Source organism: Papio anubis, chromosome 7, assembly GCF_008728515.1.
Source record: "Papio anubis isolate 15944 chromosome 7, Panubis1.0, whole genome shotgun sequence".
Taxonomy (NCBI): domain Eukaryota; kingdom Metazoa; phylum Chordata; class Mammalia; order Primates; family Cercopithecidae; genus Papio; species Papio anubis.
The window spans coordinates 85,109,654-85,219,334 of record NC_044982.1 but is presented as its reverse complement, the minus strand read 5'-3'; the positions used below and the strand labels follow the sequence as shown (position 1 = coordinate 85,219,334).

The 109,681-nt window shown below is 43.9% G+C and overlaps 2 protein-coding genes across 2 annotated transcripts; one reads left to right on the top strand and one right to left on the bottom strand.

Annotated features, from left to right (window-relative positions):
• Nucleotides 1–44,503: 44,503 nt before the first annotated feature.
• Nucleotides 44,504–84,455, top strand: RPGRIP1 (RPGR interacting protein 1). The gene is given in 16 exon segments (XM_031668262.1): nt 44,504–44,831; nt 47,027–47,187; nt 48,272–48,415; nt 48,867–49,017; nt 51,641–52,093; nt 52,256–52,407; nt 52,852–53,194; nt 54,965–55,149; nt 55,757–55,960; nt 57,090–57,228; nt 62,034–62,131; nt 72,269–72,461; nt 74,932–75,016; nt 79,224–79,282; nt 79,285–79,353; nt 84,258–84,455. Coding segments are annotated over 16 exon segments (2,772 nt in total). The 5' UTR covers nt 44,504–44,608; the 3' UTR covers nt 84,371–84,455.
• Nucleotides 84,456–84,626: 171 nt separating this feature from the next.
• On the bottom strand, nt 84,627–108,051 carry LOC116275745 (FACT complex subunit SPT16-like). The gene is made up of 25 exons (XM_031668261.1): nt 107,922–108,051; nt 106,410–106,580; nt 104,569–104,721; nt 103,920–104,066; nt 103,357–103,508; nt 102,507–102,679; nt 100,366–100,456; nt 97,945–98,018; nt 97,702–97,814; nt 96,324–96,389; nt 96,119–96,214; nt 95,920–96,035; nt 95,681–95,834; nt 95,093–95,220; nt 93,918–94,053; nt 93,686–93,812; nt 93,257–93,375; nt 92,632–92,757; nt 91,777–91,889; nt 91,387–91,462; nt 90,678–90,847; nt 87,588–87,717; nt 86,867–86,996; nt 86,656–86,733; nt 84,627–85,978 (listed from the first exon to the last, which is right to left on the bottom strand). The coding sequence occupies exons 2-25, from the start codon at nt 106,542–106,544 to the stop codon at nt 85,833–85,835; spliced, it is 2,949 nt and encodes a 982-aa protein (XP_031524121.1). The 5' UTR covers nt 106,545–106,580; nt 107,922–108,051; the 3' UTR covers nt 84,627–85,832.
• Nucleotides 108,052–109,681: the final 1,630 nt, after the last annotated feature.

Here is a 109,681-nt window from a genome sequence, read left to right as displayed (position 1 = left end):
CTGGGATTACAGACACGAGCCACCACGCCTGGCCCCAGGGGGCCTTTTTATTTTAACTTTTATTTATTTATTTATTTATTTATTTTGAGCTGGAGTCTCTCTTCATTGCCCAGGCTGGAGTGCAGTGGCAAGATCTCGATGCACTACAACCTCTGCCTCCAGGGTTCAAGCGATTCTTCTGCTTCAGCCTCCCGGGTGGCTGGGACTACCGGCACAAGCCACCACACCCAGCTAATTTTTGTATTTTTAGTAGAACTGGGGTTTTGCCATGTTGTCCAGGCTGGTCTGGAACTCCTAATCTCAAGTGATCCTCCGGCCTTGGCCTCCTAAGGTGCTGGGATTATAGGCATGAGCCACCACACCTGGCCCCAGGGGTCTTTTGTTGTTGTTGTTGTTGTTGTTGTTGAGACAGGGTCTCACTCTGTCGCCAGGCTGGAGTGCAGTGGTGCAATCTCGGCTCACTGCAACCTCCCCCTCCTGGGTTCTAGTGATTCTCTACCTCAGCCTCCAGAGTAGCTGGGTCTACAGGCGTGCACCACCATGCCCAGCTAATTTTTTTTTTTTTTTTTTTTTTTTAGAGATAGGGTTTCACCATGTTGGCCAGCATGGTCTCCATCCCTTGATCCTCATGATCCACCCTCCTTGACCTCCCAACCCAGGGGCCTTTTTAAACACAACTTTGGAGACTTCTCTTAATGTCCAAGGAACTTTTCCAATAGAATCACTCCTACCTTCTATTACTACCTAGCCCACAACTTCACCCCCATAATACTGCTTTCTTGTCATCTCAATTTATGTTCAGGTATCTAAAGCCTCAGAGCATACTCCTCTGCTCACTTCCTCATTGTCTGAAGAACCTTGACTACCATTCTCTTCTGGGGAGTGGTAAAAATAGCATAGTAGGGGTCAAAGAATGGTAAATTTTGGGAATGTGAATAAATGCTGAATTAAGCACAATCATATCACAAAGAAAGGTAAATCACATAGTAGCACTCATTTGAACAAGTCCCATCTCTTCTACCTGAGTCCTTAAAAAGAGAAGAAAGCTTTATTAAGTTCATGTGAGGAAAGCTTTATAATAATGAAATAGAATGTTAGTTTGCAAATTTTTTAAAATATTTATTTATTTATTTATTTTTGGGACAGTCTCGCTCTGTTACCCAGGCTGGAGTGCAGTGGCGTGATCTCGGCTCACTGCAACCTCCACCACCTGCATTCAAGCAATTCTCCTGCCTGCAGAGTAGATAGGATCACAGGCATGCACCACCACACCCGGCTAATTTTTTGTTTTCTTTTGTTTTGTTTTTGAGATGGAGTCTCGCTCTGTAACCCAGGCTGAAGTGCTATTGCACAATCTCAGCTCACTGCAAGCTCTCCCTCCCGGATTCACGTCATTCTCCTGCCTCAGCCTCCCGAGTAGCTGGGACTACAGGTGCCTGCCACCACACCTAGATAATTTTTTGTATTTTTTAGTAGAGATGGGGTTTCACTGTGTTAGCCAGGCTGGTCTTGAACTCCTGACCTCAGGTGATCCGCCAGCCTCCGCCTCCCAAAGTGCTGTGAGCCACTGTGCCTGGCCACTAGCTACATGGTAAGGGCTCGATAAACACATGTGGCTAGCACATAAACACAAAATGGCTACCATTTTGACATCAAGTACTCATACATAAAACTATCTTCCTTCCTCTTACCTTTTATGCTGTTAAATACTTTTTTTTTTTTGAGAGGGAGTCTCGCTCTGTCGCCCAGGCTGGGGTGCAGTGGCCGGATCTCAGCTCACTGCAAGCTCTGCCTCCCGGGTTTACGCCATTCTCCTACCTCAGCCTCCCGAGTAGCTGGGACTACAGGCTCCCGCCACCTCGCCCGGCTAGTTTTTTTTTTTTGTATTTTTTAGTAGAGATGGGGTTTCACCGTGTTAGCCAGGATGGTCTCGATCTCCTGACCTCATGATCCGCCCGTCTCGGCCTCCCAAAGTGCTGGGATTACAGGCTTGAGCCACCGCGCCCGGCCTTATGCTGTTAAATACTTTCTTAAATCTGTTTCAAAATATTTACACTTAAACAGACATATACTACAACCAAAATAGAAAACACTCAAAAATTTAATATTCTTTTTTTTTTTGAGATGAAGTTTTGCTCTTGTTGTCTAGGCTGGAGTGCAATGGCGCCATCTTGGCTCACCACAACCTCCGCCTCCATGGATTCAAGCGATTCTACTGCCTCAGCCTCCAGAGTAGCTGGGATTACAGGCATGTGCCACCACACCTGGATAATTTTTTTGTATTTTTTTTTAGTAGAGACGGGGTTTCTCCATTTTGGTCAGGCTGGTCTCAAACTCCTGACCTCAGGTGATCCGCCCACCTTGGCTTCCCAAAGTGCTGGGATTACAGGTGTGAGCCACCGCGCCCAGCAAAAATTTAATATTCTTAACACATCAAGGACTCAAAAGACATATACAATGATAAATATTTTTAAAGTTCAAGGTAAATAGCAATCAAAGAAATGCAAATTTAAAGGACATGAATTCTTTTTTTTTGAGATGGAGTCTTGCTCTGTCACCAGGCTGGAGTGCAGTAGCACCATCTTGGCTCACTGCAACCTCCACCTCCCTGGTTCAAGTGATTCTCGTACCTCAGCCTCCCAAGCAGCTGGAACTACAGGCGTGCACCACCACGCCCAGCTAATTTTTGTATTTTTAGTAGAGACGGGGTTTCACCATGTTGTCCAGGATGGTCTCAATCTCTTGACCTTGTGATCTACCCGCCTCAGCCTCCCAAAGTGCAGGGATTGCAGAAGTAAGCCACTGCACCTGACCATGAATTCATATTTTTGTCTATGAAATAGATGTTTGAAAAAAAGATGTTCTTAATGTTAAGATGCAAATAAATGGATGCAGCTGATAGGAGTATAAGCTGGTAGATCCTTTCAGAAAGTTAGTCAGACAGTTGGCAAATAAGTACCAAAGACCGTAAAAATGCAAGTTCTCTTTGACTCAGCAATTCCACTTCTAGTAATGCTTCTTAGAAAAATAATTACGGATGTAAGTAAACATTTTAATATGATGTGGTTATAATGGCAAAAAATAATCTAAATGCTCATCAGTAGGGCATTGGTTAAATTATATGTTTATAGAATAGAATATTAAACAGCCATTAAAATTATGCAATAAAAAACAATGATATTTTTAAAATGTCAATTGTTTATGGTATATTGGTTATTGAAAACTAAAGACATTTTAAAAATAAACGATCTGGAGTAATGGAACCCTTGTAAACAAAAAGTCGAATGGTGGTTACCAGGGTCTGGAGGGAGGGAGAAATAGACTTATTATTTAATTTGTGTAAAGTTTCAGTTTTGCAAGATGAAAAAGTTCTGGAGATTGGTTGCACAACAGTGAAAATATATGTAAGACTACTGAAATGTACACTTAAAAATAAGTAAGATAGCATATTTTATATTATGTGTACTTTACCACAGTTATGACATTTTTTTTCTCTTTTCTTATTTTTTTGAGACAAGGTCTCTGTCACCCAGGCTGGAATGCAGTGATTTTATCTTGACTCACTGCAGCCTCAACCTCCTCAGCTCAAGCAATTCTCCCACTTCAGCATCCCAAGCAGCTGGGATTACAGGCAGGTACCACCATGCCTGGCTAATTTTTGTATTTTAAGTAGAAACAGAGTTTTTCTATGTTGTCCAGGCTGATCTCAAAACCCTGGGCTCAAGCAATCCACCCACCTCAGCCTCCCAAAGTGTTAGGATTATAGGCATGACCCACCACACCTGGCCTAATTATGATAAATTTAAAATAAATTTTTAAAAATAAAATAAATAATCTCATTTTTATTGCAAATATTATATATGCTTATATGCATATATATACCAAAATGGTAGTTATATATGTATAGTAGGATTACAAATACATTTCATTTTTTTCTTTTTACTTTTCTGTTTGTTTGTATCTACTGTGAACATGTATTACTTTTATAGTCAAAATGTTATAAAATAATATACCCAAGTCTCTTTTGATGACTGAAATTTCTTTTTTTTTTTTTGAGACAGAGTTTTGCTCTTTCCTCCAGGCTGGAGTGCAGTGGTACAATCTCAGCTCACTGCAACTTCTGCCTCTGCGGTTCAAGTGATTCTCCTGCCTCAGCCTCCCGAGTACCTGGGATTACAGGCACCCGTCACCACGCGCAGCTAATTTTTTTTTTTTTTTTTTTGAGACGGAATCTCACTCTGTCGCCCAGGCTGGAGTGCAGTGGCGCGATCTCGGCTCACTGCAAGCTCTGCCCCCTGGGTTCACGCCATTCTCCTGCCTCAGCCTCCCGTGTAGCTGGGACTGCAGGCGCCGGCCACCACGCCCGGCTAATTTTTTTTGTATTTTTAGTAGAGACGGGGTTTCACCGTGTTAGCCAGGATGGTCTTGATCTCCTGACCTCATGATCCGCCCGTCTCGGGCTCCCAAAGTGTTGGGATTACAGGCGTGAGCCACCGTGCCCGGCCAGCTAATTGTTTTTATATTTTTAGTAGAGACGGGGTTTCACCATGTTGGCCAGGCTGGTTTCGAACTCCTGACCTTAGGTGATCCACTCGCCTCGGCCTCCCAAAGTGTTGGGATTATAGTCATGAGCCACCACGCCTGGCCGATGACTGAAATTTCTTTTTTCTTTTTTTTTTTTCGTGGTGGAGTTTTGTTCTTGTTGCCTAGGCTGGAGTGCAATGGCACAGTCTCGGCTCACTGCAACCTTCACCTCCCGGGTTCAAGTGATTCTCACTGCCTCAGCCTCATTAGTAGCTGGAATTACAAGCGCCTGCCACCACGCCCAGCTAATTTTTGTCTTTTTAGTAGAGACGGGGTTTCACCATGTTGGTCAGGCTGGCCTCGAACTCCTGACCTCAGGCAATCCTCCCACCTCGGCCTCCCGAAGTGCTGGGATTACAGGTATGAGCCACTGTGCCCGGCCTGAAATTTCTTTAACATAGAACAAGGCCTTACCATCTACATTGAGAAGTACATTAAGTCTAGTGGAAAAAATACATAAATTCACTCCAAGATGTAATCAGAATGTTAAGGGAAACTGGTTGCCTGAAAGAGGTAGGAGGAGATGTTTTAAAAATTAACAAAAGTCAGCCAGGCACGGTGGCTCACGCCTGTAATTCCAGGACTTTGGGATACTGAGGCGGATGGATCACATGAGGTCAGGAGGCTGAGATCAGCCTGGCCAACAAAGTGAAACCTCCTCTACACTAAAAATACAAAAAATTAGCTGGGCGTGGTGGCGGGCGCCTGTAATCCCAGCTACTAGTGAGACTGAGGCAGGAGAATCACTTGAACCCGGGAGGCAGAGGTTGCAATGAGCTGAGATTGTGCCATTGCACTCCAGACTGGGCAACAAGAGCGAAACTCTGTCTCAAAAAAAAAAAGAAATTAACAGAAGTCAGAGGTTCGGAAAAGAGAACACAATTATCAAACACGAACTTGGCTTACTTCAAAGTTAATTTTGGCCTGCACTGTCTCTGGCTAGAGCATCTTAAAAAAGGACAGAAAATCCCAGATTTATGAAGAAATAGCTTGGGAAAGAAGCAACCTTAAGTGCATAAAAGCCCAGCTTTTAAATTTTATAAATCTGTCACTTAAACCCGGGAAAATATTATATTGGATTTTCCTGTCTTCACTGGGAAATGTATGTGTCCTGGATACTTTTTCTACTTCCTAATTGTCTCCCCAGCTTTATTGTATTTTATGATTTCATGGGATTTAGAGGAAGTCACATGGGGCCCATTAACCATGTGTTCATCCTCCTGGAAATCCCTGAACTTCATGCCAATAACCAGCTTTCTCAGTGCACACATTCAGTGCATTAAAGAGAAGATTTAGGCCAGTCATGGTGGCTCACGCCTGTAATCCCATCTCTTTGGGAGGCCAAGGCGGGTGGATCACCTGAGGTTGGGAGTTCGAGACCAGCCTGACCAACATGGAGAAAACTTGTCTCTAGTAAAAATACAAAATTAGCTGGGCATGGTGGCGCACGCCTGTATTCCCAGCTACTCGGGAAACTGAGGCAGGAGAATCGCTTGAACCTGGGAGGCAGAGGTTGCAGTAAGCCAAGATCACACCATTGCTCTCCTGCCTGGGCAACGAGAGCAAAAGTCCATCTCAAAATAAATAAATAAATAAATAAAGAGGGGATTTTATGTAACAATTGAGACCATGTTCCACTTAATATATAATATGAACGCAGTGACCAGCCATGCAGAATTTTTAAGAACATTTTATTTTCTTATATGAAATCCTATTGCTTCATAATTACATCCCAAAGTTTGGTTTGGAAACTGTGGTCATGGTGAAATGGAAGATATACATTCTCTTACTTGAAAGCGCTGGCACATGTGGACTGAATAGGCATGTTAATCCCACCAACTATGCAGTGTTTGTTCTCTTCAAAGGGATCTCAGGGCTCCAGAACAACTCCTACTGTTGTTGCCCTTCAGATAAAGTCCAGGTGCGGTGGCTCATTCCTGTAATCCCAGCACTTTGGGAAGCCGAGGCAGGCGGATCACCTGAGGTCAGGAGTTCAAGACCAGCCTCAACATGGAGAAACTCCGTCTCCACTAAAAACACAAAGTTAGCCAGGCGTGGTGGTGCATTCCTGTAATCCCAGCCACTTGGGAGGCTGAGGCAGGAGAATTGCTTGAACCTGGGAGGCAGAGGTTGCCATGAGCCGAGATCGTGCCATTGCACTCCAGCCTGGGTGACAAGAGCAACACTCTGTCTCAAAAAATTAATTAATTAATTAATTAATTAATTAAAGATTTAAACATCATCCTCTGAATACTAACAAATTTCTTTTAATCTCAAATCCTGCAAATGTGTTTTCAGCTTTAGTTTTAGTTGAGAAGTGGATCTGTTAAGGAACCTTTAAGCTGATCTTTCTCCAAGTCAAACATGCATAGAGAAAAAGCACAGCTTTCACACTCTGATCTACAAAGAGTTAACATCTTAAAAGCTAAACAGAACTGGATTAGCTCCTCTTTCAACAAGCCAGAAGGACAAGCTGATTGGAACCTAGAATACTAAAGGACACCAGAACATTGGGAGAAAAGAATTAGCGACAGCTATCTGGAGCAAGCAAGAACTGTAAGTTTCTATCTGATGCATATTTACAGTTTCCTATGTCTTCCCTAGGGGTGTTTTTGAGAGAATGAAATAAGTTTATTCATTTTCTTTTCTTTTCTTCTTTTGAGACAGAGTCTCACTCTGTCACCCAGGCTGGAGTGCACTGGTACTATCTCTGCTCACTGCAACCTCCGCCTCCCCAGTTCAAGCGATTCTCCTGCCTCAGCCTCCCAAGTAGCTGGCAGTATAGGCACACGCCACCATGCCCAGCCAATTTTTGTATTTTTTAGTGGAGACGGGGTTTCACCATGTTGGTCAGGCTGGTCTCAAACTCCTGACCTCAGGTGATCCGCCCGCCTCAGCCTCCCAAAGTGCTGGGATTATTGGCATGAGCCACCGCACCTGGCCTGGTTTATTCATTTTCTATTGTACCCCAGTCTCCCAGGCATCCGGCACAACATTACCAAGTCATCTTTAATCCTGTCACCCTCTTAACTCTATCCCACATCCAAACAGTTGTCACATCTTTTGATTCTCCTTCCTCAGTGTCTTCGTGATCCGTCTTATTCTTCCATCTCCCTACCCTCATCCTTCCCTAGTTCAAGACCTCTTGCCTAAACTATAGCAATATCCTCTTAACACTGTCCTCTCCCCAGTTTCTAAATCACTAATAGTAGATGAATCTTCCTGAAGCTCTTCCATAGCTCTAATTCTATTGCTTTTATGCTCAGAAATGTATCTGCTATCTGCAGAATGAATAAAACTCCTTTTCAAATTAATTTTTAATTGACAATTTGAAATTGTATATATTTATTGTGTAAAATTTGTTGCTTTGAAATATATATATATTTCAAATATAAAATATATATAGTGGAAAACGACTACCTTGGGCTAATTTTTTTTTTTTTTTTTTGAGAGAGTCTTGCTCTGTCACGAGGCTGGAGTGCAGTGGCTCAGTCTCAGCTCACTGCAACCTCCGCCTCCCGGGTTCAAGCAATTCTCCTGCCTCAGCCTCCCCAGTAGCTGGGACTATAGGCACGTGCCACCACGCCCTGCTAATTTTTGTATTTTTAGTAGGGATAGGGTTTCACCATGTTGGCCACGGCCAGGATGGTCTCGATCTCTTGACTTTGTGATCTTCCTGCCTCGGCCTCCCGAAGTGCTGGGATTACAGGCGTGAGCCCCTGCGCCTGCCCAATCTTGGGCTAATTAAAATATGTATTACCTCATATGCTCATCAATTTTTTGTGTTTGATGAGAACACTTAAAATCTACTCTTGGACCAGGCGTGTTGGCTCACACCTGTAATCTCAGCATTTTGGGAGGCTGAGGCAGGTGGATCACCTGAGATCAGGAGTTCGAGACCAGTCTGGCCAACATGGCAAAACCCTGTCTCTACTAAGAGTACAAAAATTAGCTGGGCACGGTGGCTTGCGCCTGTAACTGCAGCTGCCTGGGGGGCTGAGACACGAGAATCGCTTGAACCCTGGAGGCAGAGGTTGCAGTGAGATCAGAGCGTACCATTGCACTCCAGCCTGGGTGACAGAGTGAGACCCTGTCTCAAAATAATAATAATAATAATAATAAAGGGTAAGGGGAACTGACTACAAAATTTTAAATGCTTGCCCAGTGATACAGAGTGTAAAAAATAAAAAAAAGAAGTCTGGGCGGGGTGACTCATGCCTGTAATCCCAGCACGTTGGGAGACTGAGGCTGGCGGATCACAAGGTCAGGAGTTCGAGACCAGCCTGGTCAACATGGTGAAATACCGTCTCTACTAAAAAATACAAAAAATTAGCCGGGCATGGTGGCAGGCACCTGTAATCCCAGCTACTCTGGAGGCTGAGGCAGGAGAATTGTTTGAACCCGGGAAGTGGAGGTTGCAGTGAACCGAGATTGCGCCATTGCACTCCAGCCCAGGCAACAATGCCATACTTTGTCTCAAAAAAAGAGAAAAAGAAAATTTTAATTGCTGATGTCATCAAGCTGGCTTTATACATCTATCCATCTATCACTAGTAAAGGGTTCTTAATCCTCACTAACCTACCCTTGTCCAAGTGCACTGCGATTCTGAATATCACTGAAAGGAATTTTTTTTTTTTTTTTTTGAGATGGAGTCTCGCTCTGTCACCAGGCTGGAGTGCAGTGGCATGATCTCGGCTCACTGTAACACTGCAATCTCCACCTCCCGGGTTCAAGCGATTCCCCCGCCTCAGCCTCCTGAGTACCTGGGACTACAGGCACGCACCACCATGCGCGACTAGTTTTTTTGTATTTTAGTAGAGACGGGGTTTCACTGTGTTGGCCGGGATGGTCTCGATCTCCTGATATCATGATCAGCCCACCTCGGCCTCCCATAGTGCTGGGATAACAGGCGTGAGCCACCATACTGGCTGGAAATTTCTTTAGTCTTTCATCCTGTTGAGTTCAAAACAATTGATAAACCCTTTTAGAATCTACATTCCACTTTTTTTTCCTGAGAAATTAAATCTGGCCACTTTATTGGATTTTGGATGTTTCTTCAACACGCCTTCACTGACAGTCTCAACTAGCTTTTCTTCTCTGGCATTCCAATAAACTCCATTTCATTCTTAGAGCTTCTCTGACTTCAGTTTTAATGGTACTTTTCAATTGTTCCACAGTGCTGCATAGCTTTGGTGGTGTGTCAGTGTACTCTGGGCCCAGTTATTAAAGAACAACAGCATCCCTTCTACTACAGCTCCATTTTGCAAATGGCTTCAGGTCCAGGGGACCAAGCTTATGATGCAGTCACCTTTCCTTTTCCTTCACATTACATTTCTACAGTAATGTAATGTGTACAGGAAACTAGGAAGTTGGGTGACTAAGTAAACCTGTATATGCTACTTCATTTATTTTATTTAGTATTATTATTATTTTTTGAGACATTTTGTGAGACATATTATTTTGTGAGACACTGTCTCACACTGTCACCCAGGCTGGAGTGCAATGGTGTAATCTTGGCTCACTGCAATCTCCACCTTCTGTGCTCCAGCGATTCTCCTGCCTCAGCCTCCCGAGCAGCTGGGACTACAGGCATGCGCCACCACACTCATTTAATTTTTGTATTTTTAGTAGCGATGAGGTTTCACCATGTTAGCCAGGCTGGTCTCAAACTCCTGACCTTGTGATCTGCCCATTTCACCTTCCCAAAGTGCTGGGATTACGGGCATGAGCCACTGTGTCCAGTCCCTATGTATGGTACTTCAAATGGAGATTTACTTGTAAACTAAATGGAGATTTACTTTTTTTTTTTAGATACAGTCTCGCTCTGCTTTGCCCAGGCTGGAGTGCAGTGGCATGATCTTGGCTCACTGAATCTCCGCCTGCTGGGTTCAAGTGATTCTCCTGTCTCAGCCTCCAGAGTAGCCGGATTACAGGGGCCTGTTACCATGTCCAGCTAACTTTTGTCATGTGGCCAGGCTGGTCTCGAACTCCTGGCCACAGGTGATCCACCCACCTCAGCCTCCCAAAGTGTTGGGATTACAAACATGAGCCACCGTGCCTGGCCTGAGATTTACTTGTAATCCTAGGTCTAACATGTGAAAGTACACAAACTTTGGGGTGATTATTCAGATTTCTTAAAATAGGCATGCTATGAAATCTGTATAGATCTATTTAAGACTATGACATTAGAAAGATGCTCTCCATTTATTGTGATTTTTAAAAATGAAATGTTACAGAACAGAGTATGAATTATCCAATTCAAGTTAAATTGTCTGGAAAGCAGATCAATACAATGTTTATGTTTTCTCTAGGTGATAGAATTTCTCCATTATACTTTTTGCTTTTTTCTTTATATTTCTCTGTTTGTTCAAAATAAGCTTCTGAACACGCTTCTCCAGCTGACAAGTCAAGCTGGCTTCAACAAAAACCGAGAATTTGTTGTATAGGACACAAGACTCTACTATAGAACCTAAAGTTAGGAACAGAGCCAGATAGTGACATTTATGGAAATAGGGAAAGACTGGGAAACAATCAGACTGGTAAGAGAAATTACAATTCCTCTTTGGGAAAGGTGAGTTTCAGTTGTCTAGTGTGTTTACTAGGGGAAACGTTTGAAAGGGGAAATATTTAAAAATCATTTGTACAAATCTGAAAGTCAAGGCTGGAGACCTAAATTGTTTTGTTTTGTTTTGTTTTTCAAGATGGGATCTCTCTTGTCACCCAGGCTGGAGTGCGGTGGCATGATCTCGGCTGACTGCAACCTCCGCCTCCCAGGTTCAAGCAATTCTCCTGCTTTACACTCCTGAGTAACCGGGATTACAGGCACACGCCACCATTCCCAGCAAATTTTTGTATTTTTATTAGAGACGGGGTTTCATCATGTTGGCCAAGCTGGTCTCGAACTCCTGACCTCAGATGATTCGCCCGCCTCAGCCTCCCAAAGTGTTGGAACACAGGCATGAGCCACTGCGCCCGGCTGAGACGTAAATTTTGGAGACAAACTCGGAAAAGACTGGAATCAAGAACAGAATGCTTTAAGAACTTTTTGACCCATTTCAGCCCCTCAGTGTCATTCTCTCTCTTGTTCGTTCATTCTTCTTTTCATACACTCAGTGTTTATTTATTGAGTACCTGCTGTGTGCCAATAACTGTTCAGTACTGCATCTATAGAGGTAAACAACATAAACCATTTTTCTGCCTTCAAAGTCATTATGTTTTAGTGAGGGGACAGACAATAAACTAGTATAAATAAATGAAGGTAGTTTCTGTGTATAGTAAATGTCACAAGGGAAATAAACAGGGTGAGGTGACAGAGTATAAGACTGGTAAGAGAAGGAGAAGTGCTCAGTTCAGCTACCAAAGTCAGAGAAAGGCCTCCTGGCAAATGAAAAGATGCTTGAGAGACCAAAGGATCAGATGGAGTCAGCCAAGTAAAGAGCAAGAAGGAGGCCAGGTGCAGTGGCTGTAATCCCAGCACTTTGGGAGGCCAAGGCGGGCAGATCACAAGATCAGGAGATCAAGACCATCCTGGCTAACATGGTGAGACCCCATCTCTACTAAAAACACAAAAAATTAGCCAGGCATGGTGACACGTGCCTGTAGTCCCAGCTACTCGGGAGGCTGAGGCAGGAGAATCACTTGAACCCGGGAGGTGGAGGTTGCAGTGAGCCGAGATTGCACCACTGCACCCAGCCTGGGTGACAGAGTGAGACTCCATCTCAAAAAAAAAAAAAAAAAAAAAAAAAGAACAAGAAGGAGCTTGATGGTTGGGAGAGCAAAGAGAAGGCAAGTGGTGAGGAGTGTTGTGAGCTAGAGGAAGGAAGGTACAAAGTATGATTGGAGGAGTAAGAAGGGGATCAGATGAGGTTGGGCTTTACAGGCCCTGGAAAAAATAGTGTAAATTTTACTTTAAGTGTAATGAAAAGCCATTTGGAGTTTTGGCAAGGAAATGTTATGAACTGGGTTGTTTTATACAGGTCACTCTGGGTGTTTCAGGGAGACATAAGGAAGGATGGGAGAGAAAAATGGGGAGAGCATTAAAAATGTGGGTAGTTGAGAAAAGAGACACAGATCACTTGAATTTTAGTGGTGGAGACAGGCGGATATATGTTGTTCTTGTTGGTGTTTGTTTTTCAAACAGTTTCTCTCTTGTTGCCCCGGCTGGAGTGCAATGGCACGATCTCAGCTCACTGCAACCTCCGCCTTCCAGGTTCAAGCAATTCTTCTGCCTCAGCCTCCTGAGTAGCTGGGATTACAGGCACCCGCCACCATGCCCGGCTAATTTTTTGTACTTTTAGTGGAGACAGGGTTTCACCATGTTGGCTAGGCTGGTCTTGAACTCCTGACCTCAGGTGATCTGCCTGCCTTGACCTCCCAAAGTGCTGGGGTTACAGACATGAACCACTGTGCCTGGCTGATACATGTTTTAAAGGAAGAACCTGGAGAACATGCTAATGGATGAGGGAAAGGGAGGAATCAAGACTACAGGATTGGTAGGATGGTAGTGGCATTTATGGAGCTAGGGAAAGACTGGGAAAAGATGAGACTGGTAAGATAGATCAAAATTCCTGTTTGGGAAAAGTGAATTTGAGATATCTAGTAGCCATGCCAAGAGAAATGTTTAAAAAAATAGGAAATTGGGCTGGTCGCGTTCTGACTCCTGTAATCCCAGCATTTTGGGAGGCTGAGGCAGGCAGATCACCTGAGGCCAGGAGTTCAAGACCAGCCTGGGCAACACAGTGAAACCCCATCTCTACTAAAATTACAAATATTAGTCAGGCATGGTGGCACATGCCTGTAATCTCAGCTACTTGGGAGGCTGAGACAGGAGAATTGCTTGAACCCAGCAGGTGGAGGTTGTGGTGAGCTGAGATTGCACCACTGCACTGCAGCCTGGGTGACAGAGCAAAAAAAAAAGAAAACAAAATTGTACAAATCTGAAGCTGGAGACAAAAATTTTGGAGGCAAAAGCATATACATACATAGTATTTAAAGTCAGGAGACTAGGCCTGGCATGGTGGCTCATGCCTTTAATCTTAGCACTTTGGGAGGCAGAGGCTGGAAGGTCACTTAAGCCCAGGTGGAGGCTGTAGTGAAACGTGGTTGTGCCATTGTACTGCAGCCTGGGGAACAGAATAAGACCCTGCTGAAAGAAAAAATGGAAAAGAGAGAGAGAGAGGAAGGAAGGGAGGGAGGGAGGGAAGGAAGGAAGGAAGGAAGGAAGGAAGGAAGGAAGGAAGGAAGGCAGGAAGGCAGGCAGGCAACGAAGGAAGGAAAGAAAAGAAAGAGAAAAGAAAAAGAAGAAAAGAAAGAGAAAGAAGAAAAAAGGAAGAGAAAGAGGCCAGGCACTGTGGCTCACGTCTGTAATCCCAACACTTTGGGAGGCGAAGGCGGGCAGATCACCTAAAGTCAGGAGTTCAAGAGCAGTTTTGTCAACACAGCAAAACTCTATCTCTACCAAAAATACAAAAATTTGCCGGGCACAGTAGTGGGTGCCTATAATCCCGGCCAGACTGGATTCTATCATCCAGGAAAAAGAGTGTTGGCCAGAGTATGAGGCAACTCTACAGATAGGATTTCCTGATTATTCAGGCCACAGAGCTGAATATGGTCATTTCAGAGCTCCCAAGTTTACATAACAGTTCTAGCCATCCCCAGAGGCTAATTTAAACTTCTCAGTTTTATTTTCAACCTCCTAGGAGATATAATCTGATTGGTTCAGCGTGGGTCATTTGTCTTGGGTCATTTGATTAACCCTGGTCCAATCAGCAATGGCTTCGGGGACTGGATTATGGACTATAAACTGATTCCTGGGAAGTTAGTCCCTGTAAATTGAGTGGCAAGAGGGATAGAGGCCCATTTCGCAGAGAAAAGGGATGGTCATTGGCTTCCAGGCTGAGCAGACACTTAAAAAATGATCTGAAATGATATCCATCAATTCCATAATCATAAAAACTGATTTTCATTTTGAATAAAGTCATTACTACTGAATACTTGTTGTTACTCTTTAGTATAGAGTTGTCCACACTACCATAAGAATGACTCTGACATGGCATACTCCATCATGACAGTGCTGAGAAATTCCTGCTGCAACTTATGTACATGTTCCAGAAGACATCCTAAAGTTGCATGTAATTGACTGGACGTTTCCTTTATTTCAGTGTCTTCTGGGATCTCTTACAACTTGGGAACAGAGATCATGTCACATCTGGGGGACCCTACATCAGAAGACTTGCCAGTTAGAGACACAGATGCAATACCTCTGGTGCTACCAGCCTCAAAAGGTAACTTCTACGCCTGAGGATGGACACCTTTTAGAATTAAAAGAACTCTCATTGTAGAACATTTTGCTGGCCTTCACAGAAACTGATTTACTTTCAGCGCTTTTCTTCAGTCTTCTCACTTTTTTTTTTTTTTTGAGATGGAGTCTCACTTTGTAACCCAGGCTGGAGCACAGTGGCGCAATCTCAGCTCACTGCAGCCTCCAACTCCTGGGTTCAAGCGATTCTCCTGTCTTAGCCTCCCAAGTAGCTGGGATTACAGGTGTGCACCACCACGCCTGGCTAGTTTTTGGATTTTTAGTAAACACAAGATTTCACCATGATGGCCAGGCTGGTCTCGAACTCCTGACCTTAAGTGATCTGCCCTCCTCAGCCTCCCAAAGGGCTGGGATTACAGGTGTGAGCCACTGTGCCTGGCCCTCTTCTCACATTTTATTCTTAAATTCTTTTTTTTTTTTTTTTTTTGAAATGGAGTTTCACTCCAGAGCAAGATTCTGTCTCAAAAAAAAAAAAAAAAAAAAGATATTTTTGTAACTTTGGCCAGGTGTGGTGGCTCACACCTGTACCAGCTACTCGAGGGTGAGGTGGGAGGATCACCTGAGGCCGAGAGTTCAAGATGAGTCTGGGCAACATAGCAGTACCCTGTCTCTAAAACAACAAAAAAAAGGTATTTTTGTAATTTTGCTCCATTTTCCCATCCCTCAATCCCAATCATGGCTACTGTTGATTCTATTTTTACTTGACTTCACTTCTATAAAATTAGTTTTTGAGGATAGGGCACTTTATGCACTGCCCATAAGTATATAAATGATGCAACCACTTTGGAAAATATTTGCCATTATCTACTAAAGTTTAACATGTAACTCTACTTTTGAGTATAAAATTTGCAGAAATTGGCTGGGCATGGTGGTTTACGCCTGTAATCCCAGCACTTTGGGAGGCTGAGGCAGGCAGATCACCTGAGGCTGGGAGTTAAAAATTTGCAGAAATTAACTCTTGCACATATGTACCAGGAGACATATACCAGAATGTTCATAGCAGTATTTGTTTTTTAATTTTTTTGAGACAGATTCTTGCTTTGTCACCTAGGCTGGAGTGCAGTGGCGTGATCTCAGCTCACTGCAACCTCTGTCTCCCGGGTTCAAGTGATTCTCCTGCCTCAATCACCCAAGTAGCTGGGATTACAGGTGCCTGCCACCATGCCTGGCTAATTTTCATATTTTTAGTAGAGACAGGGTTTCACCATGTTGGCCAGGCTGGTCTCCAACTCCTGGCCTCAAGTGATCTGCCCGCCTCGGCCTCTCACAGTGCTGGGATTACAGGCAGAAGCCACCGCACCTGGCCCCGGTTTTTATTTCTCCTGAGCACAAATCTAGACATAGAATTGCTGGGTCATATGGTAACACTAGTTTAACATTTTGAGGAACTGCCAGGCTATTTTCCAAAGCAGTGGCACCTACCAGCATGTATGATGCTTCCAATTTCTTCACTTTCTCACCAACCCTTGTTATTGTTTGTAACTGAGGTGTTATCTCATTGTATTTTTTTTTTCTTTTCTTTTTTTTTTGAGACGGAGTGTCGCTCTGTCGCCCAGGCCGGAGTGCAGTGGCCAGATCTCAGCTCACTGCAAGCTCCGCCTCCCGGGTTTACGCCATTCTCCTGCCTCAGCCTCCCGAGTAGCCGGGACTACAGGCGCCCGCCACCTCGCCCGGCTAGTTTTTTGTATTTTTTAGTAGAGACGGGGTTTCACCGTGTTAGCCAGGATGGTCTCGATTTCCTGACCTCGTGATCCGCCCGTCTCGGCCTCCCAAAGTGCAGGGATTACAGGCTTGAGCCACCGCGCCCGGCCTCATTGTATTTTTTAAAAATGTATTCTTTCTCAGCTGGGCAAAGTGACTCACGCATGTAATCCCACCACTTTGGGAGGCCAATGCGGGTGGATCACCTGAGGTCAGGAGTTCGAGACTAGCCTGGTCAGAACGGTGAAAACCCATCTATTCTAAAAATAGAAAAAGTTAAGGCCAGGCGCGGTGGCTCGCGCCTGTAATCCCAGCACTTTGGGAGGCTGAGGCGGATGGATCACGAGGTCAGGAGATTGAGACCATCCTAGCTAACACGGTGAAACCCCGTCTCTACTAAAAATATAAAAAAAAAATTAGCCGGGCGAGGTGGCGGGCGCCTGTAGTCCCAGCTACTCCGGAGGCTGAGGCGGGAGAATGGCTTGAACCCAGGAGGCGGACCTTGCAGTGAGCAGAGATAGCGCCACTGCACTCCAGCCTGGGCGACAGAGCTAGATTCCGTCTCAAAAAAAAAAAAAAAAAAAAAAAATTCTTTGTATATTTTGGACACAGTTGAGAATTTTGTGCCTCTCAAAGCTTTAACTGTTCCCCAAAATCCATGAAACATGAACTGACTGAGATAATTTTTCAAGTTAGAAGAGTCATAGTGGCAGGAAACCCTTGTTCAGGAACTACCTACCTGGAGTTCCAGTCAGTTTGGAAGCCACCCACATATCCAAAAAGCTAAAAGAATTCAATATTTTTCTTCGGTACCATAAAAGAAAAATAAAAGATGAGAAAGGGGGATATTTACAAGTTTATTTTGTGAAAACAATAAGCTTTTTTAGGTTTCATTACACACATGTCCAATTTTACTTCTGTCATTTATGAAGTAACTAAAAGTAAATGAAGTATTCCTTTTTTTTTTTTTTTCTTTTGGAGACAGGGTCTTGTTCTGTCACCCAAGCTGGAGTGCAGTGGTGCGATCTTGGCTTACTGCAACCTCTGCCTCCCCAGACTCAAGCGATCCTCCAGCCTCAGCCTTCTAAGTAGCTAGGACTACAGGCGCACGCCACCACGCCCAGCTAATTTTTGTTTTCTGTTTTTTTTGTTTTTTGTTGAGATGGAGTCTCACTTTTGTTTCCCAGGTTGGAGTGCAATGGTGTGATCTTGGCCCACTGCAACCTCCGCCTCCTGGGTTCAAGCGATTCTCCTGCCTCAGCCTCCCAAGTAGCTGGGATTACAGGTGCGTGTCACCATGCCCAGCTAGTGTTTGTATTTTTAGTAGAGACGGGGTTTCACCATGTTGGTCAGGCTGGTCTCAAACTCCTGAACTTGTGATCCAGCCACCTCAGCCTCTCAAAGTGCTGGAATTACAGGCATGAGCCATTGTGCCCAGTCAATTTTTGTATTTTTTTGTAGAGAGGGATTTCACTGTTTTGCCCAGGCTGGTCTCAAACTCCTGAACTCAAGCTGTCTGCCCACCATAGCCTCCCAAAGTCTTTAATCACAGGCATGAGCCACTGCATCCGGCCTAAATGTTTGTCATAAATAAAGATTTTTATAAAGGCATATAGTCATGTTACAATTTTCTTCCTAGTGACCTTACTTTCCTAGTTTACCTAGCAACATTATTTTGCAGGTTCTTTGGTTTGGAAGTTGTATTTTTTTTTTCTTTTTTTCATTCTAAGCACCTTGAATTTACCTCAGAAACATTGTTTTCGGAGAAAAAAAATTTGATATTACAAATAGATAAAACCACATTAAAGGGAATATTTTTATAGCATATATTCAAAAATTAATCTGGCCAGTGGCTTATGCCTGTAATCTCAGCACATTGGGAGGCCAAGGCAGGAGGATCACTTGAGCCCAGCCGGGGCCACATGGTGAGACCTTGTCACTATAAAAAATTTAAAAATTGGCCGAGCGCAGTGGCTCACATCTGTAATCCCAGCACTTTGGGGGGCTGAGGCGGGCGGATCACCTGAGGTCAGAAGTTCGAGACCAGCCTGGCCAACATGGTAAAACCTCATCTCTACTAAAAATACAAAAATTAGCTGGCCATGGTGGCCCGTGCCTGTAATCCCAGCTACTCAAGAGGCTGAGACACAAGAATTGCTTGAACCTGGGAGATGGAGGTTGCAGTGAGCCAAGATAGTGCCACTACACTCCAGCCTGGGCAACAGTGAGAGACTCTGTGTCAAAAAAAATAATTAGCCGGGCGCAGTGGTTCACACCTGTAATCCCAGCACTTTGGGAGGCCAAGACGGGTGGATCACGAGGTCAAGAGATCGAGACCATCCTGGACAACATGGTGAAACCCCGTCTCTACTAAAAATACAAAAAATTAGCAGATGCCTGTAATCCCAGCTACTTTGGAGGTTGAGGTAGGAGAATTGCTTGAACCTGGGAGGCAGAGGTTGCAGTGAGCCGAGATTGCACCATTGCACTCCAGCCTGGGCAAAAAGAGCGAAACTCTGTCTCAAAAAAAAAATAAAAATAAAAAATAAACAATATGGTTCCCATTTACCATAAGATCAGAGCAGACACGGGCCAGTGAACACTCACACTGAAAAGTGTGCTCTCGTTTCCTCTGCTTAGAGCAAGCAGAGGCTCTTGTCCTAGGAGGCAGCTTTGGGGACAGTTTCTCCTGACCAAAAAAACAAATGAGATGGTTCTTGGTAATCAAGAAAAGTTTTTATCCTTTTCCTTACTGGGTTTTTAAAGACAGTCATGGGAACAATCCTTGTATAGGTCCAAATAATCTAATAAGGAGAAAAAACTAGAATAGGCTGGGCACGGTGGCTTATGCCTGTAATCCCAGCACTCTGGGAGGCCGAGGCAGGTGGATCACCTGAGGTCAGGAGTTGGAGACCAGCCTGGCCAACATGGTGAAACCCTGTCTCTACTGAAAATACAAAAATTAGCTGGGTGTGGTGGCGGGCACCTGTAATCCCAGATACTCTGGAGGCTGAGGCAGGAGAATCACTTGAACCTGGGAGGCAGAGGTTGCAGTGAGCCAAGATCACGCCACTGTACTCTAGACTGGGTGAGAGAGTGAGACCCTGTCTCAAAAAAAAAAAAAAAAAAAAGGAACTAAAAAGAAAAATTAAGTAGAATAAATGCCTAATTGGATATATTTTTATCTAGAAAATGTACTTTCTAGATGGAAGGTAGAGTCATACCTCATGCTGTAATAATATAGAAAATAGTCTCTAGGGACCCAGTAGGAGCCATTTCTGTTTTTTTTTTTTTTTTTTCCAAGACGGCGTCTTGCTCTGTCACCCAGGGTGGAGTATAGTGGCACGATCTCGGCTCATGGCAACCTCCGCCTCCCAGGCTCAAGCAATTCTCCTGCCTCAACCTCCTGAGTAGCTGGGATTACAGGCACGTGCCACCACGCCCGGCTAATTTTGTATTTTTAGTACAGACGGGGTTTCACCACGTTGGTCAGGCTGGACTTGAACTCCTGACCTCATGATCTGCCCGCCTCAGCTTCCCAAAGTGCTGGGATTACAGGTGTGAGCCACCGCACCTGGCCTGGAGTCATTTCTCATACTTCCTGAATTTCCTTATAAATACTTGACTAAAGATAGATTTATGCTCTCCAGACAAGATGTGATGAGAGATCTAAAAGGTTAAAAAAATACATGTAAAAATACTGTCCATTTACTGTCTTCTGGGACTTTAGGTAAGAATATGAAAACTCAACCACACTTGAGCAGGATGAACCGGGAGGAATTGGAGGACAGTTTCTTTCGACTTCGTGAAGATCACATGTTGGTGAAGGAGCTTTCTTGGAAGCAACAGGATGAGATCAAAAGGTACTCCTTAATTTTTTTTTTTTTGAGACGCAGTCTTGCTCTGTTGCCCAGGCTGGAATGCAGTGGTGTCATCTCGGCTCACTGCAACCTCTACCTCCCAGATTCAAGCAATTCTCCTGCCTCAGCCTCCCACGTAGCTATGATTATAGGCATGCGTCACCATGCCCAGCTAATTTTGTATTTTTAGTAGAGATGGGGATTCGCCGTGTTGGCCAGGTTGGTCTTGAACTTTGAACTCCTGACCTCAGATGATGCACCCACCTCGGCCTCCCAAAGTGCTGGGTTTACAGATGTGAACCACTGTGCCAGACCCAAAAATAATTTTTGATGCAATATTTCTTTAGTCAATTTTTTTGCCAAACATGTCGACAGATTGTGACCACAGGCCACAGAGCATCATTAATAGCTTGGGTGATACTATTTCAGCCCACAGAATAAGAGACTGGACAGTTCCTCTGCTGGTCACAAAAGAGGGGATGGAGACCAAAGGCATGGTCAAAATCTCAGAGGAAAGAAGGCTGCAGGGGCAAGCAAAAGAAGGGGTTTTTATTTGCAAAACAAAACAAAAGATCATATTCAGCCATGCAGGCGTGTTGTAAGTGCTACCTATTTATTTATTTATTTATTTTTGAGGTTTTTTTTTTTTTTTTTTTTTGAGATGGAGTTTCGCTCTTGTTGTCCAGGCTAGAGTGCAATGGCGTGATGTCAGCTCACTGCACCCTTGGCCTCCAGGATTCAAGTGATTCTCCTGCCTCAGCCTCCTGAGTAGCTGGGATTACAGGCATGCGCCACCATGCCCAGCTAATTTTGTATTTTTAGCCGGGCGCGGTGGCTCAAGCCTGTAATCCCAGCACTTTGGGAGGCCGAGACGGGTGGATCACGAGGTCAGGAGATCGAGACCATCCTGGCTAACACGCTGAAACCCCGTCTCTACTAAAAAATACAAAAAACTAGCCGGGGGAGGTGGCGGGCGCCTGTAGTCCCAGCTACTCGGGAGGCTGAGGCAGGAGAATGGCGTAAACCCGGGAGGCGGAGCTTGCAGTGAGCTGAGATCCGGCCACTGCACTCCAGCCTGGGCGACAGAGCGAGACTCCGTCTCAAAAAAAAAAAAAAAAAAAAAATTTTGTATTTTTAGTATAGACAGGGTTTCTCCATGTTGGTCAGGCTGGTCTGGAACTCCTGACCTCAGGTGATCCACCTGCTTCGGCCTCCCAAAGTGCTTGATTACAGCTGTGAGCCACCGCGCCTGGCCTATTTTTACTTTTTTTTGAGACAGAGTCTCACTCTGTTTGGGTTGGAGTGCAGTGGTGTGATCTCGGCTCACTGCAACCTCTGCCTACTGGGTTCAAGCGATTCTCCTGCCTCAGCCTCCTGAGTAGCTGCGATTACCAGCTTGCACCACCACGTCAGATTAATTTTTTTTTTTTTTTTTGGAGACGGAGTCTCCATCTGTAGCCCAGGTTGGAGTGCAGAGGTGTGATCTCGGCTCACTGCAACTTCTGCCTCCTAGATTCAAGCGATTCTCCTGTCTCAGCCTCCCGAGTAGCTGGGACTACAGGTGCCCACTGCCATGCCCAGCTACATTTTTTTTTTTTTGTATTTTAGTAGAAATGGGGTTTTCGCTGTGCTGCCCAGGCTGGTCTCAAACTCCTGAGCTCAGGCAATCAGCCCGCCTCGGCCTCCCAAAGCGCTAGGATTACAGGTGTGAGCCACCATTTCCAGCCATACCCGGCTAATTTTTTTTTTTTTTTTTTTAGTAGAGATGGGGTTTCACCCTGTTGGCCAGGGTAGTCTCGAACTCTCCTGACCTCAGGTGATCCACCCGCCTCGGCCTCCCAAAGTGCTGGGATTACAGGCATTAGCCACTGCGCCAGGCCTTAATATTTATATTTTTAGTAGAGATGGGGTTTCACCATGTTGGCTAGGCTGGTCTCAAACTCCTAACCTCAAATGATCCCCCCACCTTAGACTCCCAAAGTGCTGGGACTACAGGCATGAGCCATCATGCCCAGTCAGTTTATTTATTAGAAATAGTATTAATTAGCCAGGCACAGTGGCTCATGCCTGTAATTCCAGTACTTTGGGAGGCCGAGGCGGGTGGATCACGAGGTTGGGAGTTCAAGACCGGCCTGATCAACATGGTGAAACCCCATCTCTACTAAAAATACAAAAATTAGCTGGGCGTGGTGGTGGGCGCCCGTAATCGCAGCTACTCAGGAGGCTGAAGCAGAAACCCTTGAACCCAGGAGGCAGACGTTGCAGTGAACTGAAATTATGCCATTGCACTCCAGCCTGGGCGACAAGAGCAAGACTCCATCTAAAAAATAAATAAATAGTATTAATTCATTTAATAGTCTGAAGAGGTATTATTAAGAGAAAAAGGAAGCATAAAGAGGTTAAATAAGTTGCCTGAGATCATACCTAGTGCATAACAGAGGTGGAAATTCTTCTTTTTTTTTGTTTTTGTTTTTGTTTTTGAGACAGAGTCTTGCTGTGTCGCCCAGGCTTGAGTGTAGTGGCACAATCTTGGCTCACCGGCAGTCTCCGCCTCCCAGGTTCAAGTGATTCTCCTGCCTCAGCCTCCCCAGTAACTGGGATTACAAGCATGTGCCACCATGCCTGACTAACTTTTGTATTTTTAGTAGAGACAGGGTTTCACCATGTTGACCAGGCTGGTCTCGAACTCCTTGCCTCAAGTGATCCGCCTGCCTTGGCCTCCCAAAGTGCTGTGATTACAGATGTGAGCCACCACGCCTGTCCCAGAGGGGAAAACTCTTAACTTCAAAACATATTATTATATACAGTGATCTTAGATTTCTTACTTTAGAAAATGGGGACCTAGAAAGAAATCTGAGACAGAGGTGAGGGAAGGTAAACAGATGGGAAAAATGGGAGTTCTGAAAGTCTGCAGTCTATCTTTAGGACACATTTTGAAGATACTGGTGTCAATGCCTTCCAGCCAAAGACCACCAGGAACATACCTGTAGTTGAGCAAGTTGGGCTTATTCATTACAGCTAGAGAAAATGCACACCAGGGGAACTAAAGGCATCTCAGCACATGTGTTAGACCTTATTATAGTATCTAAGCTTTTTTGATTGGGTGATTTTGGGGGAGGATCCAAGGAAACAGGGGTTTGCTCCAGATTTCGTGCTGTCAGAAAGCAAGCACAATTCTATGTTTTGGTATCTCAATAAATTATTTTATTTTTCTTTCTTTCTTTCTTTCTTTTTTTTTTTTTTTTGAGATAGGGTCTCACTCTGGTACACAGGCTGGAGTGCAGTGGTGCATTCTCAGCTCACTTTAGCCTCAACTTCCTGGACTCAAGTATCAATAAATCTTATCTACAGGGACGGTAGACTAGTGCAAGGCTGAAGCCATGATTAGTAAAGAAGTTGCAGTCACTCATATTAACCTGGAGAGAAGGATGTTTGGTATTTTGTGGATGGCAGTGATACTAATTTTGTCTGTACATAGACAAAATTAGGCAGTGGACTTGTTTTATATCACTCTATCATGCTTTTGGAGTGAACTTGTTTCATGTTGATGTTCTGTGAGGTGTCCAAAAGAATAGTGGCTGGGCACGGTGGTTTATGCCTGTATTTCCAACACTTTGGGAGGCTGAGGCGGGCGGATCACCTGAGGTCAGGAGTTCGAGACCAGCCTGGCCAACATGGTGAAACCCCGTCTCTACTAAAAATACAAAGATTATCCAGACGTGGTGGTGGGTGCCTGTAATCCCAGCTACTCGGGAGGCTGAGGCAAGAGAATCACTTGAACCCAGGAGGCGGAGGTTGTAGTAAGCGAGGATTGCGCCACTGCATTCCAGCCTGGGTGACAGAGTGAGATTCCGTCTCAAAACAAAAACAAATGGAGATAGCACAGACTAGCTTCAAACAACACTGAGGACTAGTTGTGTCAGACCAGTTTCCTAATGTTAAGGGCAGTGTTTTGCTTTCTCATTGTAACCCCCAGGAGTGATTAAGAGCTTTGTTTAGAATCTGCAGGATTGGCAAGGGCGCAGTGGCTCACGCCTGTAATCCCAGTACTTTGGAAAGCCGAGGTGGGCGGATCACTAGGTCAGGAGTTAAAGACCAGCCTGGCCAACACGGTGAAACCCCATGTCTAGTAAAAATTTAAAAATTAGCTGGGAGTGGTGGCAGGTGCCTGTAATCCCAGCTACTCGGGAGGCTGAGGCTGGAGAATCGCTTGAACCCGGTAGGCTGAGGCTGTAGTGAGCCGAGATTGCACCACTGTGCTCCAGCCTGGTTGACAGAGCGAGACACTGTCTCATAAAAAAAAAAAAAAAAAAAATCTGCACGATTACAGGCCTCCATTGTGGATCAGTACTCTTCAGAGTTGGTGATTTTTCTTTTTCTTTTTTTTTCTTTTGAGACAGGAGTTTCACTCTTGTTGCCCAGGCTAGAGTGCAATGGTGCGATCTTGGCTCACCGCAACCTCTGCCTCCCAGGTTCGAGCGATTCTCCTGCCTCTGCCTCCTGAGGAGCTGGGATTACAGGCATATGCCACCACGCGCAGCTAATTTTATATTTTTAATAGAGACGGGGTTTCTCCATGTCGGTCAGGCTGGTCTCGAACTCCTGACCTCAGGTGATCCGCCCACCTTGGCCCCCCAAAGTGCTAGGATTACAGGCGTGAGCCACTGCAAAGGGCCGATTTTTTTTTTTTTTTTCTTGTGGAGGACTCGAGAATCTAGTGACTTGAGTGAAGTCAGAAGGTTGTATGGGCCAAAAAATCTTGTTTCTTGGCCAATGATCAAAGAGTACTTGAGATTATGGATGCTAAATGGTTAATCTGGATTGTATGCCCCTGGCTTTGGGCAAGTTACATAGCTATTTTACACCTTGTTTTCTTTATCTGGGTATAATGATATGTAATAATAATAACTAACACCTGAAGCCCTTACAGTGTACCCCCACTGTTCTAAGCATTTTATATATATATATATGCTTATTAATCCTCACAACAATCTACTGCTTTTATCTTTTTCTGTTTATCTTTATTTATAAATGAGGAAACTGAGCACAGAAAGGTTAAGTGATATGCCCAAAGCTACAGTTAGTAAATATTAGAACAGGCGGGCAGTGTGTCTTAGTCAGCTCAGGATACCACAATAAAATACCACAGACTGGGTGGCTTAACCAACAGACATTGGTTTTCTCAGAGTTCTGAAGCTGGAAGTCTGAGATCAAAGTGCCAGCATGGTCGGATCCTGGTGTGGGCCATCTTTCTAGCTTGCTGACTGCTGCTTTCTCACTGTGTCTTGGGAGGTGGGAGAGGGAGATCTCTTGTTACAAGGTCACAGTCCTATCCAGTTAGGGTCCCACCCTTGTGAACTCATTTAAACTTAACCTCCAAAGGCCTAGTGCGGTGGCTCACGCATGTAATCCCAACACTTTGGGAGGCCAAGGCGGGTAAATCACTTAAGGTCCGGAGTTCGAGATCAGCCTGACCAACATGGAGAAACCCCGTCTCTACTAAAAATACAAAATTAGTATTTTGTGGTTAGGCCTGGTGGCGCATGCCTGTAATCCCAGCTACTTGGGAGGCTGAGGCAGGAGAATCACTCGAACTTGGGAGGCAGAGGCTGTGGTGAGCTGAGATCGTGCCATTGCACTCCAGCCTGGGCAACAAGAGCAAAACTCTGTCTCAAATAAAAAAAGAAAACAAAACCTCCAAAACACCGAATGTCCAGATACAGTCACATTGGGGGTTAAGGCTTCAACATAAGAATTTTGAGTGGGGACACAATTCAGGCCATAGCACAGTGAGAGCATAGAATCAGATAGTAGTAAAAAACCAAGATTTTAGGTCAAGATAACAAAAATTGTTACTAAAAGTTATAAAGGAGTTATCCTTAATTTGGAGCACATGTTCAGGGGTCTGCAGACAAGTGGGATAGAAAAAGTACATATTAAAATTGTTATTTATATTTGTCACCCCTTTAAAAATACATATTTTGTTTTATAATGACTATAATTTATTAGTACAAAAATAAGTCGATATATATATATATATATATTTTTTTTTTTTTTTTTTTTTTTTCTTTTTTTGAGACGGAGTCTCGCTGTGTTGCCCAGGCTGGAGTGCAGTGGCATGATCTCGGCTCACTGCAAGCTCCACCTCCCGGGTTCAGGCCATTCTCCCGCCTCAGCCTCCGAGTAGCTGGGACTACAGGCGCCCGCCACCACGCCCGGCTAGTTTTTTGTATTTTTAGTAGAGACGGGGTTTCACCATGTTAGCCAGGATGATCTCGATCTCCTGACCTCGTGATCCACCCGCCTCGGCCTCCCAAAGTTCTGGGATTACAGGCTTGAGCCACCGCGCCCGGCCGATATATAATTTTTTAAATGCACACAAACATATTGTGGTAGTGGCCCAGCTTTCTTTTCTTTTCTTTTCTTTTTTTTTTTTTTTAACTAAGGTAAGGGTGTAATCACTGCAACAGAATAAAGACAGGTACCACAATGGCCCTGCCCTCAAAAAGTTACAGTGTACTGGGGACAGAAGGTTAATCTTTTAAAAGTGTGATTAAGGCCGGGCGCGGTGGCTCACGCCTGTAATCCCAGCACTTTGGGAGGCCGAGGCGGGCGGATCACAAGGTCAGGAGATCGAGACCATGGTGAAACCCCGTCTCTACTAAAAATAGAAAAAATTAGCCGGGCGCAGTGGTGGGCGCCTGTAGTCCCAGCTACTCGGGAGGCTGAGGCAGGAGAATGGCGTGAACCCGGGAGGCGGAGCTTGCAGTGAGCCGAGATTGCGCCACTGCACTCCAGCCTGGGCGACAGAGCAAGACTCCGTCTCAAAAAAAAAAATAAATAAATAAAAGTGTGATTAATAGATCACAGTAGGCCGGGCACGGTGGCTCACGCCTGTAATCCCAGCACTTTGGGAGGCCGAGGCGTGCGGCTCACCTGAGGTCAGGAGTTCGACATCAGCCTCGGCAATACGGTGAAACCCTGTCTCTACTAAAAATACAAAATTAGCCGAGCGTGGTGACACTTGCCTGTAATCCCAGCTACTCGGGAGGCTGAGGCAGGAGAATCTCTTGAACCTGAGAGGCGGAGGATGCAGTGAGCCGAGATCGCGCCACTGCACTTCAGCCTTTGCAACAAGAATAAATCTCCGTCTCACCAAAAAAAAAAAAAATCACAGTAGATGAATACATATCATAGATCATTTCGTGATTATTTGTTCCAAATAAACTGTAGAAATAATAACTGTCATGAAAGGAGAAGCCACGTGCTCTGTCCACAGGCTGAGGACGACCTTGCTGCGGTTGACCGCTGCTGGCCGGGACCTGCGGGTCGCGGAGGCGGCGGCGCCGCTATCGGAGACCACAAGGCGCGGGCAGAACGCAGGGTGGCGGCAGCGCCTCTCCATGCACCAGCGCCCCCAGATACACCGACTGCAAGGGCAGTTGCACCGCCTCGGCTCTGCCGGCCCCCGCCGCGCCCAGCCTCGCGTCCACGTGGGACACAGACAGCTCCACACAGCCGGTGCACCGGTGTCGGAGAAACCCAAAAGGGGTGAGATTTAAGGCCACATCCCCTACAGGATAAGACACTGGGAAGGACTGATGTGCCAGACACGTTTTCCTCACTGCCTTCTTCTGCCCACCACCCCATTTTGTTCTTTTGTTCTCACTCCCTCCTTTCTGCCTCCCTAAAATCTTTTTTTCCTGAGTGGGATATCAGATTCAAAATTCTAAATTCACCATGGAGTACCGCTGAGGGCAGAATCAGACAATAGGTCAGGAGATCGAGACCATCCTGGCCAACATGGTGATACCCCATCTCTAATAAAAATACAAAAATTAGCTGGGCGTGGTGGCAGGCACCTGTAGTCCCAGTTATTCGAGAGGTTGAGGCAGGAGAATCACTTGAACTCGGGAGGCAGAGGTTGCAGTGAGCTGAGATTGCGCCACTGCACTCCAGCCTGGCAACAGAGCAGGACTCCGTCTCAAAAAAAAAAAAAAAAAAAAAAAATTAGCCAAGCCTGGTGGCACATGCCTGCAGTCCCTCCTACTTGGGAAGCTGATGTGGGAGGATCACTTGAGCCTGGGAGGCGGAGGCTGCAGGGAGCCCAAATGGCACCAGTGCACTCCAGCCTGGGCAACAGAGTGACACTCTGCCTCAAAAAACAAACAAACAAAACAAAACCCCCAAAAAGAAAACTGAACGTTGAATATCTAGAGTAGACACCTCATTCTCATGGCCCTAAATCAGGAATGAGTAACCTAGGTAAAGGAAATCTACACACAGCATTTCATTAAGTACTCTTATTTTATTAATAAGTACTCACTTATTTTGCTTAGTATGGTCTGATCATTTCAAGTTCCGTACTCCAGACAACCAAATGTTTGCAAAAACAACTGAAAGTAGAAAACTCGCATGAATTTAAATTTCAGTTCCATTTAACAGTTCAGCATAGCTGGCCACTGGTTATGTACCGGGCACTAGAGATAAAGATGGGTAGAGTTAGACACACAGTCTCTGCCCTGGACAAGCTTCCACCTTTCTTTTTTCTTCCTATTTGTACTTACTCACTTGTTTTGCAAGAGTAAAAAAAAAAACTGTTCCTTGGGGACCAGTTGTCATATAAGGGTTTCACCCAGGTCTCAAGACTCTCTATGTCCAGCCCTTCATGTTCCAGTTTCAGCACTTGGTGTTCCAGAGGGTACTGTTGCCAGAGTCTGCATCTTCTGTCTAAACTTTTAGGGCCAAGGGACAGGCTGAGCTACACAGCCCCTCCATCGTTTAAGGAGCATGCGACAAATGAAAACGGAGGTGAAATAGCCAGTGAACGCAGCGAACTGTGAGTTCTTCTTATTTATCCCATGTTGTTATTCCTGCCACTTTAATTACAAAGATATCATTAGGGAACAAGTGAATGTTGGTGATTTGAGTCTTTTCAGCATGATCCGGGAAGATGAAAGTCAACCCTAGGTCAAATTCCAACTTCATTGCTTAAAAATGGAAAACAAGCTTCTCTCTGTTCTCTGAGGAAATGAAAATAAAAGTCCTTTTCTCAATTGAAAGTATTCCCTCTATTTCCATTTATATTTTTTTCCTTAGGTCATAATTAATTCCTTTTTTTTTTTTTTTTTTGAGACGGAGTCTTGCTCTGTTGCCCAGGCTGGAGTGCAGTAGCGTGATCTTGGTTCACGGCAACCCCTGCCTCCCGGGTTCAAGCGATTCTCCTGCCTCAGCCTCCCGAGTAGCTGGGACTACTATAAAAAATTTTTGTATTTTTAGTAGAGACAGGGTTTCACTATGTTGGCCAGGCTGGTCTCCAACTCCTGACCTTGTGATCCGCTCACCTTGGCCTCCCAAAGTGCTGGGATTACAGGTGTGAGCCACCACGCCTGGCCCATAATTCCTTTGTGTCTTTGTTTGACATTTGAAAGCTGTATTCTATAAGATTTTCCTTGACATGTACCAAGATTACTGACTCATTTAACTTCTTTTTGTATGTGTGAGAACCCAGTTCTAAACTCATGTAACAACAGTTTCGAAGTATCCTTTTTGTATTTAGTATTTCTGGTTCTAACAGTATAATTTCTTTCAGCAATGTCGTAAGTATGGCTAAACCCATTGGTTTATGCATGCCTAACAGTGCCCACACCATGGCCAGCAATACCATGCAAGTGGAAGAGCCACCCAAGTCTCCTGAGAAAATGTGGCCTAAAGATGAAAATTTTGAACAGAGAAGCTCATTGGAGTGTGCTCAGAAGGCTGCAGAGCTTCGGTAAGAGTGTGGCACTCCATGCCTCAAACCAGAATGAACTGAAAAAGCTTATTTACACCTTTCCTCCATCTCAGAGGAAAACAGAGTGTTTGGGATTAAATTCAATCTGAGTAGTAGACATGGAGTCCCTCGTAGGTTAAGAAATGGATTAACCTGCGGGCACAGTGGATCACGCCTGTAATCCCAGCACTTTGGGAGGCCGAGGCAGACAGATCACTTGAGGTCAGGTGTTCGAGACCAGCTTTGCCAACATGGGGAAACCCTGTCTCTACTAAAAATACAAAAATTAGCCAGGCATGGTGGCAGGCACCTGTAAATCCCAGCTACTAGGGAGGCTGAGGCAGGAGAATCACTTGAACCCGGGAGGCGGAGGTTGCAGTGAGCCGAGATCATGCCATTGCACGCCTAGGCGACAAGAACAAAACTTGGTCTCAAAAAAAAAAAAAAAAAAAAAGGAAAGAAAAGAAATGAATTAACCTGCTGGGCACAGTGGCTCACGCCTGTAATCCTAGCACTTTGGGAGAACAAGGCAGGTAGATCACCTGAGATCGGGAGTTCAAGACCAGCCTGGCCAACATGGTGAAACCCCATCTCTACTAAAAATACAAAAAAAATTAGGGGGTGTGGTGGCCAGCACCTGTAATCCCAGCAACTCAGGAGGCTGAGGCAGGAAAATCCCTTGAACCTGGGAGGCCAAGATTGCAGTGAGCCGAGATTGCACCATTGCACTCCAGCAACAAGAACAAAACTCTGTCAAAAAAAAAAAAGAAAGAAAGATAGAAAAGAAAGAAGGGAGAGGAGGGGGTGGGAGGGGAGGGGAGGGAGAGGAGAAAGAAAGAAAGAGAGAGAGGGAGGGAGGGAGGAAAGAAAGTAAGAGAGAGAGAGGAAGGAAGGAAAGAAGGAAGGGAGGGAGGGAAGGAGGGAGGGATTAACCTAAAGGGGATGTTTATGTATAATAGGATATTTGCTGCTTCACTATATAGAAGGAAAACTACTTCATCCTCATCACCAGATAGGGATTCTTAGCCCTCTCTGTGCATCAAGTCCTGGATAACTTTTTAAAAAATATATTTTTCAGACAAGTTTTAGTTTTATAGCAAAATTAAGCAGGAAATAGAGTCCCTGTATACCCACTGCCTCCATACCCACACAGCCTCCCCAACTGTCAACAACCCATACCAGAGTGGTGCATTTGTTACAATCAGTGAAACTACATTGACATATCATTACATTGACCGTCATTTAATAGTTTACATTAGGGTTCACTCTTGGTGTTGTACATTCCATGGGTTTCGACAAATGTATAAGGACATGTATCCATCATTATAGCATCATACAGAATAGCCTCACTGCCATAAAAATCCTCTGTGTTCCACCTAGTCATGTCTTTTACCTCCAGCCCTGGCAACCACTGATCTTTTTACTGTCTCTACTTTTGCCTCTTCTAGAACGTCATATAGTTGGGATTATATAGTATGTGGCCTTTTCAGATTGGCTTCTTTCACTTAGTAACATGCATTTAAGTTTCCTCCATGTCTTTTAATGGTTTGAAAGCTCATTTTTTCAAAACACCAAATAACATTCAATTGTCTATATGTACCAGTTTATTTATCCATTCAGCTACTGAAGGATGTCTTAGTTGCTTCCAAGTTTTGGCAATTATGAATAAAGCTGCTATTAACATTATATGTAGTTTTTGGATATAAGTTTTCAACCTGGAGACATTTTAAAACCACAGATCCAGGCCCGGTGTGGTGGCTTACGCCTGTAATCCCAGTACTTTGGGAGGCCAAGGTGGGGGTATCATTTGTCGTCAGGAGATCGAGAACAGCCTGGCCAACATGATGAATCCCCATCTCTACTGAAAATACAAAAATTAGCCGGGTGTGGTGACTCATGCCTGTAATTCCAGCTACTCGGGAGGCTGAGGCAGGAGAATAGCTTGAACCCGGGAGGCAGGGGTTGCGGTGGGCCAAGATCACGCTACTGCACTCCAGCCTGGGCAACAGAGCAAGACTCTGTCTCAAAAAAATAAATAAATAAATAAATAATAGATTCCTGGGCCCCATCTCTGAGATTCCCTTTCAATTATTTGGGGGTAGAATTCAGGCAGTATAATTTTAAGATCGCTCCAGGTTATTCTAATAAGCAGCTAGACAGGGACTCAATGAGATAGAGTGGAGTGAACCCAAATCCTCCCCAGTGTCTCTTTCAATCTTTCAAACAATAAAGAAAACGTGAGCTCCTAGGTTCAGGAATAATAGTCTTCTTCTTTTTTTTTTTTTTTTTTGAGACAGAGTCTCACTTTGTTGCCCAGGCTGAAGTGTAGTGGCACCTTGTCAGCTCATGGCAACCTGTCTCCCGGGTTCAAGTATATTCTCCTGCCTCAGCCTTCTGAGTAGCTGGGATTACAGGCATCCACCACCATGCCTGGCTAATTTTCTTTTTTTGAGACGGAGTCTCGCTCTGTCGCCCAGGCTGGAGTGCAGTGGCCGCCTCTCAGCTCACCGCAAGCTCCACCTCCCTGGTTCACGCCATTCCCCTGCCTCAGCCTCCCGAGTAGCTGGGACTACCGGCGCCCACCACTTCGCCCGGCTAGTTTTTTTTCTTTTTGGTATTTTTTAGTAGAGACGGGGTTTCACCTTGCTAGCCAGGATGGTCTTGATCTTGTGACCTCGTGATCTGCCCGTCTTGGCCTCCCAAAGTGCTGGGATTACAGGCTTGAGCCACCGCGCCCGGCCTAATTTTTATATTTTTAGTAGAGACAGGGTTTCACCATGTTGGCCAGGCTGGTCTCGAACTCCTGACCTCAGGTGATCTGCCTGCCTTGGCCTCCCAAAGTGCTGGGATTACAGGCGTGAGTCACTGCTCCCGGCCTAATCTTCTATTATTTTATTTTATTATTTTTTTCTTTTCCGAAACAGAGACTCACTCTGTCACCCAGGCTGGAGTGCAGTGGTGCAAACTCAGCTCACTGCAACCTCCACCTGCCAGGTTCAGGTGATTCTCCTGCCTCAGCCTCCCGAGTAGCTGGGACTACAGGTGTGCGCCACCATGCCCAGCTAATTTTTGTATTTTTAGTAGAGACGGGGTTTCACCATGTTGGCCAGGATGGTCTCAATCTCTTGACCTCGTGATCCACCCGCCTCAGCCTTCCAAAGTGCTGGGATTATAAGCGTGAGCCACTGTGCCGGGTGTATTTTACTATTATTATTATTATAATTATTTTTTGAGACAGAGTCTCGCTCTGTTGTCGCCAGGCTGGATGGAGTGCAGTGGTGCAATCTCAACTCACTGCAACCTCCTCCTCCCAGGTTCAAGCGATTCTCCTGCCTCAGCCTCCTGAGTAGCTGAGACTACAGGTGCACACCCCCCACGCTCAACTAATTTTTGTATTTTTAGTAGAGATGGGGTCTCATCATGTTGGCCAGGATGGTCTCAATCTCTTGACCTCGTGATCTGCCTGCCTCAACTTCCCAAAGTGTTGGGATTACAGGCCTGAGCCACCGCACTCGGCCACTACTGTTATTTTTTGAGACAGAGTCTCACTCTGTTGCCCAAGCTGGAGTGCAGTGACGTGATTTCAGCTCACTGCAACCTCAGCCTCCCGGAGTTCAAGCGATTCTCTTGCCCAGCATTCATAGTAGTTGGGATTACAGGCTTTTGCCACCACACCCGTCTGATTTTTGTATTTTTAGTAAAGACGAGGTTTTGCCATGTTGCCCAGGCTGGTCTCCAACTCCTGACCTCAGGCCATCTGCCCGCCTCAGCCTCCCAAAGTGCTGGGATTATAGGCGTGAGCCACAGTGCCTGGTTCATAATCTTCTTTTTAAGTTTTCTAGCACGTTCAAACCTCACTGGCTTCTCTAAGGAAACAAGGCTGAGACCTAGCTTGACATTGCAAGGTTTATGGGAAATTATGAACACCATCATTTTAAAAAGTAGTTATTATCTTTTCTCAGAACATAAGCTTAAGGTTAGTGATCTCTATCAAATCTTGGCTGGCGTGATGAGAAACGGGAGAAAGGACATTATTTAGAGTGTACATACACATACTTCTGTTCTAGTATGGGGAAGGGGGAAGGCAAGAGACAAGAGGGAGGTATTCTTATTGGGGCACAGTCAAGGAGAAAATGTCTTTAATTCTGTCCATGTTCAGACAGAATAATTTAGCACCTTTCTCTGCAGAGCTTCCATTAAAGAGAAGGTAGAGCTGATTCGACTTAAGAAGCTCTTACATGAAAGAAATGCCTCATTGGTTATGACAAAAGCACAATTAACAGAAGTTCAAGAGGTGAGTTGCCATCATGAGCTGTGCTTTCTTGGTGGGGGGAACCCCAAATAAGAGATTCATATTATTTTCTCCATTGTACATATGGGAAGCCACAATTCAGAAAGACTAAGTTACTTGTCTAAGGTCACACAATTTATAAGTGGTATTCAAATCCAAGCCTTACAGCTCGGAGTATATTCTTTTCCCAGTATTTCCCATTATTTCTCTATTAAGAGGAAGGCTCAAGCTCTGCCTGCTAAGGTGAAATAGAGTGGAGTTAACTTGTGTAAGGGTTAAGGTCCCCTACAAAGACCACAAACCAGAATGTGATTAAATTAGGAAGCCAAAAGCACAGGGGAAGGGAAGGAAACTAGCCTTTTAGCACTTTCTGTGAGCTGCACTCTGTCCCGGATATTTACCGTCATTATATTTTCTAAGCCTGACGACTGCCCTCAGGGTAAGTACATTTAGCATTATCACACATTAGAAACTAATATCTGATTGGTGGAAATAGAGTATCAAGGGTCAAAGTAACGTCAGCACCATCCTTTTATTGAACAAATATCTATCCAGTACCTGGAATTGCAAAGCACACGGATACAGAGATTACAAAGATAAATAAGATAACATCTGCCTTCAAGGCGTTTATAGGAGTGAGAGAACAAGTAAACAAATTCAACTATCCGTATGCAGAGTATGGGCAGGACACAAAAGAGAGAGTAGTCAGACTCACCAGTGGGTGAGGTGCTGATATGGCTTTAATGAGTGGAGGAACACCAGGGCTCTTGTCTCACGTGAATTAGATAAAACGACAGGGACACATGTGGAGCGGCTTTAAGGAGCGGAGAGTTTAATAGGCAAGAAAGAAGGGAGAACAAAGACGGAAGAAGCTCCCCTCTACAGACACAGAGGGAGGAATACTGCAAAGCCGAAAGAGGAGACCCATGTGCAGGGGAAAAGTGGCTGCTTATATAAGCAGGCAGGAGGAGGTGGTGTCTGATTTGCATAGGGCTCCGGGATTGGTTTGACCAGGCATGTCACTCATGTAGCCTGTGGAAAAAACTGGCCCTCCTACCCTAGCCTTAAAAGTATGCAAATCCAGGGCGCCATGATGTTATACACACGTGGGGATTGGTGGGGGTGGCCATGTTGCCAGGTACATGTTGGGGCAAGGGCAGGAAGACGAGGGCGGGAATCGCCATGTTTGGGTGGACCCAGTTTCTGAAGACCTACATTTGCATATCAAAGGTTGCCTGCCCGGCTGTAAGAGCCGGGGCTTTCCTGCTAGACAAAAAACGTTTCTGGAGCTGCTTTAAAGGACGTGAAAACTTTCCAAGGACCCCTTTTTCTCTCTATCTGCCTAAAATTATTTTTAATAACTCCTATAACAGTGCCAGATCAGAAGAGGATTAATGGCTGGGTGCCGTGGCTCGAGCCTGTAAACCCAGCACTTTGGGAGGTCAAGGAGGGAGGATAACTTGAGCCCAGGAATTCGAGACCAGCCCAGAAAACATGGCGAAACCTCATCTCTACCGAAAATACAAAAATTAGCCAGGCATCGTGATGTGTGCCTGTGTCCTAGCTACTCTGGAGGCTAAGGCAGGAGGATTGCTTGAGTGCTCGAGCCCAGGAGGCAGAGGTTGCAGTGAGCCGAGATCCTCATACCGCACTCCAGCCTGGGTGACAGCGTGAGACTTTGTCTCAAAAAAAGAAAAAAGAAAAGGATTGATAAAGGAATAGATTTGTGAGTTAAATACTGAAATATTAAAAGATTAGCATGTGTTAATAAGTGTGCAAGAGAAGGAGGGGCTTTCCGTGAGAGCAGAGGTGAGAAACATCAGGAACCTGGTCATGGAGAACACACTAAGAATATTTTTCTTGTTGTCATTAAAGACAGAACATGCTAGGAATTTAGACTTTATGCTACAGACAGCAGAGAGCTGTGTGAAAGGGTTTTAAGCAAGTTGATACGATCAATTTCTTTTTTCTCTCAAAAAGATTACTTGGACTTAAAAAAAAAAAAAAGATTGGGAGGCCGAGGCAGGTGGATCATCTGAGGTCAGGAGTTTGAGACCAGCCTGGCCAACATGGTATTTTAGTCTCTACTAAAATACAAAAATTAGCTGGGTGTGGTGGGGGTACCTGTAATCTCAGCTACTTGGGAGGCAGAGGCAGGAGAATTGCTTGAACCCGGGAGGCGGAGGTTGCAGTGAGCCGAGATTGTGCCACAGCACTCCAGCCTGGGTGACAGAGTGAGACTGTCTCAAAAACAAAAACAAAAACTTACCTCTCATATTTGCTACAGAGATTAAATGAGATAATATATGTGAAATGATTATAATGATCATCATGTAGCAGGTAATGAAACACATAGTAACATATAACACATAACAACTACTCAACTAATTATACCTGTTGTTATGATCATTATTTTTTTTTCTAAAACTGAGGAGATCTTTCTGAAGCACGCTAAGTAATAGTACCTAGCTTAAGATTAAACATTTTTCTTGGATAATCCGCTAAGTACAATGCAAATGTGAATAAATGACCCTTCATTATTTTTTGAGAAATGGTGTGAAAGATTGCAGTCACATACTACTTGGCCAGCTAGGGCAGGGGAAAAATAGCAACAATTAGTAAACAAGTACACAAATTGACTTGTTTTGTGGGATTTTTATAATGTCTTTAAAAATGTTAAGCATTTATATTACAGTGATAAATATATCGTGAAATTGATAAATTAATAAAATAATAATTTCTTTCTTCCAGGCATACGAAACCTTGCTCCAGAAGGTACTTAACGAGAACTGAGTCTCCGTTTCTTTGTAACCAGAATAATCAAACTCAAAGAAATCTATGTTCATCTCCAAGTAACATAACACCAGAATTTAGCTAACTAAATCAATGTTATTATGTCATATAGTTTCTGTTAAAAATGATACTACTATCAAAAGATACTTATTGCACTGTTTTCATAAAAGTTGAAATATGAGATTGGAGTTGAGAAATATTTGGCATAATATTTTTAAGCCTATTGCTGAAGCAAATTATAGTATTTGCTCAAAACTTGAGTATTCTTCAAGCATGTGTGAAGTGATGAGATATAAACAAAGTTGTTGCTGGTGTTCTCAGATGGTCTTAAATATTTGGCCTTATTCACCACTGTGAGTGGGCTGCATGTGAAGCTGGGTGAATGTCTGTGCTTAAGAATCACCACTAAGACAGAGTTCCAAACGAGACCACCCAGCTGTGCCTCACCAGAGGAGTCCACCAGGAACACACGGAGAACTTCTAGAGTTAACATGTCACTTTTCTAGGTAGAAACGGAGAAATAAATCATCATAAAAAAGCAGTCAAATAGCTTAAAAAGTGAAGGCAGCTTTGGAAGGTGGCAACTAATTTAGAACTAGGGATTAATTTGAACCTTGAGAAAATTCAGGCTCAGGGGCCAGGCACGGTGGCTCACACCTGTAATCCTAGCACACTGGGAGGCCGAGGCAGGTGGATGACCTGAGGTCAGGAGTTCGAGACCAGCCTGGCCAACATGGAGAAACCCCATCTCTATTAAAAATACAAAAATTAGCCGGACGTGGTGGCTCATGCCTGTAATCCCAGCTACTCAGCAGGCTGAGGCAGGAGAATTGCTTGAACCCGGTAGGCAGAGGTTGCAGTGAGCCAAGCACCATTGCACTCCACCCTGGGCAACAGAGCGAGACTGTCTCAATAAATAAATAAATACAAGAAAAGAAAATTAAGGCTCAAATGATGAACTAAAATTGCCCAGAATGGAAAACCCTACCTACCAGGGAAATTATACTTCCAGAGAAATGCTAGGGTGAAAAACAGGGTAAACTAACAGTACAAAGTTAATACGCTATTAATCATAGTCATTCTTTGTGACATCTATTAGAGAATGCTAGGGTTGCTGGTGTCTGGAGACCACTCGTGCTGAGTGATATGACCATTCCTAGAGGTACTTTCCTTTTGCCCCAGAATCAGGGAATCCTGAGTGCAGCCCATGAGGCCCTCCTCAACCAAGTGAATGAGCTCAGGGCAGAGCTGAAGGAAGAAAGCAAGAAGGCTATGAGCTTGAAGAGCCAACTGGAAGATGTGTCTATCTTGCAGATGACTCTGAAGGAGGTAAATAATAATAGTTGAAAGATACCATCTACATTTCAACTTCAGGGATGTTAGAATGTGTATCTTAGCAACAATATGAGTATTGCATTCTTTCAAAGGACAAAAACGAAGCTCCAAGTGGTTAAATCATTTGTTTAAGATTACACCATTAGGGGGAAAGCTCAGATTTATACTTATGTCTGTTTTCCAAAGTCCTTGCTCTTTCATAATGTTTTGCTGCTTCCCTAACAGTAGAAACCCAGAGACAATGAAGATTTATTTTGGAAAATCCTCATTAATCCCAATGAAAGTTTCTAGCCAACCTTCAATTGGTTCAAGTCTTTCTAGTTGAATGGCTTCTCATAGACACTGGAGATGGCGATAGAAAGGCTCTCACCCACACCCCTCCCTGCCATGGAAAAGGGAAATCCTGTGCGGGGGAATAGATTTTTAAATTTTATCTCAAGGACTACTATCACTCTTAGTTTCAGGAGAGAGTTGAAGATTTGGAAAAAGAACGAAAATTGCTGAATGACAATTATGACAAACTCTTAGAAAAGTGAGTACCACATTTGGGTCCCAGAGCATTGTTACTATGAAAGACGTTATAGAAAGTTCATTCCTAATACCTAGCATTAATAAATATATGGGGAAATTGGTACTCATTATTGTTAGTGAGAATATACATTGGCAGCCTTTTGGAAGGGAATTTAACACTATTAAAATGTTAAATGTGCATATCTTTTTTCTTTCCTTTTTTTCTTTTTGAGATGGAGTCTCGCTCTGCTACCCAGGCCGGAGTGCAGTGGTGCGATCTTGGCTCACTGCAACCTCTGCCTTCCGGGTTCAAGCAATTCTCCTGCCTCTTCTTCCTTTTTCTTTTTTTTAAACCGGCAATTCCTTTTTCTTTTTTTGAGACATAATCTCTCTCTGTTGTCCAGGCTGGAATACAGTGGCATTCTAGGCTTACTGCAGCCCCAGTCTCCCAGGCTCAAGCAATCCTCTCACCTCAGCCTCCCCAGTAGCTGGGACTACAGGTGTGCGCTGCCACACCTGGCTATTTTTTTTTTCTATTTTTTGTAGAGACAGGGTTTTTTCAGGTTGCCCAGGCTGGTCTCAAACTCCTGGGCTCAAGTTATCTGCCTGCATCAGCCTCCCAAAATGCTGGGATTACAGGCATGAGCCACCATGTCTGGCCCCCAAATTTTTTGGGGAGGCAGTGGGGAATCAAAATGAAAAAATTCTCTTGTGTATGTGCAAATATATATATATAATAAGAATGTTGCTGGGTGCAGCAGCTCACACCTGTAATCCTAGCACTTAAGGATGCAGAGGTGGGAGAATAACTTGAGCCTAGTAGTTCGAGACCTGTCTGGGCAATATAGTGAGACCCTGTTCTCCCCAAAAAGGAAAAAAAAAAAAAGGAATATTAATTACTGCCCTGTTAGTAATAGCAAAAAAACAAAAATAAATAAACAAAAAGGAAATCGCTGATAAGAGATTGATTACATAAAGCATGTTGCTTCCTCACAATGAAGTGCTATGCAGCTGTTAAAAATGAGATAGATGGCTGGGCGCGGTGGCTTATGCCTGTAATCCTAGCACTTTGGGAGGCCAAGGCGGCCGGATCACGAGGTCAGGAGTTCAAGACCAGCCTGACCAACATGACAAAGCCCCGTCTCTACTGAAAATACAAAAATTAGCTGGGCGTGGTGGCGCGCACCTGTAATCCCAGCTGCTCAGATGACTGAGGCAGGAGAATCGCTTGAACCCGGGAGGCGGAGGTTGCAGTGAGCTGAGATTGCGCCACTGGACTCCAGCGTGGCCGACAGAGCGAGACTCCATCTCAAAAAAAAAAAAAAAAAAGAGAGATAGATATATTGTTAAAAGAAAAAGCAAGCTGAAAATGAATATGTTAACTCTGACATGGTTTATGTTATGTATCTGTATGTTTCCACAAACCTTTAATGAGATAAGAGGATTCAAAGAAAGCAAGGGCACCTTCACCTTCACTTTTATTCTTTTTTTTTTTTTTTTGAGATGGGATTTCACTCTGTTACCTAGGCTGGAGTGCAGTGGTGTCAGCTCACTGTGATCACCACCTCTCAGACTTAAGCAATCTTCCCACCTCAGCCTCCCAAGGAGCTGGGACCACAGGTGCACACCACCATGCCTGGTTAATTTTTGTATTTTTTGTAGAGATGGTGTTTTGCCATGTTGCCCAGGCTGGTCTTGAACTCCCAGGCTCAAGTGATTTTCCCACCTCAGCCTCCTGAGTAGCTGAGACCACAGGCACACGCCGCCACACCTGGCTAATAGTTTCTATATTGTGCAGAGACGGGGTTTTGCCAGATTGCCCAGGCTGGTCTCAAACTCCTGGGCTCAAGTGATCTGCTTGCCTCAGCCTTCCAAAGCGTTGGGATTACAGGCGTGAGCCACCACCCCGGCCTATTCTATATGCTGATATATTATTCTAATTTTTCACAATGAATATATATTCATGCATTAATTTTATAATTAAAAATAACTGGAAGTGGCCTGGCATGGTGGCTCATTCCTGTAATCCCAGCACTTTGGGAGGCTGAGGCAGGAGGATCTCTGGAGCTCAGGGGTTCACGACCAGCCTGTACAACATGGCGAAACCCCGTCTCCACAAATTATTTTGAAAATTAGCCGGCCGGGCACAGAGAATCACTTGAACCCAGGAGGCAGAGGTTGCGGTGAGCCGAGATCAGGCCATTGCACTCCAACCTGGGCAACAAGAGCAAAACTCCATCTCAAAAAAAAGAAAAATTAGCTGGGCAGCTGGGCACAGTGGCTCACGCCTGTACTCCTATCACTTTGGGAGGCCAAGGTGGGCAGATGGCCTGAGCACAGGAGTTCGAGACCAGCCTGAGCAACATGGCAAAACACTGTCTGCACTAAAAATACAAAAAATTAGCTGGGCGTAGTGGCAGGCACCTGTAATGCCAGATACTTGGGAGGCTGAGGCAGGGTGACTGCTTGGACCTGGGAGGTGGAGGTTGCAGTGAGCCGAGATTGTGCCACTGCGCTCCAGCCTGGGCAACAGAACAAGACTCTGTCTCAAAAAAAAAAAAAAAAAAAAAAAAATTAGCTGGGCATGGACGGGTGCATCTGTATTCCCAGATACTCAGAAGACTGAGGCAGGAGGATCGCTTGAGCCCAGGAGGTCAAGGCTGTATTGAGCTATGTGCAGTGCAGTGCAGTGAGAAAGTGAGACTCTCAAACAAAAAAACAACCTGTAAGTAAAAGAAAAAAAGTTTTGAAAACTTAAAAGTACCAGGCTGGGTTCGGTGACTCATGCCTATAATCCCAGCACTTTGGGAGGCCGAGGCCGGCAGATCACAAGGTCAGGAGATCGAGACCATCCTGGCTAACATGGTGAAACCCTGTCTCTACTAAAAATACAAAAAATTAGCCAGGTGTGGCAGCGTGCACCTGTAGTCCCAGCTGCTCAGGAAGCTGAGGCAGGAGAATGACGTGAACCGGGGAGGCGGAACTTGCAGTGAGCCGAGATTGGGCCACTGCACTCCAGCCTGGGCGACACAGCAAGACTCCGTCTCAAAAAAAAAAAAAAAAACAGCTTAAAAGTACCTTTTGATCTAGTAAAAGGCAGCAGGGGGTAGATTGAGGAGGTCTTATGGGAGCACCTGGGAACAACTGATGTTCTTCATCTCAGTGAAATAAAGCAGTGTGGGGAGTATCCACTTTGATAGACATTACTCTGTGATAGACATTACTATTTGCCTCTCTCCTTCATCACTCAAAATGCTATTTTCTTGAGTCTTTACATGGTAATGGTCAGGAAATGCCAATAAATGTTAATACTTGCCTAAGTAAGTTATTATTATTATTATTTTTTTTTGAGGCAGAGTCTCACTCTGTTGCCCAGGGTGGAGTGCAGTGGCATGATCTCGGCTCACTGCAACCTCTGCCTCCTAGGTTCAAGCAATTCTCCTTCCTCAGCCTCACAAGTAGCTGGGGCCACTGGTGTGTGCCACCACGCCTGGCTAATTTTTGTGGTTTTTTTTTTTTTTTGAGATGAAGTCTCACTCTGTTGCCCAGGCTGGAGTGCAGTGGCACAGTCTCAGCTCACCGCGACGCCTGCCTCCTGGGTTTAAGCGATTATTCTGCCTCAGCCTCCCAAGTAGCTGGAATTACAGGTGCCTGCCACCACACCTGGCTAATTTTTTGTATTTTTAGTAGAGACAGGGTTTCACCATGTTGGCCAGGCTGTCTCCAACTCCTGACCTCAAGATCCACCCACTTCGGCCTCCCAAAGCACTGGGATTACAGGTGTGAGCCACCGTGCCCAGCCAGTTTTTGTATTTTTAATGGAGATAGGGTTTCACCATGTTGGCCAGGCTGGCCTTGAACCCCTGACCTCAGATAATCTGCCTACCTTGGCCTCCCAAAGTGCTGGGATTACAGGTGGGAACCACCTGGCCTGGCCGGTGAGTTATTTATTTATTTTTTGAGATGGAGTCTTGCACTGTTACCTGGGCTGGTGTGCAGTGGCATAATCTCGGTTCACTGCAACCTCTGCCTCCTGGGTCCAAGCGATTCTCCAGCCTCAGCCTCCCAAGTAGCTAGGATTACAGGCACCTGCCACCGCACCCGCTACTTTTTGTATTTTTAGTAGAGACGGCATTTCACTGTGTTGGCCAGGCTGGTCTCGAACTCCTGACCTCGTGATCCACTCTCCTTGGCCTTGCAAAGTGCTGGGATTACAGGCATGAGCCACTGCGCCCAGCCCGATAAATTATTTTTAAACCACATTTATTAAATTGATAAATACAAAATAAAACATAAAAAGAAATAATTGATTATTCGTGTCATTTCATTTGTATGAATGATCAAGAACTAGCCATGTTGCTGGGCGTGGTGGCTCACACCTATAATCGCTGCACTTTGGGAGGCCGAGGCAGGTGGATCACCTAAGGTCAGGAGTTCAAGACCAGCACAGCCAGCATTGTGAAGTCCCCTCTATTAAAAATACAAAAATTAGGCCGGGCACGGTGGCTCAAGTCTGTAATCCCAGCACTTTGGGAGGCCAAGGCGGGTGGATCACAAGGTCAGGAGATCGAGACCATCCTGGCTAACATGGTAAAACCCCATCTCTACTAAAAATACAGAAAAAATTAGCCAGGCATGGTGGCAAGTGCCTGCAGTCCCAGCTACTCGGGAGGCTGAGGCAGGAGAATGGCGTAAACCCGGGAGACGGAGCTTGCAGTGAGCCCACATTGCGTCACTGCACTCCAGCCTGAGCCACACAGCAAGACTCTGTTTCAGGAAAAAAAAAAATACAAAAATTAGCTGGACCTGGTGGTGGGTGCCCGTAATCCCAGCTACTCAGGAGGCTGAGGCAGGAGAATCGCTTGAACCTGGGAGGTGGAGGTTGCAGTGAGCCAAGACTGCACTCCTGCAGTCCAACCCGGGTAACAGCTCAGGACCACTGGTGTGTGCCACCATGGCTCAAAAAAAAAAAAAAAGGAACCAGCCATGTGTATTTTATACTCAGAATGGGTCTGCTCTGACAGCTTGATGCAATAGGGTGGAGGATACAGTTTTTGAAAAGTTTAATTCCTGCCCTTCAGCATATTGGTTTATAATCTAGGTCAAAGACAAACATTCTCTAGCCATTGGTGAAGGTAGATAGAGGCATGGGGTATGAAACAAGGAAGATTTTGTTTCTCATTTCTCATCCAGCAGGGCTGGGAATGTCTTGGTACATAGTTCCCTGACTAAAGATAGCCATCATGATGGAGAAGTTCCTTGGGAAATGGATATGACTTGGGATGTTTGCTAAGTGAGATATCTGAGACCTAAACAGAAGCGGTACTGAGCAATAACTTAGTAGGACTCAAAAGTTCCAAGGCAGTTGGTAAATGACAGTTAAGAATAAAGCAAGGGGCAGAAAAAAACATGTAGGGGAATGAATGAGGAACTAGGTCCAGGAGATGCTGAACCTGGATAATAAAGACGTCATATCACACACCTTGGGGTATCCATCTGAGAGCTTGCTTTCTGTTGTCAGTATGCTGGACAGCAGTAGTCAGCCCCACTGGAGCAACGAGCTCATAGCAGAACAGCTGCAGCAGCAAGTCTCTCAGCTGCAGGATCAGCTGGATGCTGAGCTGGAGGAGAAGAGAAAAGTTTTACTTGATCTGTCCAGGGAGAAAGGTAGGTTGGACCTTGAAGAGCTCACTCAAATGTGGCATCCTTTACCTCTGGTGTGGGAGAAGAGAACTTGAGCCATCATTTCTTAAATCCCCTCACTTGATCCTATTCTTTTGTGGGTTGTAGGTAACTAGAATGAGAACACTAGCAATAGATCAGATCTACAATCAGGAAAACATGACACCTATCTCTCATGTATACTTTTTCCTGTATAATGTCTTTCCATTTGAGAAGATGCTAGTTTTTTTGTTTGTTTGTTTGTTTGCTTTTGTTTTTGTTTTTTTCTGAGGTGGAGTTTTGCTCCTGTTGCCCAGGCTCAAGTACAATGGCGCAATCTCAGCCCACTGCAACCTCCACCTCCCAGGTACAAGCGATTCTCCTATCTCAGCCTCCCAAGTAGCTCGGATTACAGGCATGCACCACCACGCCTGGCTATTTTTTTTTGTATTTAGTAGAGATGGGATTTTACATGTTAGTCAGGCTGGTTGTAAACTTCTGACCTCAGATAATCCACCAGCCTTAGCTTCCCAAAGTGCTGGGATTACAGGCGTGCGCCACTGCGCCTGGCCTGCCAGTTCTCAATTTATTATGTTTTTCAAACATTCAGTTTATTGAAAATTTTATTTTGTTTTGTTTTGTTTGTTTGTTTTTTCTGAGAGAGTCTCGCTCTGTCACCCAGGGTGGAGCACAGTAATGCAATCTTGGCTCACTGCAACCTCTGCCTCCCAGATTTAAGAGATTCTCCTGACTCAGCCTCCCAAGTTGCTGGGATTACAGGTGCCCACCACTACACCCAGCTAATTTTTTGTATATTTTAGTAGAGACAAGGGTTCACTATGTTGGCCAGGCTGGTCTCAAACTGACCTCAAGTGATCCATCCCCCTCAGCCTCCCAGAGTGCTGGAATTGCAGGTGTAAGCCACTACACCTGGCTGAAAGTATTGAAAGTGAATTTCTCTGTCTTTTATCATTCTCATTATTTTAGAGGTAACTGGAAGACTTTTTTTTTTTTTCTCTACCCAATTCTTGAAATTGAGAAGCAAATTACTATTCTTGGTTACCACTGCCATTTCACCCCCGTCTTAACTCTTGGATCTCAGGAGATAGGTATTTGGAACATTTTAAAATACTGTCAAAAAGACCTTCATCTTATTACTTTTTCCTAGCCTGGACCTGAATATTTAGTCTTATCAAATTTATATCTCATCAGGTTTTAGTGTATTCAAATAGGAATCTGAAGGAAAAGAGATATGAAATCAAGAAAAATAGAGGCAAGAACCACAAAAAAATAAAGTTTAGGAGCACATGCCAATTAGTATGTATGAAGCACAAGTGAAGTCTTGTAAGGACCTTCAGGGCAATCTAATTTAATCCCTTCTCTAATGCATGATGATGAAACGATCTGCTCACTGATTACCTTTCTTCTGTGAAAAACACACACAACCTGGTGTGGTGGCTCCTGCCTGTAATCCCAGCACATTGGGAGGCCGAGGTCAGCAGATCACATGAGGCCAGGAGTTTGAGACCAGCCTAGCCAACATGGTGAAACTCCATCTCTACTAAAAACATGAAAATTAGCCATTTGTAGTTTCGCGCGCCTGTAATACCAGCTACTTGGGAGGCTGAGGCACAAGAATCGTTGCACTCTAGAGGCAGAGGTTGCAGGGAGCCAAGATCGCACCACAAAGAAAAGCTGGAGAGGTTGACTCCTGAGTGATGGAGTGAGACTGTCTAAGGAGAAAAAGAAACACACACACACATTGGAACACAGAAATGCCCATCCTCCATCCAGGCCAGGGTGGGTGTGAAGATGGGTGTCACAGAGAGCTAATGACCTAGAAGTCAGAATGGAGTGGGGGTGGAGTTGGTGAGATACTTGTTTCGATGGTGCTGTCAAAAAGTTTGGATTGCCCTAGTCAGTCAAGTGATTCCCTTCCTGTTTTGTGTTGTTATTGTTGTTCCACTTTCCACTCTACTGTTCTGCAGGTGTCTTTTGTTTTCGGAGCGCAGGTAGTATCACCTCAGTTTACTGAGTCAATAAGCTAGAGTCCTCCTCTGTAGAAATAATAGAGAATTGCTTCTCAAATTTATAACATTAATTAAACCTTAGTGGGAAGATTCAATTCACACTTGATCCAGCTCTGACCATGGTGATAAATAACTACAGAGTTTCAAATTTCTGGATTATTTTTTCCCCAGCCCAAAATGAGGATCTGAAGCTTGAAGTCACCAACATACTTCAGAAGCATAAACAGGAAGTAGAGCTCCTCCAAAAGGCAGCCACAATTTCCCAACCTCCTGACAGCCAATCTGAAGCAGCCACTCACCCAGCTGTGTTCCAAGAGAATACTCAGATCCAGGTAAGAGCCTCTTTTAACAAACTAGTCCACTCGGCAGAAAGATCTCTGGCAAATATCCCTAGGAAAGATGACAAGATTAGAAAACTAACTAAATAATATTTTGTCCTGACTGAGGCCTTTTTTTTTTTTTTTTTTTGAGACAGAGTCTCGCTCTGCCGCCCAGGCTGGAGTGCAGTGGCCGGATCTCAGCTCACTGCAAGCTCCGCCTCCTGGGTTTACGCCATTCTCCTGCCTCAGCCTCCCGAGTAGCTGGGACTACAGGCGCCCGCCACCTCGCCCAGCTAGTTTTTTGTATTTTTTAGTAGAGACGGGGTTTCACCGTGTTAGCCAGGATGGTCTCGATCTCCTGACCTCGTGATCCACCCGTCTCGGCCTCCCAAAGTGCTGGGATTACAGGCTTGAGCCACCGCGCCCGGCGAGGACTTTTTTTTAAACTTTTTTTTGAGATGGAGTTTCGCTCGTTTCCCAGGCTGGAGTGCAACGGCACAATCTTGGCTCACTGAAGTCTTTGCCTCCCAGGTTCAAGCAATTATCCTGCCTCAGCCTCCCGGGTAGCTGGGATTACAGGTGCTTGCCACCACAGCCGGCTAATTTTTTTGTATTTTTAGTAGAGACAGGGTTTCGCCTTTTTGGCCAGGCTGGTCTCGAACTCCTGACCTTAGGTGATCCACCCAACTCAGTCTCCCAAAGTGCTGGGATTACAGGTGTGAGCCACCATGCCTGGCTTGAGGACACTTTTTGGAAAACTATGAGAAGGCTGAGAGTAGAGAACTTCATGAGCTCCACCCATTTTTTCCACTCTTTGAAGCTCATAAAATTTAGAATCTTTTTCAGATGAGGACTTGAAAAGATCTGTGGAAGAGCAAACAGTCGTTAGTGGCTGTATGATCTCCCTTCACTGCTGCTACTGAACATGAGGACTAGGGGAAAGAGCACTTGTGAAGTAATATAGGTCCTCTTTTACATTTTGGAGTAGTTTCTGCTGCTAGTATTTTACTACTACCAACAACTGTTTTATGGAGAATCGTTATTACTTTACCTGTCATATTTGTACTCCCTTTTACCAATGCGTTTCCCTCTACAGCCAAGTGAACCCAACAACCAAGAAGAAAAGAAACTGTCCCAGGTGCTAAATGAGTTGCAAGTATCACATGCAGAGACCACATTGGAACTAGAAAAGACCAGGGACATGCTTATTCTGCAGCGCAAAATCAACGTGTGTTATCAGGTGCAAGGAAAGATGGTACAGGAAGGGGATGGATAATAGGGACGTGGGAACCACTCACAGGACTGGGAATGAAGCAAGACCTAAGTTTCCAGGGCTGATGCCAGGTGGTGTGCTATCCTGAGCAAACACAGAATGGCTATCCTTTGAAGAACTTGAGGACTCACTTGTGCCCATGGCACCTTGGCACTAGAAGTCAGTGATGGGACCAGCCCATGCCAATGGCAAGCATAAGGCTTCTGGGTTCAAATTTTGCCAGTCCTAGGAACCACCCTACCTCACTGATAGCACAACTAGTCTTGGAGGGGTCTTCAAGGAAACCAAACCTTCTTTTAGTGGGTGAACCTGCCCAGCTAAGGGTAGCAGTCTTCTTGACCTAGCCAGTGCCACATTTTTTATGCTGTTTGGTTTTAGGCCACTGAGATAGAAAAGTTCAGACATTATTTTGTTTCAGGAGGAACTGGAGGCAATGATGACAAAAGCTGCCAATGATAATAGAGATCACAAAGAAAAGCTGGAGAGATTGACTCGATTACTAGACCTCAAGAATAACCGTATCAAGCAGCTGGAAGGTATTTTAAGAAGCCATGACCTTCCAACATCTGGCAAGTCTTAGTCCTTTGTTCTCCTCACTTTGGAGCCCTTCCACAGCTAACGCCTGCGTTCCACTCTGTGTACTTGTCAAGAAGGGCACCTCTCATCTCCTTAGCATATGACTCATCCCTCTTATTCTTTATCCTATCATTTTTGTTGTTTTTTGTTTGTTTTAGAGATGGAGTCTTGCTCTGTTGCCCAGGCTGGAGTGCAGTGGTGCGATCTTGGCTCACTGCAACCTCCGCCTTCCAGGTTCAAGTGATTCTCCTGCCTCAGCCTCCCAAGTAGCTGGGATGACAGATGTCCGCCACCACACCTGGCTAATTTTTTGTATTTTTAGTAGAGATGGGGTTTCACCATGTTGGCTAGGTTGGTCTGGAACTCCTGACCTCAGGTGATCCACCCGCCTCGGCCTCCCGAAGTGCTGGGATTACAGGCCTGAGCCACTGCTCCCGGCCCATCTTTGTTGTTTTAATACATGTTAGCAGCTTCTTTCCCTCCATCATGTTTTTCTGATTTCTCTGTGGAGTTTCAAGAGGGCCCAGCAATTGCTTCCAGGGGCTTAATTCTGTTGTGAGAATGAACGTCACTGTTGGCTCTCAGGGTGGTAGTGTAACACACAATCTCTCTCTCTCGCTCTGTCTCTCTCATCCTTTCTCTCTTGCTCCTTTCCCTTGTCCCTCTCTCCTAGTCACTGTTTCCTCAAAGCAGTTTTAGTCAGATAATAGAACTTCATCACTCATCTCCTGTTACTCTTGTTAGTGATTTCTGTTTTAAAGTCTCTAAAATTGTTGTTGCAGTTTGAGGATGCCGACGGTGACAGGGCAGCTGGCTGGACACTGAATGCAAGTTTCATATTGTGGTGCCTCCTATACTTAGTGTAGTCACTGCTGACCAGAGCCTGGTCTCAGGCTTGTTTGTCAAGACGCTTGGCTTTATTTTTATACCCAGTGGTGAAAGATGTGACTCACAGAAACCAAATTAACCAGAAGCTGATATTTAAACCCAAATGTCTGTTATTTTACAATAGTGGCTATTCCATTGCTGCCATGAGAAATTTGGAACCACAGTCCAGGGCAGCCCTCTTTCAGGAAGCAAAATCAGTAAGTAGGTTTCTTAGTGAGCATGGAATAGAATCAAGGGACATGGCTGGGCACAGTGGCTCACGCCTGTAATCCCAACACTTTGGGAGGACAAGGCGGGCGGATTGCCTGAGGTCAGGAGTTCGAGACCAGCCTGGCCAACATGGTGAAACCCCATCACTACTAAAAATACAAAAATTAGCTGCTGGGCGTGGTGGCAGGCACGTGTAATCCCAGCTACTTGGGAGGCTGAGACAGGAGAATCACTTGAACCTGAGAGGCAGAGGTTGCAGTGAGCCGAGACTGGGCCATTGCATTCTAGCCTGGGCAACAAGAGTGAAACTCTGTCTCAAAAAGAAAAAAGAAAAAAAAGAATAAAAGCACATAAGTGTCTCTGGGCCATAATTTATCCATGTCAGGGTGAGTCTGATAAAAGGTCACTGCTCCTACCTATGTCTGAAGATTTATTTGCTTTAGCTAATAGTTCTTTGATCACTGATAAGGATAACGAGTTTTTCTATGTTCACCAGTTATTTGTATTATACCTTTTGAGAATTGACCATTCCTATCCTTTGCCCACTTCTTAACAGTATCCTCTTCATTTATAGAAATTCTTTTTATGCTGAGATTATTACTCCTGCATCATGTAATGCAAAATTTTAAGTATATTCTATTTAATTATATTAATGTTGTTAATTAAGAAAATAGTCTCCTTATTCGTGTGTGTGTGTGTGTCATGAAGACATTCTGATGTATCCAGAATATTTTATTCTACTGCTTTAACTCTTAAAATAGGACCTTGAGCAGCAGCAGCACACTGTGATGACTCAAATATTCCCCAATTTGAAGCAGGCTATATATCAAAGTTTGTGATTGGTTGGACTTGGGAGATAATACCCAGATTTGCTAGACTGTCTACCTATCTTTACATCCCACTGCCAATATTTCCTACCTCTTTCCAGTAAGTCTCCTTTCCCACTTTTTACTCCATTACTCTTTAACTTATAATGTACTTTTTGCCTTCTTATGTTGAAACCAAATTCTGAACAGAATGAAAGATCTGGTGACTGACCTGGCTGGAGAAGGAGAAGCATTTCTTGGTGGTACTCAATGTAATGTCATAGACACTATGTCTTCAACTTGCTATTATCTCCATGGCCAATATACCAAACTTACAGAAATATTCATATTTTTGTGTTTCTAGTACTTCTCTTATGGAATTACCAATTAATTCATAGGGCCACAATGTACGCCAAAACAATGTCATATATAAGACAAAATGTGCCCCCAGTGTTTTCGTAAGTTTAGCGTCTACTTTCCAATCCCTCCTTTTGTACCTTCTCCCTAAAGCTGGCATTGGATTATTTGGCTGTCAAAATTCAATGCTCCCGGATGTCATTCTGTTGCTTTTCTTTTTGAATCACGTGGTTTCTTGAAATAATCACAACTTGGACTTCCACCATCTGTTTTATATTTCTTTTGTCCACCCTCCTCTACCCTGAGAAAGAACTCCCTACTCTTTAATGGATGGGCAGTTTTCTTTCCCCTCTAGAACAGCTCAAAGATGTTGCTTATGGTACCCGACAGTTGTCATTATGTTTGGAAACACTGCCAGCCCATGGAGATGAGGATAAAGTGGATATTTCTCTGCTGCATCAGGGTGAGAATCTTTTTGAACTGCACATCCACCAGGCCTTCCTGACATCTGCCGCCCTAGCTCAAGCTGGAGATACCCAACCTACCACTTTCTGCACCTATTCCTTCTATGACTTTGAAACCCACTGTACCCCATTATCTGTGGGGCCACAGCCCCTCTATGACTTCACCTCCCAGTATGTGATGGAGACAGATTCCCTTTTCTTACACTACCTTCAAGAGGCTTCAGCCCGGCTTGATCTACACCAGGCTGTGGCCAGTGAACACAACACTCTTGCTGCAGGATGGATTTGCTTTGACAGGGTGCTAGAGACTGTGGAGAAAGTCCATGGCTTGGCCACACTGATTGGTAAGTGCTGTTGGCTTCCTGCAGCTCCTAAGCACCAATGCAGAATTTCCCAAAGCCTACAGTTGCTTTTCTGGTGGTTTCTTATTTTCTTCCTTTGTCTTTGTTCTTGATCCTTGCCACACCATCTGTATTCTCCCTGCTCTCATACTTTCTGCTGCCCAGGAGCTGGTGGAGAAGAGTTCGGGGTTCTAGAGTACTGGATGAGGCTGCGTTTCCCCATAAAACCCAGCCTACAGGCATGCAATAAACGAAAGAAAGCCCAGGTCTACCTGTCAACCAATGTGCTTGGAGGCCGGAAGGCCCAGGAAGATGAGGTGAGAAAAAGGATGTGTTGAGGCATCTCAGAGGAGCCTCAGCCAAACAGCTCATGAAAACAGTTCAGTCTTCCACTCTCAATAAGTATTTGTTGAATGTGAATGAAAGAGAAAACTGTCACACCACAACTAGTCTGGATTATTCCCTTGGTCAGGCTTGAGTCTGAAATGGAAGTATGCCTTTGGAGCTAGCTACATCCTTCATCCTTGCTGTGAACAGAATAGTTTCTCTGTGCTGTTCTCTCAGTTAAGTCGTGAGTGCTAGTATCTCCCTCAAATAACTGCCAGAGCCAGTTTGCAGGCAGGTGAAGATCATTAGGTTTCTTCCTCATCCAGTTGGGATAGCTGTTCTCTAGATCATAGCTCTTCCTCACCACAGATCCTAGGCTTCACATACAACACTCTCAAGCTGCCCTTTTCCTCACATGACCAACATCTTTCCAGTTCAGATTGGAGTCTTGGGAACCTCAGAACGAGCTGCAGATTGAAATCACCAAGTGCTGTGGCCTCCGGAGTCGATGGCTGGGAACTCAACCCAGTCCATATGCTGTGTACCGCTTCTTCACCTTTTCTGACCATGACACTGCCATCATTCCAGCTAGTGACAACCCCTACTTTAGAGACCAGGCTCGATTCCCGGTGCTTGTGACCTCTGACCTGGACCAATATCTGAGACGGGAGGCCCTGTCTATACATGTTTTTGATGATGAAGACTTAGAGCCTGGCTCATATCTTGGCCGAGCCCAAGTGCCTTTACTGCCTCTTGCAAAAAATGAATCTATCAAAGGTGGGAGTTCGAGGTTATTGCATCTTCACGTCCTCTTCCCAGTGTTGTCTCCCTGTCCTGATTCTACTTTTCTTTGATTACTTGCTTGAAACAGTCTCTCTTAAAACCTGAAGAGAAAGGATTTAGAATATTGTCAAGAGCAACAGAGCAGAAGACTTAGAGCCTCACTACTTGTATGGAAACACTGGCTTCTTCTGCTTCTTTTCAGTCACAAAGACAACATTCCGGAGTGGGTAGAGCCAGCAACCTGAATTCTATACCTCTGTGTCTGAATAAACTTTTTTTTTTTTTCCCAAGATGGAGTTTCACACTTGTTGTCCAGGCTAGAAGCTGGGATTACAGGCGTGCGCCACCACGCCTGGCTAATTTTTGTATTTTTAGTAGAGACGGGATTTCTCCATGTTGGTCAGGCTGGTCTTCAACTCCCGACCTCAGGTGATCCACCTACCTCAGCCTGCCGAAGTACTGGGATTATAGGCATGAGCCACTGTGCCTGGCTGAACAAACTTTTTCAAGCTCTGTAATGCTGTCTAGTATCTGCCTTTACTTAAGGCCTGTTGTTTCTTAGTGTATAACTAGATAAATACGTGATTATAAACTGAGACCTTAACACTCCCCCATCATTCTCTCACTTCTTTTAAACACTGGACACAAATTAGATTTCCACACCAGGCCATGTCAAAGGCAAATGTCTTGGATTTTTTTTTTCTCCCAGTGTGGAGCTGAGCTCCATACTGTCTTTCCTAACTTTTATACCTAGGATTGTGGGGGCGTACCAAGAGGGGTCGACTCTTTGACTACGGTCCTGGGAGGGTGAGGCGGGGGTATCCATGTTCTCCTTAGGAAGTGGGAATAGCTGCAGCCAGAAACAACCATATTTAACAAGGTTCTGGATGCTCCAGGAAATGTGTGCAGCTCTCTCGTCAATACAACTGCTTAAAAAAAGGCTGACACTTCTGGACGCAACTGCTTTGCCAAACAGAGGAAGCAGTATAAGCCATCTGTTAATCAGTGTTACAAATCAGACGTCTGGCATTTCGAAAAAGCCATTTTGCTTAAGTTTTCTTGGGACCACTTGAGGGTAGAGACGACAGTTTTCTTGGAACAACAAAGGCACAGTAAGCATTTGATAATAGTAATAATAATGCAGGCGGTAGCTGGTGAAGCAAACCTCTTGTCCCAGCACTGGGAGGCCGAGCGGGTGGATCATGAGGTCAGGAGATCCGAGACCATCACAGCTGTATGGTGAAACCCGTCTCTACTAAAAGCCTAAAAAACTAGCAGTGGTGGTGGCGGAAGCCTGTAGTCCCAGCTACTTTCGAGGAGGCTGAGGCAGGAGAATAAAGTGAGGCCTGGGGCCGAGGCTTGCAGTGAGCCGAGATCACGCCACTGCACTCAACCTGGAGGTGACACAGTGAGACTCCGTCTCAAAAAAAAAAAAAAAAAAAAAAAATTATAATAATAATAATGCAATCTTGTTTATTGGCTGGATGACTGATGACAAGCAAGCTGTACTCCTTTTCATACACCTTTCACTATCTCTTCCTGAATCCTAGAGATAACCCATCTTCCCTGGTTAATATTCTAACTGCTCTGCTATTTGATTTTACTTCTGAGTGTATCATCATCGTAATTATTTGATGGATGTTAATTAATTGCTGATAAAATATGTTGAAATTAAAAATAGGAAGGAAATAGATAAGATGCTGACAAATGCTCACTTGTTTATTTCATGTGATCAAGTCTTATTAATATCTGTTTGTCTCTCAGGTGATTTTAACCTCACTGACCCTGCAGAGAAACCCAACGGGTCTATTCAAGTGCAACTGGATTGGAAGTTTCCCTACATACCCCCTGAGAGTTTCCTGAAACCAGAAGCTCAGACTAAGGGGAAGGATACCAAGGACAGTTCAAAGATCTCATCTGAAGAGGAAAAGGCTTCATTTCCTTCCCAGGTAACTCTCCAGGACTCCACAGGTGGCAGATCTCTGCCAATCCGATGGAGCAGATTTGAAGGAGACAGTATTATAGTTGGAGTAGGTGCTCATGCCTGTAATCTCAGCACTTTGGGAGGCCATAGCAGGCGAATCACCTGAGGTTGGGAGTTCAAGACCAGCCTGACCAACAGGGGGAAACCCTGTCTTTTCTAAAAATACAAAAAATTAGCTGGGCATGGTGGGGCATGCCTGTAATCCCAGGTACTCAGGAGGCTGAGGCAAGAGAATCACTTGAACACAGGAGGTGGAGGTTACGGTGAGCCGAGATCACGCCATTGCACTCCGGCCTAGGCAATAAGAGTGAAACTCTGTCTCAAAAAATAAAAAGAAATTCCCTGTATGAATGTCATGTGTCCTGTGAACTTAATATATATCCCTCATAATGCCGTGAGACTACTGATGGAGCGAAAGCCTGGGTTTTATTGTGGAAAGAGAGAGAGAGAGAGCATTTCTCAACTCCGTGAGGAAAGAAATGAAGTCTAATGCTAGTTCCTAAATCCCTTTCTTGTGTTTCTAGGTTGTTAAACTACTATCTTGCAACGCTGTCTCTGATCTTTCTATTCAGGACCAGATGGTACCTCCTGGGGTTCCCGTTGAAGCTGGTCAGTATCAAGCAAGGAGAAAATCTCCTCATGGGGGAGAAAGAAAGGAAAAGGAGCACCAGGTTGTGAGCTACTCAAGAAGAAAACATGGCAAAAGAATAGGCGTTCAAGGGAAGAATAGAATGGAGTATCTTAGCCTTAACGTCTTAAATGGAAATACACCAGAGGTAAGACCTTAAAAACTCTGAAGCGCTAAATTGTGGGTTGTAGTGTCCCCAGATGTATTATTCTCAGAGGTAGAAGCAGAAGCAGACACACAAGATAAGCAATAATCGGCCGGGCATGGTGGCTCCGGCCTGTAATCCCAGCATTTTGGGAGGCCGAGACGGGTGGATCACCTGAGGTCAGGAGCTTGAGACCAGCTTGACCAACATGGCGAAACCCTGTTTCTACTAAAAATACAAAAATTAGCCGGGCGTGGTGGTGCATGCCTGTAATCCCAGCTACTCAGGAGGCTGAGGAAGGAGAATCACTCGAACCTGGAAGGTGGAAGTTGTGGTGAGCTAAGATCACGCCATTGCGCTCCAGCCTGGGCAACAAGTGCGAAACGCCATCTCAAAAGAAACTCGCTCTGTTGCCCAGGCCAGAGTGCAATGGCACGATCTCGGCTCACTGCAGCCTCCTCCTCCCAGGTTCAAACAATTCGGTTGCCTCAGCCTCCCAAGTAGCTGGGATTACAGGCACCTGCTACCATACCTGGCTAATTTTTGTATTTTTAGTAGAGATGAGGTTTCACCATGTTGACCAGGCTGGTCTCCTGACCTCAGGTGATCTGCCTGCCTCGGCCTCCCAAAGTGCTGTGATTATAGGCGTGAGCCACCATGCCCGGCCAACAAGTATTAACTTTTAAAAATTAAAAAGAGCTAGTATTGTCTGGACATGGTGACTCATGCCTGTTATCCTAGCACTTTGGGAGGCTGAGGCATGCCGATCATGTGAGGTCAGGAGTTCGAGACCAGCCTGGTCAACATGGTGAAACCCCATCTCTACTAAAAATAGAAAAATTAGTCAGGTGTGGTGACGAGCTCCTGTAATCCCAGCTACTCGGGAGGCTGAGGCAGGAGAATCGCTTGAACCCAGAAGGCGGAGGTTGCAGTGAGCCAAGATGGTATCACTGCACTCTGGCCTGAGTGACAGAGGGAGACTCTGTCTCAAAATAATAATAATAATAATAATAATAATTTTAAAAAATAAAAAGAGCTAGTATTTAAAAAGAAGGCAGGAAGGAAGGAATGAAGAAAGAAAACCAAACCAAGATATTACCAGCTATGTAATATTGTTGTTCTTATTCTGAAGCAGGTGAATTACACTGAGTGGAAGTTCTCAGAGGCTTACAGCTCCATAGGTGATGGCTTTAAAAATGAGCCAGAGGAAGAGGAAATGACATTATCCCATTCAGCACTGAAACAGAAGGAACCTCTACATCCTGTAAATGGTATTGTATTTTAAAATCTATTTTTTTCCCCAGCACTTTGGGAGGCCGAAGTGGGCGGATCACAAGGTCAGGCATTCAAGAGCAGCCCAGCCAACATGGTGAAACCCGTCTCTACTAAAAATACAAAAATTAGCTGGGTGTGGTGGCACGTGCCTGTAATCCTAGCTACTCAGGAGGCTGAGGCAGGAGAATTGTTTGAACCCAGGAGGAGGAGGTTGCAGTGAACTGAGGTTGCACCACTGCGCTCCTCCAGCCTGGGCGACAGAGCGAGACTCCATCTCAAAAAAAAGAAAAAAAAGCAATTTTTTTCTGTTTAATCATTGAATTGTTTTGCCAAGCTAGTTATTTACTTTTCCCCTTCATCTTAGAATGCTAAATTTTTCATGGAAAATTAGTATGTAAGACGCTAGGCCCAGTTTTGTGTTATAAGTGTGATGGTTGGGTTAGCCAAGGCTGGAATTCTTAAAGAAGTAACTTACTCAGTGTTTATAAAATGTTATTTTGCCCCAGGGTTTTTTTGTTTTGTTTTGTTTTTGAGATGGAGTCTCATTCTGTCTCCTAGACTGAGTGCAATGGCATGATCTCAGCTCACTACAACCTCTGCCTCTTGGGTTCAAGCGATTCTCCTGCCTCAGCCTCCCGAGTAGCTGGGATTATGTACACACATTGTATTTTTAGAGATGGAAGACGATACACAAGCAGTCTCTGGAACCTGACCTTAGGTGGGGATCCGGCCATCTGCCTTCCAGTGTTGAGGGTGTGGAGCCACCGTGACCCAACCTAGTTTGATCACTTTCCCATTGCACTGGTTTGTTGGCTGGGCGAGTGGCTCACCTGTAGTCCTGCAACACTTTGGGAAGTGAGACGGTAGATCGTACCTGAGGTCGGGAGTTTGGAGACTAGCCTGGCCAACATGAGAAACCCGTCTCACAGTGCAAAATGGCTCACTTATGTCCCAGCACTTTGGGAGGCCGAGGCGGGCTGATCACAAGGCTCGTGGAGATCGACCCTCACAGTGAAACCCCGGCTCCCTACTAAAAATACAAAAAATTAGCCGGGCGCTGTGGTGGGTTTCTGTAGTCCCAGCTACTCAGGAGCTGAGGCAGAACATGGAACCCGTGGAGAGGCATGGAGTTTGCAGTGAGCCGATCGCGCCACCGCACTCCAGCCTGGCGACAGCGCCGGTGACTCCGCCTCAAAAAAAAAAAAAAAAAAAAAAAAAAATACAAAAAAATTAGCTTGGGTGTGGCATTCCCACGCCAGAATCCTTGTGCTACTGGGGAGGCTAAGGCAAGACAATTGCTTAAACCCCAGAGGCAGAGGTTGCAGTGAGCTGAGATTACACCACTACAGTCCAGAGCTCCAGCAGTCAGAGCAAGACTCCTGTCTACAAACAAAAACAAGCCGTTTATCTTATCAGTTGAGTTTTTGCACCCCTTCACCCCTTTATGCCTAAGGTCCGTGCCTCAAATGCCTTCCTCTAGTTCTGACAGTGGTGAGAATAGTGGTTACTCCTAGGAGAAGGAAGATGGTTACCAGGAGACACTTAATCTACCAACGGCTTTATTTCATTATTGTGATAGAGATGTTCATTTTACAACGATTTAATAAGCTGAACATTTATATTTCATAGGTTTTTCTATGTGCTTGAAAAATGTAATAATGAGAGGAAAAATATAAAGGCAGATATGAAAATATTGTGAAAAGGGAGTCTTTACTACTTAAAAAAAGCTTTTTTTCCAAATCTCTAGAAGTATTTTGTATATTATATATGTGTGTGTGTATATATATATATAAAATTATTTTTTTTTTTGAGATGAAGTCTCTCTCTGTTGCTCAGGCTGGAGTGCAGTGGAACTTCAGGCTCACTGCAATCTTCACCTCCCAGGTTCGGAGAGTGAGTCTCCTGCCTCAGCTCTAGAGAGTAGCTGGGACTACAGGTGGTGTCTCCCAGCATGCCTGGCTAATATTTGTATTTTTAAATGGTTCAGGTCATATGCTGTTCAGTTGGTCTCAAATTCTGGCCTCTCACATGATCCACCCACCCCAGCCTCCCAGTGCAGCATAGGATTACAGGTGTGAGCCACCACACCTGGCCTGTACCTTTTAAGCTTTGAATGTATTTGCATAACTTAAATGGAAGAGCTAAAAGCATAATTTTTATGTTTCTTTTGAATGTGTATTCGAATAACTTCTTAAATGGGAAGAGCATAAATGATTTTTCTCATGAGAAGGATAATTTTTCCATTGATTGCATAATCCCATTTTTCCATCAAAGTTTACTCAGTGTAAGGAAGGTTAACAAGAATAACCAAGCCCAAAGTTTCCCAGAGCCAAATTTACATGATCAAGAAACTTGCTATAAGAGAACAATTCCATTCTTTTTTTTTTTTTTTTTTGAGACGGAGTCTCGCTTCTGTCGCCTAGGCTGGAGTGTGCAGTGGCCGAGATCTCAGCTCACTGCAGCCTGCCTCCCGGTTTACGCATTCTCCTGCCCCTCAGCCTCCGAGTAGCTTGGGACTACAGGCTCTCACCACCTCAGCCCGCTAGTTTTGTATTTTTTTAGTAGAGACAGGGGTTTCAAGCAGCCAGATGGTCTGATCTCCTGACTCTGATCCGCCTCGCCTCCGCCTCCCAAAGTGCTGGGATTACAGGCTTGAGCCACCAAGGCCGGCCAACACCCATTCTCTTATGATTTGTAGACAATGTAACATTATTAATTCTTAAAATAGTAGAATAAATGCACACCGTGTCTGTAGGATATGAAGTCAAAATCCAGACCTGAATGCAGGGGTCTGAAGGTCTCAATTCCAATTCTTCTGTGGTAGTTGATTAAGTATAATCTATATCCACTAGGTTTTTCTCCTTGCAGAAAGTGAAATATGGGACCAGAAGGTAATCTAAACCCCATGTACTATATGGTCATCTATTTATAGTCATAAATAATAAAAGAAGACTATTTCTGTGGAAGCCTAATTGTTAGTTATTGTTTTAATATCGCTGTTCTCCATGAATTTCAAAAGATCAAGACTGGCCAGGCGCGGTGGCTTACACCTGTAATCCCAGCAGTTTGGGAGGCAGAGACGGGCAGATCACCTGAGGTCAGGAGTTTGAGACTAGCCTGGCCAACATGGTGAAACCCTGCCTCTACTAAAAATGCAAAAATTAGCCAGGTGTGGTGGCAGGTGCTGGTAACCCCATCTACCTGGGAAGCTGAGGCAGGAGAATTGCTTGAATCTGGGAGGCAGAAGTTGCAGTGAGCCGAGACCATGCCATGTACTCCAGCCTGGGCAACAAGAGCAATACTCCATCTCAAAAAAAAAAAAAAAAAAAAAATCAAAACCGCCAGTTAGTACTCTCAAGAAGCTAAAATCTGCCTGGTTTCAGACGTCTGAGTGGAGCTATCAGAGGCAGGATGCTGTAGTTGTTGAAAAAGAAGCTTATTAATATTTTAGACAAAGATCTAAGGGTATTAGGTAAAGGCCGTCAAGAAATGAAAAGAGCCTGATTTTAAGGCCATTTCCACATATGTAGACAAAGCCTTGTGTCCTTTAGCAGCCTTTGCTTTTGCTGCCCCTCAGACCTTTTCCCTTTGAGACCTCAGTGAAACGGACAACCCAAGATTTTGAAATTTTACAGAAGAGGCACAGCTTGCTGTCCAGTTATCTAATGCTGTGTAACAATCTACTCCAAAACTTAGTGACTTAAAACAACAATGATCATTTCTTTGGCTCACTACTCTGCATGTTAGGCAGGTCTCATGAAGAAGGCTCATTTCTCCTCTCTCAATGTGGCATGAGATGGGGTAGCTCAGCTAGGGGGCTGATGGGTTTAACTTGCAAGATGGCTCACCCTACTCGCTGATCAGGTGCTCCTGGCTGTCAGCAGTTGCTTGGGCTTCCTCACAGGTTGGTAGCTGAGTTCCAAGAGAGCCAGGTGCAAGTCCATGGCATTTTTGTGTTCTGGCCTTAGAAGTCACATAGCATCACTCCTACCATACTCTTTCAGTTGAGACAGTCCAAAAGATCCACCTTAGTTGAAGGGGAGGGGACAAAGACCCCAGCACTCAATAGGAGCAGTGTTAAGGTCAGTTGCATTGTGAGGAGAGCACGTGGGATGGTAGAGATCATTTGAGTCTATCTTTTTTTTTTTTTGAGACAGAGTCTCTTGTCACCCAGGCTGGAGTGCAGTGGCTCGATCTCGGCTCACTGCAACCTCTGCCTCCTGGATTCAAGCAACTCTCCTGCCTCAGCCTCCTGAGTAGCTAGGACCACAGGAGTGCGCCACCAAGCCAGGCTAATTTTGCGTTTTTAGTAGAGATGGGGCTTCGCCATGTTGGCCAGGCTGGTCTAAAACTCCTGACCTCAGGTGATCACCTGCCTCGGCCTCCTGAAGTGCTGGGATTACAGGTGTGAGCCACCGCGCCCGGCCAGAGAGGCCATCTTTGGAAAATACAATCTGCCCCACCCAGTTGCACTGCTTTACCTCAAGCTTGGCCATTTTCTTCAACCCCCACAAAAGGACTTCCTTCTTCCTCCCTTACTCTCACCCTTCCTTCCTGCCTTCCTTCCTTTCTGTTTTTCCTTCTTTCCCTTTCTTTTTTTGAGAAGTGAATCCTGTATGTTTAGCAAGCTTCTGAATAAGTGTACCTTTGAAAAAGAGGGTTTGATTCTTAGTAAGTGAAGACAAAATCTAGACACTTGGAACTAGTGACCAGACAGTGGATTGGAGATGTGTGTGCTGGGTCTTTTCTTGGGCTAGAGTGCTTTGAAACAGTTCTATAACTGCAACCTCTTCTCTAGCAGATAAAGAATCCTCTGAACAAGGTTCTGAAGTCAGTGAAGCACAAACTACAGACAGTGATGACGTCATAGTGCCACCCATGTCTCGGAAATATAAGGCAGTAAGTACACTGGTGTAATCATTGCATACGAGATAAGACTATAAATAATGACAGTGACCAGGCATGGTGGCTCACACCTGTAATCCCAGCACCTTGGGAGGCCGAGGTGGGCAGATCACCTAAGGTCGAGAGTTCGAGACCAGCTTGACCAACATGGAGAAACCTCATCTCTACTAGAAATACAAAAAAAATTAGCCAGGCGTGGTGGCACATCCCTGTAATCCCAGCTACTCGGGAGGCTGAGGCAGGAGAATCGCTTGAACCCTAGAGGCAGAGGCTGCAGTGAGCTGAGATCGCGCCATTGCACTCCAGCCTAGGCAACAAGAGCAAAACTCTGTCTCCAAAAAAAAAAAAAAAAAAGCAATAATGACAGTGTGCTTAGTGGCCACACAAGTAAGGGTCAAAAGGTCAATCCAGTTTTAATGAAGCTGATGGAAAATGCAAATTGTTTAGTTAAATTTATGTTTCATGTGAACGAAGGTCGCCTGGTACAGTCAGATAAATGGATCATTTTCTTGAGATGGTGTAAATGATGACTTGCTTCAATACTTCTCTCCTATCTGGATCCTTTACCTGTTCTTACTCCCATATCCTCCATTGTGTCCTGTAATTCATGCCCAGCCTGAATGGTACCCCTGTCTTTAAGTCCATCTAAGGAGAACAGGTTTGCTTTGGGAGATGGAGTCTGGAAGAGAGGACGGGATTCTTCATGGGAGGGCTCATGGAGATCTTTCCATTTCTGCTGTTTTTTACTCAACCCGTAATTATCTGTTAAACAGTTCAGCCTCAAAGCTCTTTCAGAACTAATTTAAGAGACACACATATATTAATAAATATCCAGATATATTCAATAATCATTGTGTTCTAACCTTGTGGGTTACAAATGGGTAGAAAACAATTAGTCTTAAGTCACTGCTGCCTGGCACATTTGTAGGTTCTCAATATTTGTTGAGTGAGTGACTAAATAAAAGATTCAGAGCAAATTGATGATTATGAACTTCATTAGAAACATTAAATAAGAATGTAGGATGACCTAAAACCAAGGAGATAGATTATGTAATATAAAGTTTGTTGTAAGAAATCAGAAAAGGGAATTTATGGTTGCTTTTGTAGAGGTTGGAAAACTCTTCCTTGAAAGCTGGAATTTGTGCTGAAGAACTGCAGGAAAATGAAGGATATTGGAGTGAGGAGAAACAACTCAAAGTCAGTAGACTTAAACATTGACTATAACACATAGTTCAATTTCAGCCAAGGTGTGGTGGTTCACACCTGTATGTAATCCCAGCACTTTGGGAGACTGAGGCAGGCGGATTGCTTAAGGCCGGGAATTCAAGACAAGCCTGAGCAACATAGCAAGACAACTGTCTCTACATAAAATTTAAAAACTAGCTAGGCGCAGTGGCTCACATCTGTAGTCCTAAGTATTTGGGAGGCTGAGGTGAGAGGATTCTTTGAGCCTGAGAGTTTGAGGCTGTGGTGAGCCATGATCTTGCCACTGCACTGTAGCCTAGATGACAGAGAGATACCCCGTCTCAAAAACAACAGCAACAGCAAAACCAGTTGCGTTTCTCTTTGTCTGAACTTTTATCTATCATATATTTTTTAGATATTATGTAGTTAATATACTGAGAAGTGTTTGTAATACAGATAGGAGCCACAGAATGTCGGAATTAGATAACACTTAGATATTACCAAGGTAAAGAAGACTAAATGATGTGTACAGGATTATTGAGTTAGTGAAAGAGCTGAAACTCCAGTTGAGGTTTTTAAACTGTGCCACCTCTTAAGTAACCAAAAAAGCAGCCAGCTGATCAGCAAACTGATCTTGAACTGTAACAAGCCAGCCAGATTCCATTTTAAAAAGTACCTAAATTGAAGACTCCTAAATAAGATACCCTTTTAGGAAACTTCTTTGTGTGCCCCAAAGTGTTACTTGAGAAATTAAATATGCAAAAGGAACCTACTTAAGCAAAAAATTAGTGTTATTATCAAGTTAAACTTATAACATGGGCACATATATATTAAATTATTGTTGTATTCCAAAATGTCTAGGCATGAAAGATAGAGGGGGTTGAAAGCTCAGAGTCAATACTTGAGTTCTGTCACTCCTCTGCCTGGGGTCAGCCGGGATGAATGGACATGAAGTACAGTGTAATGTTTTAGAGCATAGAAATTTGGCTGAGACAGTGATTTAGATCCCAGCTCTGCTACTTACTAGTCATACAGCTTTGGGAGAGTTATTTAACCTCTATTAGGCCTGTCTCCTTATCTGTAAAATGTAAGTAGTAATATACCCATCTGATGGTGATGTGGCAAGATTAAAATAAGGGTTTAATATAGTGCCTCAGACAAATTAAGTCCCAAATGATAGTGATGATGAGTGTGATGATAATAGTAGTCTCGTTTCCCTGACCTATTGGAGTTCTCAATGTTAAACAATTTTTTTTTTTTTTTTTTGAGATGGAGGCCTGTTCTACCGTGGTAGGCTGGAGGCCAGCAGCGTGGCACAATCTCGCCTTCCCACTCGCAACCCCTCCTCTCTGCCTCCCCAGGTCTTGGGCAGGATTCTCCTGCCCCCAGGCCCTCCTGGAGGCAGCTGGGACCCCACAGGTGCATCACCACAGTTCAGCTAATTTTTGTGTTTTTAGTAGAGACGGAGTTTCACCATGTTGTCTAGGCTGGTCTCAAACTCCAACTTCAGGCAGGATCCACCATCCCTTCCAAAGTGCTGGGATTTACAGGTATACACTGTGCCCTGTCTAAGTTAAACTTTTTTTTTTTTTTTTTTAAGACAGAGTCTCAGCCTGTCACCCAGGCTGGAGTGCAGTGGACTATCTTACCACTGTAACTCCTCGGCTCTGGGTTCAAGTGACTCTCCTGCCTCAGCTTCTAAGCAGCTGGGACTAGACACACTGCTGTCACCTCCAGCTATTTTTTGTTTGTTTGTTTTGAGACTCAAGTTTAAAGAGCCTAGCTGGAGTAAGGCCCACTGACAAAGCCTGCCTTCTCCTGAGCCTGCCATCTCCTGTCTCCCTGCATGGGACTGGCAGACAGCCACACGCCATATTTTTTTTTAGAGTTTAGAGATTGGTTTCACTGCAGCACAGGATAACTTCAATCTCCTGACTCATGGATCTGCCCGCCCGGCCCCAAAGTGCTGGGATTAGGCTGAGCCACCCTCACCACAGGGCCTCCCTCTTCTTAATGTTACTAACGCCGGGCGCTGGCTCACGCCTGTAAATCCCAGCACTTTGGGGAGGCCAAGGCATGGATCACAGGTCAGGAGGATCGAATTATCCCAGCACAACACGGCAGAAACCCCGCCTCTACTAAAAATACAAAATTAGCTGGGCGGGTGGCGGGCGCCTGTAGTCCTGTAGCAGGAGGCTGAGGCAGGAGAATGGCTGAACCCAGGAGGCTGAGCTGCAGCAGCTTCGGCATTGCCACTGCACTCCCAGCCCTGGCAACTGAGCTGCAGGACCTGCCCCAAAAACAAAACAGAACAACAAACAAAACAGGCTACTAAGAGGGGAGCAATCATTTTCATTTGCTCTACTACTTTAGATTACTGTTTCTTTAGCAATAGTGAATGTCGAAATTTTTCTCTATGGTGTTATTAATTTCCAGGTGTCGTGGGATTTCCTGACCCTTAAGGTGTATGCTAGGTAGTAAGATTTTAGTGCAGCCTGCCCCTGAGCCAAAATTAGATAGCACCCTAGCTACAAGCCGGAAGGTGCTACCTGGCACTCAACTCTTGAGGGTCGCCAGCAAGTTCAAAATGAGTTGATGCCATTTCAATGGTTAATAATACTAATTGCATGCTTTTTGCTGTTCAGTCCCACAAAATTACATAATGGAATTAGCTCATGTAAAGAAAGGATTCTGAATCCAACAAAATAGCTGATTGAACCACATATTGTCATACCTTATATATAAAAAAAAAAAATGGTTGACAATTGCTGTGTCTTGTATATAGTCCAACCTAATATGAACAGAATGAAACATCTGCATACTTGGAATTTAAATTTTAATCTATTCATCCTCCCATTTCGCCATTGTTACCAGAATAAACTTGATGTAGTCTGCATGAATATGGACTTCTGGATTATTGTCCCAGGTTTTCATGCACAGTTTAAAAATTTGCTGGGTGGGGCTCATGCCTGTAATCCCATCACTTGGGAGAGGCCGAGAGGTGGGCGGATCAACGAGGTCAAGAGTTCGGCATAAAGCCCCAGCCAAATATGGAGAAACTCTGCATGAAATAGCAAAAAATTAGCTGGGGCATGATGGCAGGTGCCTGTAACTCCCAGCTGCCATCCGAGGCTGAGGCAGAGAACGCTTGAGCCTGTGAAGGTGGAGTTTGCAGTGAGCCAAGATTGCACTCACTGCACCCAGCCTGGGCAAGAGGCAGACTCCATCCCAAAAATTTGTTTTTTTCTTTAACTAGTTGTACAGTGGCTCACACCTGTAATCCTAGCACTTTGGGAGGCTGAGGCGTGGTGATCACTGGAGGCCGTAAGCCTGAGAAACAGCCCCACCAACATGGTGAAAAACCCGGCCCTACTAAAAATATATAAAAATATTAGTCGGATGTGGTGGCACATGCCGGTAACCCCAACTACTCAGGAGGCTGAGGCATGAGAATCACTTGAACTCAGGGGATGAAGGTTGCCGTGAGCCGAGATCACGCCACTGCACTCCAGCCTGGGTGACAGACTAAGACTCTGTCTTAAAATAAAAAAAAATTTAAATTGGACTACACAAGTAAGGTTTAGAATACATTTTTTTTTGTTCCAGGATTTTTAGTGAATTCAAAAATTTTAAATTAAACAACTCAAGATGGTGAAATACTTTTTTTTTTTTTGCAAAATACTAGAATATTACAAATAAAGCTGAATCACTTAGATTGACCATTATCCTTAATCCCCTGCTGTCTTTGCACCCCATTCCCCCAAGAAAACCATTGTTGTGAATTTTGGGGTATATTTTTTCAGGGCTTAAAAAATAACTTTAACTTTCATAGTGTTTTGTATTTGCCTCTTTTTCCTTCAAATAAATGACACAAAACTACACATATTCTTTTTTAAAACCTTATTTTGAAATAATTTTAAGGCCAGGCATGGTGGCTCATACCTGTAATCCCAGCACTTTGGGAGACTGAGGTGGGCAGATCATGAGGTCAGGAGATCAAGTTCATCCTGGCCAACATGGTGAAACCCCATCTCGACTGAAAATACAAAAATTAGCTGGGCGTGGTGGCGCATGCTTGTAATCCCGGCTGCTGGAAAGGCTGAGAAAGGAAAATTGTTTGAACCAGGGAGTCAGAGGTTGCAGTGAGCCGAGATGGCGCCACTGCACTCCAGTCTGGCGACAGAGCGAAACTCAGTCTCAAAAAGAAAAAAAAGAAAAATAATTTTAGATGTACAGGAAGGTGCTGTGTAATTTGTATTTAGTTTTACTCTTTTTTTTTCTTTTTTGGTAACGTTATGAAACATGTATTTTTCAATCAGTAGTGTTTTGAGGTTCCATCCACATCGATATATTTAGCTTTTTATACTTCTTTCTTCTTAACTGCTGATCAGTAGTGCATTAAAATAATACATGACCTTTCGTTTAGACAGAACTCTAATGGGTAATGATTGAGATTTCATACTGTGTGCCAAGTGGTTGCTATTCATGACTCTCTCGGGCTTCACAGCAGCCTTATGAGTTATTCTTTCCTTCAAGTAATTATGAAGCGCCTGTTTTAATAACTGCCAGGCTCTGTGGGCACAAAATGGTGGATAAGACAGACTTGGTCTCCTCTCTCTTGAATCTCACATACTACTGAGGGAAAACATGTACATCAGTGAGCAAATAAGTAAAGCAGATAGCTCTGAGATTCTAAGTATTATGACGGAAATAAAAAAGGCGATATAATAGCAATGGGGGGCTTGAACTAGGATAGGTGTTAAGGAAAGATTTCTCTGAGGAGGGTACGTTTGAACTGAAATCTGAAGAATGAGAAGGGAAGAGCTACCCATGTACTGGGTAAACTGTACTCCATCTCAGGCAAAGGAATTGGTAAGGTAGCGTCTGAGGTAGGAAAAGAGCTTCATCTATCTGAGGGAAAACAAAGAATGGTCGGCTGTGGTTCGCCTGATCCTTAGTGACTTAGAGGCCGAATGGATCAATTTGAGGTCGGGGAAATCAAGACCATCCTGGTGAATACCGGTGAAACCTCGCCTCTACTAAAAATACAAAACTAGCCGGGCGAGATGGCGGGCTTCTGTAGTCCTGTAGCTACTCGGAGGCTGAGGCAGGAGAATGGCGGAACCCGGGGCGGAGTTTGCAGTGAGCTGAGATCCCGCCACTGCACTCCAGCTTGGCGGCAGAGCGTAGACTCCGCCTCAAAAAAAAAAAAAAAAAGAAAATCAAAAGAAAATTATGCTTCTGTCTTCACATATATTATTATCCCCCCACCCCCTTTCAAAGGAGGACAGTGAAGTCGAGGGAGAAGGGCTTGCTCAAGGTAACATTTAATACAGTTTTACTGAGGTATACCAGCAACAGGCACTAGATACCCGATAGATTTTCATGAGCTGCATGAGTGGTTGCTCAATGCCTGTAATCCCAACACTTTGGGAGGCCGAGGCAGTGGATCACTGAGGTCAGGAGTCGGAGACCAACCTGGGCAACATGGCTTAAACCCCATCTCTACTGAAAATAAAATTAGCCGCCATGGTGGCACATGCTATAGTCCAAGTCGAAGCTTGGGAAGGAGAATCGCTTGGAACCAGGGAGTCAGAGGTTGCAGTGGAATGAGACTGCACCACTGCACCCAGCCTGACATTAAAAGTGCTAGACTCCATCTCTAAGTAAATAAATAAATACAGATTCCCAAGAGCAACTCTAGACAGTCTGATGTAACACAGAGGCTTTTATACATTTTTTATAGCAATCACTATGAGAAATACATTTCTTCATAGTATCCACAGATAACACTCACAAAAACAAGTTTCGGGTGGCTCAAGTTTAATCCCAGCACTTTGGGAGGCCAAGACGCATGGATCATCACGAGGTCAGAGATCGAGACCACCCTGGCTAACACGAAGGAAAACCCCGCTCTCTACTAAAAAAAAAAATACAAAAAACTAGCCTGGCGAGGTATGGCTCTGTAGTCCCAGCTACTCGGGAGGCTGGGGAGGGTGAGAATGGCGTGAACCTGGGAGGCATGAGCCATGTGTGAGCTGAGATTCGCCACTGCACTCCAGCCTGGGCACAGAGGAGATTCCCAGCCTCAAAAACAAAGCTCAAGAAACCAGGCTTACACATTTGCCATGCTCTCCTCTGTTCCAGACTATATACTGGCTAACTTGCCTATCCTTACCTATTGTTTCTTTTTAAAGCTAGTGAAACCCTAATCTGACCCATCAAAGTGTCGTATCTAGATTTTTGGTAAAACACTGTATAGTCAATGGTTTTCTTAATGTGTGGGAGAATTGGATGTTGTAGGATAGGGTTACAGAGAAACGCCAAATAGTTGTTGTTTTTTTTTTTGAGACCTAGTCGCATGGTCTGCTGCCCAGTCTGGGAGTGGCACTGCAACCTCCTCGCCTCCTAGGTTCAAGCGACCTCATATGTCAGCCTCCCCAGTTAGGGTCTACAGGCATGAGCCACCATGCCTGGCTGATTTTTGTATTTTTAGTGGAGATGGGTTTCACCCATGTTGGCCAGGCTGGTTTCTCAACTCCTGGACTTCAGGTGATTTTTCCACTTCAGCTTCCTAAAGTGCCGGTATTGCAGGTGTGGAGCTACTGGCGCCTCTACCAAATATCTCTACTTTAAAGAAGACCCCAGATGATTCTGGATGCAGAATCATTGAGAGATCTTTTGCCTGCTGGAATTTCTAGGGCAGCTACAAGAGCTCCAGAATTTTAGCTTTCTAAAAAAAAAGAAGAAAAAGACAGGGTAAGAGCAGGTCTGTGCGCATCGGCTAGCCAATACAGGAGGGGTCACTCCACAGATGCCGGGGTGAGAGCTACTGCTGGTGGGAACCATCCTGATTGATTCATTACTGGTGTCACGATGTTGACTTGCCTGCCATTAACTGTGGAAGGAGGAGACTCTGTTGGCCTTTGGTGCACTTCTGGAACCTCCTTCCTGGTATCCCTGGATGCCATGCCAGGGGTGTCCCAAAAGAGAATAGGGTGATGGCAGCGACCTTAGCGGGATTGGAAAATATTGGAGTCCCCAGGGAGGGCAGGGAGGTCTGGTGGCCTCCCTCAGTGGCACACATGCACTTAGTGGGCTCCTTCCAAAGCCCCAAGCAGCTCTCACAGTGGGCTGAAGCAGCTACCGAATCTCCAGCATCAGTCAGGAGGTCTTTGAGGTACCAAACTTCAGGAAGGCCTAGATTGGTATTCTTTTTTTTTTTTTCTTTGTCTTTTTGAGACGCAGGTTCGTCTCAGTCACTCAGGCTGGAGTGCAGCGCCCAATCTTGGCTGGTCACACAAGTTCTGCTCCTGGTTTCACGCCATTCTTCCTGCCTCAGCCTCCCAGTAGCTGGGACTAGCAGGCGCCCACCACCACTGCTAATTTTTTTTGTATTTTAGTACAGGCAGGGTTTCACTGTATATAGGTAACGATGGTCTTAATCTTCTGACCTCAGATTGCTTCTCCACAGCCTCCCAAAAGTGCTGCCAATTACAGGCGCGGAGCCACCACCGCCTAGATTGGTTTCTCATTAAGAAAGTTGTGAGCCGGGCCGGTGGCTCGCTCGTAATCCCAGCACTTTGGGAGCCAGACGCATGGATCAAGGTCAGAGATCGAGACTGGTCCTTGGCTAACACGGTGAAACCCTCGCCTCTACTAAAAAATACAAAAAAAAACAAAAACTAAATAGCCAGGTGGCTCTGTGGTCCCAGCCACTCCTCGAGGCTGAGGCAGGAGGAATGGCGTAAACCCGAGGCTGGAGCTTTGCAGTGAGCTGAGATCCGGCCATTGCACTCCAGCCTGGGCGACAGGAGGACTCAGTCTCAAAAAAAAAAAAAAAAAAAAAGAAAGTTGTAGCCAGCTGCAGTGGCTCTTCATGCCTCTAATCTCAGCCACTTTGGAGGCCGAGAGGTGGACAGACGTTTGAGTCCAGGAGTTCTAGACCATCTTGGGCAACATAGCAAGACCATATCTCTATTTTTTGACGGAGTCTCGGGCTTGTCGCCTAGGCTGGGAGTGCAGTGGCCGGACGCTCACTGCAAGCCCTCAAGCCCCGGTTCACCATTCTCCTGCCTCAGCCTCCCTCGAAAATCTGGGACTACAGGCTTCACACCGCCTGGCTAGTTTTGTATTTTAGTAGAGACGGGTTTGTTAGCTCAGGATGGTCTCGATCTCCTGACCTCGCAATCCGCCCGTCTCGGCCTCCCAAAGTGCTGGGATTACAGGCTTCAGCCACCGTGCCCGGCCGACCGTATCTTTATTAAAAAAATGAAAATAATTGTCCCCATGTGGTGGTGTACCTGTGGTCCTAGCTGCTTGGGTGACTAAGGTGGGAAGACTGCTTGAGCTCGGGGTGTCAAAGCTGCAGTGAGCCGTGATCACACCACTGCCCTCCAGCCTGGGCAACAAAGCAAAACTCTATCTAAAAAAAAAAAAAGAAGAAGAAGAAGAAGAAAAAAAAAGTTGAAAAATAGCTATCTGTTTAGAAATGTATTATTTGTATATAATCATTGGGTACAAGTGCAATGTTGCTGCATTGATATATTCCACTGTGGTGAAGCCTGGAGCAATGCACATTGTTCCTACCAGACAACCTCCCATTATCCACCCTCCCCACTCCTCCAAATCAGACATTTTACAAATTCTTTCTATATGTGGAGATGACTGAGAAAGACTGGCCTGCAGAAATGATCCACTGGACTGTGAGAGAGAAGAACTGGGTTCTCTTTATAAATTTCCTATCGATTAGCTATGGCAATTAAGTCAAGTTGTCTTTTGATGCCAGTTTTACCTATAAAAGGATTCTCAGGGAATAATATAGTAGATAGATTATGCCTATGGTTGATTTCTAGAGAGTACTGTACTGTGTTAATTGGATGGAGTATAAGCACTTGGAGCCTCACTAACCTTTAGGAACTAAATAAACTAAATTTTCCTTATCAGGATTCAGAGAAGATGTGCATTGAAATTGTCTCCCTGGCCTTCTACCCAGAGGCAGAAGTAATGTCTGATGAGAACATAAAACAGGTGTACGTGGAGTACAAATTCTACAACCTACCCTTGTCGGAGACAGAGACTCCAGTATCCCTAAGGAAGCCTAGGGCAGGAGAAGAAATCTACTTTCACTTTAGCAAGGGTGAGGCATCCTGTGTGGTTACTGGGGTGAGGAGGTCTGATGAACATTGAGACTGAGGGTCAGAATTACTCTGGATTTTTGTGGGGTGAATCCAACCATTTCATTTTATTATTTTATTTTTCAAAGTACTGTGTGCATATGGTTTAAAAACATCAAATGGGGCTAAACATTTTACATTTAGCAGTCCTTTATTCCACCTCTTCGCAAATCACTTCCCCTGTTTCCACCCTTCCTCAATCCACCGCTTTCCATACTTCAGTTATATTTATTTTTACTTTTTGAGATGGAGTCTCTCTCTGTTGCCCAGGCTAGAATACAGTGATGTGATCTTGGCTCACTGCCACCTCTGACTCCCAGGTTCAAGCGATTCACGTGCCTCAGTCTCCCAAGTAGCTGGGATTACAGGTGCACACCACTGTGCCTGGCTAGTTTTTTGTATTTTTAGTAGAGGCAGGGTTTCACCATTTTGACCAGGCTGGTCTCTAAACTCCTGACCTCAAGTGATCTGCCTGCCTTGGACTCCCGAAGTGCTGGGATTATAGGCATGAGCCACCAAGCCCATCCTATCTCAGCCATTTCTTCTGTTATTTACCTCCATCATACTTCTGAGTATTGATTTTTGTTCTCCCTCTTTTCCTTTTTTTTTTGAGATGGAGTCTGAACATGTTGCTCAGGCTGGTTTCAAACTCCTGGACTCAAACGATCCTCCTGCCTCAGCCTCCTGAGTAGCTGGAATTACAGGCATGAGCCACCATACCTGGCTTCTGAGTAACATTTCTTTTTTTTTTTTTTTTTTTGAGACGGAGTCTCGCTCTGTCGCCCAGGCTGGAGTGCAGTGGCGCGATCTTGGCTCACTGCAAGCTCCGCTTCTCGGGTTCACGCCATTCTCCTGCCTCAGCCTCCTGAGTAGCTGGGACTACAGGCACCCGCCACCGTGCCCGGCTAATTTTTTGTATTTTTAGTAGAGACGGGGTTTCACCGTGGTCTTGATCTCCTGACCTTGTGATCCGCCCGCCTCGGCCTCCCAAAGTGCTGGGATTACAGGCGTGAGCCACCGCGCCCGGCTCTGAGTAACATTTCTATTGCAATTTCCTGATTCACTGGCTTTAGACTTCCTATCTTGGACCTTAAAAGTTAGCTCTTTTGCACTACACTCATGTCCCTTCCTTCCCATATAATTGTATCATAATTTTCATTTAAATCAATTTAAATTGGTTCTGTTATTACGGATATGTAAATACTAAGTCTTGTAGAACCAAGTAGTATGCAATGATTGTATTTCTTTTCACGCATTTTTTGAGGCAATTTTTCATTTGCCTGATTTTCATTATACATATTGTAATTATTTTCCTGTCCTCCAACAGCTTTCCCTGCAAATTTTTTCTTTTTTTTTTTTTTTTTTTTTTTGAGACAGAGTCTCTTTCCCCTGTCGCCTAGGCTGGGCGCAGTGGCCGGATCCCAGCTCACTGCAAGCTCCGCCTCCGGTTCACGCCATTCTCCTGCTCCTTCAGCCTCCCGAAAGAAGCTAGACTACAGGCCCCACCTCAGCTCGCTAGTTTTAGTATTTTTAGTAGAGATCGTTTCACTGTGTTAGCCAGGATGGCTGGATCTCCTGACTCATGATCCGCCTCCGCCTCGGCCTCCCAAAGTGCTGGGATTACAGGCTTGAGCCACCGCGCCCGGCCCCAAATTTTCAAATAAACCTGTCACATTATCTACTCATCCGTTTTTTCCCTGAAGACCTCTCTCTATCCTCTTGTTCTGCTCTAGCCCACTGTTCCGTTATCACTGCTGCTCATGGAGAATATGATCAAATTCTCTCCTATACCAGATTTACTATCTCCTGGTCATCCTCTGATTTATTTTCTTATTTTAATGGATCATATTTTCAGTAGTTTTTAAAGAAAGAGCATATCATAAGTGAAAATTTGAGAAAGTCATACATGAAATCTTTTTTTCCTACCCTCATATTTGATTCAAGTGTGGAAATCTTTTTCATTCAGAATTTCAAAGGAGCCTGGGTGCAGTGGCTCATGCCTGTAATCCCAGCACTTTGGGAAGCCAAGGCAGGCAGATTACTTGAGGTCAGGAGTTGGAGACCAGCCTAGCCAACATGATGAAACCCTATCTGTACTGAAAATACAAAAATTAGCTGGGCGTGGTGGGGTGCACCTGTAATCCCAACTACTTGGGAGGCTGAGGCAGGAGAATCACTTGAACTTGGGAGGTGGAGATTGCAGTGAACCAAGATCACGCCACTGCACTCCAGCCTGACACAGTAAGAATCTGTCACACACACACACACACACACACACATGATTTTCAAAGCAGTTGGTCCATGTTATTCTAGATCCAGGCAAGGAGTCTAATCTTTTCATGAAAACTACCATGAATATCACTTATGAAAGTCTTGAGGCTCACACTGCAATAGTATATGATTCTTTGCTTTTTTCTCTGACCCTTAATACAGTAATAGACCTGGACCCACAGGAGCAGCAAGACCGAAGGCAGTTTCTGTTCGACATGCTGACTGGACAAGATCCTGATCAAGGACAGTAAGCATCTGCTTTCCACTTTGAAACAAAGGAGATATTGAGACAGAAATTCAAAAGTTTGAGTTTGATTTTGTGCTGATGCTGAATATTTTAATGACTTTTTTTGAGTTAATTTACTCTTAATGAATTTCCTATGTACTTGAGTATACTTTATGTTTGTGACCACCTAATCAAGTATGTAATCTTATAGGTTATTTATTTATTTATTTTTGAGACAGGGTCTCACTCTGTCGTCCAAGCTAGAGTGCAGTGGTGCGATCTTAGCTCACTGCAACCTCCGCCTCCTCAGACTCAAGGGATTCTTGTGCTTCTACCTCCCAAGTAGCTAGGGTTATAGGCATGTGCCACCATGCCCGGCTAATTTTTTGTGTTTGTATAGAGATAGGGGTTTGCCATATTGCCCATGGTCTGGTCTTGAACTCCTGAGTTAAAGTGATCTGCCCTCCTTGGCCTCCCAGAGTGCTGGGATTACAGGCGTGAGCCACTGTGCCCAGCCCATAATCTTATGTTCATTTCTCACCCATGCCAGCCTGATGGGCCCTTTTTTTGTAGCACAGTTTACCTGAATACTGACAATACCCAAATGGAATGAGCAAAAAGTGTTGACATTCTTTTTTTTTTTTTTTTTTTTTTGAGACGGAGTCTCGCTCTGTCGCCCGGGCTGGAGTGCAGTGGCCGGATCTCAGCTCACTGCAAGCTCCGCCTCCCGGGTTCACGCCATTCTCCGGCCTCAGCCTCCCGAGTAGCTGGGACTACAGACGCCCGCCACCTCGCCCGGCTAGTTTTTTGTATTTCTTAATAGAGACGGGGTTTCACCATGTTAGCCAGGATGGTCTCGATCTCCTGACCTCGTGATCCGCCCGTCTCGGCCTCCCAAAGTGCTGGGATTACAGGCTTGAGCCACCGCGCCCGGCGACATTCTTTTTTTTTTTTTTTTTTCCCTTGAGATGGAGTCTCGCTCTGTTGCCCAGGCTGGAGTGCAGTGATGCAATCTTGGCTCACTGCAACCTCCGCCTCCTGGGTTCAAGTGATTCTCCTGCCTCAGCCTTCCAAGTAGCTGGGATTACAGTTGTGTGCCACCATGCCTGGCTAATTTTTGTTCTTTTAGTAGAGACAGGGTTTTGCCACGTTGGCCAGGCTGGTCTTGAACTCCCAACCTCAGGTGATCCTTCTGCCTCAGCCTCCCAAAGTGTTGGGATTACAGGTGTGAGCAACCACGCCTGGCCAACAGGAATTTTGGATATTGACATAACTAAGTAAATTGTAGATCTCCTTTAAAGTTTTAGGAAAGCCGGTTGTCCTTATTATTCCAATAATCTGAAGAAGGCCTCCTTTTAGAGTTTCCAGATAAAATGTGGGACATACTTATCCTAAAAAAAATTATTTGGTCGGGTGCGGTGGCTCACATCGCAGCACTTTGGGAGGCCAAGGCGGGCGGATCACTTGAGGCCAGGAGTTCGAGACCAGCCTGGCCAACATGGTGAAACCCTGTCTCTACTGAAAAAACAAAAAAAATCAGCTGGGCTTGGTGGCACATGCTGGTAATTCTAGCTACTCAGGAGGCTGAGGCATAAGAATCATTTGAATCTGGGAGGCAGAGGTTGCAGTGAGCTAAGATCGTGCCACTGCACTCCAACCTGGGTGACAAAGCAAGACTCTGCCTCTAAAAAAAAAAGTTATGGCCGGGCGCGGTGGCTCAAGCCTGTAATCCCAGCACTTTGGGAGGCCCAGGCGGGCGGATCACGAGGTCAGGAGATCGAGACCATCCTGGCTAACATGGTGAAACCCCGTCTCTACTAAAAAATACAAAAAAACTTGCTGGGCGAGGTGGCGGGCGCCTGTAGTCCCAGTTACTCGGGAGGCTGAGGCAGGAGAATGGTGTAAACCCGGGAGGCAGAGCTTGCAGTGAGCTGAGATCCGGCCACTGCACTCCAGCCTGGGTGACAGAGCGAGACTCTGTCTCAAAAAAAAAAAAAAAGTTATTTGTTGTTTAGCTGAAATTCAAATTTAAATAGGCATATGGTTTTTGTTTTTGAAATCTGGCATGCATACTGCCTCTACATGTGTGTGCATAAGAAATAATGTGGAGCTGGTATTTTATCTTATTTTTAAATATTTTGTTTGTTTGTTTTAGAGACAGGATCTCACCATGTTGCCCAGGCTGGTCTTTCAGGTCCTGGGCTGATGCAGTCCTCCTGCCCTGCCTCCCAAAGTGCTGGGATTACAGACGCGAGCCACTGTGCCCGACCCAGTGTTTTAAGCACTTTTTGAAAGGCCCAATACATTTGTTTAATCTACTTTTACTTTGTCTTTGGTTGGTCACAGAAAGAACTGAAAAAGGAGCCAGGTGAAATAACAGTGAATCCGAGTTCAGTATCACTGTGGGCCTAAACAGATATAAGCTTACAGAGAACTTTTGGAAATGGAAAGTGATTTGGTCCTTTCCTTTCTGTGCTAATGTTAAATTTAGCTTTTGCTTTTTTTTGGTCCCAGCATTTCCAGAACTCTCTCTTCCTTTATTCCCTGACAGTGATAATCATTTTCTACTCAATTTTAGATTCGATTGATATTACCTGCGGCTTTCTTTTTGCCAGTATGGTCTAGCAGACAGAACAGGTTTTGTAATCCCACCAACCTTGTTTTTATTCCAGACTCTTAGACTTACTAGCTCTTTGATCTTTTTGACATTACTTAATTTGCAGGCTCTTGTGAGAATAAAATTGAGATAATATAGTTTACATAAAGCACTTGGTATTGTGCCTGGCACATCAGAATGCTAGTTATCAATCCTTTCCTATGAAAATTGGGATGAGGGAGTCAGCATTATCCCTTTGCATTGTTGAAGTTCTCAATAATGGCATAGAAACATAGTTACAAATGAATATTGCCTAATGGGCTGAGAATAGATCCCTTTAAAGTAATTCCTTTGTTTCAGTTTAATCATATTTAGCTGTGCTTTTTAAGAGCTTGAGTTTTTAGTGCTATTCCTGGCACTCTGTATTAGCTACTGATATTTGCTTTCAAAAATTAATAAAAATATGAAAAGTCAAGAATAGGCAAATCCAGAGGGATAGAAAGTAGATTAGTGATTCCCAGGAGCTAGGGAAGGAGAATGGGGAGTGACTGCTTAATCAGTACAGGGTTTCTTTTCTTTTCTTTTTTTTTTTTTTGAGACGGAGTCTCGCTCTGTTTCAGGCTGGAGTGCAGTGGCCTGGATCTCAGCTCTCACTGTGGCTCCTCCTGGCTCACGCCATTCTGCTCAGCCTCCCCGAGTATTGGGACTACAGGCTCTCGGCCACCTCAGCCTCTCCTGCCAGTTTTTGTATTCTTTTAGTAGAGACGGGTTTCACTGTGGTTAACCCAAAGGCTGGTCTCAAACTCCTGACCTGGTGGATCCACCCGCCTCGGCCTCACAAAGTGCTGGGATTACAGGCTTAAGCCACCAAGCAATACCTCGGGCCTGGCTTTTCCTCTCTTTATATTCTTTTTTTTTTTTTTTTTAGGATTTAGTCTCACTGTGGGTCTCCTAGGTTGGAGGTAGTGGGATGGGGAGTCTCGCTCACACGTAGCTCCTCACCGGTTCACGCCATTCTCCTGCCCTTCAGCCTCCTGCGGTAGCTGGGACTACAGGCGCCCGCCATCATGCCTCGCTAGTTTCTTTTTAGCTTTAGTAGAGACGGGCTCTCACCATGTTAGCCAGGGATAGTCTCACTCCTGACCTTGTGATCCAATCACCGGCCTCCCAAAGTGCTGGGACATAGGCTGAGCCACCGCTAAGACATTTTTTCTTTTAAAGATAGGTCTTGCTCTGTCACCCAGGCTGGAAGTGCAGTGGTACACTGCCATGCTCACTGCATCCCTCAACCTCCCAGCTCCAAGGATCTCTCACCCAGCCTCCAAGTAGCTGGGACTATAGGTGCCACCATGCCCTAATTTTACTTTTTATTTCGGGAGAGACAGGTGTCCCTATGTTACCCAGGCTGGTCTTGAACTCATGGGCACATCCCATGATGTTCCCTCTTCTAAAAGGACTGTTACTGCTTAACTTATACCAATTCCTGACTTTTTTGCTTATTGTCATTTTGTAAAATGGAGGCAAGGGAAAAGTGATTCAGAGAAGACGTTGTATTGTTTATGATTAATTCTATCCTTATTTTTTAAGCATTAAGAGTATCAAATTAGTGCTGAAATTAAAACGTAATTTTAGTTTAAAGTTTACAGTGGTAAGTGATCCTCTGGATGAAGAAAAGAAAGAATGTGAAGAAGTAGATATGCGTATCTTAAACTGTGGCAGATCCTGGAGTCAGGAAGAGATATTCTAGAGCAAGAGCCAGACAGTGAGGGTTTTTCTAGTTCTAATTATTTCTAAGGAAATCATCCTAATAGTGAATATATTTTATCTTCAATACATAATTATCACTATGAAGTTGACGAGACACAAACTGGATTGAAATCTTATCGCTACAACTGTATTTATTTCTGGATCCAGCATTAAAGTAGTCAGTTGTGTATTTTAACCCCCATATACCAGATTACAACTAGAATTGATTTTGAATCTACAGTGTTTGAAAAGGGGATTTTTAAAAAGATATTTTCATTTCAAATTTATACATCAGAATTTTGGACCTCTCTTGAGCATGTTTGTATAGGCAGCTGATACCTGGCCTGTGTTATCATGTGTCCAGTCTTTTTTTTTCCGAGATGCATGTGCCACTCTGCCCAGGCTGGAGTGCAATGGTGAGACCAGCCACTGCACCTCCCAGTTCCAAGCCATTCTCCCGCCTCAGCTTCCCTGTGTAGCTGGGATTACAGGCTGCAGCTCATGCCTGGCTAATTTTGTATTTTAGAGAATCTTGTCACCATGTTGGCCAGACTGGTCTCAACTCTGGACTCTCAAGTGATCGCTCTGCCTTGGCCTCCCAAAGTGCTGGGATTGGCATGCGTGAGCCACTGCACCTGCCCATCTTGTCTTTCAGACGGAGTCTCTGCCCTGTCAGCCCCAGGCTGGAGTGCCATGGCGTGATCTCGCTCACACTGCAAGTCTCCTGGGTTCACGCCATTCTCCTGCCTCTGCCTCCCAAGTAGCTGGGACTACAGGCCCCACCACCACCACCTCCTCTCGCTACTTTGTATTTTCGTAGAGGATGGGGTTTCACCATGTTAGCTTGTGACAGTCTCTGCATCTCCTGACCTTGTGATCTGCCCACCTCAAGGCCCCAAAGTGTTGGGGATTTGTATGGAGCTACCATGCACGCCCCATCTTTGTTCCCAGAGATACCAACCTCTTTCCCTCTACATTCACTGGTCACAGTCTTATCCATCTTGCCTGTGAATTGACTGCTCTCCCATTGTGTAATCAATCTTTCTTTCTTTCTCTTTTTAGACAGAGTCTTTATTCCCCTGCTGCCCAGGCTGGAGTGCAGTGGTGCTGACCTTGGCTCCTCACTGCAACCTCCACCTCCCAAGTTAAAGGATTCTCTTGCCTCACCTCCCAAGTGAAGCTTGGACTACAGGCACCTGCCACCAGGCCAGCCACTCTTCATTTTAGTGGTGAGATGGGGTTTCACCATGCTGCCCAGGCTGGTCTCTTGAACTCTTGAACTCAAGCAATCCACCCTCCTTGGCCTCCCAAAGTGTTGGCATTACAGGCATAAACCACTGCGCCCGACCCCCTTACTATAATTACTATACTTTCTTTCTTTCTTTTTTTTTTTTTTGAGATGGAGTCTTGCTGTTGTTGCCCAGGCTGGAGTGCAATGGACCGATCTCAGCTCACCACAACCTCTGCCTCCTGGGTTCAAGCGATTCTCCTGCCTCAGCCTCCCTAGTAACTGGGATTACAGGCATGTGCCACCACGCCTGGCTAATTTTGTATTTTTAGTAGAGACGGGGTTTCTTCATGTTTGTCAGGCTGGTCTTGAACTCCCAACCTCAGGCGATTTGCCCCCCTCAGCTTCCCAAAGTGCTGGGGTTACAGGCATGAGCCACTGCGCCAGGCCATATAATTTCTAAACTGGTCTTCCTGCCACTGGTTTCTTCTACCCCATTTCCATCTACTATAGTAAATGTTTCTACATAATAAATTTGATCACTGCCTTCTTCTTAAATCCTTTTACAGTTTGCTATAGATCAGCATGTTTTAAAAACATTTGTATTTGAATTCCTTTAGTTGGGACTGCGCTGTCCAGTCTTCACTGCTCCCATTACCTTACATACCTGGGATGTCACCTGTCTTATCTGCTAGGACCTTTAGACACTTAAGATTATCCACTAGACCAATGTTTTTCAAACTTTCAGTCACACCCCATTAGTGGATGTGAAATTGAATTAGTAAATCACAACAGAAATTTGAAAAATGCAAACCGAAACTGTGGGAAAGAAAACAGGAATTAAAGGCCGGGTGCAGTGGCTCATGCCTGTAATCCCAGTACTTTGGGAGGCTGAGACAGGTGGATCACCTGAGGTCTGGAGTTCGAGACCAACCTGGCCAATATGGTGAAAACCCATCTCTACTAAAAATGCAACGCCTATAATCCCAGCTACTCGGGAGGCTGAGGCAGGAGAATCGCTTGAACCTGGGAGGCGGAGGTTGCAGTGAGCTGAGATCATCACCGTACTCCAACCTGAGTGACAGAACAAGACTCTATCCCCAAAAAAGAAAAGAAAAGAAAACAGGAATTAAGAGTACATTGCACATATTGTTTTGTGAAACTTGTTTTATGTAATGTTTAATGAATCATGATATAAAATTATTCTTTTGCTGATCATTATAAACATTTTTTGAGGAATACTCCTTCTCAGACCCTAAGGGTTATGAAGTTCAAATGTTAGATAAGATTCTTCATTATATTTCCCTAATATCTTTCCAGCTGTGATCCTGATCAAGTTATTTACCCTTTTTCCTCACCTATAAAATGGGAATAACAGCAATCTCTATCTCATAGAGTTGTGAAGATTAAGGAAGCACTTAAATAAAGGATTAAGATTAAGAAAAGGGCTTAGGGTAGTGCCTGGCATAAGGCAAGTAACATATCTTTGTGGGCTATTTTCCGACTTACTCCTATCCCCATTCCTAAAGATGCTATGTTCTTCCTGACCTCCACGCCATTTGTATGTGCTTAGGGAAAATCCCCCTAAGACTTTTCTAGTGACCTCAGAATCCTAAAAGTCAGTGAATGCTTCTCTCTTTTTTTTTTAATAATTAGTAGAGAAACTTAGTCATTTCCTCATTATGGCCTCCCTTTCATTCAGGCTTTAAACATGTTGGTCTGCTTTTAAAAGCAAAACTCTTGCTTTCTATCCCTATAGCTACCTTCTCCCCTATCACTTCAAAAGTCAGCTTCTTGAAATACTTGATCAGTCCGCAATAGTCTGTATTTTTGAAAACTGTTTTTAAATTTTTTTGAGACGGAATTTCACTCTTGTTGCCTAAGCTGGAGTGCAATGGCATGATCTCTGCTCATGGCAATCTCTGCCTCCCAGGTTCAAGCAATTCTCCTGCCTCAGTCTCCCGAGTAGCTGGGATTACAGGCATGCGCCACTATACCTGGCTAATTTTGTTTTGAGACAGAGTTTTGCTCTGTTGCGCAGGCTGGAGTGCAATGGAACGATCTCAGCTCACTGCAAACTCCGCTTCCTGGGTTCAAGTGATTCTCCTGCCTCAGCCTCCCAAGTAGCTGGAATTACAGGCATGCACCACCACGCCTAGCTAATTTTGTATTTTTAGTAGAGACGGGGTTTCTCCATGTTGGTCAGGTTGGTCTCGAACTCCTGACCTCAGGTGATCCACCTGCCTCGGCCTCCCAAAGTGCTGGGATTACAGGTGTGAGCCACTGTGCCCAACCCTGTCTGTATTTTTCTACTTGCTGCATCTCCATTCCACTTTACTCCATGTTTTTACCAGTTTTCCTAATTGACAAATCCAACTGGTTTTATTACTCATCCTGACTTTTTTCTTTTTTTGAGAGTCTCACTGTCATCCAGGCTGGGGTGCAGTGGTGCAATCTTGGCTCACTGCAATCTCCGCCTCCCGGGCTCAAGCAATTCTCCCTGCCTCAGCCTCCCGAGTAGCTGGGATTACAGGCACGTGCCACCACATCCAGCTAATTTTTGCATTTTTTAATAGAAATGGGGTTTTCCCATGTTGTCCAGGCTGCTCTTGAACTCCTGACCTCAGGTGATTTCCCTGCCTCAGTCTCCCGAAGGGCTGGGATTACAGGTGTGAGCCACCGCTCCCAGTTGAACATTTTGACTGCTTATCATTCTCTAGGTGTTCTGTTTCTTTTGGAGGTTTCTTTCTTGTCTATTCTTAAAATTTTGGAGTCTGTTGAATCCTTGGTTTTTTTTTCTCCACATATGCCCTCTTCCTGATTACATGAACTCTTGAGTTTTACAGTCTAGAAATCATCTCAAATATAGGTTTCTAGACCAGATTCTAAATACAATCTAGACTTAGAGCAGACTCATAGATATCACCACTTGTATCTCATATGTCACCTTGGTACCTCAAACTCCCTTGATTACAACTTTGTACCTTGTGTTCCCTCTTACCCACCATCTTGTTATGCAATTTAGAATGGCCATCCTTGATTCCAAGCCATTCCTCATTCTAATCACAAAAATTGTTCACACTTCTTAACATTTTGAATCTGTCCCCACCTCTCCACTCCATTGTACTTCAGACCTTCATTCATTACTCTCCTCTTCCCGAATTACTGCAATATCCTAACTACTCTCTCCGGTTTAACTTGCGTCCTCCTTGAGTGCATTATCCAAATAAGAGTTATGTTCCAAGATCCCACGTAAGAACAATCACTTACATCTTTAGTTGAAACCACATACCTTGTAAGACAAACAAGGCTGTTTATAACGTGGCCTATGCAGGCTCATTCCTGCCACTCCTTGCAGTTTGCCAAACTCATATTATTCTCATCTTGATACATTAAGCATCTTTTACTTTCTAAAGACTTAGCTCACGAATTATCTCCAGAAATCCTTTTCCAGTTTGTCCATTCTGGTGCAGGTGCCTCTTTATGTGTTTCCAAAGCAACTTGTGCTTTCATTTATTATATAGCACCTACATACTGTATCGCAATGACCTCGTTTTCCTTTCTCCTTCACTAGACTGAGTCCTCGCATGAAATGGGCTAGTAAATTCATTCAGTGTCCCCAGTACTTAACCCGACAAATACCAGGTATCAAAGTGTTTTAACTGAGTGATGCTTTTTCCCTTTCCCAACAGTTGTTAGCCCTGAAGATCTGGCTACCCCAATAGGAAGGCTGAAGGTTTCCCTCCAAGCAGCTGCTGTCCTCCATGCTATTTACAAGGAGATGACTGAAGATTTGTTTTCATGAAGGAACAAGTGCTATTCCAATCTAAAAGTCTCTGAGGGAACCACACTAAAAAGTCTCTTATAAAGTTAACTTGCTGTAACATGAATTTGGTTTACTGTGATGTCTAGTGTCTCTCAATCTAATGATGAAAGTTTAGAATGATGAAAGTTTCATTTGTAACACTAGCTAGATAAAAGCATTTTTCTCCAATGCCTTAGCACTTTACCAGGCAGGAAGCAGGTGTGCTTTCAGGAACTGAAAACCGGTCACAGGTGAATTTACAAAAACAAACAACAACAAAAAAAACCCACAGTTTATTCATCTTTTAGTTCTTCCAAAATTGAAAATATCAAGTCCTACTGCTAAGGAGAAAAAACAAACAAACATAAAATCCGTGACCCCTCCCCCCTTCTCTTAAAGTCACAGAGCACGGAAGGAACTGCAGTGGGACAGGTGGGTGCAGAGAACCAGAAGGGGAGGATGGCAAGATAAACTCCCCAAATACTTGAAAAGCTGTTCAACAGAAACTGTGATAAATACAGGACAATGCAAGACAAAGTTAAAATAAGGAGCAGCAGTGCTGAGAGGCTGTGTTGTAGATATGGCCTCCCTTCCTCTTCTCTTTTCTTGTCAGGGTATTCTAGGCCCAAGGCATGACTTGTCCCTTCCAGATCTAAATGTTGACTCCTTTGAGCCTTCCTCTAGATTTCACTAGAAGCAGTACATGAGGCACAACCTGATATAACTTCCTTGGATATATCAGAAAAAAAAGAAGACAGTGGCAATTTTGCCTTCTATCATTGTACCATGTGTGCATTCGTATGGAGAAAATAACCGAGCCAGGGAGTATCACTGCTTCTTATGTCTTCCAAGGCAGCAGATACACCTCAGAATCTGCATGAGGCAAGAAAGCAGGAAAACTCAGATGAAGGCACCAGCCCAATCTGCCTCACTAGCTCAAGTTGTATGATTTATCACAACCATCAGGAAATTTCCAAGAACCTGGAGTATTGCAAAGATAAAACTTAAAAGAGATGTGAGGAAGGTCATGGCAGTAGGGTAGGTTGGAGGATTGAATGTGCTGGTCAAGAACCATGATACGGGTAATTAAGGGTCACCTTGTACCACTGTCTTGGAAATACAGCTTTGAGACACCAAATAGTAAGATGTCAGAAGCCATCGATGTCCTGGCAGAAGGTGACAGGAAGAGAGAAGAATGAAACAATATTTATTAACAGCGGGAGCCTCCTCCTGTCTTCAAGAACACCTCCTCCCTTGCCATCTGAATGGGGCCATTGGCACGTGTCCTGGTGGGCCTGGAATTCCCCGAGTAGATTGGTCCACACAAATGGCCCCCTAAACCCATAAACACAAATGGCAAAACTTCAAATGAAAACAAAAGGAAAAATACAGTTTCTATGTCATGTAAAATTTTCAGGGGTTGGCTGGAGGAAGAATGGAGCTCAGGGCCAAAGTTCAGAAGTTACTTCCTCTTTTTCTTGGGGGGTGCAGAGCTGTGTCTGGAACCACGGTTAGAGCCACGGCCTGAACTGTGCACAGATGCCTTCCTCTTCCGGCTCATACTTCGACTCTGTTCTTCTTCTTCCTCGTAACGACTTTCTCGGTCCGCTAAATAGAAAAGGCGTTATTAGTTAGAGATAGGTAGGCTTTAGGTACCTAGTATTACTGGAGAGCATGAGATAGCACAGAGAATACACTTTGGAATCAGACCCAAGTTTTAATATTGGACAAGTACTTTCTGAACCTTGGTTTATTTACAAAAGGGAGAATTATTTAAGGGTTAAATAAGGTAACCTACGAAAAGTACCTATTCCCAATGATTGGAACACAGCAGTTAATATTTATTTCCTTTTAAGCTTTAAACGTTTGTTTGGGGTTTGGCTTCAGAGTAACTAGATTAGCATTATAAAGACATGCCTAATCTGGAAGAAGTCTAGCAAAATTAAAGTATTATAGGATTTAGGTTTGGAAACTGAATAGGCTAATTCTTGAGTATTACATGAATATGTGGCTATCACTGCTATAGGAAAGATGGGGGCTTGCGCAGATGAAAACAGCATCCAGTTAGGTAGAGCACTGCCCACTGGAGAGTATGGACACATTCCACCCCTCATTTTCTCCTTCAGTCAATGAAGTTGTATCTGTGGCTCCAAATCAGTTTTATAGTGTTCTTTTGTTACTTTCATTACACCATCAATACTAACACCTCAAGATACTGAAATGTGTTAGAAATTTGTGCATAGACACATGAATAAATAGAATAAAAACAACAAATTTTTAAAAACCTTTTCGGGCTTCTTCCTCCAGTTCATCCCAATCCTTTCCACTCTCTTCTTCACTACCCAATGACTCCTTAGAATAGTCTGGAAGAAAATTAAGCATTAGTCATCAGGCGGGAACAGAATGGAATGACAGAGTTCTTAGTCTAAAAAAAGTAGCTTTCAGAAACGACATTAGATGAGGAAGCCAGGACAAACTTTTCTCTATAAGACTAACCTGACTCTTCTGCTTCTGATGAATAATCTTCATCACTGTCCTCCTCTTCCTCTTCATAGTCATCTTCTGAAGGATTAAAAGTCTCATCTTCAATTTCAGACTCTGAATCCCCTTCTTCAGCATCACTCCCCTGGTGAGTTAGAGCATCATACTGATTTTTTTTTGACATTTACCTTATCAGTGAATGAATTCAGCCCACATAGTATACCAGTATTTACATGAAGAAAACAAAAGCAAAAAAATCTGAGTGATTAAAAGATAAAATGACTTGTTTAAAATCAGTAGTCAGGTGCAATTGTTATTTTACTATTACTATGTATTATTACATTTCTGAAAAATTCACGTTAGCCTTCCTCACCCAGGGAAATTAACAACAGAAAGACTTTCTGTATTAATGTATCACACAAACATTAAGTGGACAATTTTTTTAAAAATACGTTTTGCAAAATGCCCTGGAGGATTTTTTCCCCAAATGCTAAGAAATTCATTTGAGGAAAAGTTTTTGTAGTTTCCAAGAAATCTTGTCAGGAGTTAGTTACCACTGTCCAATCAACTTATCATTTACCTGTAAAACAAATTTGAAGAAACAATAACATCAAGTGGTGTTCAGAGCTTCTCCCAGATGGCCTAGTTCCTTACGTGCTACTTATATGCCATTCTAACTGAACAAATGATAGTGGGCAACACTATGTACCAGGAAAGAAACCCCACACTCACGCACCTCACCCTCAGGCTCCAGGAAGGACCAGCCACCTTGTTCGAAGAAGCCCTCAGGGTCATCAACAATGGTCTTCATGATTTTAGTCCAGTTGAGGGACTGTACTCCTTCTGTGTACTTCAGGTCACAGGAACTAAGAGAAATGACAAAGTAAAATCAATCTTCTGTATTTTCCGGGAGCAGAAATTCTTTTTTTTTTTTTTGAGACACAGTCATGCTCTGTCTCCCAGGCTGGAGTGCAGTGGTGCAATCTTGGCTCACTGCAACCTCTGCCTCCCGGGTTCAAGTGATTCTCCTGCCTCAGCCTCCCGAATACCTGGGATTACAGGCGTGTGCCACCATGCCTGGCTCATTTTTGTATTTTTAGTAGAGACGGGGTTTTGCCATGTTGGTCAGGCTCATCTAGAACTCCTGACTTCAGGTGAATCACCTGCCTCAGCCTCCCAAAGTGCTGGGATTACAGGTGTGAGCCACCGCGCCCGGCCTGGGAGCAGATATTCTTTGCACTATGCCACTAGAGCATGTCGCAATGGCTGCTATTTGATCTCCTAGAGCACTAGCCCTCACAACAGACCAGCATTCCAACTGAAACAAGCTTTCTCCTTCACCTGAGTCTGAGCTCATCCTCTCCCATTTTCTTTCTTTAATACCAATTTCCCTATTCTTCACTTAGTCTTCTATTCACCCATCTTTTCTGTCACTGATTCCATTCTTATTTCCAAGTAGTCATAACCACTTCTGCGATTCTGTTTTTCACTACTATAGTTAAGAAACAGGGACAATTTTCAGCCACGTGTGGTGGCTCATGCCTGTAATCCCAGCACTTTGGGAGCCCAAGGCAGGCGGATCATGAGGTCAGGAGATCGAGACTATCCTGGCTAACATGGTGAAACCCCATCTCTACTAAAAATACAAAAAATTAGCTGGGCATGGTGGCACGCGCCTGTAGTCCCAGCTACTTGGGAGGCTGAAGCAGGAGAATCGCCTGAACCTGGGAGATGGAGGTTGCAGTGAGCCGAGATTGCGCCACTGCACTCCAGCTTGGGCAACAGAGCCAGACTCCATCTCAAAAATAGTAATAATAATAAAAATAAAAAAGAAACAGGGACGATTTTCAATGGCCCTAGCCTTTCTTCTTCAACCTTCCAGTGCTTTCTTATGTGTTGTTTTTTTGATGCAAGATTGGTATGAAGGTAGGAATAAATTTTTTTTCCCCAGTACCTAAAGTGCCCTGTATTTAGACAATGCTCAAATGACTTTCTCTTACTCATTTCTGTTGAGGAGAGCTGAATCAGTTAAGAGTAGGTAAGAAGAAAAAAACCAAAGAAATGACAGTAGTAAGGATAACAACAACCAACCATAAAATCTGCCTGAGAACCACTGGCATAAATCCACTTTAGACAATATACACAGAAATTTCTGCTTCCAGCCATGATGGAGTAACACCCACTAGATTTACCTTCCCACCTTAAACAACTACAAAACAAAATACGAAACAACAGTTTTCAGACATCGGATAAAAAGCAGCACAAGACCATAATCCCTGAAAGCAGGAAACAAGGGTTAATTGAACATTTGCCCTAGTTTTCTGTCTAGAGGCGATTCCTAATCTGCCATGCAGGGAGAGAGAACCCAATCAGAACCTGATGGTCTCCAGGAACTGAGACAAAGTAGGATTTGGGAAGGTTGAGACAGCTAGAATTTGTGGAGAAGAGTACAGGAAGAAAGAATTTCCCAGAGAGAAAGCTCCAGAGATCTGCAGAGGGGTCCCCCTCAAGTCTTTGGTGGAGGGATGATCTACACATTCATGAGAAAACTGGAACTGCATAAAGCAGTATTGGATGGCAGTAGGCCAGACAATTCCCAGTCTCACACAGAACTAGAAGTAAATCCTGTTCCAGTGGATTTATTTCCATCACCTTTCCACCAGCTTCAGCAGAGACCTCACAATCCACAGGGCATCAGGCAGACTCTGAAGAGTATTGCCTCGTAGTAAGCCCAAATACTCAGAAGTTTTTCAGTGAAACTTTTGAAGGCTGTTCTAAATCCACACCAACAGACATTTGAGAACAAGCCTTGAAAGATCAAACAGAATCCCCGGGCCGGGCGCGGTGCCTCACGCCTGTAATCCCAGCACTTTGGGAGGCGAGGGTGGATCACGAGGTCAGGAGATTGAGATCATCCTGGCTAACACAGTAAAACCCCATCTCTATTAAAAATACAAAAAATTAGCCAGGCATGGTGGCAGGCGCCTGTAGTCCCAGCTACTCAGGAGGCTGAGGCAGGAGAATGGCGTGAACCCAGGAGGTAGAGTGTGTAGTGAACCAAGATCGTGCCACTGTGCTCCAGCCTGGGCGACAGAGCGAGACTCCGACTCAAAAAAAAAAAAAAAAAACCCCAAAAAACAACAAAAAAAGAAAGATCAAAAAGAATCTAACTAACTTGACTGCATCCCAGAATAACCTCGTCTCTAGTAAAAAAATGAGCTGGGTGTGGTAGCACATACCTGTAGTCCCAGCTACTTGGGATGCTGACGTAGGAAGGTTACCTGAATCCAAGAGTTTGAGGTTGCAGTGAGCTGGGGTTGTACCACTACACTTGAGCCTGGGCAACAGAGTTAAGAACCTGTCTCAAATCACAACCACCACCACCACAAAATATGTAGAAAATATAAAGATGATGGGTGAAAGCAGTAGAAAAGCATACTTAAAAAGCTATTGTAAATATGCTCTACATTGACTGGGTGCAATGGCTTGTGCCTGTAACCCCAGTACATTGGGAGACCGAAGTGGGAGGATTGCTTGAGCCCAGGAGTTTGAGACCAGCCTGGGCAACACTGAAAAAAAAAAAAAAAAGATCGTAGATTTTGATTTTCTTTGTGTTAAGTATGCATAAACTATTGTTGGGAATTCAAGAGAAAGTGAACAGCTCCGTTATCTAATAGATCTCAGGTTTTCAAGTCCTGGTCTGTAACAACCAAAAGGCAGTCTCACCTTAAGTACATCAGTAGATTTTATGCACAACACACCACATTTAAATTCTATAATACAGGGTTCATGGGATAAATGGGAGACTGATGGCAGATTTACTTACTTCAACCATTCCTTGATGGGGTCAAGAGAGGCTACAGGAATGGCATTGATCATGGTCACTTTCTTGCTGTAGTCCTTGTAGACAATTACCATATCAAAGTTCTTCAGGTGAAACTGGACCCGCTCAAAGTGAATCAGCTCTACTTCATCCAGTGTCACCACAAAAGGTGGCTGTCAGGGAGAAACTGAAATATTAGCATATAAATATTTTCCCCAAAGCAATAATATTTCAAGTAACTTTCACGATCTAAATTACTATATAAAAGATAAGTAAGCTGTTTTTGGGTTTTATTGAAAGACTGAAGCAGTACAACATACTGAAGCCACAGAAATACGATCTGCAAGATCAAAAATCATCCCTCAAGGAGAATAAACTCAAGGAAACTATGTGAAAAACTATTTAAATAGACATTATCCTAAAAAAAGAAAGGGAAAAAAAAAAAGAGGTTCTTGCTTTGTTGCCCAGACTGGTCTTGAGTTCCTGGCCTCAAGTGTTCCTCCCACCTTGGCCTCTCAAAGTGCTGGGATTACAGGGGTGAGCCATCATGTCTGCCCTAAAGAGACTTTAAATAAAAGTATCATTTGTTCAATGAGTTTTAAGTCTAAGTAAATATCAAAAGTGAAAATCACAATAATTAGGATAAAGAACACCTATCCTCCTTTATTTTCTCTAACAATGTTTTTACTAAAAGAGGGTAAGAAACACTCACCCATTCCGTAGCATTTACCAGCGCACTACTAGTGGGTTGAAGGAGGCAGGTACTCCTATAGGGAGCTCCATTAAATCTGGAAGAGAGAAACTTTTGAGATTGAGCTCATCACAAGAGAGACTGCTGCTGCCACAACAAACTTCTTCCCTCTCCCGATTCCAAACAGCTCCAGCATACTCACTGGAGACTCATCTCCAGAGGAAGCCTCTTAGAGTTAGCCACTCACCTAAACCCTTAAACATTTTCAAGAAGAAATGGATGTCTCAAAGATTATTAGTCATAGGAAAAAAGGATATGACATGTTAAATTATTATTAAAGGAAGAACAATTTATTGTACCGAAAGGCAGACCAGTGAAACTTCAGACCAAAAAGATGATGAGATATGTTACCCCAAGTCCCTAAAAGGCACTTCAAATTCCAGTTCCTCCTTAGTTAGAGCCTCTACTTTCTCAATGAAATTTTTAAAGGCTGTTTTCAGTTTGTGCCTCATTTCTCGTTCCATCTGTAGAAAAAAAAAAAAAATCAAATATAGCCATCACATTTGTTAATAGTACCTCCCCTCAAAAAGTCTGAAGTGCTTTTGTGCTTAAAAAAAAAAATTTCAGCTTTTAAGTTCAGGAGTACATGTGCAGGATGGGCAGGTTTGTTACACAGGTAAACATGTGCCATGGTGGTTTGCTGCACAGATCATCCCTGAAGTGCTTCTGTAATCCTTCATTCTCAACTATGAAACTAACATGTACATATACCTTATTTAAGGCCACCATGCCATTAACTGTCAAGCTGAGTCTGCAACCTAAGCCTAAACTATTGTAATACACCATCTCAGCAGATACTTGAGTTGTTCTGCACAGATTCAGGGTTGTTTATTTATTTTTTGAGATGGAGTCTCACTGTCGCCCAGGCTGGAGTGCAGTGACGCTATCTCGGCTCACTGCAACTTCTGCCTCTTGGGTTCAAGTGATTATCCTGCCTCAGCCTCCCGACTAGCTGGGACTATAGGTGCGCACCACCACACCTAGCTAATTTTTATATTTTTAGTAGAGACGGGATTTCACCACGTTGGCCAGGCTGTTCTTGAACTCCTGACCCTCAGGTGATCCGCCCATGTTGGCGTCCCAAAGTGCTGGGATTACAGATGTGAGTCACTGCGTTGGCCCAGGTTGTTTACAAAATGCAATCCCTGAGCTTGGATTTGGCCTCATCCTCCCTATCCTGCAAATACAATACTAAACTTCACAAACCTGCTCAGCATAGAGGTCATCTCGGTCATGCATATGCTGATGTTTCCCCAAGTCTGTGGTTATCTCTCCCACTTCTGTGTAGAACTGCACATCCGTGTGCCGCTTCTTCCCAAACATGATGGCATTCTGTTGGCATAAAACGGCAAGAAGACAGAAATCAGAAACACAAAGGTACCTGTGATGGAAATGGCAGTGATCCAAACTTGGGCCTCCACAGCATGCATGCAAAAATAATTAAACCATCCCTGGTGTTATCATAAATAATGATGCTTGGGAATGTGAAGCAGTGTACATGTGAAAAGGTGCTGTGCTCCTACTTATTATAGGAACTTTGGAAATTATGCTGCTAACAAATCTTATCTAAAGCAAAACCTTTTTATTTTAGAAAAAGAAATCTGGAGATCTTGTATGTTTTGCTGGCCATTATATAACACACCAAAGGAACAATCATGCTTATGAGCACCTTCTAGATGCCAGGCCTTGTGGCCTTGAGAGGCATTATTTTATTTAATCCTCTTAATGTTCTTATGCGAAAGGTGATTTTTTCATCACTATTTTCTAGGAAAGAAGCTGAGCGAAATGAAGTGTCTTGCCCCAGAGCTCATGATTATGTAGAAAGGTGTACCTTGAGGTGAAAGTGCAACACAATAATCATTTCTCCATCGCAGGGCTGGAACAAAGCATGCTTAATATTATTGTACAAAATATCCACCTTGTCTCCTCGAACAGATGTGAAGCGAAAGCCTGGGGAAAAGAATGAAGAAATGTCAAGCAGTGTAATTAGGTTAGGCCAAAAGGCACTGCATCTCTTCTGGCTGATTTGCACAGGGTCAGAGGAAACATCAACAACTGTATAGAGCTTTCCTTTCCTTCTGGCCACACAGCAGTAAAGGAGATTCCTCCCAGCATTTCCTTGTCATACTTTGTTAGCGCCATGCTCTAACCAACTGAGCTAACCGCCGATGGCTCTTTGTCAAACTTTATTATCTGATCTGTCATTCCTACAAATGTGCCCCTGAAGACAAAGCCTAGGTATAGGAGAGATCATCAATACCATTGACATGGGCCTCCAGTGAGCCTTGCATCCTCTTTTGGGCAATATTTGGGCGAATGTATAGATCTTTCAGTTTGGGATTACTCCGGTTTAGATTGATCACCAGTGAGTCTTGTTTTACAATGCCCTAAGCAAGAAGAAAATTAATGTGAATTGTCACATATCCTTACAAGTCTCCAAAAAATACATGTCCTCCTTTGTGTAAGAATGTTTTGTCTGTGTTCAGGCTCACCTCCTTCTCCTTCTCTTCAGCTTCTCGAGTTTTATAACGTTTCTGTACTTCTTTAATAATTCGGAAAGCATTCTGAAGGTTCAAGGCTGGTACTGTCTGTTCCCCAGGTGCCTTAATATTTGATGCTCGGTATGTACTGTAGAAAACCAGCAGCATTTATAGTGATTTATTTTTCAGGCCAGGGAAATTGTACTGATTTACTTTATCTTACAGCCAGCTTAATTTCTACTCTTTTTTTTTTTTTTTTTGAGACAGGGTCCTGGCTCTGTCACCCAGGCTGGAATGCAGTGGCCCGATCTTAGCTCACTGCAACCTTCACCTCTTGGGTTCAAGCCATCCTCCCACCTCAACCTTCCAAGTACCTGGGATTACAGGCACACACCACTATGCCCAGCTTTTTTTCTTTTTTTTTTTTTTTTAGCAGATACAGGGTTTTGCCATGTTGACCAGGCCGGTCTCGAACTCCTGGCCTCATGTAATCCGCCTGCCTCTGCCTCCCAAAGTGCTGGGATTACAGGCGTGAGCCACCATGCATGCCCATTCCTTCTTTTTCTTAAATGGAGTATATTACAAACAGCTAGTTCATTGAAGTGGGGGAAATCACATTTTCATTTTTCAAATCTGGCATAACATCCCCAAATTATCCCATTTCACACCATGAAATCATAGAATCCAATGTGGCACCAATTTTCTTGAGGATTCAATTGTAAAATACGTTTATTATTTTTAACACTTATTTGCATAACTATTTTTTCTGAGATAAGGTCTTGTTCTGTCGCTCAGGCTGGATGGAGTATAGACAAGATCAGGGATCACTGCAGCCTCAACCTCCCAGGCTCAAGGGATCCTCCCACCTCAGCCTCCAGAGTAGCTGGGTGACGGGCGCACACCACCACGCCTGGTTAATTTTTTGTTTTTTAGTAGAGACAAGGTCTCACTATATTATCCAGGCTCAAAGTAGGTTTAGTAAATATACAATATCTTCAAGAAGATTCTAAATTGGGATCCATTCTGAAAATAGTACAAAGTCAAGAAGGCAATCTGAAGTAAGTCCCAATGAGGAAGGCTTTGACATTTACTAGGTAGGGAAAATGCAGCACAGAGAATGAAATGTTTCTGAGAGTAACACTCCAGACAAGATGAATCTGGGTGTGACTATTTTCTTGGGGACTCACATTTCCTTGACAAAAGTCGCTTCAGGGTTAGGAAAGATGTTGCCTTCATTCCTGCCCAGAGCACTGCCTGGGCAATAAAAGTTGATTCGCAAGTAAGTATAATCTCCTTCCACGGACATACTTATATTCTGTTCAAAGGAAAACCATAAAAAGTAAACAGATTTCTTTCCTAGAGATTAGTAGTTACAGCAATGTTAAAATTAAGTTAGAAGTTACAAGTTGACTGCTCTTAACCTTAATCTAAATCTAATAAACTTACACATATCTTTTTAATAACGAAGTATCTTTTCCCCCCAAAAATCTCTGAATTCTCAAAGTACCTTGTACCATGAATACAACTACAAGCTAAACAATGCTTAAATGAAGTTGAAAAAAAGATAGGCAAATTATGTTTACAGACTAGTTTAGCTTTCTACTAAGTGAAAAAAACTGGAAGAGGAAGGAGAATGACAGGACAAGAGGGATGTCAGTCAACTGCACAGAGTCTGAAGGAGTGGGAGACATGATGAATGCAGATTATTTATGGCAAATACAATTACTATTTTAAGAAACAGTTTGGATGAAACCTGATGCATTGAATGTTAGTACCTTGATTGTGGCAATGTGAAAAGGTGTTGCAATGCCAAACACGGGCATTATTACAGTCTCATATTTCTTATCGATGTAGATCTTCATTTCCCGAATATGTGGTTCCTTAGGCATCAGAGATGGGTTTTTATAGGACACATTAGATTTGCGAGCTCTGGAGTGGGATAAAAAACAACTGAGAAATTTCTGCAGTCACACAGAACCCTCAGATAATCTCACTGCTCAATGAAAACTCTTACTTCTGAATCTGCTGTTCTCCCTTTTGTTCAGTCAGTCGTCTCTTTGCTTCTTCATTGAGTTGAGCCGCTAGTTCTTTCTGATGTGCTCTTCGCTTCTCTTCTGCAGTCATTTCGTTCTGGTGAATGGAAAATCCAATTTATCACAACATGTGAGCCATATGATAGATGAGATCAACGTAATTCAAAACAGTAAACTTACTCTTGTTCTTTCTGTAAGTAATGCTGCCCGAGAACCTCTTCCCAAAAGGTCCTCTGCCTCATCTTTCTCCTCCTCCTCTTCTTCCTCATCTTCATTCTATGGAAAAAGTCATAATCAAGAAATGAAATTTTAATTATTTTAGCCAATATTATTTAACTTCTTTATATCCTAAACTTCCTATACTACTTATCTATCTTTTTCCTACCTTTAGGAAAATCCCCACATTCTTCACTTTCTTCTTCACAGAAGTGAGAACAGTAGCTGGGCCATCCTAGAATTAAAAGGAGAATGAAGACATATTATTTAAAAGAGGCAATTTCATTTTCTAACCTAGTAAATGGCTGGGCAATGCTTTGAATCTTTTGGACACTAAAATGTTTGACAATGGAATAAATAGTTTTTATCCTTCTAACCTCTAACCTCTTGTCAGGAGCTACAATTTGTTTTTTCTCTTTTTTTGAGCAGAGTTTCACTCTTGTCAACCAGGCTGGAGTGCAGTGGTGCGATCTCAGCTCACTGCAACCTCCACCTCCCGGGTTCAAGCAATTCTCCTGCCTCAGCCTCCTGAGTAGCTGGAATTACAGATGCGCACCACCACGCCTGGCTAATTTTTGTATTTTTAGTAGAGCTGGGGATTCACCACGTTGGTCAGGCTGGTCTCAAACTCCTGACCTCAGGTGATCCACCTGCCTCGGCCTCTGGAAGTGCTGGGATTAATGCGTGAGCCACTGCACCTGGCCAGGAGCTATCATTTGGGAGGCAACATTGGGTAATCGTTAATACAGGTTTGATTTGAAGGCTGGCTCAGTTGCTTTCTAGCTCAGTGACATTTGGCAAGTTACTTAAACTTGTCTGTGCCTTCAATTTATCTAGTAAATGGAGGTAATAAGAGTATCTACTTCACAAGGTACTATTTCAATGAATTAATGTAAACTGCTTAGCTTATGATAAAAACACTGAACTACCTGTGCTCATTATTATTAAAAATCAGTTCCTGCTGAGGGAAAGAAGTTAGTCACAAAAGACCACACAGGGTATGGCTGAATTTATATCAACTGCCCAGATATTTAGCAAATCCTTAGAGAGAACGTAGTTTAGTCACTGCCTAGGCCTGAAGAACCAGTGGGGGAAGAGAAGGGGGATACGGAGAGACTGCTAATAGGTTCAGGGTTTTTTCCTAAGGTGATGAAACTATTTTCAAATTAGATTGTAGTGATGGTTACACAAATGTGAATATGCAAAAAATCACTAAATTGTACATATTAAGTCAGTGAATTGTATAGTATGTGAATTGTAGCTCAATAAAGCTGTTTTTAAAAAGAAAAAAAGAATCAGTTTCATTATTAGTATTAGTTCCTGATATTATCAAGGTTCAAGCCACAATATGACAATATGATTTAATGGTTTAAATCACTGCCTGTACTTGCGCTACAGTCTCTATTCCTAGCTGCATTAGGTTAGGCTGTCACATGGATTCTTCCCCTTAGCTAGCATTTAACAAAGCAAGAAAAAAACCACAGGGTCCACAAACGTGCCTCAAAAGTTAGCTCATGAAGACTCCAAAGTTTAGAGACAATACACACCTCATCCACAAGCACTGTGTCACCAATAAACAGGGCATAGGTTTTCTCTTCTGGCTTTTTCCCCTCCTTGTTAGTCAGGTCTGAGAATCCTAAATTGATGCTGAAAACCATTCCTAAAACAGCAAAACAAGGATTGGTCTGTGGCTGTGACAATACGGAGAGGTGTAAGACATATGCCTAAAAGAAGATAAAGCTAAAGGAAATAAATCACAAAAGTATTTTCTTATTGTATGTGAAACTTACCTTTCTTCAGTTTGTATTGATTTTTACTATTGATTACTAGGGAGCCTTCACGGAATTCAATTCCCATCCCAAATCTGAAAAGAAACAGATAAAAATCAGCAAAAGGCTACAGATCTCTAACATGGATCAAGTATAATATGTTCATTTCAACTTTCACAGTAAGACAGGCAAACATGTTTGAAATGATTTACCCCTGCTGACCGCTCAGTTAGAAAAGAGGATTCAAAGACAGTCTTTGGCCTCTAAATATGCTGTATAATCCCATGGTGAAAAATAATTTCCTAATTGATTATATCAAGCCTTTTAAATTTTAGCTTATTTGCCCACATTTAAACTTTAACCTTCTACCATAAAATCAAGTCAGTAGTATTCCTGTAAACAACATAGAAATTATTAAGGGCTACATTACTAAGACAGTAATAACCAGATTAAAAGGGGCAATTTTTAGTGGAACATTGGTAACCAGATTCATAAGACTTGGTATATAGGTATATATTTCCTCTTCTCCACGAGAGAAGTCTAGAAACTATATACCACAGACTAGTTTTCATCTAAAGAGAGTGCCTACATAAAGCTTTGTTTCCAAATATGTCCTTTGTTCTATAACACGTTATTAGGTATTTCTAGGTGTTCAGTGATAAAATACATTTGAGAAATATACTGGATTTGAAGGGGTGTCCTGCCCCTCCACACCTGTGGGCGTTTCTCGTTAGGTGGACCGAGAGAATTGAGAAAAGAAATGAGACACAGAGACAAAGTATAGAGAAAGAAAAAGTGGGCCCAGGGGACCCGCGCTCAGCATACAGAGGACCCACCGGTCTCTGAGTTCCCTTAGTATTTTCTCTGAGTTCCCTTAGTATTTATTGATAATTATCTTTACCATCTTAAAGAAAAGGAAGTGGCAGGATAATAGGATCATTATAGGGAGAAAGTCAGCAGTAAGACATATGAATAAAGTTCTCTGTGACATGAATAAGTTTAAGGAAAAGTGCTGTGCCTTGATATGCATATGCAAACATCTCCATAAATCTTTTTAGTGCATAAAGAGCAGCATTGCGCTAGCAAGTCCCGCCTTTCGCCCTAAGGCGGTTTTCTCCTTTCACAGTAAACAGAACACACAATCGGGTTTTATATGGAGATGTTCCATTGTCCAGCGATGGGCAGGAGACAGATGCTTTTCTCTATCTCAACTGCCAACAACTGCCAAGAGGCCTTCTTTCCTCTTGTACTGGTCCTCCTCAGCACAGACCCTTCACGGGTGTCAGGCTGGGGGACGATCAGGTCTTTCCCATCCCACGAGGCCACATTTCAGACTATCACATGGGGAGAAACCTTGGACAATACCTAACTTTCCTAGGCAGAGGTCCTTACGAGGCCATATTTCAGACTATCACATGGGGAGAAACCTTGGACAATACCTAGCTTTCCTAGGCAGAGGTCCCTGCGACCTTTGGCAGTGACCTTTGGCAGTGTGCGTGTCCCTGTGTACTTGAGATTAAGAGAATGGTGATGACTTTTAACCAGCAAGCTGCCTTCAGGCACTTGTTTAACAAAGCACACCGTGCACAGCCCAAAATCCTTTAAACCTTGAGTCACCACAGCACATGTCTCTTGCAAGGACAAGGTTGGGGGTAGGGTCACAGATTAACAGCATCTCAAATACAGAACAAAATGGAGTCTCTTATGTCTACTTCTTTCTATATAGACACAGTAACAGGCTGATCTCTCTTTCTTTTCCCCACAGGATTGAATAAACAAACAAACTCCTCCCCAACCCAAAAACAATAATAAAAAAAAAAAACAGCCAGGCACAGTGGCTCACATCTCTAATCCCAGCACTTCGGGACATCAAGGTGGGAGGACTGCTTGAGCCCAGGAGTTCAACACCAGCCTGGGCAACAGAGCGAGACCTTGTTTCTACAAAAAATATAAAAATGAGCTGGGTGTGGTGGCACGTGCCTTGGATTGGTCCCAGTTATTGAGGGTGCTGAGATGGGAGGATTGCTGGAGCCCAGAAGATCTAGATGCAGTGAGGCATGACTGCGTCACTACACTCCAGCCTGGACAGAGTGAGACCCTGTCTCTAAATAAAATATTAGGGTATCTCAGAGTATGTAAGTTGCAAATGTGCATGGAGAGAGAAAATACAGTATGTATTAATATTTCCTAACATCTGTAATTAGATCCTGGAACACCTGTGGGCTGGACCACCACACTGGTCTAGAAAAATCTCTCTTATACACTTGGGAGAACTTAAATCTGTCTCACTTGCTCTGATAACATCATGTGCCTGGCACATAGTATAGTTTGCTAGTCCATAAATGTTGGCTGAATCAATCAATTAGCCTAAAGAAATCAGACTGACCATTGACAGTCTAATTGAAAACTGACTCAAGAATGACAATACACATCATGGCATACCCTAGGTTTTTGGTAATTTTGTTCAGCAGCTCTGGCTTCTGCTTTTTAACCACATCCATGACAGCGTTATATACGTCACATATCTTCACACCTAATAATAAGACAGAAAGGAGATATTAAAGTATCTTTTAGAAAAAACACTCAGTAACATTTTGAAATCAAAATTTACGTCCCCTAAAGCAGTGTTTCTCAAAGTGTGAACTGAACAGTCCACTCACTCTTTTTTTTTTTTTTTTTTAATTTGAGACAAGGTCTCACTCTGTCACCCAGGCTGGAGTGCAGTGGCATGATTACGGCTCACTGAAGCCCTGACCTCCCAGACTCAATGATCCTCCCACCTCAGTCTCCCAAGTAACTGGGACTACAGGCACATGCCACTATGCCCAGCTAAATATTTTTTGTAGAGACATGGTCTGCCATGTTGCCCAGGCTGGTCTCAAACTGGGCTCAAGCAATCCTCCCACCTTGGCCTCCCAAAGTGCAGGAATTATAGTGTGAATCACTCCACTTGGCCCCCTTCTTTTTTTTTTTTGAGACAGAGTCTCGCTCTGTCGCCCAGGCTAGAGTGGAGTGCAGTGGCGCGATCTTGCTTCACTGCAAGCTCCGCCTCCCGGGTTCACGCCATTCTCCTGCCTCAGCCTCCCCAGTAGCTGGGACTACAGGCGCCCACCACCACGTCTGGCTATTTTTTTGTATTTTTAGTAGAGACGGGGTTTCACCATGTTAGCCAGGATGGTCCTGACCTCGTGATCCACCTGCCTTGGCTTCCCAAAGTGCTGGGATTATAGGCTTGAGCCACCGCCCCTGGCCCCATTCTTAATCATACTATTTGAGAATCGCTAATCCAGGAGGACACTGGAACACCAGTTGGTCTTAATACTTTAAGAGTTGATAAACGGTATCACATTAACGTTATTATACATTTTCAAAAACAGATCCTTGTGGTGGGCCTGTTCCATTTATCACTAAATGGGTGAATTACTGTTATGAGAGCTGTGGCCTTAATTTTTCAGGATCTAGACTATGAATGGGTATGTCAAGCTAAAAAGTAGTCCAGATATAGTGGCCTCAGAGGGATCTTTACTAAAGTTCCAACAGGACTTTTTTTTTTTTTTTGAGACGGAGTCTTGCTCTGTCGCCCGGGCTGGAGTGCAGTGGCCGGATCTCAGCTCACTGCAAGCTCCGCCTCCCGGGTTTACGCCATTCTCCTGCCTCAGCCTCCCGAGTAGCAGGGACTACAGGCACCCGCCACCTCGCCCGGCTAGTTTTTTGTATTTTTTTAGTAGAGACGGGGTTTCACCGTGTTAGCCAGGATGGTCTCGATCTCCTGACCTCGTGATCCGCCCATTTCGGCCTCCCAAAGTGCTGGGATTACAGGCTTGAGCCACGGCGCCCAGCCCCAACAGGACTTCTTAAGACCGATTTAGAGATAATATGGAAGAATGGTGTCTGGAAGCTCAGTATCCTTCGTATTGTTTTGATGCAGGATTAACATTATATATCCTGTTGGTAGAGATACTAGTTCTCAGAACTTTCTATAACTAAGGAATAGTAATAAGGCCAAGGTATTTTGTGAAGATCTGGACATAGAGGGCCTAACAAGTCAGAGAGGTTTCTATAAACATCAATGTAAACCACAATGATCACTCATACCTGAAAGAAATGCAGATTCAAGACCTACATGCTAGGATGATTCAACATTTCTAAATCTTATTCTGTTTTTAATATGACAGCCTCAGAGACATAAACATAACACTAATGACATTTCTTTTTTGAGACAAGGTCTCAACTCCATTGCCCAGGCTGAAGTGCAGTGGCGCAAACATGGCTCACTGCCGAGGTACAGTCACAACTCACCGCAGCCTTGACCACTTAGGCTCAAGTGATCCTCCCCAACCTCAGTCTCCTGAGTAGCTGGGACCACAGGTGTGCACCACTATGCCCAACTAATTTTTTCATTTTTAATTTCTTATAGAGATGGGGGCCTCATTGTGTTACCCAGGATGGTCTCGGACTCCTGGATTCAAACAATCCTCCTGCCTCGGCCTCCCAATGTTGCGATTACAGGTGTGAGCCACAGCTCCTGGCCAATGACATTTTTGTGACGTAACTTCTAAACCTCCTTTTCTAAGGCACCTCACCATGTCTTAATTCCTTCAGCAGCTCCTCTTGAAGCTGGAGTAAAAAGTTGTAATTTTCTTGAACTTCCTGAGAAGGATCAACCATCAAAGTGCGAACAAGGTTGGAGCAGTAAGACTTGAAGCGAATACCCATGGCACAAGTGATGGCCCCAAAATGCATATGATTCTTGTCACTAGAGACCAACAAAGAAAGAAAACATTTCATTACCAAAACTAGCGAAGTCTTTGGTTATCAATGGGACACGGTATCAATAATCATTACTTTTCCCTGCTATATCCTAAAGCTGTGGCTGAATAAGGACCTAAACTTTTTTTGTGTTTTGTTTTAAATAAACAAACCAGTTTAATAAAGGCTCTAGAGTAAAAGTCAGTGACCAAAACTTTCAGGATAAAAATTCAGTGAGAAAGTGAGTACTGGATTATAAAAATGCAAAAGATATACTGAATTGTATCCATTACAGTCTAATTGTGGGGTTGTGAGGAGTCACTTATCCATCAGTCCTCTATGAATTGTGAGTTGTAGTTAGTCTTAAATATAGATAACAGAGACTGGAAAGGGTAAGTGTGTGGGGGGGGGCAGGCGAGGATGAAAAGAAATGGATTACAAGGTACAAACATAAGGTAAGATAGAAGGAATAAATTCAACGTTTGACAGCAGAGTAGGGTGACTCTACTTAACAAAAATGTACTGCACCTGCGTGATGGACACCCAAGAAAATGACTTGGTGACACTATACATTATGTACTTGTAGCCAAATTTCAATGTACCCCACAAATTTGTACAGATTTTAAAAAAAGAAAAAATAGGCTAAAGTCAAAGCGCTATATTATGAAGTCTTCATATACTTACCTCACCACACTGAACTTGAGATTATAGTTGCCACCACTCTGAATGATAGGAGGGTAACACATTTCCACAGTAGAAGGGTCTGCCCCAGCAAGGTATTTTTTCTCTTCAATGGCCTTTTCCACAGACTCAGCCAGTTTGCTGTGTCGAACTTTCTGTAAGAGCATCCAGAAATAAAGTAACACTTACTAGAGGGTAGCAAAGCGGGGTGTGTGGACACTATGATTTGAAGACAAAATATATCCTTGTATAAGGATGATATAAAAAAGGTCTTACGAAATGGTTTATGCACCAGGCAATATATTGGTATGCAGGCAAAACACATTTTGGAGAACAGTATGTAGGACCTACAGCTATTCCTAGGATTCTCAAGTAAAATAATGGGTTACCTCAAGAAAACATAATGCAGGCTTACCATTATTTTGAAAAAGAGATGACGTAATTACCACCAACTTAAGTGTCAGTCTTAATTTCAAAGGAAGTGGAAGAACACATCAACAGATTTGCATGATAGACTTATTACTGCTTCATTAAAACACTAAAAAGACCCTCTCATCTCCATTTACCTCATCTGCATCAACTATTTCCATGACTCTTTCCTTGAAGAATTTGTTGAAGACTTCAGAAGTGATGCTGGCTGCTTTCTTCATTAGGTTGAGCTCCCCATCCTCCTTTACAGCGATGGTATATGCCACAACTGCACTGATATCTATCTGCAGTCAAAGTGACAAGAGTTTCTAATATGCAAATATAGAATTACAAAATAATGCATCTCTCCAATTTGAATATTATCAGTGATATTTCTGTTACTTAGCAAATGATTTATCACTGGTTTGTAGAATATTCAAATATTCTCTTCTTGAACTGAATTAAACATTTGAAATAGCTCTTTGCCAGGTCACTGTGTGTAGTACAAGAGGTGTTAAACTAATGTACTACTTAAAATGTAAACTGCCCTCTCTAGATGTTTTTGTAAAGGCAGATGGAAGAAAGGCAGGGAAAGAAATTTTGTTTCCAACTCTAAAGTGGCTGGACTATCTCCTGAAAGTCCCATCTACTGGCTGAAAAGTAAAACTGGCACACTGCTCAAAGGGGATAAAATGTGAACAAACATACAGGTTTCCCAAAACAAACGTCCTGCACTATCTGTTATGGAAGCCCATCACATTTCTGTCTTCTCAACTCTTGATTTGCTACTTTCCAGTAGTATCTTACTTTGTCAAAGCCTTCTTTGTTGAGGCAGTCATTCCAGCTCTTCATGAACTCTCCAGGGAATTTGTCTTTGCTGAACACTCCAATCTTCTTTCCATTCTTGCTTTCTTTAATGGCTTCAATCATTTTGTCAAAGCTACTCTTATTACTTTCATTCTGTCAGTGTCACAGGGAAGAAAAGGGGTCTGTTAATTAGACACGTATGTTTTACCAATAACAGGCAGAGGAATATTCTAAACTATGGAAAAAATAAATTCTCCTCCCATCCCCACCTACTTTTTATTTTTAAAGAGACAAGGTCTTGCTCTACTACCCAGGGCAGAGCACAGTGGTGTGATCACAGCTCACTGCAACCTCGAACTCCCAGGTTCAAGCAATCCTCCTGCCTCAGCCTCCCAAGTAGCTGGGACTACAGGTTCATGCTACCATGCCTGGATAAATTTTTTTTTTGAGACAGACTCTCGCTCTGTTGCCAGGCTGGAGTGCAGTGGCGCAGTCTACACTCACTGCAACCTCAGCCTCCTGGATTCAAGTGATTCTCATGCCTCAGCCTCCCAAGTAGCTGGGATTACAGGCGTGTGACAACATGCCTGGCTAACTTTTTATATTTTTAGTAGAGATGGGGTTTTGTTATCTTGCCCAGGCTGTCTTGAACTCCTGACCTCAAGTGATCCACTGCACCCAGCCTTCCTGAATAATTTTTGTATTTTTTGTAGAGATGGGGTTTTTGTCATGTTGCCCAGGCTCATCTGGAACTCCTGTGCTCCAGTGATCTGCTCACCTTGGCCTCTCAAAGTATTGGGATTACAGTCATTAGCCACCATGCCTGGCCCACTTGTAAGATGCCTTCTCATCTTTTTTTTTTTTTTCTTTTTGGGAGACGGAGTCTCGCTCTGTTGCCCAGGCTGGAGCGTAGTGGTGCGATCTATGCTCGCTGCAAGCTCCGCCTCCTGGGTTCACACCATTCTCCTACCTCAGCCTCTGGAGCAGCTGGGACTACAGGTGCCTGCCACCACGCCCGGCCACTTTTTTTGTATTTTTAGTAGAGACGGGGTTTCACCACATTAGTCAGGATGGTCTCGATCTCCTGACCTTGTAATCCGCCCACCTCGGCCTCCCAAAGTGCTGGGATTACAGGCATGAGCCACCGCACCTGGCTGATGCCTTCCCATCTTTAAGGAAGATTGCAATATACCAAAAGTGAGCAAAACATTTCTTTAAATATTTTTATATACTCAGGTGAAAGTGCTGCCATAAGTTGACCAGACTATTCCTTTTTTTAAGAGAAGGGGTCTCACATTGCCCAGGCTGGTCTCAAACACCTGCGCTCACTCAAGCAATCCTCCCATCTCAGACTCCTGAGTAGCTGGGACTACAGGTGTGTACCACCACGCCTGATACAACTATTCTTTCTCTTCAGGAAGTTAAGAAACTCAAACACATAAGTGAACAATATTCTGAGAAAACATCCTATGTTAGGTGGGCAGTATGACAAAAAAAAAATCACGTTTGATAAAAACTGGAAATGATTTATATCTAAGTTTCCTTAAGGATATTTAAGGTTATTTGCTCTAATTAAGGCACACAGATGAAAACAAGTGTCCTCAAGACTGGACACATAAAGTCAGTGTTCACCAGAATTTCACAGCCCATTTGTTTTGCTGCAGTACTGATAGGATTACTGAATTCTTTTCTTCCTAACAATGAAGACGTGACAGAACTTTGTAATTACAACAACAGCCACCTATAATTTCCCCTGCACATTCTTTCAAACTCCTATAAGGCATTTCCGTTCATCCCTTTTGAAGATTCTTCCACATTTATAACACATTATTAATCCTGACCTTTTCTCGTATTAGCAGTGTGATGGCAGGGGCTCCATTAGCATTCTCATTGCCCTTAGTGTTGGCAATCTGTTTCAAGAACTCCACTTTTTTCTTGCTGGCCATAAAGATGATCTTGTCATCACAAAAGACCATGATAGTATCAGTTAGTTCGTAACCAAAGAGCCACGTCTATGGAAAAAGACAACAGTGACAATGGCATTTACAGATAGAAAAATTAATGCACTCATACAGATATACAGAAATACTTATATAAAAAAATAACATGTCTGAGATTAACTCCAAGGTAATCAGGCTGGGGAGTCTGGAGTGGACACAAATTAAGCAAGACTGGCCAAGAGTTGACAATTTATCAGAACAGGACAATGGGGTTCAATGTATTATTTTCTCTACGTTTATATGCTTGAACTATCTATAATTAAAACCATCAAATCAGTTGAACAATTTATGTTTACAGGAACTATATCAATATTTAGTAAAACAGAAATGGTTAAAACAAGGGACAGAGTGATACAGAACCATGTGTTACTACCTCCTCAATTACCAGTTGCCTACCAATTATTCATTTCTCCTTCTCAAAGAACTGACATTTTTAACTGGGGATACTGCCCAGCATGAAAACTCTATTTCCCATCCTTCCTTTCAGGTAAGTATGGTCATTAAGATCAAATTTTGGCCAATACGTCAAAAACGGAAGTACTGTGTGCAGCTTCAGCAAAGTCTTCTTAAAAAGAAAAGGTGGCCTCCCATTTTCTTCCCTGTCTCTATCTTTTTGCTTGGAATGTAGATGAAACACCTGGAGTTCTAGAAGCCATTCTGTACCATGTGCCAGAGGGCTATGTTCTTTGGGTAGCAGAACAGAGAACTGGAAAAAGCCTGGGTCCCTGAAGACTATACATAAGGAAAAGAATATTTTGCTTAACTCGCTGTTACTTAGGTTTTTGTGTTATAGCAGCTAAATCCATATTAATTGATACGAACACTTCTTTTTCCTTATGTCCTAAACCACTGCTAAATCCAACTGAACTTTATGTGATGGTGAAAATACCATTTATTTGCTCTGTCCAATATGGTAGCCACTACCGAGTACCAGAAACAGCTGATGAGACTTGAGAAATTGAAATTTTTTAAAATAAGAGACAGGGTCTCACTGAGCTGCCCAGGCTGGAGTGCAATGGCATGATCTTGGCTTACTGCAACCTCTACCTCCTGCGCTCTTGCCATCCCCCTATCTCAGCCTCCTGAGTAGCTGGGACTACAGGTACACAGCCCCACATCTGGCTAATTTTTTTGTATTTCTTGTAAAGACAAGGTTTTGTCATGTTGCCCAGGCTGGTCTTGAACTCCTGGGCTCAAGCAATCCACCTACCTCGGCCTCCCAAAGTGCTGGAATCACAGGCATGATCCACCGCACCCAGCCAGGAATTTAATTTTTAATGTGGCTACCATACTGAACAGTGAAGCAGATAATCCAACAACTCTAAGGGCTAAAAATTGCTGTAAATCTCTCACCTGTAAGGCAGTTGATTTGGCATAAACAATTTCTTCATCAACACCCACTGATACAACAATGGCATCAACGTTGGCATACTCATCTTCTCCTTTCTGAAAAGAGTGGGTAATTGTCACTTAATTTTCACATTAGCAAAACAGGAATACAGACTTCAATATTTACCTAGAATATGTATAATCTTTTCCTGATAGAAATGTCAAGTTTAAGGTACATGCCTGCTTGGCAGTCTTACAGCTATCCTATTTTTTGTTTTTACAGTACTTGTTAATTGTTGATAAATAACAAGAGAAATTATTCCTTAGTCTCCAGATCTATGTTTCATAGTTCAGGAAAACAGATCAGTGACAAACGTCCTATGTAATTCAAAGACATATTTTATTTTTTAAAATTTTATTATTTATTTATTTTTGAGACGGAGTTTTGCTCTTGTTGCCCAGGCTGGAGTGCAATGGTGCAATCTCGGCTCACTGCAACCTCCGCCTCCTGGGTTCAAGCAATTCTCCTGCCTCAGCCTCCCCAGTAGCTAGGATTATAGACGCCCGCCACCACGCCAGGCTAATTTTTTGTATTTTTAGTAGAGACAGGATTTTATTACGTTGGCCAGGCTGGTCCTGAACTCCCGACTTCAGGTGATCCAGACGCTTTGGCCTCCCAAAGTGCTGGAATTACAGGCATAAGCCACCGTGCCTGGCCCAAAGTAATTTTTTATATTCTAAAATCATCTTGCACTCTCAAAGATAGGCCACCTTCATCTCAGAATCTTTCAAGGAGTTATAATTTATGCAGAAATCTATATATGCCTTCTTTTTTGGTTCAGTCACAGCAATCTTAATAGAGAGATGTAACCCCGTGGTAAAATGAACACTTCAACAACATGAAATCACAGATGCCTGGCCAGGAAGCCATGGTAGTTTTCATCCTTATAGTTTTTGTCAACCTCAACACCAATGTCCTTCCTGGCTGATGGAGAAACGGCAGTTATTTATTTTTTTAAAAAGCTTTAAGACAGAATCACATAAAATTCAAAAGTATACAATGTAATGATTTTTAGCAGAATTATGCAACCATCACAATTTTGGAACATTTTAATCTCTCCAAAAACAAATGCTGTGTCCTTGAGCACAATCATTCCCCAACTCCCCCTACCTCCATCTCAGCCCTAGACAACCACTAATCTGTCTCTATGGATTTGTCTACTCCGGACAATTCATATACATGGAATCAAATAACATGTGGCCTTTGTGTCTGGCTTCTTTCACTTGTTTTCAAGGTTCATCTGTGTTGTGGCACGCATCAATACTTCATTCCTTTCTACTGCTGAATATTTGATTGTGTAGATATACCACATTTTATCTATCCATTCATCAGTTGCAGGACACTTCCTCAGCCTCTCAAGTAGCTGGGACTACAGGTATGCACCACCATGATCAGCTAATTTTTGTATTTTTTAGTAGAGATGGGGGTTTCGTCATGTTGGCCAGGCTGGTCTCGAACTCCTGACCTCAAGTGATCTGCCTCCACTTGGCCTCCTGAAGTGCTGGGATTACAGGCACAAGCCACCATGCCCGGCCCTCACTGTAGTTTTGATTTGCATTTCTCTAATGACTAATGATGTTGAGCATCATTTCATATGTTCACTGACAATTTGTATACATCTTGGAGAAATGCCTGTTCAGATCCTCTGCCATTTTGTAGCTGAGTTACCGCTTTATTATTGAGCTGTAAGAATTTTTATATTCGGCCGGGCGCGGTGGCTCAC

Coding starts and splice junctions, on each gene's coding strand:
- LOC116275745 (XM_031668261.1), bottom strand. CDS start 106,544: ATGGTCTTTTGTGATGACAAGATCATCTTTATGGCCAGCAAGAAAAAA. Junction 97,815..97,944: donor TCAATACAAACTGAAGAAAG/GTAAGTTTCACA, acceptor TTGCTGTTTTAG/GAATGGTTTTCAGCATCAAT. Junction 86,997..87,587: donor TCCTGGAGCCTGAGGGTGAG/GTGCGTGAGTGT, acceptor CTAACTCACCAG/GGGAGTGATGCTGAAGAAGG.